Genomic DNA, 112,587 nt, shown 5'->3' with positions numbered 1-112,587 from the left:
AATAAGATAAATACTACATATGAACGTTGAAACAGCAGGGATGAGTTTATGTCTTCAGAACCATGCGAACACTCGTGGATGGCTAATGTAAAACCATGGCTGAATGGCGGTGTATTTATAATGTTTTCATGTTTTTAAAAAAACCTGTTTCACAAGACATTGATATGCAATGTCCAGCAGCACGCATGTTGGGTTAGATTACATATGAAAGAGATATTCATACACACAGGAATAATTATGAGATAAATTTGAACTTAAGTACAGAAGGCCTTACACTGTAAATCATCGCGTCAGACAAACGTATTGTGTTGTTGATGTACATTGGTAGCCTACACACATACTTTTTGTAAACGATCACTCACGTTTACTTGAGCATAAATCGATATTATTTTTTGGCCCATATATATTTAGCTAACTGTGATGCATATATAACTAACTGTAACATTATGGGTTGTATTTCTCGACTTCACGCCCTACCTGTTCGTTGAATGGGCGGTAATATCAAACAGCTTACTCTGTATCAAGACCATCACTGTCAGGGGAGAGGATGATAGTAGTGAATTGTCTCTTGATTTTCTGTGTCGTATTCTTTCACTAACAAAACATTAACCTTTGTGCATAACCTTAGCTGTAATAAATCCTACGTATATCACTATGATGACTAGGGTTGTTTCTGTGTCGATGCTGTCAGGCTGTAATATTACTGTATATCACTGTGATGACTAGGGTTGTTTCTGTGTCGATGCTGTCAAGAGGCTGTAATATCACTGTATATCACTGTGATGATTAGGGTGTTGTTTTCTGTGTCACTGTGATGATTACAAGTAGTGTCGATGCTGTCAGCTTGTCAAAAAAAACACAAAACCAAATATTACTGTATATCACTGTGATGATTAGGGTTTGTTTCTGTGTCGATGCTGTCAGGCTGTAATATTACTGTATATCACTGTGATGATTAGGGTTGTTTCTGTGTCGATGCAGTCAGGCTGTAATATTACTGTATATCACTGTGATGACTAGGGGTTTCTGTGTCGATGCTGTCATGCTGTAATATCAACTGTATAATCACTGTGATGATTAGTGTTGTTTCTGTGTCGTATGATAGCTGTCAGGCTGTAACTAGCTACTGTATATCACTGTGATGATTAGGGTTGTTTCTGTGTCGATGCTGTCAGGCTGTAATATCACTGTATATCACTGTGATGATTAGTGTTGTTTCTGTGTCGATGCTGTCAGGCTGTAATATCACTGTATATCACTGTGATGACTAGGGTTGTTTCTATGTCGATGCTGTCAGACTGTAATATTACTGTATATCACTGTGTATGATTATGGTTGTTTCTGTGTCGATGCTGTCAGGCTGTAATATTACTGTATATCACTGTGATGATTAGTGTTGTTTTCTGTGTCGATGCTGTCAGGCTGTAATATCACTGTATATCACTGTGATGATTAGTGTTGGGTTGTTTCTGTGTCGATGCTGTCAGGCTGTACTTGTATATTCACTGTGATGATTAGTGTATATGGTTGTTCTTCTGTGTCGATGCTGTCTGACTGTAATATTACTGTATATCACTGTGATGATTAGGGTTGTTTCTGTGTCGATGCTGTCAGAGCTGTAATCAACATTATTCACTGTATATCACTGTGATATTAGGGTTGTATTTCTGTGTCGATGCTGTCAGGCTGTAATAATCACTGTATATCACTGTGATGATTGGGTTGTATTTTCTGTGTCGATGCTGTCAGGCTGTAATATACTGTATATCACTGTGATGATTAGGGGTTGTTTCTGTGTCGATGCTGTCAGGGGCTGTAATATCACTGTATATCACTGTGATGATTAGGGTTGTTTCTGTGTCGATGACCTGTCAGGCTGTAATATTACTGTATATCACTGTGATGACTAGGGTTGTTTCTGTGTCGATGCTGTCAGGCTGTAATATCACTGTATATCACTGTGATGACTAGGGTTGTTTCTGTGTCGATGCTGTCAGGCTGTATACCTTACTGTATATCACTGTGATGATTACGTGTTGTCTTCTATTTCGATGCTGTCATGCTGTAATACGTTTTACTGTATATCACTGTGATGATTAGCTGGTTGTTTCTGTGTCGATGCTGTCATGCCAGGGCTGTAATATTACTGTATATCACTGTGATGAATTAGGGTTGTTTCTGTGTCGATGCCTGTCAGGCTGTAATATTACTGTATATCACTGTGATGACTATTAGTTTGTTTCTGTGTCGATGCTGTCAGGCTGTAATAATTTTACTGTATATCACTGTGTATGACTTAGGTTGTTTCTGTGTCGATGCTGTCAGGCTGTAATATTACTGTATATCACTGTGATGATTAGGGTTGTGTTCTGTGTCGATGCAGTTTTCAAGTCAGGCTGTAATATTACTGTATAATCACTGTGATATTTAGGGTTGTGGAAACTTCAATATTCCTTCCTTTCTGTGTCATGCTGTCAGCTATAATATTTACTGTATATCACTGTGATGACTAGGGTTGTTTCTGTGTCGATGCTGTCAGGCTGTAATAACTGTAAATATCACTGTGATGATTGGGTTTATGTTTTTCTTGTCGATGCTGTACAGGCTGTAAATATTACTGTATATCACTGTGAATATTATGTTGTTTCTTCTGTGTCGATGCTGTCAGGCTGTAATATTTACTGTATATCACTGTGATGACTAGGGTTGTTTCTGTGTCGATGCTGTCAGGCTGGTGTAATATCACTGTATATCACTGTGATGATTAGGTTTGGTTTGTTTCTGTGTCGATGCTGTCAGGCTGTAATATTACTGTATATCACTGTGATGATTAGTGTTGTTTCTGTGTCGATGCTGTCAGGCTGTAATATCACTGTATATCACTGTGATGATTAGGGTTGTTTCTGTGTCGATGCTGTCAGGCTGTAATATCACTGTATATCACTGTGATGACTAGTGGGTTGTTTCTGTGTCGATGCTGTCAGGCCTGTAATATTACTGTATATCACTGTGATGATAAGGGTTGTTTTCTGTGTCGATGCTGTCAGGCTGTAATATCACTGTATGACCGCGAATCACTGTGATGACTCGGTGGGTTTGTTTCTGTGTCGATGCTGTCAGGCTGTAATATTACTGTATGTGGCCCTGGATCAACTGTGATGATTAGTCGTTGGATATACGATGCTGTCACAACTGTTAATATTACTGTATATCACTGTGATGAACGGGAAGGTTGCTCGGCGCGCGCGGTTCATGCTGTTCAGAAACACCCTCCGTGTAATACTACTGTATAATCACTGTGATGATTAGGGTAGTTTCTGGTCGATGGCTGTCAGGCTGTAATATCACTGTATAGCCCACTGTGATACATTAGGGTTGTTTCTGTGTCGATGCTGTCATGGCTGTAATATCACTGTATATCACTGTGATGTTAGGGTTGTTTCTGTGTCGATGCTGTCAGGCTGTAATATTACCACTAGTATATCACTGTCAATACACGCTCTAGTGCTCCACTGTATGTTCCCAAACCACACAATAGGTCGATGCGGTTCAGAACACTGTCAATAACATGTATATCACACATCATGACTGGCTATAGTTGTACATCTATGAAGATGTCTGAACAACTGTAAATATTACTGTATATCAACTGTGATGATACAAGATTGTTTCCGTGTACACACACAATGCTGTCACGACCCAACTGTAACCATTTCACTGTATATCGCACTGTGAATGATTAGGTGTTGTTTTCTTTTCTTTGTCCGATGAAGTCAGGCTGTAATACTGCACTGTACACAAATATCACAATGACTAGGGTTGTTTCTGTGTCGACTGCTGTACACAAACTGTAATAAAACTGATGAATAATCACATGATGATTAGGGTTGTTCTGTGTCGAAAGTCCCAGCTGTATATTAATATCACTGTGAGATTAGGGTTGTATTTCTGAGTCGATGCTGTCATCTGTAACCACTATGTACTGTATATATCACTGTGATGATTAGTGTTGTTTGCTTTGTTCTGTGTCAGACATGTAATCATCTAATCACCCACTGTGATGATTAGTGTACTACCGTTTCTCGAATGCTGTCAGACTGTAATATTTACTGTAATATCACTGTGAATAAGGTTATTTCTGTGTCGATGCTGTAAGGCTGAAAATATTAACTGTATATCACTGTGATGATTAGGGTTTGTTTACTGTGTCGATGCTTGTCAGGCTGTAATATTACTGTAGAATCACTGTGATGACTGTAGGGTTGTTTCTATGTGTCGATGCTTGTCAGACTGTAATATAACTGTATATCACAGTGATGATTAGGGTTTTTTCTTGTGTCGATGCTGTCAGGCTGTAATATCACTGTATATCACTGTGATGATTAGGTTGTTTTCTGTGTCGATGCTGTCAGAAACTGTAATATTACTGTATTATCACTGTGATGACTAGGTTGTTTCTGTGTCGACTGCTGTCAGCTGAATATTAATGTATATCACTGTGATGATTAGTGTTTTTCTGTGTCGATGCTGTCCCAGCTGTAATAATTACTGTATATATCACTGTGATGAATAGGGTTGTTTCTGTGTCGATGCTGTCAGGCTGTAATATCACTGTATATCACTGTGATGACTAGGGTTGTTTTCTGTGTCGATTGCTGTCAGGGGCTGTAATATTACTGTATATCACTGTAATAAGTGTTTGTTTCTGTGTCATGCTGTAGAAGGCTTGTAATATTACTGTATATCACTGTGATATTTGAGTTGTTTATCTGTGGTCGAGTAGGGTGTGTACTGTCAGACAGTGATATCACTGTATATCACTGTGATGATATAGGGTTGTTTCTGTGTCGATGCTGTCAGACTGTAATATTACTGTATATCACTGTATGATTATTAACTGTTAATGCTGTCAGGCTGTACATATTAACTGTATATCACTGTAGATTAAGTGTTCGTTTCTGTGTCGATGTTTGTCAACTGTAATATTACTCGTATATCACTCGTGATGAATAGCAAGTTGTTTCTTTCTGTTCGATTGTCAGTAAATCAACTGTACATATTAACTGTGTAGCACTCAGCCTGTCAATCCATACTGAATATCACTGTGATGATTAGGTGTTGTTTCTGTGTCGATGCTGTCAGTCTTACTGTAATAATTACTGTATATCACTGTGAAGACCATATCTTTTCTGTGTCGATGCTGTCAGGGCTGTAATATTACTAACCATATCGTAATATCACTGTGATGATTATTGTTGTTTCTGTGTCGATGCTGTCAGGCTGTAATATGTACACTGTTCTATATCACTGTGATGATTAGGGTTGTTACATCAGTTCAGATGTGTACGATGCTGAGGCCTGATATTTACTGTACCATCAGGCTGTGACAATGATTATTTCATGTTTCTGTTCGATGCTGTCAGGCTGTAGTATCACAAATAACACCTGGATGATCACACGGGGTTGTATTCTGTGGTCGATGCTGTCAGGCTGTAATATACAGGGTTATCAGTGAAGATTAATGTTTCTTACGATGCTGTCCAGGCTGTAATATACTGTATTATCACTGTGATGACTAGGGTTTCATTCTGTGTCGATGCTGTCAGGCTATGTAATACAACTGTATATCACTGTGATGACTAGCTGTCAACTGTGTCGATGTCTGTCAGACTGTACATATTACTGTATATCACTGTGATGATTAGTGTTGTCTTCTGTGTCGATGCTGTCATACTGTAATACTTACTGTATATCACTGTAATGACTAGGGTTGTTTCTGTGTCGATGCTGTTAGGCTGTGATATAGGGTAATCACTGTGAATCTAGGGTTGTTTCTGTGTCTGCTGTCACGAAAAAATATCAGTATATCATTAGTCACTAAGAATGGTTGTTTACGATGCATGTCAACTGTAATATTACTGTATATCACTGTTGACTAGGTTGTTTTTCTGTGTCGATGCTGTCAGAGCTGTAATATTACTGTATATCACTGGATACTAGGGTTGTTTCTGTGTCAGATGCGTCACTGTGATATTACTGTATATCACTGTGAACTTTTGATTTCTGTGTCGATGCTGTCAGGTTCATAATATCACTGAATCACTGGTGATGTCTAGGTTGTTCTGTGTCGATGCAACGCTGTAATATTACTGTATACACTGTGACTGATTAGGGTTGTTTCTGTGCTCGATGCTGTCACGCTGTAATATTACTGTATATCCACTGTGATGATAGGGTTGTTTCTGTGTCGATGCTGTCAGGCTGTTAATATCACTGTATAATCACTGGTGATGACGTAGTTGTTGTTTCACGATGCTGTCATATCACGTATATCACTGCATGACAAGGTTGTTTCTGTGTCAATGCTGTCAGGCTGTCTAATAACACTGTATATCACTGTGAGATGATTAGGGTTGTTTTCTGTGTCGATGCTGTCAGGCTGTAATATTACTGTATATCACTGTGATGATTAATGGCGGGTTGTTTCTGTGTCGACTGCTGCTGTCAGGCTGTAACTATCAACGCATTATATCACTGTGATGAACGGTTGTTTTCTGTGTTCGACGTATTATTCATATGAATACTGTAAGATTTGGCAAAGATATTCATTACATTTTTCGCAGTGAAATATGAGGTTTTTACGGTGAGAATTAAAGCGATATACTTCACTCCAGTGAAAAATCCATTTTGATATTTTCACTCGCTTTTAAAAAATGTCATTCTGATTGTTATTGTTATACGACGAAATAATCGCCAGAATTAGTAGTGATGGTGTTCTGTAAATGGTATAATCCTCTTTTTTCTTGATGAATAAGCCTACCAATAATATTTCGTCTCGTAAGGTGGAAACTTCAATATTTTTCACTCGTGCTTCGAACTCGTGAAAGTATCAAAGCTTCCACCTCACTAAATGAAATATAACTTGGTATTCATCAAGAAACAAGGAACATTCTCTATACATATTAATATTACAATATTACAATAATATGTCTTTATTAATTGGCATTACAAATGCCTTGTTTTTGAACATAAGATGTGATATCACAATTCATTGATACATATATTCATGAATGACACGTTTCGTAATTATGATAATTGTAATACTTATTGCTATAGCGTCTACCATAGAAATGATCTTAGCAGTGTCCACGTGGCATTACCTTATTTAGATATTAACATCTACATGTGATGTTTTGTAGACTTTTTGGTGTATATATTACACAGGTGTGCGTCGATAATGATATAAGTTTATCCTTGACATGAAGCATGTAATAATGTGTTAGTTATCTACATACATATCAAGTCTGTACTAACGATTATGTAACGTGCCAACATTCCACCCAATAAAGAGTTTACCTCTGTGTATCTGAGGTACGATATCTATCCATATCGGTTTTCATATCTGCAATAGCTTGATTGACGATACTTTCTGATTTTTTCTTGTAGCATATTCAAGAAAAAATGTCAGTAAAATTCATAATAATTTACAGACCGTTTGGATGGTGATGTAATGTTAACAACCGTTTTAGATTTTATTACACATTACTTGTTGACAAAATGTTCTTTGCTTCATAAAGGTGGAATTGTTACATTTATTATCATTTTACAATGGACCAGGATATTTACACTACCACAAATGTGGGATTACTATTCATGGGAAAAAGGCAAAACAAATATGTTTGACTCAAGTCAAACGGAGTTAATGTGGAGGGCTTAGCAGGAGAAGAAGCTACCTCTTTTCATGCTATGATGTATAAATATGACGGGTCTCGGTCAGGAAATAGAACCCAGAGCCTTCATTGCAGGACTCAGTGCTTAACTGAAGACCAAACGTAAGGCGTTGTGAAGGGAAACATTAGGAGGAAGAAAGTCAGTAAAGAAGAATAGAAAAACAACTAATCAAAAATAATCAAATAAGTCACATTTTACGATCATGCAATGCGGCAACACATACAATTCTAACACCCTATCAGCAAAACAATGACGTTTATAAAAATGGTAGTAGCTCGACTATTACACAGAGTCAGAACACGAGCATACTGCAGCCTCCCAAACCACTACAACGCGTACACACAACACAAACATACTGCAGTCTCCAACACCACTACAACGCGTACACACACAACACGAACATACTGCAGTCTCCCAAACCACTACAACGCGTACACACACAACACGAACATACTGCAGTCTCCCAAACCACTACAACGCGTACACACACAACACGAACATACTGCAGTCTCCCAAACCACTACAACGCGTACACACACAACACGAACATACTGCAGTCTCCCAAACCACTACAACGCGTACACACACAACACGAACATACTGCAGTCTCCCAAACCACTACAACGCGTACACACACAACACGAACATACTGCAGCCTCCCAAACCACTACAACGCGTACACACACAACACGAACATACTGCAGTCTCCCAAACCACTACAACGCGTACACACACAACACGAACATACTGGCCAACTAATACCAGTACATGCATTTCAATCAGCCGCGATTTTTTGGCTGAATTGTTTTGTTCCTCACATGTGGCACACATTTCGAGGGAAAATAACATAGGATAATATAATGAAACACGTTTAGCCTAAAACAATTATCAAAATAAAAAAAAAGATAGGTAAGATGCACGTAATATCATATTTCAAAAACAGGTACTCTGGTTGGGTGATTTATTGAGTGAAAAATATCAAATGTAAAAAATACCACATGCATTTGTACCATGGAATCTTATAAATGAGATTTAAAATGTAATAAAATGGTTTAACCATCGTAACTCATTATCTAATATGACCTTGAAAACATTCATGCAATGCTTGATTAGTGGATACGTAGTATACACCCTCTGGGATCGTAGACCTGTCTCGTGAACCCCGACTTCTCATCGCACTCCATGACGAACTTCCGCCAAGGTGTACGTAATAGTCCGCCCAACCGAACGCATTTTCACATTAAAGTGTCAGTTTTATGTCACAAATATAGGACATGCCCAGATCTTTGTAACCCGTTTGGACAATTTTGAATAAATAATGAAACTCATGCAATCGAGTAAGCAGGTACAATTCTAACGACCAACCTAAATGCCGATATGACTTAAAAAGTAAATACAGCCGTTAATAACTTGCACTTAAAATGCACTGAGAAGTGAATAATTTATATACTGTTATGACCATATTGTAACAATAGTGATGGTGTTTGTATTGTGTAACGGATGATCTCTGAACTTATATCGCAAACACGGAATTTTCTCCTCGTAATGTTCAACAAATATCCTAAAACAAAAATCCACTACATTTACAGATACCACATGTTTTTTGTGCAAGTATCCACCAACAGTACTTTCAGTACTTTGATTTTCCAGATATTTGGTTTATGAAGGCCACGGCAAACGAGAAGATCAGAATTGAAATCAAGATAGATGAGAAATTACCGACCGAATAAAAGATCTTTGAAGAGAAAACATAGATAAACAGATAATCAGCCTAACGCCTCTGCTCCGTACTCCCTAACACAGCCCAGAACACACTGAATTATAGACACATAATTCCAAAGTTTGTAACAATGACAACAGTGAGTCATTAGTCCATTAGTCCTAATTAAAAAGCATGAATATCCACTTAATGCATGGTTAGATCATTAATCTTATAAGCGAGGAACTCAAATACACACAACTGCCTATACTATACGGAGAAAACAACGGGTATGGAGATTAATAGTAAGTTTGCTGATGCCATTAACAAACACACGTACTTTACGCCTACATCTACCCCAATAAAACACTGGACAGTAAATCTGTTACAGAGACATTTATTCTATCGGGTCAGCGGTCTATACTGTTATCGTATGTCCTATTATACTAAGCTAAGTACTCAATGTAATTTGATAAAAGTGTTTACACTATGACGCGCACCAGCTATCCCACCTGTTTGGTGAATGACAAGTAGACAATACATCTAATTCTAACTATCTATGTAGAAGTAAGGATACAGCACTGTCTGTACACTGGTTATGTTATTATTGAAATGCAATTAGTTGATGGTTTTTATAAAGACACCGGTACAATTGTAGAAGAACGCGAAAAAAATACCCATTAATCATGAAGTGTGCGCCTACCAGGAATCGAACCTGGGTCTCCGGTGCGTAAAACTACGACTCTTAAGACTAAGTTAAAGAGGCATGCTCCGTCAGCTGATGGACAAATATCGTATCTAAACTAACGCATTGACCCACTCCGTCAGCACAATTAATTCACGTTTAATTTTCTATTGTCTACTTGTTCTTCTGTAATTGCCAACTGAATAAGCTAATTATGATATTTAAAGAGATCAAGGCATTGACTATTATTGTCATTAATTAACCATTATTTATATGGCAATCGTCCCTGATCAGCAGCATGCCATTGTGACGCCACAATTATTATAATAGGAGCATCATAAGCGACTGCCAGCCATCGACTAGGCATTGCCAACTACGTTTGGTAGGATTAAGTAATTAAAGTGAAACTATAAATTAAGTTATGACTATCGTTGTAAAATATATTCATTTCGGCTACAATAGTTGCAGTGGCATTTCATTGTATAGATAAATGGTAGCATCATTGTCTGTTAATTAATGTTTGTATTTTAATAGATAATGTTTGGGGATTCACTTGACCCCTTTGTTGCTTTTCTTCATCTTCTTTACTCAAGTCTTTCACCTGAGACCTTATTATCGCGTAATGTCTTTATATCTTTAATATTCTATATTTATTCTTCCCTTTGATGTTGTTAGGTAATCAATTAACCTTTATTAGTGGCTATATGTTGTTTGGCTATTGTCTTATCGAAAACAGCGTTTTTACTTTTAGTATTAATGTCATATCAATCTAAAATATCAATCAAAATACAGATCCTTATAACCACTCCGTTAAATAGAGGATTTGACAATATCCCATGAGTGGTCATGTTCGGATGACCTATATACCACGTGGACTTCAGACCAAATGCAAATCTACATCTTGCTACATCATTTGAAAACGATATTCTGTCCCCGTATACATATACAATTAGCTTTGCTGTGCCCTTTGGGCAAGATGACTACGTGCACAAAAATAATTCGGACAGTTTTTTTTTCAAACAATTTCTTTCCATAAAATGCATTGTCAAAATTTTGCAAATAGCAATTTTGATTGGCCATTTCCAAAAGACACCTGGATATGACCCCTTATGGGACTTTCTCAGATCCTCCTATCAAACGTAGTGATAATATAAGGATCTGTATTTTAATCAGATTGAATGTCATATCGAATGCATTTCATTATAGCAATATCACTTTAATCTTACAGCATTTATGTTAAACAGCACAAAACATTATAATTTCTACCAAGCTTTTGCATTACACGGCAGGGAGTACATTGCCCACGTTTTGTGAGCTTCTCAGATATGATTTAATACGTGAGGGTACGACATGGGTGTCTTGTTGCTACGACACACGGTAGCAAATGACAACCCTGGCGTGCATATGTCGCGTAGAAGATTATAGTGATCGGAACGATTTGTCTTTCTTTTCCCTGATAACCTTGCATTCACATTAATATTGATTCTGTCGCTTTGGACCATACCAAAACTGTGTATCAGCATTTGATTTTTATATTGAAATTTAACCGCCTGTGATTTGCTGTGAACATCAGATGTGCTGTCATGTCTCGGTTAATTTTTACATTCATGGATAACATATTCTTGTCATAATAAAGCTTTCTATTCGTTTTCCTAATACCATGAAAACTTAATTGATAGAACGTCGTATACAATATAAGGCTACGCGTTACCTTTTACATATGTACAGTTGAGCTCGCTAAATTTATGTTAAACTCATGTAATCTCGGTGACTTATTTACCTCTACGAGTAGTGTTTTATAGGCGATTGCTGGCGTTAAATTGTTGCTCATGTTCGCTCAGGATTTGACATGGGTCAAGTCCTTTACAATGAAACATATTGATGTTTAATGTTTCTTTATGTCCGTTATTTACATATCACATAAGCAAATCATTGCCTTTTGTACTACGATATTGTGCAATATACCCGCATTCCATTCAGTAAAGATTTCCACCTTCGCTGTAACTAAGATATAAAATTTATGGAAATCATATCTCGTTGTTATCGGCTGTACGTTTGGTTGTAAGCACACCTACTGGGATGAGTACTTCCGGGACGGGCCTGTATCGGGATCGTATCACAGTAAGTAACGCCCATACTTAGACAGAGGTTATCAATATATATATATATATATATGTTATCGTTATCGCAGGATACGAACAAGAATGCACAATGTAGAACAAGGGGGCCCCAACAGGGCATATGACAATAATTTTGAATTTTCAAATTAATATTAAAAAACAAGCTATATTATTAGACATACATTGTATATTGCACATTTATGATAAAGTTGGTAAATAATAATGTGCTATTGTATATTGGGATTATAGAAAGTAGCATAGACTCGATTAAATTGACCGTTTGATTCTAGAAATATTCAGCCAAAATCAAATCTTTGAACAATTTGAATACTTTTGTATTGAAACATCATTTGTCTGCAATTTTTAAATATAAAGTTAATTTGTCATTTCAAAATAAAGTAAAGGAATATACTTTATTTTACTTGGTCTTTTTGCACTAATAAAATATTCTCTCTAGATAAGTCAGCTGCAAATAGGTCCTCGGCAGAGTCCCCAATGGTTGCCTCACAAAGTTGATAAAGACAAATGAAGTTCGTATAGATATGGTCTTAAACATGTTGATGATGCATTTTTAGGTGTACAGATTTAGACATGTGAAAGGAATTTAGTCTGTTGATCTACAATTCCAAAGGAAATACTACACAAATTGGTGACTTTTTTGATATTTTCAAAATGAAAGGTGAGTTTTCTATATGTCTATGATGACATGTCTTACTGTGACTAAATTAGTCCTGATAATGTACAAATACAATTATTGTGATAGATTCCTGGTATATCAATCCTCTAAGTCTGTGTGTCTTCTTTAAAATCGATGTTTTCTGTATTGTTGAGTAAAGTTGAGTTGACGTAGAGTCAAACGCAGCATCATAGTTTCATCATGTTTAATGAATAATGCGGTGGAGGCCCAGCACTCATGGTCGAGCACTGGGGGAAGTGACTCCTATAAAAATAGTTTCGATGGCGTTTATATAAAGCCAAAATGTTCGTGTTGAGTAATATCTATAAATCAATGTTAATCACAGAGTTACATCAAAATGCTGACCATTGTACATGCTTCCTATAGCTACAAGGCATATATATACAATCCTATATATGATCTGTTGAATAACCGTCTGGTCACTGCGACCTGATGCCAAAGGCTACATGTATAACGTCATGTACTAGTGTATTAATTAATATCCATTTTCTAAATTTGTACATAAAGTCAATTTCTAAATTTTTAGCATTTTCATATTATACTACAAATGTATCAACGTCTGTATTGGATCAAAGAAAGACGCAACTATTCCATTTTGTACTCTAAGTATGTCGAATTGTCCCTAATTGAATACTTCTGTATGTACTATATATCCTATTATGTAATCGTGTTCGTTTTGTTTGTCTTGATAAAGGAGCAGATCGCCTCGAAAATTTGACAATGTTCTTTTGTCCACATGGTTTGAAATATTTTCCTTGTCGCATATATATCTTAGGCTAATAGTGAGAGTTATGAAAACATCTGCCTGTGAATTCGAATGTTGTATATATGTTACCAGTCTATACTGTCATCTGTTGTGTATGTTTACCAGTCCTATACTGTCATCTGTTGTATATGTTACAGTCTATACTGTCCATCTGTTGTGTATGTTACCAGTCTATACTGTCATCTGTTGTATATTGTTACAGTCTATACTGTCATCTGTTGTGTATGTTACAGTCTATACTGTCATCTGTTGTATATGTTACCAGTCTATACTGTCATCTGTTGTATATGTTACCAGTCTAAACTGTCATCTGTTGTGTATGTTACCAGTCTATACTGTCATCTGTTGTGTATCTTACCAGTCTATACTGTCATATGTTGTGTATGTTACCAGTCTATACTGTCATCTGTTGTGTATGTTATCAGTCTATACTGTCATCTGTTGTATATGTTACCAGTCTATACTGTCATCTGTTGTATATGTTACCAGTCTATACTGTCATCTGTTGTGTATGTTACCAGTCTATACTGTCATATGTTTGTATATTTTTACCCAGTCTATACTGTCATCTGTTGTGTATGTTACCAGTCTATACTGTCATCTGTTGTATATGTTACCAAGTCTATACTGTCATCTGTTGTGTATGTTACCATCTGTACTGTCATCTGTTGTATATGTTACCAGTCTATACTGTCATCTGTTGTATATGTTACCAGTCTATACTGTCATCTGTTGTGTATGTTACCAGTCTATACTGTCATCTGTTGTATATGTTACAGTCTAAACTGTCATCTGTTGTATATGTTACCAGTCTAATACTGTCATATGTTGTGTATGTTACCAGTCTATACTGTCATCTGTTGTGTATGTTACCAGTCTATACTGTCATCTGTTGTATATGTTACCAGTCTATACTGTCATATGTTGTGTATGTTACCAGTCTATACTGTCATCTGTTGTGTATGTTATCAGTCTATACTGTCATCTGTTGTATATGTTACCAGTCTATACTGTCATCTGTTGTATATGTTACCAGTCTAAACTGTCATCTATTGTGTATCTTACCAGTCTATACTGTCATCTGTTGTATATGTTTACCAGTCTATATACTGTCATATGTTGTGTATGTTACCAGTCTATACTGTCATCTTTGTTGTGTATGTTACCAGTCTATACTGTCATATGTTGTATATGTTACCAGTCTATACTGTCATATGTTGTGTATGTTACCAGTCTATACTGTCATCTGTTGTGTATGTTATCAGTCTATACTGTCATCTGTTGTATATGTTTACCAGTCTATACTGTCATCTGTTGTGTATATGTTACCAGTCTATACTGTCATCTATTGTGTATCTTACCAGTCTATACTGTCATCTGTTGTATATGTTACCAGTCTATACTGTCATCTGTTGTGTATGTTACCAGTCTATACTGTCATCTGTTGTATATGTTACCAGTCTATACTGTCATCTGTTGTGTATGTTACCAGTCTATACTGTCATCTGTTGTATATGTTACCAGTCTATATCTGTCATCTGTTGTATATGTTACCAGTCTATACTGTCATCTGTTGTGTATGTTACCAGTCTATACTGTCATCTGTTGTATATGTTTACAGTCTATACTGTCATCTGTTGTGTATGTTACAAGTCTATACTGTCATCTGTTGTATATGTTACAGTCTATACTGTCATCTGTTGTGTATGTTACCAGTCTATACTGTCATCTGTTGTATATGTTACCAGTCTATACTGTCATCTGTTGTATATGTTACCAGTCTATACTGTCATCTGTTGTGTATGTTACCAGTCTATACTGTCATCTGTTGTGTATGTTACCAGTCTATACTGTCATCTGTTGTGTATGTTACCAGTCTATACTGTCATCTGTTGTGTATGTTACCAGTCTATACTGTCATCTGTTGTATATATTTACCAGTCTATACTGTCATCTGTTGTGTATGTTACCAGTCTGAACTGTTATCTGTTGTCTATGTTACCAGTCTGTACTGTCATCTGTTGTATATGTTACCAGTCTATACTGTCATCTGTTGTGTATGTTACCAGTCTATACTGTCATCTGTTGTATATGTTACCAGTCTATACTGTCATCTGTTGTATATGTTATCAGTCTATACTGTCATCTGTTGTCTATGTTACCAGTCTATACTGTAATCTGTTGTGTATGTTATCAGTCTCTACTGTCATCTGTTGTGTATGTTACCAGTCTGAACTGTTATCTGTTGTCTATGTTACCAGTCTATACTGTCATCTGTTGTGTATGTTACCAGTCTATACTGTCATCTGTTGTTTATGTTACCAGTCTACAATGTCATCTGTTGTATACGTTACCAGTCTATACTGTCATCTGTTGTCTATGCAATTTTGTAAGGAAATCGCTTCATAAGTTGTTATAACTTGCTGTTGCATAAGCCATGTAAGATTTCAATCAACGATGATGTTAAAAATCAAACGAATGAAAAGATAGATTTGATATTTTTATTTCATAATGAAATATACTAGTATATTATATATTAAGAACAAGATTCTGTGCAATTTATTATTGAATTGCATGCAAAATGTTAGTAACAGATATAATAAGGGAAATGAACAGATGAAAACATTATCACTTAAATTGTCTCGGTTTTTTTTTAAATTGAAAAGTATAACATTGAGGGATGCTTGTGTATAAACAGAGACACGCTGACACACTTTCTAACACTATTTTTCACCGCAGTCAAAGGCCTAAAAAGAAATCAAATTTCGCAAACGGGAACACAAATGAGTACCTTGTCCCACAAAGTCTAATATTTAATTAATATGTGCTAGCAACCGAAACATTAAAAGGGTTACATGTATTTGAGTCTAAAAGAAAAAATGATGCGTGCTTCTGATGACATCGCTACAACATTACCAAAGGAATAATCATATCAAAATCAATGAAAAATCAGTCCTCTAACAGACATTAAAACATGGAAGAGAGATCAAACCGCTACATCTGATGGAGGGGAGGTAATGTACTGAGTAACATCCGGGTTTCTATGGAAACAAGATTAGTGTCGTTTATTAACGGCAATTTTAACCCAATAAAAAGAAAACATTTACATTTTTATTTCCTTTTTAACTTTTCATTAATTTTGTACATGTATATTTATATAAAAATAAGAACACAAACAAATAGTTCCTTAACTTGTTTATATCTTCTTTCTTGACCATGATATGGAATTTATAGAAATGACAAGTGTTGTTGTTAAATTGAAGTTATAATTTGTCTATTAAATGAAATATGCAGACGTTTTAAATGACTGAATGTCATTATGTTTCATGTTTTTTTAACTGAAACACGAAAAGGATCTCATTAAAGGAACATACATGATGGTACATATAATGTGTACACTACAACACTCTGGTTACAGTATAAGATCGGTTAATACAATGGTCGAAGCCAAGCTTGATATAATTGCTGTTTCACCAAGGCCACACATAACGCTTAAACGACAGTTACTCCACAGTAACATAAAAACACTATGTACATGTCTCACACGAAATAAGTTTGTCTGCAACGAAAAATTAAGCCTAACGAAAATTTATGATTTTACATTATCTAGATTTGTACTGTTATCTTTAACTGCTACAATCTGATTAAAATACAGATCCTTATTATCACTGCGTTGGATAAGATGATCTGACAACGTCCCATTAGGGGTCATGTCCAGATGACCTTTGGAAATGGCCAATCAAGTTGCTGCTGCTTGAATGTGACTTTAAGGGGACGAAATTGTTTTCAAGAAAAAGCTGTCAGAATGATTTTCGTGTACGAAGTCATTTCGCCCAAACATCACAACAAAGCTAATTGTATATATGTATACTGGGGCGAAATGACGTTGTCAAGTGATGCAGCAATGTGTAGAAAATGCATTTTATCTGAAGTACATGTAGTACAAAGGTCATCCGAACATGACCCCTTATGGAATGTTGTCAGATCCTCTGAACGGAGTGGTTATAAGGAGTTGTATTTCAATCAGATTGTAACTGCTATGGAATAAAGTAAACCATGGTTATCAAATCAGTGAATACTTTGGACTTATGTGAATCCTGTATCGGTGAAGAATTTACAATCGTTTAATGGTTTTATTTACAACAGGACATAAAGACTTCTGAAACAATTTCATAAATATCATTTTAAATTAAAAAATCATAATTCATCATAAAGTTAAAAAGCAAAACATTGAAATTAAACAAGAGGTTCAACAGGAGTGTCAGGCTATAATTAATAATTGATGCTGAATTGTGGGTATTCTGTACATAATACAATAAAACGTCAAGGAACTGGAGGTCGATCTTGTCCTAAATATGAGTCGAGATTACAATAATCAGCTCGTCCCCATTGGAGACGAGATTACAATAATCAGCTCGTCCCCATTGGAGACGAGATTACAATAATCAGCTCGTCCCCATTGGAGACGAGATTACAATAATCAGCTCGTCCCCATTGGAGACGAGATTACAATAATCAGCTCGTCCCCATTGGAGACGAGATTACAATAATCAGCTCGTCCCCATTGGAACGAGATTACAATAATCAGCTCGTCCCCCATTGGAGACGAGATTGTAATCATCAGCTCGTCCCCATTGGAGACGAGATTGTAATCATCAGCTTGTCCCCATTGGAGACGAGATTACAATAATCAGCTCGTCCCCATTGGAGACGAGATTACAATAATCATCTCGTCCCCATTGGAGACGAGATTGTAATCATCAGCTCGTCCCCATTGGAGACGAGATTGTAATCATCAGCTCGTCCCCATTGGAGACGAGATTGTAATCATCAGCTCGTCCCCATTGGAGACGAGATTACAATAATCAGCTCGTCCCCATTGGAGACGAGATTACAATAATCAGCTCGTCCCCATTGGAGACGAGATTACAATAATCAGCTCGTCCCCATTGGAGACGAGATTACAATAATCAGCTCGTCCCCATTGGAGACGAGATTGTAATCATCAGCTCGTCCCCATTGGAGACGAGATTGTAATCATCAGCTCGTCCCCATTGGGGACGAGATTGTAATCATCAGCTCGTCCCCATTGGAGACGAGATTGTAATCATCAGACTCGTCCCCATTGGGGATAAGATTGTAATCATCAGTTCGACATCCATCATGACTGGACCAAGTAGGGTTAAAACGTCATCGAACTGGGGTCGAGGTTCCAATCAAACGCTTGACACGACCTCCAGTGTGATAGAAGGGCCTGGTCCGTTCCTATGTCGTTGATGACGTGACAGGTGTGTAGAGCCCTGTGTCGTCGGTGTCGACTTCAATGATGGTCAGGGAGGGAGTGATAATTGATGATCCTTCATAATCCTCATCATTGGTATATATGGTGGTGGTCGTACCAACTTTTTTAATGACTGTCCAGTACACACTCTCGGGAAGAGGGTCACTCGTATATGTACATGGTAATTCGATGCTGTCCCCCTTCTCTCGCTGTCAGCTCGTTACGACCATTATCACCATTACTGACGACGGGCGGACCTGGAAATATACAACAAACAATGAGTCCCTGGAAGCCTTAGTGACTTTTCACATATCTGCCTTAGTTTATTATATTTACGTCCTATTAGGATCTGAGAATCAGTCACAAATTATATAGTCATGGACCCACCAAAGTGCCCTAAGACCATTTTAGACGTTTTAGAGGTCTAGATAAAAAACGATAAAGATCATACTCAACATGGTACTATATACGAGAAGGGTGGCAAGCTAAAAGACTCGAAATTTCCAACCCGCCTACCTTTAGCGGCTATAAAACCACATTTCTAGCACATCTTCATAAAATTCAAAGTGTCTGTGTTGCCGATATATATATAACATACATGAGCGAGGCAACCGCTGCAATCTCATTGGTCGGCTATAAAAAGTCTCTCTTCGTGGGACGTTGTACATCTATATATAGATTTCGCCGTTACTATTCAAACATATAGAACTGTGGAGATTGCTGGGGAGGGCCTCGCTCATGCATTTTTATATCGCCATACAGACACTATGAATTTTAATTAGATGATTTTCAAGAATCTAGAGTAATGTTTGTCATAATGGGGCTTAAATTGTCTTAGTGACGGTACTTTGTTATAGATATGTAGGATGATTCTGAAAGGAAAAATATCGCTCTTTCTAACGGTAGTAACTGTTTTTATGAAGATGTGCTAGAAATGTTTTTTATAGCCGCTAAAGGAGGCGGGTTAGAAATTTTGAGTCTGTGAGTTTGCCACCCTTCTCGTATATAGTACCATGTAGAGTTTGATTTTTATCGATTTTTGATCTAGACCTCTAAAACGTCTAAAATGGTCTTAGGGCACTCTGATGGGTTTCATGATTATATAATCTGTTACTAATTCTCAGATCCCTGTGATTTTATAGACTATGGTGTGTTTAGGCCAGGGGACATAACTCAGGACCTACCTCACAGACCAAAGTGAGGCGGTGTCAAGGGAAAATTCCACGACGCACCACGTTTCGGGAAAACGGGGCTACCGTGGTCGCCGGGAACATAGTGTAAAGGAAGAAAAAAAATTCTTAGCTGGGAAAACTGGTTTTGGATGATTGAAATGTGGAATGAAAAAAATGTTAGGTTACTCTGGTGTTTTCTTACAACAATATTTAAATGGTGGTCTATGTTGTATCAATCGACGTTATCTTAAGCATCCTTTCGTGGTCATGTATTGTGAGGAATGCCTTAGCAAACACCGAAGTATAAAGACCACCTGCCTATCACCACTTTCACAGGGCCATAAAGCCAATTGGCTATCACGACCATGTTTCTTGGTCATTAGATGGTGTTCATATACAGGTTTGACTTTATATCAATCAGCTATTTAAAGACGTGTTGAGTGTAGGGATAGAGGGTAGCCTCAGTATCCGGTCAACATTGAGCTGCCATCAGTACCTTGTATCGAATCACGATCCACAAGTTGTAGATTAGACGTGATACTGTTTTAATCATCCAAGAAAGCTCTCCCCTGTATGCAGTGTGTAGCGAGTGTGTATAATTGTATGTTTTGGGAGTCAGTATTGTGTCTCCTTATGATATTGTAGCTCTTAAGATATTTTTAGTGCTATTATATACTCAAGCATGTTGTCACGAACAGTTGCACAGCCAACATGGTAAGAGATTGACAAACCAGTGACCCATTCCCATTATGCTGAACGTTAAGCATGCACATGAACTACCAGTTCTATATATTATAGTGTGTCTTGTTCAAGGGACAGAACCCAGAGCCTACCTCACAAGGGCGAGCGCCCGACTTAAGGCTCGGGTTGGCCTTGTCAGTACGATATGACGGGGTAGAATAAACTATTTGATGTTCGTCAGTGATTTAGCACTAAATTATAGACAGAAGTTCCAGTATTACAAGTACACACCGCACGAGTATACTGCAGCCTCCCAAAATATTACATAGGATATATGCCATCCTTAGATGATCATAGCTGTTAAAGGTCGTAAATCTTAAGGGACAAGCCTAACAAATAAGATATTGCGACGGGTGTCCCACACTCATTTCTATTCACATTGTTAGATTTAACTTACATACATTTATTCGTGTCATAGATATAGATACAAACATTAATTTATTGTAATAGTGTAAATACATACTAGCCAGTTGCAAGAACGTTTTGCACGGCTATCACTGCTAGTATCAGAATAGGATACATCATTTCGTCTGAATGATTTCCGCTGGAAGAAAACAAAATCAGACCAGATATATATGTACCATCACCAGGCGATTATAGCACAAATAAAAAGATTTACAATAAGACCGCTTTCATTTCACATGTTCTGAAACAGTCAATTACAACACAACCAACTTCAGCTGTAAATGAAGACGTCTTGTCTGTAAAGACAATTTATCCTGGTCCCTTTGCAGGTCGTTAAAGACAGGTTTGACTGAATTCGTCAATCTAAAAAATGATACAAAGCCTTCACCTGGAAGCTGAAAGCATCATTCCAGAAGGCAGAAAACCTTCAACTCTTGTAAATCTTAGGAAAAAAACTGATTGTAAGTACCTTCTTCTTACCAATCACAAAACTATGCATTTGTAAAGATGCTGACGAATGGTACTTTTTTTCTCTATCAGAACCAGGAGGAGATGAATCGGTACCATCTTTTCTTCATTTACAAATTCACTAACTTTACACAATTACCGCCATTGATAAAACTAGTTTCTTATTTTACTTCAAGATACGAATATTAAAAATAATCATTTGCGTCCCGAAAAAAGTGCATGTTAAGTTTGGATTGAATTTTGATTTACTATTATTTTGTGGCGTAACTATATTACTACATGGTTTAAATGGAGTTTTTAAAATCTTCGACTTCCTTAAACCGTAAGGATATATACAGGGCGTCGCATAGTTCATGTTACACGTTCAAAATGCTATATATTGTGACATACATAGTACATATGTATTAAACAAATTATGAAACTTTGAAAGTGTAACATGATTTTTGGGACACCCCTGTTTAAACATATGTGACGGCGACTGACAAAAATGGGCCCAGATGAGGAAAAATCACATTTTCACTTTTTCACATTTTATTTACTTTATGGTGTGTAGATCACGTTTACAAAATATTAAAGTCGTAGGACGAAGCATTTCAGAGATATGCATGCGACTTTAAATGAGGCAACATGTACATTGACAAAAATTAGCGACGTCAAATCATCACGTCATGAGCATTGAAGCCATGTCACATGGCTGCCAATGATGTTATATAAAAAAACATATGTGCATACAGGGGCGTAGGAAGCGGGGTGGGTGGGTGGGTGGGTGGGTGGGTGGGGGGGGGGGGCAGGGGGGGGCAACTGCCCCCCCCGTTCCTCAGGACGGGGGGGGGGGAAACATGTCTTTTTGCACCACCCCCCCCCCCCCCCATTTTCGCCCGACTGAAATTTTCTAAAAATGCCTATTTGAAAGAAAAAAGGGTCCTCCTACACATTTTTCGTACTTCTTCTAGAAAATTTTCTGCTGCGCGGCGCATTTCCTAAAACGTTCAAGCACATAATGTCAAACCTTAAATAGTGAAAATTCAATACACACAAACTAAACTAAAAATGTCCAATTTGTTTATATGTCTTAGCAAGACAATTAATTCATTTTTTTTATGAACAACAATGTGCCGATGGTGTGAAGCCGGTATATTCAGATCGAGTAGGGTTGCATATTGTTATGACGACACAATTATCATTTCTAAATGCAGGTAGCTTTAAATCGAAAAATTACCATGTTAAGAACGCTTTATAATCATTAAACTTTATCGTAAAACTCATCTCAGCCATTCTAAATCGTAATTTTTTTCCCTGGGGGAGACCCCCGGACCCCACTAACACCAAATTCTCGCGCCTTTGGGCGCTCGCAAATTCATCAAAATGCATCGTAAAAATCATCTAAGCCATTCTAAATCGTAATTTGTTTCCCGGGGGAGACCCTCGGACCCCCCTAACACCAAATTCTCACGCCTTTGGGCGCTCGCAAATTCATCAAAATGCATCGTAAAAATCATCTAAGCCATTCTAAATCGTAATTTTTTCCCGGGGGAGACCCCCGGACCCCCCAAACACCAAAATCTCGCGCTGTCGGGCGATCGCAAAATCATCAAAATACATAAAACTAATCCCGGGGGTCACCGTCAGACTCCTAATAAAACACCAAAATCTCGCGCCTTCGACGCTCACACGCTAATTCGGCCAATTTGCGTATTCGTTAATTTCCTTTTAGCGACCCCACTGTCTATAAGTGTGTACAAGGATTAAATTTAGTGATATATGAAAAATGTACATAAAGCATATATTATATATTATTCATCTTCCTACGCCACTGGCATATGACTATGCTTTGGACTGGTCTTTAATTCTTGTAATTTATTAACAAAGTTTAGCTTTAGTTCGATCAGTGTTACATGTAACTACATCAATTGTCCGTTCTATCAAAATACAAAATAATCTGTGACACGTACATGTAACAATCTAATTCTACGATTTGACTGCGTGACACACTGCGTGCTGTGCTTAAAATATATATATATATTCGTGTGTACTTTAGTTTCGTGGTTTGGAACTTTCAAATGTTTGTTTTCGTGTGTAGATATATTTAAAGTTCGGCAATGATACCATTAACACATCGAATATGATAAGTTATTTTTATATTCATGGTTCCACAGCAACCGCTAAAAAACAACTTCACAAGGAAAATTTCATGCAATGATATATTAATTTGTATGTTCGTTTTCAAAATTTCATGGAAACAGAAGATCTATGCATTGGATCAAAGTGTATATGCTTTCAGATTCTTTTAACTAGGATGGCGGTATGCGAATAGCATTAAAGGCCCGCTACCTTTCCGAAACGGCTTTTACTTTTTTTAAATGGAAAAGTAAAACGATCACAATTTCAATATTTTTTCTAATGAGCTGATTATTTATATTTTTGTTAGAAAGTCGTTGATTGAAAGTTTCCGCAAATACACGTGATGACGTCGGCAAAAACTGTGCGTAATTTTATAACGTCATTTATTCCGACGTCATAATCGCCTCATGTGGGCCCATTTTATCAGTCGCCGTCACATATATGGTTTTAAAATGTATTTAACCAATCTTCTGTCTTTATCCTACTTATTTCGCCCAGTTTACTATGTAATGGCCGCACGCAGTTCCTTGTACAATACGATGTTTAATGTGTAATGGCCGCACGCAGTTCCTTGTACAATACGATGTTTACTATGTAATGGCCGCACGCAGTTCCTTGTACAATACGATGTTTACTAAGTAATGGCCGCACGCAGTTCCTTGTACAATACGATGTTTACTATGTAATGACTGAACGGAGTTCCTTGTACAATATGATGGTTACTATATAATGGCCACACGCAGTTCCTTGTACAATATGATGTTTACTATGTAATGGCCGCACGGAGTTCCTTGTACAATACGATGTTTACTATGTAATGGCCGCACGCAGTTCCTTGTACAATACGATGTTTACTATGTAATGGCCGCACGCAGTTCCTTGTACAATACGATGTTTACTATGTAATGGCCGCACGCAGTTCCTTGTACAATACGATGTTTACTATGTAATGGCCGCACGCAGTTCCTTGTACAATACGATGTTTACTATGTAATGGCCGCACGCAGTTCCTTGTACAATACGATGTTTACTATGTAATGGCCGCACGCAGTTCCTTGTACAATACGATGTTTACTATGTAATGGCCGCACGCAGTTCCTTGTACAATACGATGTTTACTTAAGGAATGATTTTTATTTTTTGTTGTTTACTGGTGTGTAAACTGCATTTTTTTACAGATATTTTAAATGACGCGCTTGTCATGTTGAAATATCTGTACAAACATGCAGTTTACACACCAGTAAACAACAAAAAATTAAAAACATTTATTATATTTACATTTCGACCGACCATTTCATTTAAATTTTAGTGTCCCGGTGAAATAAAACTTGTTTTTTTTTCAACGTTATACGATTGATGGAGCAGCTGAGTAATTGATGGAATCGCGAAACAGCTGGCTCCAATTTGGCGGGAAAATGTGTCAAGTTCCGGGAGTAAATAAAATATAGTTCCACAATACGTTAAGCGTTTTTAATCCATTTATTCCATATGTTTTCATTTTTTATGTTTTTAATATTAACACAATGCTTTCCATTGCATTCAAACTGATGTTGAGATAGAACCTTTGTCATGGCATATATTTTGGCCTAAACCGGATGCTCATTCACATAAGGACGGAAGTCAGTGTTTCGGTTTGTGTTCTTGTGCAGCAGCCCCTCTGCGTTTACGCAAGTGTAAACGATTGCCCGGTTAGTAAGGTTATATAGGAAGGTGAAAACGGAAATGTTAATATTATGTAATGACCGCACGCAGTTCCTTGTACAATACGATGTTTATCAAATGCTGGTTCACATCTTTAAATACGTTTTGTTTAATGGGCAGCACGTTTTAATAAATTGCATTAACGCGTTTATCCGAGACATAGTTTATCAACATTTATTTGTCTAACTGGTTCTGCTTCGATTTTACACTGAACAAAAATAAGATAAATACTTACATATGAACTTGAACAGCAGGGATGAGTTGATGTCTTCAGAGACCTTGCGTACACTCGGTGGATGGCTAATGTAAACCATGGCTGAATGGCGGTGTATTTATATGTTTTCATGTTTTTAAAAATCTGTTTGACAAGACATTGATATGCAATGTCAGCAGCACGCATGTTGGTTAGATTAGCATATGAAAGAGTTATGCAATACAACAGGAATAATTACGAGATGAAATTTGAACTTAAGTACTGTAGGCCTTACACTGTTAATATCGTCACGACAACGTATCGTGGTTGTTGATGTAATTGGTAGCCTACACACATACTTTTGTAACGATCACGTGCACGTGTTACCTGGAGCATAAAGTCGATATTATTTTTTGGCCCATATATATTTTAGCTATTTTGGGATCGTTGCCATATCTATGCATATATAACTAACGTATCATTATCAGTTATAAATATTTTAGCGTAACTGGTAAAAGTGTTTACACAATGACGTACCGCCCTACCCCGTTCGTTGAATGACAACGCGGTGCATATATCAACAGCTGGATAGCTATGTAATGGTCAAACCATCCGACAAAATACTCCATTAAAGAGCCCAACTGTTATCACACAACCAACGTCATTTGTATCATTGTCTCTTATTTTCACTGAATATTACCGGTATGATACCAGAACAACGTTTAGAAGAAATATGACAACGGTGCAAAGCTGTGTGTGATGTAATGTCCTATAGCCCATACATGATACACTGTGATATTACTGTATATCACTGTGACGATTAGGGTTGGTTTGATTCTGTGTCGATGCTGTCAGGCTGTAATATTACTGTATATCACTGTGATGATTAGGGTTGTTTCTGTGTCGATGCTGTCAGACTGTAATATTACTGTATATCACTGTGATGATTAGGGTTGTTTCTGTGTCGATGCTGTCAGACTGTAATATTAACTGTATATCACTGTGATGACTAGGGTTGTTTCTGTGTCGATGCTGTCAGACTGTAATATTACTGTATATCACTGTGATGACTAGGGTTGTTTCTGTGTCGATGCTGTCAGACTGTAATATTACTGTATATCACTGTGATGATTAGGGTTGTTTCTGTGTCGATGCTGTCAGGCTGTGATATTACTGTATATCACTGTGATGACTAGGGTTGTTTCTGTGTCGATGCTGTCAGGATGTAATATTACTGTATATCACTGTGATGATTAGTGTTGTTTCTGTGTCGATGCTGTCAGACTGTAATATTACTGTTATATCACTGTGATGATTAGGGTTGTTTCTGTGTCGATGCTGTCAGACTGTAAATATTACTGTATATCACTGTGATGATTAGGGTTGTTTCTGTGTCGATGCTGTCAGGCTGTAATATTACTGTATATTACTGTGATGATTAGGGTTGTTTCTGTGTCGATGATGTCAGACTGTAATATTACTGTATATCACTGTGATGATTAGTTGTTGTTTCTGTGTCGATGCTGTCAGGCTGTAATATCACTGTATATCACTGTGATGATTAGGGTTGTTTCTGTGTCGATGCTGTCAGACTGTAATATTACTGTATATCACTGTGATGACTAGGGTTGTTTCTGTGTCGATGCTGTCAGGCTGTAATATTACTGTAAATCACTGTGATGATTAGGGTTGTTTCTGTGTCGATGCTGTCAGGCTGTAATATTACTGTATATCACTGTGATGACTTAGGGTTGTTTCTGTGTCGATGCTGTCAGGCTGTAATATCACTGTATACCACTGTGATGATTAGTGTTGTTTCTGTGTCGATGCTGTCAGACTGTAATATTACTGTATATCACTGTGATGATTAGGGTTGTTTCTGTGTCGATGCTGTCAGGCTGTAATATTACTGTATATCACTGTGATGATTAGGGTTGTTTTCTGTGTCGATGCTGTCAGACTGTAATATTACTGTATATCACTGTGATGATTAGGGTTGTTTCTGTGTCGATGCTGTCAGGCTGTAATATTACTGTATATCACTGTGATGATTAGGGTTGTTTCTGTGTCGATACTGTCAGGCTGTAATATCACTGTGATGACTAGGGATGTTTCTTGTGTCGATGCTGTCAGGCTGTAATATCACTGTATATCACTGTGATGATTAGGGTTGTTTCTGTGTCGATGCTGTCAGACTGTAATATCACTGTATATCACTGTGATGATTAGGGTTGTTTCTGTGTCGATGCTGTCAGGCTGTAATATTACTGTATATCACTGTGATGACTAGGGTTGTTTCTGTGTCGATGCTGTCAGGCTGTAATATTACTGTATATCACTGTGATGAATTAGGGTTGTTTCTGTGTCGATGCTGTCAGGCTGTAATATTACTGTATATCACTGTGATGACTAGGGTTGTTTCTGTGTCGATGCTGTCAGACTGTAATATTACTGTATATCACTGTGATGACTAGGGTTGATTCTGTGTCGATGCTGTCAGGCTGTAATATTACTGTATATCACTGTGATGACTAGGGTTGTTTCTGTGTCGATGCTGTCAGGCTGTAATATTACTGTATACCACTGTGATGATTAGGGTTGTTTCTGTGTCGATGCTGTCAGGCTGTAATATTACTGTATATCCACTGTGATGACTAGGGTTGTTTCTGTGTCGATGCTGTCAGGCTGTAATAATACTGTATACCACTGTGATGACTAGGGTTGTTTCTGTGTCGATGCTGTCAGACTGTAATATTACTGTATATCACTGTGATGATTAGAGTTGTGTTTCTGTGTCGATGCTGTCAGACTGTAATATTACTGTATATCACTGTGATGACTAGTGGTTGTTTCTGTGTCGATGCTGTCAGACTGTAATATTACTGTATATCACTGTGATGATTAGTGTTGTTTCTGTGTCGATGCTGTCAGACTGTAATATCACTGTATATCACTGTAATGATTAGTGTTGTTTCTGTGTCGATGCTGTCAGGCTGTAATATTACTGTATATCACTGTGATGATTAGGGTTGTTTCTGTGTCGATGCTGTCAGACTGTAATATTACTGTATATCACTGTGATGACTAGGGTTTGTTTCTGTGTCGATGCTGTCAGACTGTAATATTACTGTATATCACTGTGATGACTAGGGTTGTTTCTGTGTCGATGCTGTCAGACTGTAATATTACTGTATATCACTGTGATGACTAGGGTTGTTTCTGTGTCGATGCTGTCAGACTGTAATATTACTGTATATCACTGTGATGACTAGGGTTGTTTCTGTGTCGATGCTGTCAGACTGTAATATTACTGTATACCACTGTGATGACTAGGGTTGTTTCTGTGTCGATGCTGTCAGACTGTAATATTACTGTATATCACTGTGATGACTAGGGTTGTTTTTCTGTGTCGATGCTGTCAGACTGTAATATTACTGTATACCACTGTGATGACTAGGGTTGTTTCTGTGTCCGATGCTGTCAGACTGTTATATTACTGTATATCACTGTGATGACTAGGGTTGTTTCTGTGTCGATGATGTCAGACTGTAATATTACTGTATACCACTGTGATGACTAGGGTTGTTTCTGTGTCGATGCTGTCAGACTGTAATATTACTGTATATCACTGTGATGACTAGGGTTGTTTCTGTGTCGATGCTGTCAGGCTGTAATATTACTGTATATCACTGTGATGACTAGGGTTGTTTCTGTGTCGATGCTGTCAGGATGTAATATTACTGTATATCACTGTGATGATTAGTGTTGTTTCTGTGTCGATGCTGTCAGGCTGTAATATCACTGAATATCACTGTGATGATTAGGGTTGTTTCTGTGTCGATGCTGTCAGACTGTAATATTACTGTATATCACTGTGATGATTAGGGTTGTTTCTTTGTCGATGCTGTCAGGCTGTAATATTACTGTATATCACTGTGATGATTAGTGTTGTTTCTGTGTCGATGCTGTCAGACTGTAATATTACTGTATATCACTGTGATGATTAGGGTTGTTTCTGTGTCGATGCTGTCAGACTGTAATATTACTGTATATCACTGTGATGACTAGTGTTGTTTTCTGTGTCGATGCTGTCAGACTGTAATATCACTGTATATCACTGTGACGATTAGTGTTGTTTCTGTGTCGATGCTGTCAGGCTGTAATATTACTGTATATCACTGTGATGATTAGGGTTGTTTCTGTGTCGATGCTGTCAGACTGTAATATCACTGTATATCACTGTGATGATTAGGGTTGTTTTCTATGTCGATGCTGTCAGGCCTGTAATATTACTGTATATCACTGTGATGATTAGGGTTGTTTCTGTGTCGATGCTGTCAGACTGTAATATCACTGTATACCCACTGTGATGATTAGGGTTGTTTCTGTGTCGATGCTGTCAGACTGTAATATTACTGTATACCACTGTGATGATTAGGGTTGTTTTCTGTGTCGATGCTGTCAGACTGTAATATTACTGTATACCACTGTGATGATTAGGGTTGTTTCTGTGTCGATGCTGTCAGGCTGTAATATTACTGTATATCACTGTGATTATTAGGGTTGTTTCTGTGTCGATGCTGTCAGACTGTAATATTTACTGTATATCACTGTGATGACTAGGGTTGTTTCTGTGTCGATGCTGTCAGGCTGTAGTATCACTGTATACCACTGTGATGATTAGGGTTGTTTCTATGTCGATGCTGTCAGGCTGTAATATTTACTGTATATCACTGTGATGATTAGGGTTGTTTCTGTGTCGATGCTGTCAGACTGTAATATTACTGTATACCACTGTGATGATTAGGGTTGTTTCTGTGTCGATGCTGTCAGACTGTAATATTACTGTATACCACTGTGATGATTAGGGTTGTTTCTGTGTCGATGCTGTCAGGCTGTAATATTACTGTATATTCACTGTGATGATTAGTGTTGTTTCTGTGTCGATGCTGTCAGGCTGTAATATTACTGTATATCACTGTGATGACTAAGGGTTGTTTCTGTGTCGATGCTGTCAGACTGTAATATCACTGTATATCACTGTGATGACTAGGGTTGTTTCTGTGTCGATGCTGTCAGACTGTAATATCACTGTATATCACTGTGATGATTAGGGTTGTTTCTGTGTCGATGCTGTCAGGCTGTAATATTACTGTATATCACTGTGATGATTAGGGTTGTTTCTGTGTCGATGCTGTCAGGCTGTAATATCACTGTATATCACTGTGATGATTAGGGTTGTTTCTGTGTCGATGCTGTCAGACTGTAATATTACTGTATATCACTGTGATGATTAGGGTTGTTTCTGTGTCGATGCTGTCAGACTGTAATATTACTGTATATCACTGTGATGATTAGGGTTGTTTCTGTGTCGATGCTGTCAGGCTGTAATATTACTGTATATCACTGTGATGACTAGGTTGTTGTTTCTGTGTCGATGCTGTCAGACTGTAATATTACTGTATATCACTGTGATGATTAGGGTTGTTTCTGTGTCGATGCTGTCAGACTGTAATATTACTGTATATCACTGTGATGATTAGGATTGTTTCTGTGTCGATGCTGTCAGGCTGTAATATCACTGTATATCACTGTGATGATTAGGGTTGTTTCTGTGTCGATGCTGTCAGGCCGTAATATCACTGTATATCACTGTGATGATTAGGGTTGTTTCTGTGTCGATGCTGTCAGGCTGGCGACCTTGAGGTTTAGGATGAATGCCAGCGATACGGCAGTACAATGAAGCATACACAATAACTTTGCCATTGTAGTTATTATAACTGTATTTTGGACATTTTGTCAATCAGTATGTTTGTGTATGTGTATGTTTTAATCTATGATGGTATGATATGAGTGTTGTGTTGCTATGAAACATGGTAGCATGAGGAATCATCGGTCATACCGCTCTGGGGTACACAATTCGACATAGACATAACATTATCGGATTATTAAACCTCTTTTGTGAAAACGTATTATTCATATGAATAAAGATTTGGCAAAGATATTCATAACATTTTCGCAGTGAAATATGAGGTTTTACGGTGAGAATAAAAGCGATATACTTCACTCCAGTGAAAAATCCATTTTGATATTTTCACTCGCTTTTAAAAAATGTCATTCTGAATTGTTATTGTTATACGACGAAATAATCGCCAGAATTAGTAGTGATGGTCTTCTGTAAATGGTATAATCCTCTTTTTTCTTGATGAATAAGCCTACCAATAATATTTCGTCTCGTAAGGTGGAAACTTCAATATTTTTCACTCGTGCTTCGAACTCGTGAAAGTATCAAAGCTTCCACCTCACTCGATGAAATATAACTGGTATTCATCAAGAAACAAGGAACATTCTCTATACATATTAATATTACAATATTACAATAATATGTCTTTATTAATTGGCATTACAAATGCCTTGTTTTTGAACATAAGATGTGATATCACAATTCATTGATACATATATTCATGAATGACACGTTTCGTAATTATGATAATTGTAATACTTATTGCTATAGGCGTCTACCATAGAAATGATCTTAGCAGTGTCCACGTGGCATTACCTTATTTAGATATTAACATCTACATGTGATGTTTTGTAGACTTTTTGGTGTATATATTACACAGGTGTGCGTCGATAATGATATAAGTTTATCCTTGACATGAAGCATGTAATAATGTGTTAGTTATCTACATACATATCAAGTCTGTACTAACGATTATGTAACGTGCCAACATTCCACCCAATAAAGAGTTTACCTCTGTGTATCTGAGGTACGCATATCTATCCATATCGGTTTCATATCTGCAATAGCTTGATTGACGATACTTTCTGATTTTTTCTTGTAGCATATTCAAGAAAAAAATGTCAGTAAAAATTCATAATAATTTACAGACCGTTTGGATGGTGATGTAATGTTAACAACCGTTTTAGATTTTATTACACATTACTTGTTTGACAAAATGTTTCTTTGCTTCATAAGGGTGGAATTGTTACATTTATTATCATTTTACAATGGACCAGGATATTTACACTACCATAAATGTGGGGATTACTCTTCATGGAAAAAGGCAAAAACAAATATGTTTTACATGAGTCAAACGGAGTTAATGTATATAGGGCTTAGCCAGGAGAAGAAGCTACCTCTTTTCATGCTATAATGTATAAATATGACGGGTCTCGGTCAGGAAATAGAACCCAGAGCCTTCATTGCAGGACTCAGTGCTTAACTGAAGACCAAACGTAAGGCGTTGTGAAGGGAAACATTAGGAGGAAGAAAGTCCGTAAAGAAGAATAGAAAAACAACTAAAAAAAATAATCAAATAAGTCACATTTTACGATCATGCAATGGGGCAACACATACAATTCTAACACCCTATCAGCAAAACAATGACGTTTATAAAAATGGTAGTAGCTCGACTATTACACAAGATTAGACAATCATGAAGATGAAAGCAAGAAACTCCCGACTCGATCAACGATTCACTCTGCTGAATAGCGAACGTCGATTCCGAGTCAGAACACGAGCATACTGCAGCCTCCCAAACCACTACACAACGCGTACACACAACACAAACATACTGCAGTCTCCCAAACCACTACAACGCGTACACACACAACACGAACATACTGCAGTCCTCCCAAACCACTACAACGCGTACACACACAACACGAACATACTGCAGTCCTCCCAACACCACTACAACGCGTACACACACAACACGAACATACTGCAGTCTCCCAAACCACTACAACGCGTACACACACAACACGAACATACTGCAGTCTCCGAAACCACTACAACGCGTACACACACAACACACGAACATACTGCAGTCTCCAAACAGCACTACAACGCGTACACACACAACACGAACATACTGCAGTCTCCGAAACCACTGCAACGCGTACACACACAACACGAACATACTGCAGTCTCCCAAACCACTACAACGCGTACACACACACAACACGAACATACTGGAGCTTCCCAAACCACTACAACGCGTACACACACAACACGAACATACTGCAGTCTCCCAAACCACTACAACGCGTACACACACAACACGAACATACTGCAGTCTCCCAAACCACTACAACGCGTACACACACAACACGAACATACTGGAGCCTCCCAAACCACTACAACGCGTACACACACAACACGAACATACTGGAGCCTCCCAAACCACTACAACGCGTACACACACAACACGACCATTGACTGCAGTCTCCCAAACCACTACAACGCGTACACACACAACACGAACATACTGCAGTCTCCCAAACCACTACAACGCGTACACACACAACACGAACATACTGCAGTCTCCCAAACCACTACAACGCGTACACACACAACACGAACATACTGCAGTCTCCAACACCACTACAACGCGTACACACACAACACAGTGCTTAACTGAAACCAAAACTGTAATGGCGTTGTGAAGGGAAACATTAGGAGGAAGAAAGTCAGTAAAGAAGAATAGAAAAACAACTAAAAAAAAATAAATCAAATAAGTCACAATTTTACGATCATACCAATGGGGCAACACATACAAATTCTAACACCCTATCAGCAAACAATGACGTTTTATAAAATGGTAGTAGCTCGACTAATTACACAAGAATTAGACAATCATGAAGATGAAAGCAAGAAACTCCCGACTCGATCAACTATTCACTCTGCTGAATAGCGAACGTCGATTCCGAAGTCAGAACACGAGCATACTGCAGCCTCCCAAACCACTAACAACGCGTACACACAACACGAACATACTGCAGTCTCCCAAACAACTACAACGCGTACACACACAACACGAACATACTGCAGTCATCGTCCCAAACCACTACAACGCGTACACACACAACACGAACATACTGCAGTCTCCGGAAACCACTACAACGCGTACACACACAACACGAACATACTGCAGTCTCCGAAACCACTGCAACGCGTACACACACACAACAACGAACAGTACTGCAGTCTCCCAAACCACTACAACGCGTAACACACACAACACGAACATCACTGGAGCGTTCCCAAACCACTACAACGCGTACACACACAACACGCACATACTGCAGTCTCCAAACCACTAAAACGCGTACACACACAACACGAAACATACTGGCAGTCTCCCCAAACCACTATAACGCGTACACACACAACACGAACATACTGGAGCTTCCCAAACCACTACAAAACGCGTACACACACAACACGAACATACTGCAGTCTCCCAAACCACTACAAACGCCGTACACACACAACGACGAACATCTGCAGTCTACCCAAACCACTACAACGCGTACACACACAACACGAACATACTGGAGCCTCCCAAACCACTACAAACGCGTACACACACAACACGCGACAATACTGGAGCCCAACCCAAACCACTACAACGCGTTGAGAGCACACACAACACAGACCATACTGCAGTCTCCCAAACCACTACAACGCGTACACACACCAACACGAACATACTGCAGCCTCCCAAACCACTACAACGCGTACACACAATGTCACGGTTGCCATTAAATGAACCTAGCGTTTAATAGGACGTTAATACTAAAATCACCCAAAAAGGAACTATAAGTAGATACTCCGTTTATGTTCCACTCCCTATCTCATGCCGGCACATAAATGATTCCGTTTCAATAGATCTAATTGAAAATAAGATCACAATACTAACATTATTTTAAACAGCATTATAAGGTCCTCAGGATTGATTCAGCGCGTTTTCTATAACTGTGAAGTTTATAGAGGATATCCTCTTGTTCTTGAGGAAATATTTCTTTATGGAGTGGGGTGGAAAGTTTTGATATTTTTTACGAGTGAAAAAGGAACAGTGAATATCTTATTAAGTACATTTTTACCTCTCTTTTATAGGTCTAAAACTAGGCCAACTAATACCCAGTACATGTATTTCAATCACCCGCGATTTTTGTTGCTGAATATGTTTTGTTCCTCACATGGGGGCACACATTTCGAGAAAACAACATAGGATAATATAATGCAACAACGTTTACCCTAAAACAATTATCAAAAAAACACTAATAGTAAGATGCACGTAATATCATATTTCAAAAACAAGGTATTCTCGTCAAAACGATATTTTCAACTGTAAAATGGTGTACTCTGGTTGGGTGATTTATTGAGTGAAAATATCAAATGTTAAAAAATACCGCATGCATTTGTACCGATAGAACCTTATAAAATGAGATTAAAATGTAATAAAATGGTTTAAAACCATCGTAACTCATTATCTAATATGACCTTGAAAACATTCATGCAATGCTTGAATTAGTGATATACAAGTATAGCACCCTGCTGGGATCGTAGTACACTGTCTCGTGAACACCCCACTACAACCCATCGCCACTCCATGGCATTACCTCCGCCAAAGTAGTAACGCAGCAAAAAGTGCAACGCATATTTTACATACGGTTTGAAAAACATGCGTTAAAAACGTATGTTTAAAAACATGGCGTTTTACGTACGTTTTTGGCCACACATGTCGTAAAACCTATGTTTTGAACAAAACATATGCGTTAAACTTTATGTTTACACATATATTTTATGTACGTTTGTTTTCCGCCACATGTAAAACGGACACGTCTGTAAAATGTAACCCTAACTAATAACATGTAAAACATTAGTTTTATCATTGTTATATGAAGACCTTGCAGTGGGTTTTTTTTCAAAAATGATATTCCCATATGCAAATTACATGTTTGATAGCCTCTATGTTTTTGGTTTCATGTTATCTATATATGTCTTCTACCAACTTATATGTGAACATCATACTAGCCTCCATGAGAGAATATGCAGCTTCAATATCGTATGATGATACATGTAATTATATAATTATACTGTACATCTACTGATTGTGAAACAGAAGCAAAACCGTTAATGTGGATTCCTTCTTTAAATTTTAATATTTAACAGTTTTGAAGACTAATTCTCTGAATACATATGATCAATATCAGCTGACCAGCGCTTCATGATGTACAATGTAGTAGGTCTACTTCTGTTGTTTTGATCATCCTCGATACTCCAGGGAGTTCCGATCACTTACGATATATGTAGGAGATCGTAAGTGATCGCAACTCCTGGAGTATCGAGAATGCATTTTGATCTACGAGATCATTGAGCATATGTACTAGAATTGTCATTATAAATGTAGCTAAGGATTATACGTGTATCTTCATTATGCATATGCAAAGGAAAAAATGTATTTACATGTGTACAATGTGCAAACAACATAAATTGATTTCTGGACTCACTGAGCCAGAATTTGAAAACAATTGAACATTGGCACGACTTTAGTAAATGTTTAAATCCTTTATTAAAAATGGAAGTGATGAACGTAACGTTAAGGACAAATTGTGATGTAGAAAAAAAACATAAATCATCCCTTAGATTATGAATTTTATCATGTAGTCAACTCGTTTGTTAAATAGAACATACTATGTATGAAAAAAATATCAGTCATTAGGACAGGAACCGATAATACAAATAAAATGGAAATTAAACTTTTTAATTTTGAAAATGACAACCATATATGTGCAAACTTCAAAGACCATGTAAATGCACATAAAACAATTTTAAAAAAGGTGGATGTTTGTTCTATAGGAATCAAACGTATGTATAATAACACATGTTTTGATAAACGCCCGTTTTACATGCCGTTTAACGTTTTATGTCTTTTTTACCAGCGTATGTACTCATCGGTTTAACACACCATTACATACGTTTTCGTACGTACGTTTTACATGCGTGGTCCTCAACATGCTTTTTTACATGCGTTTTATATCGTTACGTAAAACGTGTATGCACTTTTTTCCTTGTGTTACGTAATAGTCCCACAACCGAACGCATTTTTCACTTTTAATGTGTGTTCAGTTTATGTCCACATATATAGGACACGCCCATATCTTTGTAACCCGTTTGGACAATTTTTGAATAAATAATGAAACTCATGCAAGACGAGTATAAGCAGGTACTAATTCTAACGACCTACCTAAAGGCCGATAATGACTTAAAAAGTAAATACCAACCGTTAATAACTTGCACTTAAAATGCACTGAGAAGTGAATAATTAATAAATTGTTATGACCATATTCTAACAATAGTGATGGTGTTTGTATTGTAAAATGGATGATCTCTGAACTGATATCGCAAAGATGGACTTTTCTCCTTGCAATGTTCAACAAATATCCTAAAACAAAAATTCACTACAGTTCATGCTTTTTGTGCAAGTATCCACCAACAGTACTTTCAGTACTTTGATTTTCCAGATATTTGGTTTTATGAAACGAGAAGATCAGAATTGAAATCAATATAGATGAGAAATTACCGACCGAATAAAAGATCTTTGAAGAGAAAACATAGATAAACAGATAATCAGCCTAACGCCTCCGTACTCCCTAACACGGCCCAGAACACACTGAATTATAGACACATACTTCCAAAGTTTGTAACAATGACAACAGTGAGTCATTAGTCCATTAGTTCTAATTTAAAAACATGAATATCCACTTAATGCATGGTTAGATCATTAATCTTATAAGCGAGGAACTAAAATACACAAAACTGTCTATACTATACGGAGAAAACAACGGGTATGGAGATTAATAGTAAGTTTGCTGATGTCATTAACCTTACAAACACATGTACTTTACGCCTGCATCTACCCCAATAAAACACTGGAAGGTAAATCTGTTACAGAGAAATTATCCGGTCAGTGGTCTATACTGTTATCGCATGTCCTATTATACTAAGTACTCAATGTAATTTGATAAAGGTGTTTACACTATGACGCGCACAAGCTATCCCACCTGTTTGGTAAATGACAAGTAGACAATACATTAAATCTAGCTATCTATGTATCAATAAGGATACAGCATTGTCTGTACTCTGGTTATGTTATTATTGAAATGCAATTAGTTGATGGTTATGAAAGATGGGTGTTATAAAGACACCGGTACAATTGTAGAAGAACGGAAAACACACCTGAATCTTGAAGTGTGCGCCTACCAGGACTAGAACCTGGGTCTCCAGTGTATAAGACTACAACTCTTAAGGCTCAGCTAAACAGGCATGCTCCGTCAGCTGGGGGACAAATATCGTATCTAGCACTAACACATTGAACCAACTCCGTCAGCACAATGAAGCATTCACGTTTAATTTTCTATTGTCTACTTGTTCTTCTGTACTTGCCAACTGAATAAGCTAATTATGATATTTAAAGAGATCAAGCCATTGACTATTATTGTCATTAATTAACCATTATTTATATGACAATCGTTTGTGATCAGCAGCATGCCATTGTGACGTCACAATTATTATAATAGGAGCATAATAAGCGGCTGCCAGCCATCGACTAGGCATTGTCAACTACGTTTGGTAGGATTAAGTAATTAAAGTGAAACTATAAATAAAATTATGACTATCGTTGTAAAACAGATTCATTTCGGTTACAATAGCTTCATAAATATATTTGTATTTTAATAGATAATGTTTGGAGATCCACTTGACCCCTTTGCTGCTTTCCTTCATCTTCTTAATTAAATCTTTCATCTAAAGAAACACACTCCCTACTTTTTAGCTGCATACAATACATTGTACCTTGTAATCGCGTAATGTCTTTATAATTTTTTTTTATTATTTTAGTATGCTTGATAAACGTCTTTCCTTTGATATTGTTAGGTAATCAATTAACCTTTTACTTTTAGTATTAATGTCATATGGAATGCATTATAGCATATTATCATATCATTACACTTTAATCTTAAAGCATTTCTGTTAAACAGCAGCACCAACCATTATAATTCCTACCCAGCTATTACATTCCAAGGCAGGAAGTACATCGCCCAAGGACCTTTGTCTATCAGATTTGTGAGCTTCTCAGGTATGTTTAAATACCTGAGGTTATGACCTATGTGTTTTGTTGCTAAGACACACGGTAGCAATGACGAACCCTAGTGTGCATATGTCGCGTAGAAGATAACGTGAAAATAAAGTGATCGAAAACGATTTTGTCTATTCTTTTCCCTGATAACCTTGTATTCACATTAATATTGATTCTGTCGCTTTGACATACCAAACTGTGTATCAGCATTTGATTTTTATATTGAAATTAACCGCCTGTGATTTGCTGTGAACATCAGATGTGCCTGTCATGTCTCGGTAATTTACATTCATGGATAACATATCTTGTCATAAAAAGCTTTCTATTCGTTTTCTAAATACCATTAAACTTAATTGAGAACGTCTCGTCTACATATACGGCATCGTTTTACCTTTAGATGTGTACAGTGAACGCTAATTTAGAACTCATGCAATCTCGGTGACTTATTTACCTCTACAGTAGTGCTTTATAGGCGATTGTTGGCGTAAATGTTGCTCATGTTGCTCAGATTGACATGTGTCCTTTACAATGAAACATATTTATTTTAATGTTCTTTATTGTCGTTATTTACATATCACATCAGCAAACATTGCCTTTTGTACTCGATATTGTGCAATATACCCGCATTCCACCCAGTTAAAGATTTTACCTTCGTGTATCCAAGATATAAAATTTTGAATCATATCTCGTTGTTATCGGCTGTCGTGTAGTGTATGCACCCTACAGGGATGAGTACTTCCGGGACGGGCCTGTATCGGGATCGTATCACAGTTAGTAACGCCCATACTTAGACAGAGGTATCAATACGTTATCGTTATCTCGGGATATGTACAATATAGAAAAAGGGGCCCCCAAGAGGGAAAATGACAATAATTTGAATTTTTCAAATTAATATTGTACAAACCAAGCTATATCATTAGATATATATATTGCACATCTATGAAAAAGTTGGTAAATAATAATGCCCTATTGTCTATTGGGATTATAGAAAGTAGCATAGACTCGATTAAATTGACCTTTTGATTCGAAAAAAATATTCAGCCAAAATCAAATCTTTGAACAATTTGAATACTTTTGTATTGAAACATCATTTGACTGCAATTTTTAAATATAAGTTAATTTGTCATTTCAAAATAAAATGTAAAGGAATATACTTTATTTTATTTGGTCTTTTTGTACTAATAAAATTTTCTCTCAAGATAAGTCGACTGCAAATAGGTCCTCGGTACAGTCCCCAATGGTTGCCTCACAAAGTTGATAAAGACAAATGAAATTCGTATAGATATGGTCTTAACATGTTGATGATGCATTTTCAGATTTAGACATGTGAAAGGAATTTAGTCTGTTGATCTACAACTCCAAAGGAAATATTACACAAATTGGTGACTTTTTTGACATTTTCAAAATGAAAGGTGAGTTCCTGTATGTCTATGAAGGCATGTGATACTGTGACTAAATTAGTCCTGATGATACTGTACAAAATATAATTACTGTGATAGATTCCTGGTATAGTCATCCTATGTTAATTATAATGTACCAACGTCTGTATTGGATCAACTTTTTAATTCTAATACAGTATGACAAGAAAGTGTTCCAATAAAAAGACAACACCTTTTCGATTTGTCGATTATTTCTGTAATACTTATTTATATAATAACATCCGCCCGCGACTTCGCCCATATAATATCTGACCATGTATCTTTAGATATATAGAAGATAACAGTTCTATTAGTCCGGACGCCAAGTGGCGATTTTTGCCTTAACCTATTTTTTGATATAATGTTTTTTTCTCTCTGCTGAATATTCAAATTTCAACAATATTTTATTGGCATTATTATATATCAAATGGATCGGACATCAGGCTACGCCAATTTAAGTCATCTCCAATTCATATTTGAAATACAAACATAAATTAATTCTGCATTCATTCATACATATATATTTTATATACACACATATAGATTGAATAAGTTATATACTATAAGACTCTTTCAAATGTAATATATGAAGGATACGGATATACTACCCGAGGGTCACAAAATGTAGTAAAACCCGAGGCTTGCCGAGGGTCACAAAATGTAGTAAAACCCGAGCTCGAGGGTTTTGCAACATTTTGTGATCCCGAGGGTAGAATATCCCCATCCTTCATATCCACTTATGTAAGAGTAATCTTTCTTTCATACCTCGACGTTTTTATTGCAAATTTACAATTATAATGTCCCACGATTTAGAAATAAATTCGAAGAAAACCACGACTGCGAGTCAATTTTCCATATATGAAAAAATACGTGATATTTTCAACACAAATTTCGTTGTTTGCATCTTTTATAGTAAAACCTGGCAATGTTTGTGAAAAAAATATGAAAATTTTACCGAGGAAATAGTAATTTTGTTGACGCCGTAAACGTCATGAGGCTTTATTGCATGGTAGCCATGCAATACAGCCTCAGGTGATATGAGTGTAAAGAAAGAAATGTATTTCTGATTAAAGGGGGATAACTCCTATTTTATTTTTAATAGAAAATGATTTGATATAAATTTGATTATTTTGAATTCATATTCCTTATAAATTTTAGTTTTCAAATAGGGATAAGATCATGCTCATTTATTGACAGACTAACAAACAATGGCCATAAAGTTCCTGTGCTTATGCACACTGGCCCATCCCCCTGGAGTCTGACAACAAACTAAGCATTTTATCTTTAGTTAAATAGGAACAATCTATGGGAGGAGATTGAATGCAATTTTTGAAACAATTGGAGTTAACTGACATTGATGGTTCTATTATGTATATAGTTTAATCATTCAATTAAACAATTATTATAGTATAATAAATTCTCAATGTTCAATAATCAGTATCCATCCCGCCCGGAGAGTTTGGAGTAAGTTAGGAATAAATACCAACAAGTACATCAATTTAATTGTACTGCTAAATAGTATTTTGACTATCAAGTAATTGTGCCGTTTTTGAATGGGTTGTCACTTACAGTGAATGATCTCGGTTAGTGACTAGCTATAGTCTACCGATGCAAATATATAGAGATATAACTACTATTTGGAAGCGTAAAACATTACATAGGTTCCGAGCGATTAATAATAAATGTAATTTCTAAGTATATATACGGTAGGTCTACCTGACCATCGACACCTGGTCTTAATGATTGGTCATATAACACAGCAAAATAATATATTGCAACTTAACAATTTATGTTCCTGACTATCTTACAGACGTAGACTACCCCGTGGTCACTGACCGTGTCACTGACTACCGTGTAGTCGTTAACCACCCTGTGACAATGACCGTGTCACTGACTACCGTGTAGTCGTTTAACCACCCTGTGGTCACTGACCGTGTCACTGACTACCGTGTAGTCGTTAACCACCCTGTGGTCACTGACCGTGTCACTGACTACCGTGTAGTCGTTAACCACCCTGAGGTCACTGACCGTGTCACTGACTACCGTGTAGTCGTTAACCCACCTTGTGGTCACTGACCGTGTCACTGACTACCGTGTAGTCACTAACCACCCTGTGGACAATGACCGTGTCCACTGACTACCGTTGTAGTCGTTTAAACCACCTGTGGTCATGACCGTGTCACTGACTACCGTGTAGTCACTAACCACCCTGTGGTTACTGGCCGTGTCACTGACTACCGTGTAGTCGTTTAAACCACCCTGTGGTCACTGACCGTGTCACTGACTACCGTGTAGTCGTTAACCACCTTGTGGTCACTGACCGTGTCACTGACTACCGTGTAGTCGTTAATCACCCTGTGGTCACTGACCGTGTCACTGACTACCGTGTAGTCGTTTAACCACCCTGTGGTCACTGACCGTGTCACTGACTACCGTGTAGTCGTGATAACCACCCTGTGGTCACTGACCGTGTCACTGACTACCGTGTAGTCGTTAACCACCCTGTGGTCACTGACCGTGTCACTGACTACCGTGTAGTCGTTAACCACCCTGTGGTCACTGACCGTGTCACTGACTACCGTGTAGTCGTTAACCACCCTGTGGTCACTGACCGTGTCACTGACTACCGTGTAGTCGTTAACCACCCTGTGGTCCCTGACCGTGTCACTGACTGTCGTGTAGTCGTTAACCACCCTGTGGTCACTGACCGTGTCCACTGACTACCGTGTAGTCGTTTAACCATCCTGTGGTTACTGGCCGTGTCACTGACTACCGTGTAGTCGTTAACCACCCTGTGGTCACTGACCGTGTCACTGACCGTGTCACTGACTACCGTGTAGTCGTTAACCACCCTGTGGTCACTGACCGTGTCACTGACTACCGTGTAGTCGTTAACCACCCTGTGGTCACTGACCGTGTCACTGACTACCGTGTAGTCGTTTAACCACCCTGTGGTCACTGACCGTGTCACTGACTACCGTGTAGTCGTTAACCACCCTGTGGTCACTGACCGTGTCACTGACTACCGTGTAGTCGTTTTAACCACCCTGTGGTCACTGACCGTGTCACTGACTACCGTGTAGTCGTTAACCACCCTGTGGTTACTGACCGTGTCACTGACTACCGTGTAGTCGTTAACACCACCCTGTGGTTACTGGCCGTGTCACTGACTACCGTGTAGTCGTTAACCACCCTGTGGTTACTGGCCTAGTCGTCGACTATCGCTAGCCGGTTAATCTCGACAACAGTGTAACATTGTCGCTGACTACCTATGTAGTCGCTAACCACCTTGTGGTTTATAGGCCTATAGTCACTGTCCTGTGACTCCCGACAACTACGTTGTCGCTGACTACCTTGTAGTCGCTGACTACTTATGTAGTCGCTAACCACGCCGTGGTTACTACTACCGACTATACTGTGTATACGTAGTCATTGACCTATCACAGGTCACGAGCCGCTGCCAAATCACTCTATCAATGGAAATACCGTTATATAGCCTATACCTGTTACTATGTGATCTTCACAGCTTGAGTGTTGATCAGACTGCAATTCGCAGTGAAGAGTTTTACGTGCCGTCATGCTATATATATCGTTTCGGGGTAGGAGAGCATGTCAGCGCGGGCTTTTATACCCCCGGATTTTGCTAATCCGGGTCTCACAAACGCTTTACTCGCAAGCGTAAACTTGACTAGCCTGTAATACACCGAGACTGTAAACAAAAAACCCTATACGCACACATGTTTGTAAACAAATATACAGCGATGTCTGATCGGTATGTGTTAATTATTATTCATTACATAATCAAGATATAGGTACTTGTTACTTGGTATTTTGCTTAGAGGGCTATGTATTGATATAATATGATATATGTTTATCAGAAATCAAATCTTTTAGTATGGCGGATATATTCAGTCATGCATTGTAAAATATCTTTGTTAATATCATTATTGCAAAATTGACATCCATATAATATATAATACATATAATAACGATTATCTAGTAAACCTGAGTTCTGTATTCCCTGTATTTGAACTGCTCTCTTTTCATTGAAATGCCTACAGTCAAAGAAAAAGCGATACGAATTTTCATTTACAAATATAACAGGAACAGGTTGGAGATTCTCTTAAAAGGTCGTTATAAGGATCAGAGCTTATGTTTCTTGCTTTGTTTCGCTGTGGGCACAGTGTAATGTAATATTTACTGTTATATTTAATGTTATATTGTATTTAAATTCTCTTTAGCATTTAGGGAATAAAGCTGTTGTTGGAGTATAATTCAGTTCTACAGAGGGGGATTAAACAGGCAGGCAGACAGACAGACAAATAGACAGACATTCTTTATCTCCTCCGTCAAGGAGATTTCTGTGTCATTTTACATAATTATAATGGTAACATAACATTTAGAGTGTGAAACTACAACATACAATTATTATAATATTACAATGTATTTTCCAACTGCATCTCATAATAAGCCTATTCATTATTTAACTAGAATAAGTTCACATAATTTAACAATATATGTTTAACATTGATAGAATACATACGGTTACGGTATGACTGAACGCCTTCTTATTATCAAGAAAAGCCGCATAGACCTTTGATTTCTTTTCAATATAAAAAGCAATGGATTCTTTAACAATGAAAGCTGCTGTAATGCTTCCACAATGTTCTCTAAAACCCTTGCTGTAATGGATGTGGAAAATCTAGATCAGTACATTTTTTGTTACTCTAGAGTATTAAAAATCTTTTTATTCTAAATCTTCTGCAATACCGGTGTTAAATGTTAATATCCCGATAATTATCCATTAATAATCTATCGCGTTTTCACCATTTAAATAATATTATTATTACCAATACCATATTTTAAATGGTCTGAGTACTTTTCATTTTCGAATATGTTTTGTTGATATAGTTAATAAAAATCCCACCCCCCCACCCTATCGATCATAGTATCACTAGCAAACTTTATATGTTCTAATACCCATCCGTCATGACCCCCTGCTTTTCCACAATTCATATTAGATATGGCACGTTTTACTTCGGTTTAGATATCGGGCTTATCACTTATGTCCTCACAATTGTTAAAGCTTTCTAAATACATGTCGAAGACAGCCTTTTCAATATTATCTTTAAATTCGTCGTCAAAGTTGGGTTGATTTACTGGACATGCAAGCTTGCTAAAATGTCCACGCCATACTTCTCTTAGCGTGTCCGGATCACGCGTTATTGTACCGTTTACTAGCAGCTCATTAGGATGCAGATTTTTCCCATGGACCTTTTCCGCCGAACGGTTTGATAGAAAGTACCGAGATCTATCTCTGTCAACGATTCCAATTCCGCAAACTGTTTGCGTTCATATTCTTCGCGCGCTTATGTAATTCCCGCCTGAATTGTCTTTTTGCACTCTTGTACTTTGAATAAGAATCAAACTGAGGAGAGCCTCTAGGTCGACCTTCACTCAGCCATATCAGCCTTAATGACCTCATGTTTGAGTGAAAGGCCCGAACTTCACGAGAGTTCCAGCACGGTTTCAGGAAGTACCTATTTTTTTAGAGGCAGAATTAATTTTGCTGCGGTATGAAATAACTTTGATATTTGTCCAATATCATTTGACTTTATCGACGAACTTCTTATTAATTTATCCAGTGACTGTTTATAATTGGTAATATGAATCTCGGTAACTTTTTTCCAATTCACAGTTGCGAGTTGACCCTTAAATGGTCGTACGTTTAAGGTTAGTTGTATAGGTCTATGATCAGACACGTTAAGAAAGTGGTCATCGTATATACGACACGTGTCAATAAGGTCGACTTTAGACGAATGTATCAAGACATGATCAATCATTGACATTCTTACACCATTACCAGATAAATAAGTGTAGTTTCCGCCCCGAACACCAATCTTGTGAATTAGCAGATGTAAGATACCGATCTTACATAAATTGTCGAAGAATTCTTCCTCTCCCATTGCCATCATATTTCTCTCTCCCCCCCCAATTCTTTAGATAGCTGTGCGTTAAAAATCCTCAATTACAATTATATTACCATTTTCTACATAATTGTCATACATATCACATAAAACATTGCATGGTATCTCTATAATTACAAAGAGGTTCCAAACCTTACCGGACAAAACTGGTTGGCAAAGCGTCGGTTGTTTTGGCCTGGCTTTGATGCCGAGGTAAATAGATGGGTCGAAAGCTGTGGTAGGTGTATTCGTAGAAAAACCCATACTGTCCCAACAGCAGAGTTGGTTAATATCCAAAGTTCTCGACCAATGGAACTACTCTGCATTGATTATTTGACTTTGGAAAGGTCAAAGGGGCTACGAAAATGTGCTGGTTATCACTGACCATTTCACCAGCTATGCCCAGGCAATTCCAACCAGGAACCAGTTAGCGAGTACCACCGCCAGGGTGTTGTACGAACAGTTCATTGTCCCACTACAGCTTTCCTGCCCGAATCCACAGTGACCAGGGTAGGAATTTTGAAAGCAAAGTTATCAAGGAACTTTGCAAGATAACTGGAGTGGATAAAACGAGAACTACCCCTTACCATCCTATGGGCAATGGCATGGTCGAACGGTTCAACCACACTTTGCTAAAAATGTTAGGTACAATGGAGGAAGAACAAAAATTCAATTGGAAATCTTACGTGGCTCCTCTTGTTCACGCATTATAATGATATAAAACATGAGACCACTGGATATTCCCCTCATTTCCTAATGTTTTGGATGGCAAACAAGACTTAGTGTAGATGCATTTTTAGGCATCGATACAGATTCTGAGACTGTAGGGAGTCGCCAGAATTATGCCCAAAAGCTTAAGCGTCGGTTATACTTTGCCTACAAAGCTGCCTCAGCTGAAAGCGATAGGAAGGGTAAGAGGTACAAAGATAGGGGAGTTAGAGAAGCTACTCTAGAAGTAGGTGACCGGGTTGTGATGAGGAACGTAGGTATATGTGGCAAACAGAAATTAGCTGATAAATGGGCTAAGGATCCCTACATTATCCTTAGTATACCAAATGCTGATATGCCTGTATACAAGATACAGGGACCTATTAAAACTGTGCATATGAACCTGCTCCCCCCCCTTTCATGTGGCTAACCTAGAAACACAGGGTGCCGATGAACCAAGGGAGACAACTCAGAATCAGAATCCCGGGATACAGTTTGATGATAGTTCCTCCTCCACTACTGACTCTGATAGCTCAGATGATGATAGAAGTCAATCATCCAGGTACGTCATTCCTGCGAGGAGACCCAGGCGCACTTTCGCTGGCGCGCAACGACCAGGGCAACCAAATACCTTTGGTACAGGGAATTCTCCGAAACAGGGTACCAGGAGTGTGTGTCGACATTCTTACGCTGCAGGCATGCACAGTGTTGGTCAGACACAAGACTCAGTTCAAGCTATAAGGTCCAGACGAGCCTGTAAACCTCCTAAGTTGTATGTAGAATGGCTTATGGAAACCTTGGTGCCATCAAGTTCTGGGTCTGAGGTCTACGTTTAGACATTTAGAGCAGTGGGAGAATGTCATAGTGGAGCAAAGACCTCTCCTGATTGTGAAAATTATATTTAATCTCTACAGCTACCGATGTGTATTACCTTTTGGTTTACCATTTATTTAGTAAAATTGTAGCATAAAATTGCAATTTACATTGCAATTATAATATATTAGATCGCATCAGGAATTTTTGTTTCATTGGCAGAGAGAAATATGTTAAGCTATATATGCTGGATATTACCTTGGGACTCTGGCCAAGGTGATTTAAATTTTTGAAATATTGATTTCTACTATTATGGTAAAAAAAAATTCTGTTCAGTGAGGAGTGATCCTTTAATCCTTGTTGGAGTACGGGAGTTTGCACCAAAATCACTATGGATAAAAGGATAAGCTGTCCCATGAAACAGAATTAGCTACTCTAGATAGGTGATGTGATAGGAGGTATCCAGAAATTAGCTGATAAATGGGCTAAGGATCCCTATTATCCTTAGTATACCAAATGCTGATATGCCTGTATACAAGATACAGGGACCTATTAAAACTGTGCATATGAACCTGCTCCCCCCTTTCATGTGGCTACCTAGAACACAGGGTGCCGATGAACCAAGGGAGACAACTCAGAATCAGAATCCCGGGATACAGTTTGATGATAGTTCCTCCTCCACTACTGACTCTGATAGCTCAGATGATGATAGAAGTCAATCATCCAGGTACGTCATTCCTGCGAGGAGACCCAGGCGCACTTTCGCTGGCGCGCAACGACCAGGGCAACCAAATACCTTTGGTACAGGGAATTCTCCGAAACAGGGTACCAGGAGTGTGTGTCGACATTCTTACGCTGCAGGCATGCACAGTGTTGGTCAGACACAAGACTCAGTTCAAGCTATAAGGTCCAGACGAGCCTGTAAACCTCCTAAGTTGTATGTAGAATGGCTTATGGAAACCTTGGTGCCATCAAGTTCTGGGTCTGAGGTCTACGTTTAGACATTTAGAGCAGTGGGAGAATGTCATAGTGAGCAAAGACCTCTCCTGATTGTGAAAATTATATTTAATCTCTACAGCTACCGATGTGTATTACCTTTTGGTTTACCATTTATTTAGTAAAATTGTAGCATAATTGCAATTTACATTCAATTATAATATATGTTAGATTATATTCGCATCAGGAATGTTTTGTTTCACTTGGCAGAGGAGAAATTCTAGTTAAGCTATATATGCTGGATATTACCTTGGGACTCTGGCCAAGGTGATAAATTTTGTGAATATTGATTTCTAATATTGGTAAAAAAAAATTCTGTTCAGTGAGGAGTGATCCTTTAATCCTTGTTGGTAGGGATTGCCCCAATCACTTGGATACTGGATACTGTACTGCTCATTGATTTTCCTATGAATATTTTAACTGTGATGTTTAACATTAGGTGATTTAAATGCCAGGAGTCATTTTCCTTTGCAGGGGAGAATGTCGCGGTGTTTAAATTCACCATATATGTAATATGTATTATATATGGTGTTTTAACTACATGCGCTGTGTATTGTCTGAATTTACATGTCCCTGTGTCTGTCTGAATTTACATGTCCCTGTGTCATGTAATGTCCTGTACATGTAAATCTGTGTGTGTAAGTTGTTATGATGACGTATGAGAGGCGAGTGAATGGATTGGTTGAGTGTGTCACATTGACCCTGCATGACCCTGTCCTTGCACGTGCACGCCCACCCTTGAGGAAGCGTGTCCGCACATTACGTGGAAAATAGGCACTGGACATACACGACCTATAGCTAGAAGCCTGTACATGTGTGCTTTACGCCCACAGTACTGAAATGTATGTTTATTCTTCACTATGCAATATAATTAATATACTTTATAGTTTTCAGGTATAACTCCTTTAAATAACTTGTCATTTCATTACACCGCGAATATCCCAGCTTTGTAGCCTCATTATAATAGCACGGCTTAAAACGAGTAGTGAGTATATACAGTTCTTATTCATCTATCAAGTCCTGTTGGTACCTCTCAAAATTACCCCTGTTGTCACCTGTATTCCAATAGTTGTCATTCTGTACGCCTCCCCAATCGTGAACGTGCTGCTGAGCTTCGATGTGAGACTTTCCCCCAGCAATTTCAAAGTTATTGAACCACTCGCGGACAAGAACTCCTGGTGGCCAGAATCCATTCCGGAGAGCAAAATCACAATCGCTTTCGACAACATTGAGTCGCGCTGTATATGTGGGCTCCTTGTAGTTGTCCCAGTATTTTAAGATCTTAAAATATTCTTACATAAGTAACCTTTACGCCAAAGTCAGCTGCATATCCCATGATATATTCGACAACCTCTTTGGAAGTACCGTTTGCCTTTATTCTTGACATTAAAATATATTTAGTGCGTTTTTTCTGTTGCACCCCTTGAAAAACGTAGATCCCTGGTTCTTTCCTGTTTTCGTTTCTAGTGCTTTCTCGTGTTGTCGCTTCATGCTTTGCATTGTTGGCTCGAGAAACTTGCTCTTCGCCTCCATTTTTTACCCGATCGGCATAAGTGTCTTTTGCTTTCGGAATAGTTGGCGCTGTTGTATTGCACGATGAAACATTTTTTGATGTATTTGGCGTTTTGTCTGTGTCATTTTCCACTTTGTCTATACTGTTGGTATTTTCTTTTAAGTTTGTATTGTCTACAGAATTATTGGAATTCTTTGCGTTTTTAAATACCGGTGGTGATTTGGTATAACATTCTGACGATAGCTCTTTATGTTGATTTAAAATAATGCAGTCTTTATGTTTAACTTCTGATTTTAATGAGCTAATTTCCGTCTTGAGTTCTTTAATCACTTCTGTGTATTTGTATGTCATGCAATCTAACATGTCCATCATATCGTTCCGAAGACCGACGATTAATCTAAACAGGTCTTCGATAGTGTCTCTGTCTATTGACGCGTGACATTGGTGAGTACAATTGTTTACACTTTCATGGGAATGTGATACCTGTTCACTTTGTAGTATATCAGTGTCAGGGGTACTCGACGGGGTCGAGTTCTCGCTCGAGGATTTTAAACGATTTATCTATCTCAATGATGTATTTCCTGTAATTTTCACCATTGCAAACTGTCATAAAACATTCAATGTGTGAATATGGATGCTTATATATGCTGGTTCAGATCCATGAATGCACCAATATACCATTGACAAAGCAATACATGTCGCATGAAATATAACACGTTTTGAAAGAACCGCCACAGTCAACACCATGTTTCAAACTTTCGAGTAATATCGGAAAAACGTGGTCGATATCGGCTATACCCGTTACAGATTGGAATATATCGGAACAGTTCTTCGAGCTATTTTAAACGTGTTCACACTAAAAATCAGTATTTTAATCTAATTGTTCAATAATTTTGCGAATACAAACTATACAAAAAGTCGATAAATATCGAAAGTTTAAAACTTAGAGAGGCGGAGAAAAATATGTAGAACAATGTAAATAATTTTTCTATACCAAAACTACAACAAGTCAAAGACAATACAACTTTAAAAAATCCTGGGATACAACTGGTAAAATCAGAAGTCAATTTAAATATACAGAAAATACAAAATACTAGTTTATGCAGGTTAATTGGCAAATAAAATGTTTAAGAATATAAGAGGAGAAATTTTCGATATGTATACAGTATTTTAAAATTAATCTTTAAAGATACTCCACCGCTGACAAATGGTATTTTTTCACTATCAAAAACAGGAGCAGACGATTTTGTATTTGTCTTCAGTTACAAAAGTTACTTATTTTACACCATTACCACAATTGAAAAGTTTGAGCTTCTAATTTTACTTCACGTTAAAAATATGTAAATGATTAATTGCATCCCGAAAAAATTCCGTTGCACTATATCTTATATAGAATGAAGTAATGATTGCGCATGCACCAAAGGCGAAATAGATTATTTTATGTTATTTTTTTTGTGTTAATTAGGCATATATATATACACGATTAAACACCAATTATTGTGCAAATGATGGATATCATTTATCCTCTGTCGGCGGTAGAGCATCTTTAATAATTACTTGATTCAAGATTGCGGACCAAAATGGCGTCAAAATCTATGATAAATCATTTAATATAGTTTCGACGCCAACTAGCGAGTTTTGATTCCAGATCGTTATTTCTGAAGAAACTATGACCATTTCGAATATATAGCAACCATTTTCAACGAATATGACAGCTACTGGCGGCCGTATTTGTGTCCGCCATCTTGAAATTTTGAATAATGAGAGCCTTAGTGAATATTCTACATTTAAGGATTGATTGTCAATTTTGTTGCTTGCATTGACTGATGAAGAAAGTTAATCTCGTGCAAATGAAGTGAACTGCGAAGCAGTTCATGTAACATTTGCACGAGATTAACTTTCTTCATCAGTCAATGCAAGCAACAAAATTGATAATCAATCCTTATATTTACGTTAACCAATTTAAATATCCCGCTTTTGAAAAAAGTCAAATTATATGTATTCGGTATAAGATTATTATACAATTTGCAACATTGTATCAGTTATCGTACATGTATGTACAGCTACGGAACAGCCGCCAGTCAGTTCTTTTCGTCACCAAGGCAACATAAAATGTAGTTCCGAAAATAACTTCATTCTTTGCGCGTTGTTACAATTAAAAACGGCGATTTTGAAATATTGTTTTTATGTACAGGAATTAATGGCTTAAATTGTATCATAAAAACATGATCATGTAGCTTCAAATAAAAAAATACTGCGCAGTACTAGCAGTGCAGTCAACGTGTAATCCGGTTGCTCGATTTAGCAGGGGTCCGGTTTTGAAGAAAATGACGATTGTGGTGAAAATGCTGAATAGTTGGTATCTAAACATAATTAAATCTTTTAAAAAATCAATTGCGATTGTTATGGAATGTACCTGAATGTTGTATTTCCGTCTGGTAATTGTTTGTAGCTGGCAGTTAAATGTTTATTAACTAAACCTGTTGTGAAATCCAACCCCTGTGTCTATGGTATGCGATGCGGTCCAAGAACCATGCTTCAGGGGCTCAATAAAACGTGTTCAAAATGTGGGATTTAGTCGCAGATCACTGGAAGACTTGTGTGTTTATTCTTGAAATGTGATAACTTCTCTGTCAACTTTATGTTTTAGGATAAAAAATTCTTTATAAATTAAATGTAGATTAAACATATTATTTTAAATGTTGGGAGGGATCCAACGACCCTCGAAATCCGTTGGTTTTTGACACTGCGCCATGAATTCGTTTCGGTTTAGGATTATTGTCACTGAAATCAGATCCATGTTTTGGGTAATTTAGCGTTTTATTTATGGAATCAATCGTTTTCTTAGAGCTTACATGTATGGCACCGGTTTCACGATTTATGATCTTTATTTATGTACAAATTATCTACATAACAAATTTGCTGTTCTAGACATGCCAACTACAGATGACGTAGGAAGGGAACTCGTCTACGTGGCTGCCCCTCAGGTAGCCTAATTGTTCGAGCTATATTTTCGGCGGGGCTTTGGATGTAATTAAAAGTGGTCCAATCGTTCTCTTTCAAATTAACGTGTAGAAATAGCATGTTGAAAGATCAATATTACCAAAATATTACCAAATATCACTTAAGTCATAAAAATTCAGTGGTTCTGTTGTCTCTAAAGATGCTACAGCGAAAAGGGCCACACTTCCAGATAATAGTTCATTCAAATCGTTAAAGCGGCGAAAAAACATAGGTTAAAAATGTAAACAATTGCAAAATGTATCTCACGAGCCACGACATGTACCGGTCCAGAGGTACAGTCGCTGTGACCAATGCAACATTCAGTTGTGAAATGAAAATGGTGATCTGGAAGATTTACCTAGTTTCATTGAGGACGGGGACGAAGTTGAAAATGTTAATTATAGAGTTATAACATAGAACAAAAGTAAAAAGTTAAGTATTTTGCGTATATGTAATAGATTGTAAAGATAAATCTATAACAGATGGTTATGATTCCGGTAACCACTTTTAGACACAAGACTCCCACTTGGAAGTGCTTGAAAAATCTGGATATTTATATATGATAATTTATATTCATACCAATATATAAATATACAGTAGGGAAAAATCTCGCTTGTTGGTATCGAGACTATGATAAATGATTTATCTTAGATTTTTGGGGCATTTTGCTCCGCAATCTTGAATTCAGCAAGTATCAAAGATTACTTTTTAATATACATATTGGTTACATTCGTCATTGCAATACTTGGTATTTGACATTCATTACTACACGGATTTGTCATTTGTATCTTTTTAATCGTTTTTTTTTCATATTTGACGCTATCTTGCAATTGTTAGCCATCTTGGTTTTTGTGTTGAATGAATATACTATGTTTTACTTCCGTTATTTTATCCAGTTGTATTCTACAACGCTTTAAAATAAGATAAATACAAGTTTCAATGTTATTATTTATGTGATTTCTGAATGAACTATTGAAGATTTGTTTAATATTTGGCGGCCATATAGTGGACGCGATCTTGAATTATTTAAAAATGCTCAAGGCAAATGAGAACACACACACACAACCTGGATTCTTAGTATATAATATAAATTTTGTAATAATCAGCAAAGAAAATAACTATATCAGAGGTTTTTTGGTGATTGACCCTTTTGCGACCGTACTTGATTTATCTGTGCCAGGATAACGTCATTTATTACGAGGCCATTATATAATAATAACATGATAGCCAGAGCTAAAGGACTTTGTAACAAAAAGGCTGCCACGCGTTTAAGTTTGAACAACTCATTCTGACGATGAAATACTCAAGACATTATCGTTGTTGTAGTTATACTTGCCTTAAAATCTGAATAAGACAATTACAGTTGTCCTATGTAGACCGTTTTTGCTAAAGAAACTTTCTTGGTCTTTTATAGACAGATTTGAAAACCTTAAACTGGCACAAAATCATGACGTTATATTTCAGAAGATTAAGTAGATTTGTTTTCTTTTCAGAACAACAGTTAGTTATGCTGTTCAGTTTATGTGAGTATTTATTTTGATACTTTCTAAGTCAATTCGGTAGAAATATAAATCTTCAATAAATGCATAGAATCAAAAAGTAGGAAACCAATACTTTTGATTCTTTATTTTGATAAATAAATCCTATTTATTTTTTTTCCAAAACTTCTAACGATAGAACAAAATACAAACTGTTGTATTTTTACAAGGGCTAACTCATTTTCCTTATTTTCCAAGACATAAACGTAATAATAATGTTTTGGCATATTTTCGTCCCTGGCCATTGGCCAAACTGAATTATGAATAAGACATCAATGCGCCACAACTCAATTTGTTTTATTGTATAAGTAAGTAAATTACGGAAACTTATGCCGAATTAGTACATGGTTGAGTTATCTTAATTAAATTATCAGCATTATTCTCAATATCTTCTGAGGTTATAAAGTCATAGACAAAAAATGGACGGACATTCTTGTTCATAGACACTATTAACTTCATAATCCAAAAGGGTATATTGAAAATAATGGTTTTTAAACAAATTACTAAATTATAAGAAATATAATAACTCGATGTAAATATATGTATAGTCGAGGCATAACCTTTTTGTTTACTTAAATTGTATCATAAACAAGTTTTGGTTTGTTGTCAATTTTTGATGTCTCAGTTTAAATATGTTTTTATCCATAATTTTCATTTGACATGTGTTTTAAGTGCGGCTCATTTTTATCCTGATATCATATTTCATACCCATTTCAAATCACAACCAAAATTGCACTAATTAGTTATTAATGCTATTGTATTTATATGCAATACTCTTTCGCAAGTAAAAATTATGCTAAATATCCTGATAGGGCAAGAGATATAAGGTATTTCACACTGTCAAACGGCAGTTAGCATTGTGACAACGGGTAACAGTTGACACGTTTGTCGTATTTTGACATCGCAAAATGTCACATAATTTTTCATCGAAATCTTGTTTGATATCACGTATTAATAGTTTTGCTTTCCAAATTAAGTCAAAAGTTTGCCTTAAATCCCTTTTCGTTTAACGTCAAGACGCTGTTGGTTATCTTTGAACTGTTCGGTGATAATGTGTACGAAAAAATTGTCGATCTCGACCTATTAAAATACAGGATATTCACTAGCGCTATACATGTGATACCGAATATATATACTACCGACTTGAGAGGGTGACAGCGCCTCTAAAGCAGCTAGTATTTATATAATGTCATATGTATATATCTGTTTATTACAAATTAAGATTAGTCCCTACATCATATTGGTTGAATATATCGTTTTGATTCCTAGTTTAGATTACTGTAATACTTTTTGATCACTTGTGTTTTTCAACTTTTAAATTAATTGTTTTTGGGAACCGACTACAGTATTTTGATACATTCGCAATTAAATACCATACGGTATCAACCATCAGTCATTATTGGATATACAATGGTTCCATTTATCAGGCGCATATGCTATTTTGTTTAATGTTGTAGGCATTTTGCCAATTATCACTGCAGCTGTGACAGAAATGACAACGACAGGTACGAAACAACAACTATAATAAATGTCAAAAGTTTATGTCAAAAGTTATCTTATTTTGCCACGTGATTCAATTCCATTGCCAGTCTGACGTTTTACTATCGGTCTTATAATATCAATTATACTAAGAAATCGATTTCTTTTAAACGTATATTCATATTAAGTAAATTTGGTTCTAACACACAAATATTACCATCATGACTTTGTATCGGTGATCTTTGTTCAGCGATTTCAACGAATTAAGTAACTATTGCTTTTATGATTTTAGAGCGGCAACGAAAATCATACTGAACAACCATCAACTAAGATCCGTCATTTCGCAAATGAACATAAATGTGATGTACTTTTCTAATTTGGAACCAGCCTTTAACAACTTAATCACCTAATAGAAACTTTCATTCAATATATAATTGAACATAAATAAAAATATTATAAATAAGGACATGATATGTATGCTTGCAGAGAAAGATTGCAAATGTGATGAATGGATGAGTTCATCAAAACGATCAACAACAAGCAGTATGTTGTTGACTACATTAACCCAGATAATAGCAACTAACAACGCAAGTACAGCGACGACTAAAGGCGTAGGTACAGCGACGACTAAAGGCGTAGGTACAGCGACGACTAAAGGCGTAGGTACAGCGACGACTAAAGGCGTAGGTACAGCGACGACTAAAGGCGTAGGTTACAGCGACGACTAAAGGCGTAGGTACAGCGACGACTAAAGGCGTAGTTACAGCGACGACTAAAGGCACAGGTATAGCGACGACTAAAGTCGTAGGAACAACGACAAATATCATCACTAAAATATCGACAGAACCTACTACAAAATCGACAAAAACTACTACAACATCGCCAGAATCTAATACAACATCGCCAGAATTTAATACAACATCACCGGAATTTAATAAAACATCGCCAGAATTTAATACAACATCGCCAGAATCTACTACAACATCGACAGAATTTAATACAACATCGCCAGAATCTACTACAACATCGCCAGAATTTAATACAACATCACCGGAATTTAATAAAAAACATCGCCAGAATTTAATACAACATCGCCGGAATTTAATACAACATCGCCAGAAATTAATACAACATCGCCGGAATTTAATACAACATCGCCGGAATTTAATACAACATCGCCGGAATTTAATACAACATCGCCAGAATTTAATACAGCATCGCCAGAATCTACTACAACATCGCCTGAATTTAATACAACATCGCCAGAATTTAATACAACATCACCAGAATCTACTACAACATCGCCAGAATTCAATACAACATCGCCAGAATTAAATACAACATCGCCAGAATCTACTGCAACATCGCCAAAATCTAGTATCCATAACAGAAAAACATACCCCGTATCTCATCACAGAGGGTGGAGGAACTCGAATCAAACTGGTCATATAACACAGAATACCACATCATATTGTTGACAACGTCTGCCGAAAATACGTAGCTAAAACAGAACAGAAGTACTCGTTACCAACGCCTCAATGGTGTGAGTGTTTTATGTTTTGTTTTCTAATTGGTGTGTAACATTTGTATTTGTTCTTCATTTTGCACTTGGACGTAATATTGCACCATACCTTCAAAATGTTTAAAATAAGAACTCTTAGAAGAATTTGAATCGATGGGAGATACGGTAGCAATCCTCGTGTCCATATGTCTGTCCGTTTAGTTGGTTCCACAAGGGCATCGGCGATGACTTGTAGATGTTTAATATAGCTATGATTTGTACCTGGAAATAAAATACAATACAAAAAGAAGACATAGCCTATAATTTAAAAGAGAAATGTTATATACAGGTGAATACCATAGTAATAAAGGAGCCATTTTGAAATCATTGTCGTCATAACATTAATTAAAACCTTCATAGGATTGTATTTTTTGTTCACCTTGCCCGAAGAGCCGGTAGCTTATGCGCAGCGTCAGTCGTCCGTCGTCCGTCCGTCAACATTTCATTTAAATCGCTACATGGATTGTTACCAAATTTGGCCAAAAACTTTCTGAAGGCAAGGGGAACAGAGTTTGTATAAATTTTGGCTCTGATCCCATGGGGGCAGGAGGGACGGGGGTCCATAGGGGAGATAGAGGTAAATCCTTTAAATCGTTACTAGTCATAGAGTTCTGCATGGATTGTAACTAAAGGTGGTGTTCAAGTTAACGTTAAAAATCCCATAGAAACTGCCCTCGGCCCAATTTTCTTGAAACCTTGAATATCGAAAGTACCTCTAGTTTTCCCTTTAAAATAAGACTACTTTTTCATTTTGTGATTTTTAAAAGGCCCAAAAGGCCTGAAATCTTCGTGTATATTTTTCATAAAACTACCTTCACAAATATGTCAAAATAGGTCATCATTTGTTAAATATTCTACATTTTTCATTCATAAAATCAGTTGAGTAGATCGTATGCTTTATATCTGAGTCATTTTTTTCAGATTTGAACGGAAAATGTTTGTTCTAGATAATTGTATTAACAAAAATTAAAACTTTTGGAAAAAATGTAAACGAAATTTTGCTCTTTGTCATCTCATTTAACCCTATTAAAGGAGGTGTCCACAATTTTACCCTACATTAAAGATATTCTGAGGACAATTTCTATCTATGTGGTAATTAGTTTCAAAATTGAAATCCGGGAAAACAGTTTATGGGTGATTTATTTATAGCGAGTGCAGGTAGCAACATAACTCTGTTTTATTAATATAACTAGCTAAACATTTCAAGTTTGAGATTTCATAGTGAAAAGTAAAGTATACTTTTGGATACTCAATATAATGGTAACAGTTTCGAAAATAATGGTTGCCATGTTAACAAAATGATTGGTTGAAATTTAGATATTTTAGACATAAGTGAAAATTGGTACATATGGGTTATGAGGTATGCCGAATTCGATAGTAACAGTTTTGAAATACTTTGTTGTCATGCTAACAAAATTAAGGACCTTGAGTGGTCAAAATTAAGATTGTAGTCTTTGTGGTGTTGGCATTCATTTTAGTTTAAACACCTTTTAATTGAAAATCAAATGTAATTCTGTTAAGCTCAATTTCAAATGATTTTATCTATCTTAGAGGGAAGAATAACCTGAATTAACAGTCACCAAGGCAAATTAGATATAAAGAAAAACATATCTGGCGATATTTCACCCTTTGAAATGCTGTTTTCCCCGGATTTCATTTTTTAAGTATCTATTATATGATTATACCTATAATATGCTTTTAAAATTATTTAAAAGATCTAGAGTGGACAAAATCAATAACATGCCAAATATTTGGTGCAAACCTTTAAATTTTAATCTGTCAAATATTTGATATTTTGTGCTTAAAAAATCAATTTATATTAAAAATAATTAGTAAATATCATTATAAATGGGTATACAATAAAGAAAGTATCTTTCATTACCAAAGTAATTCAAAAGCAAAATATATGTTCAAAAGGGTTCCCTTGACACACCCTAGAGTATTGTTAGAAAACATTATTTTAGGCCGTTAATAAAAATCGGACCGTGGGCAGATTTTGCAACACCACCTTTGGGTAGAAAAACATCCCCACGAAAGGGAAATAGAGTTAATAGCATTAAATTTGGCTCTGACCCCCCGTGGGCAGGAGGATATAGGCCCAATAGACGAAATAGAGGTAAAATCCGTTAAATCGTTACTAGTCATAGAGTCATGCATGGATTATAACCAAAGTAGGTCAGAAATATCCTCTGGGGGAGGGGAACTGAGTTGGTATAAATTTTGTCTCCGTCTCCCTAGAGCAGAACTTTCATTCAAAACAGAACTACTTTCAGTGTGTTGTTTAAGAATATTGCGATACTTTGAAATTTATCTTAGGTAGGAGTATTGGTACAATATATGTTGCATTTAGCTTTAATTTCAGCGTCTTCAAGACTATCAGTGCCAATGTCAATCTTTGTGGAAGGAACATTTACTGAAGATCTGAAAAAGAGTAACTCTGACATCTACAAACACTATACTAACGTATTTCAATCAAATGTAAGTGTTTCGGACAACTTTCTTTGACGCAGTCAGTACACAATATTTATTATAATTGTTTCAAATAAAAAAATAAAGTAATTTGAATTAGATATTTGCCTGTAAAGAAACATTTTAATAACTGACAGTTGTACATATGTTTATGCTGGTCATAGTATTTGGGCCGTGCATTGTCTTTTCTCTATTCTGTAGCTTAGGGCGAGATACAATGACACACCGGGTTTGGTCTCTTGACAGTTACAGGGTTCAGGTAAGTGTCAAAATTATCCTTATCTAGAAATTTAATGTAGATAACAGTTATTTATTTATGTTTTCATTGACAACGAAATAATAGCCTTGAAGACTTCCAGTATTCCGGCTCACTCATCGATAAAGCCTGTGAATCGACACATGTGCGTTCTGTAGACAAATGTACACTTACACCTATATATATATAGCATGTTGTCCACTGTGTATCACCTTCTAACACGTAACAAAGCAATTACTTGCAAAGCTGTTGGGGTTTGTTTTAGGGAGAAAATATGTAGGTTATCGAAGCATTTACATGTTTCTCACAAATGAATAGAAATCCAAATAATAATCCGTCGACATATCTCCACGTATATTACTCGACTGGCCACATGCACGTGACCACCTGTCCCAAACGAGTCCCATATATAAACTACTAAGGACGCACACGTGTACATGAACGTGAAAAGGCTAGTGTATATTGACGTGTTTTATAAGCTCGTACTGGACATATTTTGAGATATAGCTGACAATCTTACTACTTCAATGATATATCTTGTCACGTGAGTGCTTGATCATTATATTACCTGCGATATCGGGGTATGTATGTCAGAGGCTACATTCCTTGGATACGATACTTTAATAACTAGTGTGTGTGTGTGTGTGTGTTTGTCAAAAACGATCTTTTTAAATTTTCATTCATGTTAACTTGCATTCTCATCGGTAAGCGACTTCGGGAGCGGTCTGCGTTTGGATTGGTGACCATTTTAAATTAGTTTGGACCCAGACCTCGTCATGTCATCGTGATATTCCAGTGGCGTAGGAAGGTGAAACGTAATTGGGGTGCAGTGGTCCTCAGTATTTCGTACCCCCCACCCCCTCGCGCGCACTGCAACCACAGGAGATATATATATATATATATATATGCATTTGATATAGTTTTTTCATATATCATACATATAATCCTTGTACACATCTATAGACAGTGATGTAGCTAACATGAAATTATTGAAAACGCAAATGCGAGTTTAGGAGTCCGGGGTATCCCTGGAAAAATATTACGATTTAGAATGACTGAGTTTAACGATGTATTTTGTTGATTTTGCGAGCGCCGAACGCGAGATTTCGGTGTTTGTGGGTTCGGGGGTCTCCCCGCGGAAAACATTGTACAATTTAGAATGCCACAGATGATATTCACGATGCGTTTTGTTGAATTTGCGATAGCCGAAGGCACGAGATTTTAGTGTTTTTGGGTCCGGGGTCTCCCTCGGGAAAAAAAAATCACGATTTAGAGTTACTGAGATGAGTTTCACGTTTTACGATGCATTTTGTATTTGATGATTTTGCGAGCGCCGAAGGCGCGATGTTTTGATGTTTGAGGGGTCCGGGAGTCACCCCCGGGAAATGCCAGAATTGAGTTTTACGATGCATGTTGTTGAATTTGCGAGCGCCGAAGGCGCGATATTTTGGTGTTTGGGGGTCCTGGTTCTCCCTCAGGAAAAAAATTACGATTTAGAATGGTTGAGATGAGTTTTACGATGCTTTTTGTTGATTTTGCGAGCACCGAAGGCGTGAAATTTTGTTGTTTGGGGGGTCCTGGATTCTCCCCCGGGAATATTTTTACCATCTATAATGGCTGAGATGAGTTTTACCATGTATTTTGATGAATATTCGAGCACCGAAGGCGTGATAATTTGTTGTTTTTGGGGTCCTGGTTTTTCCCCGGGAAAATTTTACGATTTAGAATGGCTGAGATGAGTTTCACGATGTATTTTTTTAATTGCGAGCGCCGAAGGCGCGAGTTTCCGTTGTTTGGGGGGTCCGCGGGTCTCTCCCGAGAAAAAAACCTTTTGGAATGACTTAGATGAGTTTTAAAATGTATTTTGATGATTTAAGCGTTCTTAGCACAGTAATTTTTCGATTTAAAGTTACCTGCATTTAGAAATGATAATTGTGAGTGTCGTCATGCCATTATGCAACCCAGCTCGATCGGAACATACTGGATTTCACACCATGGGCACATTGTTGTGAAACTCAAAATAATAATGAAATGATTGTCATGCTAAGACATATAAACAAATTTATTTCTTTAAAAGGCATTTTTTTTAAATAGTATAATCCCTTGATGGACATTTTAGTCTAGTTCATGTGTATTGCTTTTTCATTATTAAAGGTTTGAACATTACGTGCGTGAACGTTTTAGGAAACGCGTCATTCTATAATGAAGTACAAAAATGTGCATTCTGTATTCTATAGGGAGCTTTAGATAGATAATACGTCTTTCTTACATTAATCTATACGAAGTACAGCTTTTCGTATAATCGGTCAAATTGTAATATTCAAACATTTACAAAATTATTATACGTTTGTAAAAGAGATTTCGGATCGAATGTGGATATGCTTCTCAGATAGATTATATAAACACGATGGATTTTTACATAGACATTATTCTAAGCTTCAAACGTATATAATTATCATTATTTGTTTTCATAATAAGTCAGACTTTCTGATTGGCAGATGCTTTTTCTTCATACACTATAAAGAATAAAATCTGAGAATGGCGTGAAAACCCGACGTTATCATGACGTCACAATCGAGACGTCGATGTTGCGTATTGATTACGAAAAAAGAATACATTGGAAAATATTTACATTTTCACTGCAGTCCCACTATGGCAGTCATATAGACAATGAACTTCAAGCGCTTATTATGACGTCATTATCATTGTGAAGTCACAAATGTCGTGTCAGTAATCTCGGAAGACGGCTGTTCAAATGGCTGTTCCATCTATGACGATAACGAATGCTTATTTCCTTATTTATAAATGCAAAATTCTTGGGATTTTTTATCATAAAATTTTAACCAATGTAAATATAAGCATTGAACGTCTTTCAGTTGGCATTCATATTGGCGCGCTTCATGGAATTTGCCTCTGTCCAGTTTTGCATTAATATTGGCTATGAATGCCAACTGAGAGGACGTTCAATGCTTAAGTCAATGGAACCATACGTTGAAAAGTATTTTATGTTATCAAGTAGTCTGAAAAATTAATTACAAGCTTTCATGTAACTTATTTCTTAAAGATGCTCCACCGCCGACAGAGCATAAATGATCTTCATCGTTTGAACAATAATTGGTGTTTAATACGTGTATATATATGTCTAATTAACACAAAAAATAACAAAATAATTTATTTCGCTATTGGTGCATGCGCAATTTAGTACTTCATTCCATATAGGATATAGTGACACGGAATTTTTTCGGGATGCAATTAATTATTTTTCATATTTTTAACTTAAAGTAAAATTAGAAGCTCAAACTTTTCAATGGTGGTAATGGTGTAAAGTAAGTAACTTTTGCAACTGAAGAAAAATACAAAATCGTCTGCTCCTGTTTTTGATAGCGAAAAAATACCATTTGTCAGCGGTGGAGCATCTTTAACTTCATCGGGATGTGATTCACGCAGTTTGCATACAAATTTTCTTAAAAATAGTGACATCAATGCTTATATAATAGAGGTGATTATATGTCTACCCTTATTTAATCATTATGTGTGATGGTATGACAATGTGTAAATGTTAAAAAATAAAACATATTTAGATGGAACATGCAGTATGTGTATATCTTGTGATAATTACAGAATCTGAACCTCACACGTCCTTTAAAGTTATATGTGCCGTATTCTTCATACTTACTAAATAAGACTAGGTTTTAATATGTTAATCATCACCAAAAGTGACATTTAGGAAATTACAGTACTTCATCATCATCATCATCATTCTTTATTCCTCAAAAGTTGAGAGTACAGGGAAATGAAAAAAAAGAGATACACATATACAAAAATCATTATATATGTAAATCAATAGTGAAACGAAATGAGTAATTACGGTCAGACTATGAAGCCATATTTTTAAAAGTATTATTAATAATTGTTAATTTATATTGTTAAATGCTTTCTGCATGCAGGTTTCCATCTAAACATACATAAGGCATAAAGAACAACAATTTTACAGTACATAATTTCGGTGTTGTAACTAGCGTTTACAAGGCATCTGAAGCTATTTGAATGATTTTTACGGCTTAATTCATCACACCTTATGGTTTTTGATAAATTAATGATGGAAAAATAGCATGTCGAAATTATCGCCCAGTTACAGTACGTATAACTTTGATGATCCTAGCTGTTAAAAGGACGATATATAACTAACAAAAACATACCAAAGTGTACCAGAATAGCCAAACAGATGCACCAAATACATGTTTATGTGCTCAGTGTCATGCAGTTGATGAAATTATGATTATTAGTTACCGTCTTTGTTTTTTTTTCTATTTTAAGGGCCGGTTCTATAATATGACGACTACAATGTAACAATGAACCTAACGACAAACAGCATCAGTGATCAATACAAAAGTCTACTTGGAGTAAACTTAACAGAGTTTGCCGTAAAAAAGTTGGAACTAAATCTTTGGATATCCAGTTAAGCAAAACAAACAAGGCAATGCAACAGTGTAAGTAGATCGTTTGTTTGTTTGTTTTTTATTCTTGGGATTCAGATGTTTTGCTTTATATCATGTTTATTTTTTCACAGTGATTAAACCTAAATGTTAATTAAACTAACTGGTTTATTATTACTCGTTTAGTACAATATCGCCATTGTGCTTTCTCTGTTAAATCTTTATATTAGAAATTAATTTAGATAAACAAATCATTACTAATATAACCGCAAATCATAAATAACTCCTTACCGCGACATATTAATATAATATCTTATAAATGCAAGTGTCATACGCATCACATCATTTGTTTTAGAAAGCATACAAATTTTGTTATAATTAGTGTTTGTTTTTACGCTAACATTTTACACACTTTTTCTGAATTTCAGACGTAAGATCATTCTTTTTGAAAGAATGCACTTGCTCGTCAGAGCATACAGCATGCATGGAGGAAAATGAGAAATTTACTTGCAGCCATAAATGCAAAGTTCCTCGATATAATAAATGTTCAAAACATGGCGACTGCAGTGTGAACGAACGTGGGAAAACTGAATGCAGGTAATAAGGATTTCAAAGAGGATCTGACAATATTCTACTAGAAGTAACGTTCCAATGACATTGCATATTAGCAAATCCAAAGAGGTATGGCGCATATCGGCCCGTTTCCATGTAGGTGACCATTTTCAAACTCAAAAATAAATTTCAAAATATGAAGTTTTTGAATACACATCATTCACGTTTGATGTATAAATGATCTTAGTTTTTTATTGCAGCAGATAATTATAATAATAGTATATATAATTTACTAAATGGCCATAAAGGTGCGTCATTGCGCAATTTACTACATTTGGTGGTGATTTTCCCCGCAATAAAATCCACTTTTACATAGAGCGTATCGGAGGATCAACTTTTACTATGGCTCAATTTCAATTTCAATTTCCAAATATTTTATTGACAACATATGTTAGGGTCAATTGTAAACTGTATTAGACATCAGGCATAGCCTATCTTAGTCTTATCCTGATATTGGTGATACAAACAAACAATTATGTAGAACATATGTACATGGTGAGGTTTATGAAAATAAGGGGAGGTAACTCCTAGATGAGGAACGACATAATTTTTTATCATGTGTATTGTAAATCTATAAATTAACAGTTAATTTTTATTTTTTTTTATAATAACCAATAGTATCATATGATTCTAACTTTACATGATAGTATGTATATTTTGTGATATTGGTCCTATTCGCCTCAACAGATACAGGCTATAAAGTCCAAATGTGTATAACACAATTAGCCATCCACTAATGGGAATTATGAACCAATTTCACAAAAATAGACATAAATTTGATTTGTGGAGTTACAACTATATTTGTAATTACAAGTGTTTAGACATTATTAATTTCTATTGAGTTACCTTTCTTAGATATTTGATGATTTTGAAATAACAAAAGAAAAGAAGAAGAGATGATAATCATATTAACAGAGAGACACTAAGTTTACTATAGCTCATTTCATTCAGTGTAGTAAAAATATAACTTTAATTACATTTCCAAAAAAGGTCCTCCGATGCGCTCGCGCCGACAAATAAAAAAACGTTACTGATAAAATATTTTTAGTCAATATCATCCAGACTGCCGTATAAATCAAAGAGTGAAAAAATAAAAGAAACAAAAGTGATGAGTTGATTTAAAATACATACCTACATATAGAAAAAGATGGAACAGCGAATATTCGGGGAAAAAATGTTTGTTTTGCCTTCATTCTCTAATGTTGAAGTTTTGAAAGTAATAGACTCTAGTAGGGACATGTATTTTTAATCAATGTTTGTTCGGTTGTTACATGTATATACAATTATATATTAATGTAAATCATGTAATTACTTTGTTGTAGATGCCATGAAGACTCATATTACGTTTATAAAGGCGACACGTGTCAGGATAAAGTGTTAGTTTTCTTCAGTGGAAGGAATACTGCTATAATAGGCTCGTGCGCAGGTGTTCTCATTGCAGTTATTCTACTACTTACAATATATCTCGTCGCTCGATGGAGAAAATAAACGGATTAAAAAAACGATCGGAGTAAGTATGCTTTTTCTACCACAGAACGTCGTGTTATCCCAACCTCACACCGTTGTATAAATGTGCTTGATTTTTGTTAAATATAATGATATTCCACTAGTGGAATAACACCTTCCGGTCTTTTGATTGGCCAAGGGTTTACACTTTGACCCGGACTTCTCATTGGCATGTCACAAATTCTTTACGTTATCAATTATTGAATGATGTCATATTAATGTATTTCTATCGCTACCTGCAGAGCAAACTGCTGCAAAAAACCGGATGTATAATGACGTTGGAATCCTTCATGTTTCCATATTCGTGGCATACACTCTTAACTACAAATTAAAAAAATGTCTTTTGTTTAGTGGTATTTTTGCCGTGTGAGGCCCCCCTGGGGTGATTTCAGTAAAATTTAAAACGCCTAGGCTAGGCTTTAACATACCTACAGTTTTTTTAGTGATTAGTTGGCGGGAAGTAGATGTCACTTTGACATGAACATATCCAAATATAGTTCGACAACGATTAGTTTATTTTTAATTTAAAAGTACCTATAGAAACCTAGACCAAAAATATGTTCGATAAGTAGGAATGATTGGAATACATGTTCATAATTAAACAGATATTTTATTAATACATTCTTTATGTGCAATTAGGAATGATGAGTGCCTATTTGATTATAATAATATCATTACATCTGATTTGCATATGTCGGCAAATAACGTTATCTTGTCTTAGCCTTCTTGTTAATGATTTAAATGTGCTCGCTCGTGTGAAATAAATTCCATATCCACCAAACAATATGAGGACGAAGGGAGATAAACATGTTAATCATCTATGCTTCATCATCACTATTGTGTAACCTTTGGCGATAATATTCGATAGTCATCGATATATCTAATATGTAACAAAAAGTTTTTGTTTAATACCTACTATATTATTTAACATCCTTCCATCTTACATTAAATAAACATTTAACTTCACCCCACTTAAAGTTAAATAAACCGATCATTAGATTATACTTTATATCTAACATTTATTATTTTATTTAAGAAGTGTGTTTTCTTGATTTATACGTTATCTTTTTGATTTGATAGCGAGAACCAATCGGATCCTAAGGAATTACAGAGAGATAACTCCAGGATCGAGAACGTTCCTATGGGTGGTGTAGGAAGGGCCAACCCGGCGTACCAGTCCGAGAGTAGTGACCGTTTCAAACCACTATGAACCGTATCCGGGAGACCGTTCAAACCACTATGAACCGTATCCAGGAGATCGACCCGTCAAGGAGAATGTGTACGAGGAGGAGCTCGCTTACAATGAGGGGAGGTACTACAGAGTACTTAACGACCCTGAAAGTGGGACAAAGGTCAGTAATACCTAACCCAACGACTACAAAAATAGGTTTAATTTAAGGTGAGTATTTTTACTCACAAAGGAAAACGTATAAACAGGACACTCAACACAAGAGAAAAGGAGGTAAAGGTTAGTGTAGCTAGTTAAAGTCTGTCCAAGACTAGATGATGAACCTTACATACTGGAGTTAACCAATGGTTCCAGAAAGTGGGATCTTTCAGTTTTGTCTACTCATAACTGATGACACCATTATGTACTACATGACCCTCAGCTGACCATGAAATATAGGTTAAAAGTCAATATCATTTTTTAATTAAGTGATCTCCAAAAGGAAGTTAAATCAACACATTAGCAGATAGAAACGGGAGGAAGGTTTTGTACAAAATCCCTAACCACCATTGAGCGCAGATCTAAAGGCAATTGGAATATTTAGAAATGTCATGAGTAACTTTAACAAAATCGTTTTTGTATGATTAAGGCTAAACACATCCACTGCAAAACTTTGAAGAAAAAAAATATACATGTGGTAGTTTGAATATAGTCATTTATACAGTTCTTAACATATACTCATCATATCGTCGCCTAGCTCTCTGCGAGCAGTGGTAAACATGCTTAGAAATTGGGGATGGAGTCGTTGGATTGTGTATCATACTTATGTCGGAGGCGGTTTTGAAGGAGTGTAAATACACTTTGGAGTCTGATCCAAATAAAAAATGTCCAGCACTGCATTTTCCATCTTTAACATAATGTTCAATTTTGAGTTACCATTGTTTTATAAAGTGTTACAAGTCTATACCAATCACTAACAGGCGTATGTGTACTCAGCCCGACAAACATAAATCGATGCCATACAAGAGGAACTATCACACGGCGTCCTAAGTTGATTGATGATCTGACACACACACAACCTCCATCCTATTATCTAGAAGACCAGAGAAGGAACAACTGTTCATGCACCACGACAATCCCTGATAAGAACCCAACGACCCTTCCACGACGCGAGATGTGCGCGTCGAGCGTGGCGATAGAGACCAACGATTCTTTCAGAACAAGGCTGATAGGCAACAACACCCCTACAAGGACATGGCCGATAGAGACCAACGACCGTTCCACGGCATGGCCGATAGGGACCAACGCCCCATTCACAACAATGTTGATAGGCAACAACGCCCCTTCCAGGACATGGCCGATAGGGACCACCAACCCTTCCACGACATGACCGATAGGGAAAACCCGGTAAATTATTATTAAGATCAGCCCCAGGGCCGTACATACCTTACAGCCCATTCATCTCTAATGTAATTTACCCTAGATTTAAATGATTGTTATCATCAATGGAAAACAAATTACTGTTGCAAATTGTCTTTCTATTGATACAATATGGGACAAAGAAGTGCACTTAATTCCAACCGTGTGGACAAAAGTAACTTGTCAAATTTTTGAGGAGATCTGCCCCTTTATCAAGACACACAAAACGAACACGATTACATAATATGATACAAGCAGTAATATGGGATAAAGGGAAGTTGACAAATGTTTAATAGCCCAATGGAGCGCATTTAACTCTTCGTGTGTTAAAGGGGCAAATCGCCTCGGAAAAAAAAAAAAAAAAATTGTCCACATGGTTGGAATTACTTCTTTGTTCCCATATTTACCATTTGAAAAAAACCGTATTCGACAGACTTAAGTTTGATGGATTCCCGTGTCATCTGGAAAATCCTGTTGATATTACTTCTTTGACCTTTATTATTGTATTGATAAAAGGTCAAAGAAGTAATATCAACAGGATTTTCCAGATGACACGGGATCCCATCAAACGTAAGTCTATGGGATACGAATTACTTCAAATGGTAAATATGGGAACAAAGAAGTGATTCCAACCGTGCGGACAAAATAAAGTGTCAAATTTCCGAGGCGATCTGCCCCTTTATCAAGACACACGACCCGAACAACGAATTAATACGATACGAACAGTAATATGGGACGATGAATGTAGACAAATATTTAGCAGCATAATGAAGCATCGATAATATACCAATTATATATTCACTGTGTCTTATTGCATATGTCTTTGTATTTGATACTTCGTATTTGATGCTAGTTTTAAGGCTAATGGGTATTTCTGTAACAGTTGGTGTAATCGTTCGTATTACTGTTGTATTTATGAGTAAAAAGACATGGCTTTATTTCAGTATGACATATATTTTGCGATAACCTTTTCTCTCTGATGCTCCATTGAAGGCTTATAGATATCTATTTAACAGTTGATGTAGTCGTATTTGTGGTTCATTACAGTACGCGATCAAGCGTCCCCAGATTATGAGAAGTATGGTGACCTCGGACGGGTAGGGTTTTATATTTTATAAACTTCTTTCTGTATCTTAAAATACCTTTGTCAGATTTAGCTTTTTGGTTCTTAAAATGATTATTTAGATGATTAATATATTAAGTAAACCATTAAATTGTCAATTTAATTTAATTTGCTCTTCATATTAATTTACATTACATTTATAATAATAGTATATGTTCTTCTTACACACAATTGAACATTTAATTACAACTTGTACATAAAAGTAGTAAAAAACGTAAGAATGGCTTTTTCTCAACCGTTCAAGCGTATGACTCTAATGACAGATCTAGATATAGTTCATATTTATTTTTTATTACCGATTGATGTAATACGGTTTACATTACATTTGGAAGACTTTAGAAGGGCGCCGTTTCATCATCTACTTATTATGTATGATATTTTTTGTGTGTTTTATTTCCATGGTACATCACATAAACGTTGTTTATGTTCTTATGAGAAACAATGAAGAAATAGAAACCATTTTGAATACCATCTGTTTAATGCTTTTGCGCAAGTATAGGTAATGTCAAACAAGATATCAAAAGACAACAGATTGGTTTTCAGCATTACATTAGTATGATTTATGTTAATACCTACATGTATCTGAAAACTGTTTGGGTATGGTGGAACTACCACCTTGATTGATTATTTTATGTTTGCAGATATCGATAAGCCAATGGACACCTCGACATACTATAGAATGCTATTGACTGAAGAGGATACCAGTACAACAATGAATTAGTAAACATTACATCATGGTGTAATTTTGAAAAAATAGGATTTGGGCAGATTTGCTTAATTCAAAGTTTTGCTTGCGTCTAAAATGTATTTAAAAATATAAAAACGTTGGGGCACAAAATACTTTTAGAAACATTATTTTTATTTTTCTTGTGCAAAATTATGCATGTTTAAATGCCATCTTTGATTAACTGCTTTAATTAGCATATTGATGTAGAAACCGTACTAATTACATGTACATTATAACACTGTATGTATTATGTTAACTAACATTTGTTTGCCGTGGTCAACATAGTGTATTTTTGTGTTAGTGGATGTAGATAGTATAATTTAACTAAATAGAAATAACGGTAATTGATTTATTTTGAAATGTAAGCCTTTTTAATTTATCTCATTGTTGATGGCTTAACTATGATAATATTGTGTCTGTGTGTTCGTAAGATGAAAAAATTATGTAATTCATGTAAATACAGATATTGGTAATTGACACAGTTTATATTATTGTTGATGCATAATTAGTTTAAGCAATTTTCAAAATATGAGATTAAGTAACGTATCTGTTTTTATTGAACAATACTTTGATTGTACACATATTTAGTCCTATAACTACGAATTCCATATATAAGTTACAAACCACCATATAGCATGGTTAGTGTGGGGAAGTAATCCTCGATACTACATGGGTTACTACCATCCCTGGTCTAAGTATAGAACAACTGAAATTTATTGTGTGCAACATCAGATGAGCAGGTAGTTTGGCCTTTTAATGTACAGCCGTGTGCAAAAAGTCTTAGTAATTTATATTTTTTCCCTATATATTCTATGTATTTTTACACTTTTTCTTAGATTTTTCCTGATCTCATCTAGGCGCGGATTTTAATCATATTTGGCATATAATCTTCTTTTATGCACTTTTTGAGAAAACCGTATTTCATAACCACGCAAAACTTTATCGTTGCCATTTTGGTAAGAAATAAAGAAGAAAATGACGTCAAAAGTTTAAGTGGTGCACAAAAAAAAATTATATTTTTGAAAATAAAATATCGAAAAATCATACAACTATTATGAGCTGAAAGTGTAGATAATTTTCTACAAGTATGCCAAAATTGGTTAAAATCTGCCAATAGATGAGATCAGGAAAAATCAAAGAAAAATGTAAAATTACATAGACTATATAGGGAAAAATAAAAATTACGAAAACAGTCGCTCTTTGTACTCATCAAAGCGAGTCTCTGCAGACCTGTGATGTATCAGTCTTATTTTCCCCGAACTGCTTTCAGTTTCTCTATGGGTGGATATAACGACAATGATAGTAACCCCAGAAATATCGACGGTGGTCCAGGGGGGTGGATAATCTGACAGTGATAGTAACCCATGGATTATCGAGGATGGCGCAGATGTGAATATTATGACAGTGATAGCAACCCGTTGAATATCAAGAGTGGTCCGGGATGGACATACATGTAATCACAGTGATATATGGATAATTTCGAAACCTTGTCAGTTTGACTTGTACGTTACTCTACGTGAGTTAAAGCTAACAAGCCACAGAAGTTACCCGATTACATGACCTCCCCCCACTCGTAAGTTAGTCGAGCGATGTTTATAGTATGAATTAAAGTCATTGTTACGCACACTTAACATAGATAAATTATCTTTTTAAAATGGTAAGGTTGTCATAAATAACTGGAAGGTACATATTTGTTCTTTCTTGATATATTCTTATAAAAATACGCATTTGGGCAATGCTATAATTTTGATATATCTAATTTAAAGTTGCGTTATAGTTTCATTTTGCAGATGTTTTTTTCATTGTAATATATGCACATTATATGATAATTCTATGATTGAGAATAATGTTTTTAAGTTCTAACTGAATGTTAATAAGCAGATACGTAATAAATAGTGTGATTTTAGTGCAAAACAATATAAAAAAATAAACATCTATCCGATGTTTTCATTTGGAAAACACTTTGGTTGCATGCATTAACATTCACTTAAAAATTATATAATGTTTTTTTCTAAAAAATAATCAAATTAGTAGATGATGCGCATGTTCTGTTTCAGTTGTAATGATTTATTCGTTGGATTAGGTTTTTTATTTTCTTGTTTAATGTTTAAAATAGCACGTACATATTTATTTTTATTTGACATTGGTAATTAATTTCCAGTTCTTTGTTATTATCTAATATCAATTTTCGTTAATGAAGCTTTTTGTACATATACACCAATGTATATAAATTGCAAGATTATATATTTGAGTCATTGGTTTATAAAATATATGGTTTTGCTAACAATTAAGAAACAGCTCTAATACGGTCGTAATTTAATTTGAATTTACAATAGAGAAACTCACTTGCACCGTCGTTCTATCAACTTCTGATTTCTAAAGAAATGGGAAAGTATATTAGCCTCATTTCTGTTGTGTCTTGAGTATTGTGTATTTTTCCAACATTTGCTCCATTGTAACTTTTTTAAAGGGACAATTTCAGGTCTAAGTTTATGATTTGCACATATATCGGAAACAAAACCAGTTCTAATGAAGTTATATTTAGGGACTTGGGATATGTCAGAAAAGTCCATTATTGATGAAATTGTGTAGTGAAATTTTCTGAACTCGGGCTCGCATCGTCCCGCCATTACACCATGGCAGTCCTATGTATGTTCGAACCCTGTCCCATTGTTCGTGAGTTAATTCAACTTTTGTCTATAACAATCCACATAGCTTCTTACAAAGTAATTATTTTAACATAATGTAGGTAAATTGTCTTTGCCTACAAAAATATTTTCACAAACGTCTCAGTGTTTTGTATTTCATTAGGTAGAACGTACGTGACATTTGCTCGGGTATTGGTACCGCGTATATATTAACTTTCTTTATCATGTTGCTATACCATGTAAAATTTTCAACGATATCAAATACAATACTTAAAAATGACTTGGAAATTGTCAATATCTATGTTATATATTTCATAAGGAATGTAGAACAATACATTTATGCCATTTTGTTTTGCTTCTTGGTTATGTAACAGAAATTAGGCTGACTGAATTGTCCCTTTAACAAAAGTAAATTCAAGACCATTCTTCCTAAATTGATTTTTTATTATATTGCATATGTTATTCAGAAAAAAAAATAGTCAATAAAAAATTATAATATGCTTATAATGCTGATATTTTTTTAATTAATTAAATACAGATGTTAATAACATGTAACATAGTAACACCAAAGCGATTTCACTATTTCCATCTACTATTTATTTTGTCAAATTAGGTGGAAACGTATATCAACGTTTTGTTAGTTCCCTACTGGTGAAACAATATGGGACTTTATTGATTGATTTTGTTGACATTTTCTACAACGGCAACGTCGATAGCCTAAAGAATTCGGCACGATACTCGCCCTGAATCCCTTTTTCGCTAAAGGTTTTCTTTGAAAGTATCGTAATAGACACATTACAACGATGGCATATGCGTAAACATGAAAACCAGTTATGGATTTGATTTGCGAAGGTCAAACATAAATGTGCCTGAAATCAGCAGGACATGTTTTATGGATTGAGAAATTTAAGACTTTTTGTTTTGATTGATTTGAATCTTTGTCGTAACGATGTCTTGGGTTAATCTAGGTTTTATCCAGAAAAGAACATATGTAGAGATTGGCAATGTTTAAAAAGAAAAATAAATACAATCTATCTCACTATGCCGAAAAAAAGCAAAAATGTCGTTGATGCTTCTAAATGTATTTTGAAGCTTCATTGTATTGAAGCATATAAAATCATACATCCTGCTCCCACCGAGTGCTTCTGACCAAATTAAATTGAATTCCATCCTGAATTTTACGGCTAGAAACTATACAAATTCGTGCTCTTATTAAGTCCTGAGAAGACTTGAGGAGAAAAAATTGATCCTGAAGGTCAAACGTTAATATCTAATCAGTTATTTATTTGACTTGATCTCGGTAATATGTGCCGTACTGGTTAAAGCCCCTATTAAAGTATTGATATCAAATAAAAGACACTTAAGTTTAAATGGATAATGTCTTTCTATCGGACGCAAACGGAGATAACAAAATCGTGGTCAGGAGGTTTGCATATTCTACTCTTTCAGTCTATGTTGTTTGATTGGTTTAGCGTGCATAACAGCAAGGGTCATGTAAGGACGTGTCAAGTTTAGATGGTCGAGTTACCACGGAGTACCCGGATAAAACCACCGTCATACGGCCAGTACTTGGCACCTCCTCCACATTCTAAATTGCGACCAGCGGTGAAGGGCTTCTGGTGTTGTAACATCTTAATAACTCGCGTCCATTGGTCCCATGTTTGAGTTGAGGGAGGGTGTACCATCACTGTGATATCAGGCAGTCATTGTATTACGATTTATGATTATTTTTATATAGAAAGGAGGTATAATATTAAACCGAAATAAAGATCAAACCACATATTAGGTAAATGGAGAAATGAAAATTACTATTGAATAAACTGAAGAGGCTAGGGAAGTAAAACAAATCGAAAAGGATTATAGTAAATGGCAGAAAGAGGAAAGTGTGTCTTGTGATTGTTTATCAATAAACGCAGCTGTTAAAGACACACCAATAAAGATGTTGGATTAAGACTTAATATTTGATTGTTGGGTAAATAAATATCAATGTGTTTTATGTCTTCGTCAATAGCAATGTCACAATGTCCTGGGTGAACTCTGGATTTGACCCATACGTCTAACGTATGGAGAGTAAAGGATAGGCGACACAATAGGTGTGGTTGCCATTAGTTATATATCGTATGAAGAGAAAAGAGCGAACACGAGAGACACTGGATAAGGCGCCATGATGTTTTTCCTATTCAATTCCTACTTTTAATGAAGGCCAAATCAACAATTAATGATATATGCAATGAAACGTGAGTAATATATCGAATAAGTTCATTCAAAAACCATTTTAATCGTTGATTGTTCTTATGATGAGATTTAACTAATTTTCATAATTATTCTTTCTCATTGGTAAATTTTGACCATTTTAATAATTGATTCTTCTTATTAAGTCAAATGAAACATTGATTGATCTTTCCCGTGGATACATTAAGATCATCTTAAATATCGATTATTCTTATGAACATATTTAGATCATTTTAACATTGATCTGTCTTATGAATACATTTATCTAAGATACTGAAGACATTGAATTTGATAAATTAATTTCGTTTGTTATCAGTATTACATATAATCAGTTAATCGCAATACAATGTATGACATTATAAAATTATATCATCCGAACATTTACATTTGTGTTGGTTATTTGCTGTTGCAGATTTTTGTAGTTGTTTTCTGTCTATGTGTTCCATGATAATAATGTTTGAACAGATAGTTGGAAGTAGCAGTAACGGTAAGTCGCTATATATATCTATTTTGTTGATACGTGTGAATATTTGGGTAAAAAATGATTTATTGAAAAAACGAGACAAGTAATTCTAAAGTCGTAATGTGTGTCCTATTTCATCAACTAAGTAACTATTACTTCGATATTTTCATGATTATTTCATCATTCATGTTAGATACGCAAATTGAGGTGATACTTTAAATGCATGACTAATGTGCAGAACTTTCATAGCGTACATTCCCACCATCGTGATACATACATACCTTTACCAATTGCGGTAAACAGCAAGGCCTGTAAATGGACAATGGATTTTGATACAAATGATATATTTGAAGATATATTTTAGGACAACCAACAGGCGACTGATTTACATTCTCATATCAACTTTTCTGTATTTAGATAAAGACCTGTCGTCATGTGACTGTGGTATATACAGGAGAAAGTTTACTGAGGAGGATATACAACTGACCCGAGCATACTCCACATCTACAGTACCGACACAGAGAGTAACTACATCTCACACCACCTACATCACACGGCCGACCACCGTCACTACATCTCGCACCACCTACATCACACGGCCGACCACCGTCACTCCTCAATACTTAGCCAAGGTTTCATCTAAGTTTCCGTCATCGTCAACAACAACGCCGAATCGTCGCACTTCTGTTGGTACAACTTCATCATTAATGCCATCAACGTCGTTACGATCGACGACCTCATCAACGACACCATCAACGAAATTTTGGACGCCATCCACATCGCCTTCGTCGTACACATTAGCAACATTTTCGTCGTCGCCATCATCGACATGGCGTTCTACAGTTGTGTATTCGATTATTTTCAAATATAGCACTGTGTCGTCGACTACAGACATGCGGACTAGAATTGTTTCGTCATCGACCAGTCGGCCGACTAGAGAATACACGTCTACGACAGACAAAATCAAATTGAGGACGACAACGATGATGAAATTTCATAGAAAAAGACAGAAGCGTATACAAACATCGAATGACAATAAGGAGATGTTAGCTAAATGTATGGATCATTGTCGGTCACGTGATAACCTCTTAGACCCAGCCATTGGTGGATACCGTGGAATACCAATTGGTAAGTACAATTAGTATAATCAGTACTTAGTTATGCTAGGTTTACACTATGTTCCCGGCGGCCACGGCAGTCCCGTTTCAAACCACCATGGACAAAACGTGGTGACCGCGGGACAACGTGAGACAACGCAGAAGGACGTGATAGACAAACGTGAGCGGTCGTGATTACCGTGGATGCCGCGCCAGATTTTTAAACTGTAAAAACATTTGCTAATGCTAGGTTTACACTATGTTCCCGGCGACCACGGTAGCCCCGTTTGCCCGAAACGTGGGGCGCCGTGGAATTTTGGCTATTTTTGTCTCTGTATTCAAGTTGAGCTAGGTCTTGTAAAGTTTTGCCACGGTCTTTTACGGATTACGTGGTAGACCGTGGATATAGGGGAAAGTGCTGTTTCCGGAGGTTAAAGGTACATTACGGTTTTAGCACGGTCTATCAAGGATACCACTACGTTCTCTCTAGGCCTGTTACGATCTGATGAGGTCTGCTACGTTTTACAAGTTTTGATCAAACTCAGATACGTTTTTCACGGTCCGCCAAGGCTTACTAGGGATTAAAGTCTGATGCTGGACTTTTTTAGGAGCAAATAAAACAATATTCATTGCCGAAAATGTCATTTCAAACACGTTTTAATTACAGAATGTGTTCAAAGAGAAGAAAATCTGAACTATATTTGGTATGAATATATAGTTATTATAGCCAAGTGTTTTCTACGCAAATATTTTTTTCTGTAATGGTTCTCACATAATCTGCCTTTTGTAACAATGAGCTTTTGTATAATTTGATGGTTTAAATGTGTTTGATAATGACAATTCCTATCTATTAGTACAAATAATTCCATGAAGTAGCAAATATGTACCAGGCCAGTCAATGCTACTCCATCATATATTGCTTGCAACGTAAGACCGTAATAAGACGTAACACGCCGTATCACGTCGGACGCTCAACCGCTACATGCCGTGATGTGCCTTGACAGAACGCATCAAAACGGTTATCATCCACCTTGGCTTGCCGTCAAAACCTTAACAAACATGGACAAAACGGCACAAAACGTGCATCCAATCTACATCAACCGTGATAAAACATGGAAGAAACGCAACAGAACGTCACAAAACTTGAAATCACCGTGAGATTTCGGGGAACTTGCTTGCTGCCCGTTCCACCACGGACCGTCTGAAAGTTTTGTTACGGCCTCGTACGCACTGTTACGTTTTGTTACGTCAATCCCGTTTTATTACGTCCTGTGGCGTTCACCATCTGTACCGTGACTGCCGTGGCAAATTTTTTGACAGTTTAAAAATCTGGCACGGCATCCACGGTAATCACGACCGCTCACGTTTGTTTATCACGTCCTTCTGCGTTGTCTCACGTTGTCTCGCGGTCACCACGTTTTGTCCACGGTGGCCTGAAACGGGGCTGCCGTGGCCGCCGGGAACATAGTGTAAACCTAGCATAAGGCAGTCATGGTACAGATGGTGAACGCCACAGGACGTAATAAAACGGCATTGACGTAACAAAACGTAACATTGCGTACGAGGCCGTAACAAAACTTCCAAACGGTCCGTGGTGGAACGGGCAGCAAGCACGTTCCCAGGAATCTCACGGCGATTTCAAGTTTTGTGACGTTCTGTTGCGTTTTATCCACGTTTCGCCAAGGTTGATGCAGATTGACTGCACGTTTTGTGCCTGTTTGTCAAGGTTTGTCAAGGCACATCACGGCTTGTAGCGGTTGAAAGCCCGACGTAATACGGCGTCCTATTACGGTCTTACGTTGCAAGTAATATATGATAGAGTATCATTGCCTTGGCTGGTGCATTTTGCTACCCTTTGAAATTATTTGTTTTAAGGATGTACACCTCTGAGAAGTCAAAATTTTCTTGTATTAAACTTTTCTTCTCGTATAGATTTCTGGAAAAAGGAGTTCATACCATAAAAGAAAATGAAAGAAAAAACATATGTCCGTGTGCTCGTTTTTTGAGCTTTTGTCACTCAAAGACATCTAGTTGACAAAATATTGATGAATTTTATGGGAATTTTGCCGTTTTGACCATATAAGATAGAGATTAAAGCCATAATTTCCTAATGAGGTGTTTGACATGTATGAATGTTTGTACAATTCATTTACTAGTAGTCTTCTTTAAAAATATACCAGTTTTTATAAATTAGACTAATATTTTTTCTTAGAATAACAACGTATGCTACCCCTACCCCTTAATTTTGTGCTACCAAATGCACCATTTTCAGACATTTTGCCAAATTTAACCCTATATACAAAAAGTTCTGGTATTAAACTTTTGTTGTTATTTTGCATATCAAACGGTTGTTCTTTCTAAATCAGGAAGAAAAATTGAGGGTCCGTGTGCTTACTTTTTTGCCCCATTTGAATTTTTTGTTATTTTCATTATTTTAGAGTAAAAAATAAAAGTGCCCAAATTACCATTAAATGTAAAAATAAAGTCACAAAAGTGTATCGTTTCACATATCAATGCTCAATATTTTAATTACTACGAACCTAGTAACGATTTGCAGTAAAAATTAGCTAAATACAGCTAAAAATGCCGGCGCAGTAATGATTTCAGTAAAAACAATTTCAGTAAAAAATGGTAAAACTGTGGCTCTACTTGAAGCAAAAAAAGACACAATTTCAAAATGGCCGCCAAATGGGCCATTTCTTAAAATCCCCGTATAAAAAAATCTACTAAAAATAGAAATGTAATTTTTTGACAAAATTTGCATCTGGCAACTTGCTACAGATACTGATAAATTGTATTTGAAAATCTCATAACTTCTTTGGTCTATGTTGAAACGAGACTTCAACGGGACTGAAACCTCAGAAGAATACATCCTTAATAGATAGAAATAGTCAAAATCAAACACATTTAAACCATCAAATTATACGAAACCTATTATTGTAAAAGGCAGGTTAAATGATATTCATTACAGAAAAAAAAATGCGTAGAAACACTAGGCTATAATATATATTTCTTTTAACACATTTTGTAACGAAACGTGTTTGAAATGACATTTTCGGCAATAAATATTGTTTCATTTGCTCCAAAAAGCCCGTAATCAAGCTTTCATCCTTAGTAAGCCTTGGCGGACCGTGAAAAACGTATCGGAGCTTGATCAAAACGTTTTTTAACGTAGCAGACCTCATCAGATCGTAACAGGACTAGAGAGAACGTAGTGTTATCCTTGATAGACCGTGCTAAAGCCGTAGTGTACCTTTAACCTCCGGGAACACCACTTTCCCCTGTATCCACGGTCCACCACGTAATCCGTAAAAGACCGTGGCAAAACTTCACAAGACCTAGCTCAACTTGAATACAGGGACAAAAATAGCCAAAATTCCACGGCGCACCACTTTTCGGGAAAACGGGGCTACCGTGGTCGCCGGGAACATAGTGTAAACCTAGCAGTACTGGTTTCACTTTCTGAAATCATTAGAACGAACATACACACACATACACATAAAAAAACATAAAGTATTGTACACAGGGAAAATATCTGCCGGTAAATTCAGATAAATATAAGATATATTTAAGCATTGATGTCACTATTTTTTAACTTCACCGGGTTATAATAGAAATTTTGTTTGCAAGCGATGAAGTTAAAAAAATAGTTATATCGATTATTACAATTAATTTTTCAGAATATTTGATAATATGAAATACGTTTAATCGTACGATTCCATTGATTTTCCAATGCATTATTTTTATAAATCAATACGCAACGTCGACTCCGTATTATGACGTCATGATAACGTCGGGTTTGCACGCCATTCTCGGTTTTTTTCTTCATAGTATATTAAGAAAAAGGATATGCCAATCAGATTATTAGGAATATAGTATGAAAACAATTAAAAATTGATTATAGGATCTCACATGAGTGCTCATTTCATATGAAATTTTATGAAACCTTGGCGAGCAAAAATTAAAACTTCGGGATGAGTTTCATAAAATCTCATATAAAATGAACACAAATTTAAGATACTTTTTATCACATATCTACAAATATCTACATAACAAAGAATTTCACGTCAAAGTGTATTCCGAAAATCCAGCCAATTAAAATCGCTCCAGGTCATATTGCCCTAGTGACATATGCAAAAATATTACACGGGCGACTTCACTGGATATCAGGCGGATTATGTGATAAAATAGTTTTCACGTTAAATTTACCTACAAAGATAAAATTCAGTTTAGGCCAGGAACCGAAATTTACCTGACGTTCGTAAAAAAATCTTGACCTGAAATCACATGAAGATTTTTTTTTCCATGTCAATTTGACCTAGAATTGACCTGAAGTTTTATTAATTTGAAATTGATGTCAGTTTCAGGTCCTTTCAGTTAATAGTCATTTCTGTCAAATTAACCTACATACATCTTATCTGTGTAAGGACATATAAAAATAGATGAAATAGTCGTTTTTCACCATACTGCCTTACCTTTGTATCCCACAGAGGAGGTACCCATGACAATAGATCTGACGGTGACAGTGACAGCAGACTATACAACAGAGCTGGATGACCCCGCCTCATCTGTGTACCAATCAGTAGTCACACATCTCAACACTCTGGTGAGTTTGTGTTTATTGTACATAGTGCTAAATACGGTCTCTGTCAGTCAACTGAAGGAACACGTTTTATTGGCTCAGCTGAAGGAACATGCTTTATTGGCTCAGTCGTAGAGTCGTATTTTTGTATTATACCGGAGACCCGCGTTCGATTCCAGGTCGGGCACTCGACGGAAATGATATGTTTTTCAAATGTTTTTTTTCTACATATCGATCAAACATAAACAATAATTTAAAATTTATTTGACATGAGAAAAAATCAGCAATACAAATATAGTTACAAATAAATTATGTAACGGTCAACCAGATTATTTATCTTAAATAAATGTAATATTTCCCTTCACAAAATGAGATCAAAATTTCCTATGCATTTCAATAAACAAGTCTGACATATTTGCAATAATATTTGATATGGAATTCTGTACTTTATCATAGAATTAACTTTCAAGAACATCTGTAACCGTTTTCATTGACAACTTCCTCGAACATAAATCAATATCTTTTGTAAATATTTTTTTAAAATTATTTTCGACTTGAAATTTTGCTACACTATTATTAATGGTGATCGGTTGTTTGAATCCACCTTAGGTAAATTGAGTATCTTGAGAAATCAAACAAGCTAGAAATTTCTTAATTTTGTATTCTAACACTAATGAATGTTTTTTTAAATTATACAAACTAAAACAATTACTGTTATTTTACTAAATTATACAAACTAAAACAACTACTGTTATTTTCTACTAAATTAACAAACTAAAACAACTACTGTTATTTTTTACTAAATTATACAAACTAAAACAACTACTGTTATTTTTCAATTTGTAGCTTGTGACCCTGTACAACTCCACGACAGGATTTCAGTCAGTGAGGATACGGGGATTGAGGTTGTATTGTTGTAACAAAAGTAATTTTATTAATTAAGCTGTATTGACAAAAGGGTAATATTACTTTTGTGACGTCACAGGGTATGGTGTCGATATAATTAAAATAAGACGTCGGATGGTTGTCACGTCACCTCTGCTCGGGATTCCAGAGTTTTTATATCGAAGCAAAATAGGAGTTTTGTCTGTTGCCATTAATACTAGTTATTTGTTAATGCTAAATGTAATTTCATAATATACTTAATGTTAATATTGAACTTGTTTTTTCCAAACACGTTTAATTTTACAAAACAATTGATATCATTCCCTCTTTGTATTGATATGGTTTAGTTTGTTTTCAACCATGCAGTGAATGAATTGAAAATGTTGATTTACAGAAAGGGGAGTATTTTATGTGACTATTCCATCAGTCTAATACTAAGAGGGAATAGTTCCGCCGTCCATGATGTACTACAGGCCATTGGTTCTGTTACGTGGGAGTACGCCTATCTACCGAGGGAGTTTGGTGTGATAAATGTCGAATCTACAAGGGACATTCAGAGGAGACAACTCAAAATAGGTAAGGGCAGTATAATATTATTACAATTCTTGAAAGTCAGGCTTAATGTTACACATCATCGTATCGCATTATATAGCACTAGTTAATTAACGAAGGAATACCTTTTGAAGCCACACTATATTACATTTACATGGGACAATTATAATGATCCCCTCACAACCTCATCACAATCAAAAGCTATTCCTTATATTACATATAACAGAAAAAATCCGATATAAATATGTTTGTTCCGCATACCGTCATTGTCAACTTAGATATCACAGATGGTTCAATCGGAACTCCTCGACTGTCATCCATACGTTTATTAGCTTTATTTTAGGTTATATATCTCCTATTGTTGTTCGAAGCATAGTATGTCTTCAGTTTGTAAAGTTAATACATTTGTTAACATGCTTTACATCATTCATCAACTGAAAATGTCCGAAAGATAAATGTTCACCTACCTTTTACATTTACAGTCGCACAAACAGTTCAAAGATATGTGCTCACTTGTTGAAAGCGAATGCATTAAGTTAGGACGAATTTGTATTAATGATCAACATCGTGGTCTAGCCATGTGTGTCCCACCATGTACCTCCGTCCAGATCAGACGTTTACACACATCATGTGTAGGTGGACAGTGCTACCTGGGTATATCTGGCCGTCCTAAGTGTTTGTACGTATAACTAATTACATTTTATATGTTCTATCTGTTATCTACACAAAACATCTTTTTAATTATTGAAAAATATATATAAATTTTCTCTTATACATTTCGCTATAAATAATGCGCTGTAACTTACTAAAACAACTAGTTTGAATATTTATCCTCGTTGAGACAGAAGGCACTTTTTTATTTCGTTTTTATTATAATGGTTATACTAGTGAAATGTTCTAAGTACCATTAATTTAACTTTTTATTGGCATTTGTAAAACGCGTTTCATGTAAATCTGATATGTCCATAGTTATCTGTGCTTAAGGGTTTATAGTAATATGTTTCTATGTCATTTCGTAATTCAGAGTGGTTCTCGTCGACAGAGAATGTCTTCTTTAATGCACAATCAGCCTTAACAAAACCCTCAAACTCTTTTTGATTTTTACTGATTTAAAATAAGCATTTGATTTCATACGTATTATTTATATTTTACTGAAGTTGTGGAGATGGAGCCCTACACTCACGTCTGTGTGACCACTCACGGTTTACCGGACTGGTTATCTACCTACACTCAAAACACAAATCTGATTCCAGGTAATTCATTATTGTCCTTACTGAAATATTATCTAGGTAATTATAGTGCTGATAGCGCTGATTGCTTGAGTCTTAGACCTTTACATGGTTGTGAAATATAAAGCTTCTATAGAACCATTCAGCTCTTTTATTGGCTCTTACATATAGTGACAGAAAAACTCATCATCTTCATGTTGTGGTTAATATTAAATAATATGTATTGCATAAGTTAAGACATTAAAGTTATTAAGGAAACTGTGGACCCACGATAATAACAAAACAAAACTCACTGGCCGGACATATGCGGGGCGGCTTTGGTTATTGCCTGACTAAAATAATCCATTGGTCCGGAGGACAAATGTGCGGATTTTCGAAGGTCCATTGTATCTGTTCCGCATTATCATCAATTAATATTAAAGAGAAACATATCACCGTTTTCTAAACCAAACACTTTTAATAATAAAATGTTTTGGGGATTGCTAATATAGGCTTTGCCTGTTGCCAAATCCATTTGCATATTATTTGCAATAAAATTTGCTGAAATGAAATAAAATATTTTAAACTGTGCGAATGCGTTGTCATGGTCATTTCTGTTAAATATACAATTGTAATACTAAATAAGTGTTGTCAGTTTTGGTTTGCCTTGAAATTGGTCATCAGCGCTATCAATCAAACATTTTGTCTCCATCACTTTGAATGCCGTCATCGCGATGCGTCATTTGACCGTCATCTTGTTGCTAATGACGTTATAGGCAAAGAACGATTACTCTATCGTCTAAACCTGATACGATATCTACTTACCTGATACGACTATATCTTGGATTTCACGTGATATCATTTTAACCAATAGGAATACAAGATTCTTGTTTGAGGCGGGAATGTATGGATCCGGGGACATGTATCAGCCATTACCTTGTTTACACCACCAATATGAATATATGTCAATGAGAAATTAAAATACGCACAAAACCAAAACACAAGACGTAAAATGCACATGCTGACCCTATAATGGGAGGTACTGAAGCAAATGGTTGTAAGATATTTTTATTAGAGCTTTTCCCTTGATTTCCGAAATTTTATAATTATTCTTTAATTAATTAATGACTAATTTATGGGCAGGTCTGGAATATTGTATATAGTTTCTAATTTTACAATTATATGTAGGAAAGATATATTGGCAATGATAATTTGATAACTGTTGAAACAAATAAGAAGTTAATTATCGAAATTCTTTATACCAAGAATAATTTACTAAAGTTAACTTAATAATATAAGTAGTTTAGCTAGATTGTAAATGTGGAGTACGATGTAAGAGGCGAATCTTTGCTTCGGCAAGATTCTGTCATGACCAAGCTGAATAAGTTTGGGCTCAGCTGAGAAAGTTGGGGTTCCACTGTTGCTACCACTATGGGGTATACGTTACAGGGTACTGCAGTACATGGTGACGTACTGACGAGTACAGGGTAACGGGGTGTCAGTTCGATACCAGGTGTTCAGTAACACAGGGCGACGTGTTACTTGAACAATGAGACAAGGTTTGCCAAAGCACTCGGTGCCGTGGTAAAAGGGTGACTCGGTATTGTAGTCACAGGTGTCTCGGTATAGGTGTCGTAATAAATGTTCACTTTGTACACGAGGAACTGACTGTCATAGTGAAGCAGCCTCTTTACTTAGACCTGTGGTATTGAATATACAGGGTGCTCAAGGTGATTCAGTTGTTGTATTTACCAAGTGTAAATGAATCAGAATATAGTTGTTAACATGTGATCATGAGTCAAGTAGAAAAAGCTATTTATTTGTAAATATTGTCGGCAACATTTAGTTCGTGTGTCTGGGTCCAAGATAGAACTTTGTAACGGACCGTACCACAGTTGTAGTTGCAGCACAGAGCAGCGACAGGCATACTCGGTCACGCGACCGTTACAATACCCTTGTTTATCCACGATGTGGCTTATTGATTGTCAGTGTAAAATATTACTCGTTTGTCTCTGAAACACTCGCACCACCAACTAATCGCAAGAAGTATTGCTATAAATCCATCGAAGTTTATGTGCTTGTGTGATGTAGGGTGTATATCAAACTCCCAGTCCACATAGTAATAGTCACCTAGATGATATGCCCCGGGCCCTCGTTGCATGCATCCATCTGGAATGATATGGTTAGTTTATCGTCCAAGATATGACAGCTCCCATTGAATGACCTTAGAAATGTTTTCCACCACCACAAATCTTGAACAAACTCTTCTGACAGTAACACTTTGATAGCCTCCTTCGGGTAGAGAATACGCCTCAAAATGACCCGAGGTGCCAAATTAAGCTTTCCACACAATATTTCTAATTGGGCCCGACTTGCGCGTTTTTTGTTTTGTTTTTTACGGAAGCCTGTTAGGGTCACATTGAAAAAACATATTATGTCGTTATAACGACTTAGTATCTCGTAATAACGACTTACCTATGTCGTAATAACGACTTAGTATATCGTAATAACGACTTAGTATCTCGTAATAACGACTTACATATGTCGTTATAACGACTTAGTATCTCGTAATAAAGACTTACCTATGTCGTAATAACGACTTAGTTTCTCATAATAACGACTTAGTATCTCGTAATAACGACTTAGTATCTCGTAATAACGACTTACCTATGTCGTAATAACGACTTAGTATCTCGTAATAACGACTTAGTATCTCGTAATAACGACTTAGTATGTCGTAATAACGACTTAGTATCTCGTAATAACGACTTAGTATCTCGTAATAACGACTTACCTATGTCGTAATAACGACTTAGTATCTCGTAATAACGACTTACCTATGTCGTAATAACGACTTAGTATCTCGTAATAACGACTTACCTATGTCGTAATAACGACTTAGTATCTCGTAATAACGACTTAGTATCTCGTAATAACGACTTAGTATCTCGTAATAACGACTTACCTATGTCGTTATAACGACTTAGTATCTCGTAATAACGACTTAGTATCTCGTAATAACGACTTACCTATGTCGTAATAACGACTTAGTATGTCGTAATAACGACTAAGTATCTCGTAATAACGACTTAGTATCTCGTAATAACGACTTATGTGTGTCGTTATTACGACTCAGTATCTCGTTATAACGACTTACACCTATGTCGTTATAACGACTTAGTATCTCGTAATAAAGACTTACCTATGTCGTAATAACGACTTAGTATCTCATAATAACGACTTAGTATCTCGTAATAACGACTTTGTTATGTCGTAATAACGACTTAGTATCTCGTAATAACGACTTAGTTATGTCGTAATAACGACTTAGTATCTCGTAATAACGACTTAGTTATGTCGTAATAACGACTTAGTATCTCGTAATAACGACTTAGTATGTCGTAATAACGACTTAGTATGTCGTAATAACGACTTAGTATGTCGTAATAACGACTTAGTATCTCGTAATAAAGACTTACCTATGTCGTAATAACGACTTAGTTTCTCGTAATAACGACTTAGTATCTCGTAATAACGACTTACCTATGTCGTTAATACGAGATACTAAGTCGTTGTTACGAGATACTAAGTCGTTAATACGATATACTATGTCGTTATTACGACATAGGTAAGTCGTTATAACGAGATACTAGGTCGTTATAACGACATATTTTTTTTTCAATGTGACCCTAAAAGGCTTCCGTAGTTTTTGTCTTAATATGAAGAAAAAAAAAACATTTACGAAAAAGTCTTTAATTTGTCATCGGGAAGTTGGAGCGTCATTGAGAAACAGATTCACCCCTGCATAACAAAATTTGTATTTGGGCCTTCCACGTTTGAATAATCAATGAAGGCAAGGCCTTAAAGGGCGAAGCCAAATGTTTCAGTAACCATTAATTATACAATGTTAAAAAGTGCAATTTATGGGAATAACGGAGCCGACTAATTTTATTTTTTATACATATATTCACACTCTATCCTTGTCACAAAACCCCCATTTGAGAAGGAAACTCCCATTAGAGACATTTTATTTCCGTAACAGATATCCCGTTTTTGGCCAGCTGATGAAGGTGGTCTAAATCACTTCAACGCTTACAAATCAAGAGCGATAGCACTGAGCTTCTGCCTGATGAAGAATACGTTTGGCAGATTATAAGAGCATTTGAACGGCTTGATTATATAATGAGTTTTACTACAAAGCATCATATCCATTGTGATTACCCATGATGCCCTTCCCCATATGTATAAAAAAATGGCGGCCGCAAACTGAAGTTGTCAGTTGGGTTTTTACTTATATTTACATGTATGTGGCACCTTACAAGTGCTTCGCACTTCGTGCCCTTCGTGCGCCCTTCTTAACTCATTTACAAGAGAGCTCCACATAAGGGGAGATAACACATTTGAAACCAAACACTGAAACAGCAGACAATGAAAGGAAGACAACACATCATGAAACAATGATTACATTTACACAAAGGGTTGGTTATACAAATAAATATATATGTGTCATATATATAACAGTAGATTCTCCTTCGAACAGTTTAAATCCAAAACGAACCCCGTTGAAGATAAAGTCATAGTCAAAATCATCACCTTCTAACAATTTTTTTTCAATTCTTCGTGCCGCAATAGCCCTTTCATTGGGTTTCCTTTACAGATGAACCCGGGCACTGTTGATAGCGTCAGGTTCTAGTTAATGTCAGGACGAAACAAACAGAAAAACTCAAAAGCATGGACTTCTGTGATTATGCTGTATATTCAGAACGAGATTACATCCGGTTACATATATAATGCTTAAGTTGGTATATATAAATTATGGCGCCCTAACAGGCGAAACGAAATACAAAGCGTATTTATCAACAGGCACGATCCCTGGGCCGTAATTGCGTTTTGCGGATACGGGTGTTTTGTGTCCGGTTGATCGGGGACAAAAGAAAGCCTGCAGTTCTGAACCATTTTACAGTTGTGCTTCTCTCTATCACAACTCTCAAAAGCGGCGACATATTTCCTTTCCCCCGTTAGGAATGGTCGGCGGCGACGTTGCTTTTACGATCCGTTGTGCAATCCTTCTGGTTTAGCGATTTCTTTGCCTTAATACAATACGCTCGCACGCGTGTAGCGATAGAAAACCTGAAAGTAGTTTGCATGTACTTAAGGTAGTCTTTAATTCCATTCAAATCCAGCTAGGAGGACTCAATATATTTTACAAATGGCGATAGCTCCATATGCATTTCTGATTTGTTCGATCGTTTTTTGTTTGTTTTTTTTTTTTGTTTTTTTGTTGTTGTTTTTTTCATTTTTACTACACCTGAACTGTCTACGGTAATCGTATTCTCATTTGTAATCTGAGTGGTCTCCTCACATAAAAAGTCAACAATCTTGAAAGCTCTACCAGTAACCCTCTATCTTAAGTCTCCCCCTCTGCTTTTTCTTTGAAGAAGGTTTTATCTATCTTGATCATGCTATACTCACTGTCACTTTCCGCTGTCATTCGGGTTAAATTTTTCTGGATCCTCACTGACAGCTCCAAAACAATATCGAGAAATACGCTCTCTATTTTGCTGAATTACTACTCGTTATTTATTCCCTTCATTCTGAAGTTCCTCCAACTCTGCCGCTAATATGTCTATTTAATGTTGAATATTGAGTTCTTGAAAGTAAGACACTCTGTCCCCCTGGCCTCCGATCTTTCACTAAAAGACAAACTCATGCCGATAGGCAATCTAGGGATAATGCCTAGGTGCCATCATGATTGCATAATGGCGTCATATAAAGGGGGGATCACTCTAGCGGAACTAGTTCGATACAAATTCATTTAAAACGGTTTTTTTTTTTAAATGACTTAAGAATTAAAAGAAATATAGTTGTGCATGTTTTTTATCATACATGTATATCTATTATCTATATGATTTTTTTTAATATGTGTTCATTGATTTCAATTGGTGTTGAAAATCGCTTTTTAATTATGATTGATAAGTGAAAATAAAACAAATTGTTATGGTCTTCGATGAGCATACCTATAATTACAATATGATATGTATATATATAATATGTTGTTGCCCAATTTGATACTTATTACATTTGGCAACAACCATCACTCAATATTTACGTTTTCACCTCGTTCTGCTTCAATGAAACTAGTACACACGATCATTTCCTTTCCCATTGAAAATACTTGTTCACTTCATTTGCACTAGACTGACTTTTTCATTAGTCAATGTAAGCCAAAAAATTGAAAATCAATCCTTCAATATATGAAATATATGCACAGCAATTTCATAATAAATTATTGCGGTTGGGCTATGAGAATACACCACAGTACTGATTAGAATAACCAGCTATGTGTCCAGTTATGTGTATTGATATAATGATAATTTATGGTGATTATATATTAACGTATCCGTCTTCGGTTTTGCTTTAAGGCCAGGTTCTATAATATGCGACTACACTGTGAAGATGGACCCGAATACAAGTGTCAGTGAGCGATACAGAAGTCTCGTTGAAGTAAACCTTAAAAACTTTTCAGTAACAGTTGAAAGCAGGACTTTGGACATTCAATTTAACAGAACAAACATGGCAATGCAACAGGGTAAGTTTATCTTTGTTTGTTTAGTTTGATGTTATACTTGGAAATTCAGTTGGTCTGCTTTGTACTAGGTTTAATCATAAAGATAAAACTAGTTAATATTGAAAGAATACATTTTTTTTCTGTTGCCTCATATGACTTTTCAGTCAGTTTGGAAAACGATGTCATCAGATATAGTGCGATAAATATAGTATTTGCTTGTTATATTGTTGATATTTGAAATAAAAAAAAATGTACAGCAAAAACTGGTTTCACTGAGACCTAGATAGAATTGCATACTACAATTGTATTTAGGTGACATAAGCCCATTGTTTCTTTCAGAAGTTTTTGCTTTATTGCTAGCATATTGCACTCTATTTTTAATTTCAGACATAAGAGCTTTCTTCTTGGAAGCTTGTACTTGCTCAAAATATACAGCATGCAGGGAAGAGAAAAATATGAAATTTACTTGCAGCCATAAATGCAAAATATCTACATATAATAAATGCTCAAAAAATGGCGACTGCAGTGTGAACGAACGGGGGGAAACTGAATGCAGGTAATGAGGATTTCAAAGAGGAATATTACAACATCCATTAGTCTGGTGATAATTCAGAGTGGCCATTTCAAATTTCTTCACGGGGACGAAATATTTTAAAAAGTTATCAAAATTAGTGTAATGTAGTCATTTCGCACTAAGTGCACAACACAACCAAATGCATTATCGCGCTTTGGCAAAATGTCTGGTGTATCAAAGATTGCAAACACGGAATTGAACCAAAAACAGTGTCAGATACTCTATGAAACAGAATTGTCTTTGTATATGTTGTTACGTTATGTTATTATCTATTATTGCAGATACATATGATACTACGTATAATGAAAGTTTGAAGACAACATTTCTCAAAACACTTTACCGCTCTTTTGTAGATGCCACGAAGATTCATATTACGTTTACAAAGGCGACACTTGTCAGGAAAAGGTGTTAGTTTTCTTCAGTGGAAGGAACACTGCTATAATAGGCTCATGCGCAGGTGCTCTCATCGCGGTTATTCTACTGCTTACAATATATCTCGTCGCTCGATGGAGAAATAAACGGATTAAAAAAGGATCGGAGTAAGTATGAACAAATCAAAACGACATGAATTGGTTATTTTATTTATAAGGATTCATTAGAACTGAACACCTTATTATATATCATCAAATTTAAATAATATTTATATGTTTTATATGAAATTAAGAATGATGAGTGTCCATATACTTAAAATGATATCATTACATCTTATTTGTGTATGTCAACATCCTTACAGCTTACATTAAATACACATTTATCTTCACCCCACTTAAAGTTAAATAAACCGATCATTAATTTATAGTTTATATCTAACATTTATTATTTGATTTAAGAAGTATGTTTTCTTGATTTATACGTTATCTTTTTGATTTGATAGCGAGAAGCAATCGGATCCTAAGGAATTACAGAGAGATAACTCCAGGATTGAGAATGTCCCTATGGGTGGTGTAGGAAGGGCAAACCCGGCATACCAGTCCAGGAGTAGTGACCGTTCAAACCACTATGAACCGTATCCGGGGGACCGTTCAAACCACTATGAATCGTATCCAGGAGATCGACCCGTCAAGGAGAATGTGTACGAGGAGGAGCTTGCTTACAACGAGGGGAGGTACTACAGAGTACTTAACGACCCTGAAAGTGGGACAAAGGTCAGTAATACCTAACCCAACGACAACAAAAATAGATTTAACTTAAGGTTAGTATTTTCTACTCATAAAGGAAACGTATAACAGGACATTCAACGACAAAGAAAATAGGTTAAAGGTTAGTGTTAGCTATTTATAGTGTGTCAAGAAGGGATGAACTACATACTGAGTATCCAATGGTCCTGAAAGTGGGTCTTTCAATTTTGTCTACTCATAACTGATGACGCCAAGATATACTACATGACACTTAGCGTCCACGAAAATAGGTTAAATGTCAATCTGATCTCATTATCAATTATCCCAAAATAATGTAAAGTCTACACATTACAATTTAAGAAGGTTTGAAATATTCCCTTACGACCATGAGCGCAGATCTAAAGGCAAATGGGTTGTTAGAAATGTCATGAGTTATTTTAAACATAATTATAAGTGTATAGTAACTGAACTCAATCTTTTTTGTATGTTGAAGGCTAAAACAAACACTGCAGCAAATAAAAGAATAATTTAAATATAGTGTCATCATTTTAAATAGTTCTTACAGCACTTAACATGGAAAATTTGAATATCGTTGCTTTATATGATAACAGTAAAGGAAATACACTTGTGAGTCTGATCGAAATGGAAAATGTCCAGCACAGCATTTCCATCTTTACATAATGTTCAATTTTGAGTTTACGTTGTTTTAAAAAGTCACATGTCTAACCATCACTACAGGCGTATGTGTACCAGCCCTCCAACATATCGATGCCAGACAAGAGAACTAGCACGGCGTCTAAGTTTGATGATCTGGAGTCCAAACCTCCATCCTATTATCTGAGACCTGAGAAGGAACAACGACCCTTCCACGACATGGCCGATAGAGACCAACGATTCTTCCAGAACAAGGCTGATAGGCAACAACACCCCTACAAGGACATGGCCGATAGAGACCAACGTCCGTTCCACGGCATGGCCGATAGGGACCAACGCCCCATTCAAAACAATGTCGATAGGCAACAACGCCCCTTCCAGGACATGGCCGATAGGGACCACCAACCCTTCCATGACATGACCGATAGGGAAAACCCGGTAAATTATTATTAAGATCATCCCCAGGGCCATACATACCTTACAGTCCATTCATCTTTAATGTAATTTACCCTAGATTTAAATTATTGTTATCATCAATGGAAAACAAATTACTGTTGCATATTGTCTTTCTATTGATACAATATGGGACAAAGAAGTCCACTTAATTCCAATCGTGTGGACAAAAATAATTTGTCAAATTTTTGAGGAGATCTGCCCCTTTATCAAGACACACAAAACGAACACGATTACATAATATGATACGAGCAGTAATATGGGACAATGAAAGTTAACATGTTTAACCACAGGTGTTCGTTTCTAGTATAAGTATAATACTGGGTCAAGGTCTATAACTCGGCCGGCCATATAACACTACCCAATTTCAGAAAAAGTATGATTATTAACCAACTGTATAGGATATGACAATAGGTATACTCTCAATCGACAGCCAGATAATTTATCTTTAATTTGGTACTATATGATACAATATACATTATAAATGTCACTACACAGCCAAGAAACATCGGAAAAACAGCCAGATTTCAACTGGTCGGACACTGGTGTCCTCCGTTAAACACGCCAGGGCTCTAATGGGTAGCTCAAAAACCACCTCATGTCAATATTTCAGCTTCATAGGAATTAAAGTTTGGAAAAAACAAACTTACCGGTATGTTAGTGTTTATCTATATACCATCATATTTGCTTATATTAGAAACGAACACCTGTGGTTTAACAGCATAATGGAGCGCACTCTTCTTGTGTTAAAGGGGCAAATCGCCTCGAAAATAAAAAAAGAATGTCCACACGGTTAGAATTACTTCTTTGTTCCCATAACTTACCATTTGAAAAAAAATCGTAATTCGACAGACTTAACGTTTTGATGGATTCCCGCGTCATCTGAAAAATCCTGTTGATATTACTTCTTTGACCGTTATTATTATTGTATTAATAAAGGTCAAAGATGTAATTATCAACAGGAATTTCCAGATGACACGGGATCCCATTAAACGTAAGTCTGTGGGATACGGATTACTTCAAATGGTAAATGTGGGAACAAAGAAGTGATTCACAACCGTGCGGACAAAATAAAATTGTCAAATTTTCGAGGCGGTCTGTCCCTTTATCAAGACACACAACCCGAACACGAATAAACACGATACGAACAGTAATAATGGGACGATGAAAGTAGACAAATACAAGTATTTAGCAGCATATTGAAGCATTGATAAGATACAACTATATATTCACTGTGTCTTATTGCATATGTCTTTGTATTTGATACTTCGTCTTTGATGCTAGATTTGAGGATAATGGGTATTTCTGTAACAGTTGATGTAATCGTTCGTATTATTGTGGTATTTATGAGTAAAAAGACATGGCTTTATTACAGTATGACATATATTTTGTGATAACCTTTTCTCTCTGATGCTGCATTGAAGGCTTATATATATTTATCTAACAGTTGATGTAGTCGTATTTGTGGTTCGTTACAGTATGCGATCAAGCGTCCCCAGATTATGAGAAGTATGGTGACCTCGGACGGGTAGGTTTTATATTTTATACACTGCTTTCTGTATGTTAAAATACCTTTGTCAGATTAGCTTTTTGGTTTTAAAATAATTATTTAGATGATTAACATACTAAGTAATCCATTAACTTGTCAATTTAATTTAATTTGCTCTTCATATTAATTTACATTACATTTATAATAACAGTATATATGATTCTTCTTACATATAATTGTACATTTAATTACAAGTTGTACAATAAAAGTAGTAAAAACGTATAATGGTTTTTGTCAACCGTTCAAGCGTATGAATCTAGACTATCTAGATATAGTTCATATTTATTTTCTTATTACCGATTGATGTAATACTTGTTACATTACATTTGGAAGACTTTAGAAGGTGCCGTTTCATACTTAATTATGTAGATATTTTTTGTGTGTTTTATTTCATGGTACATCACATAAACGTTGTTTATTTCTTATGAGAAACAATGAAGAAATAGAAACCATTTGAATACCATCTGTTTAATGCGTTTGCGCAAGTATAGTAATGTCAAACAAGATATCAAAAGACAACAGATTGGTTTCAGCATACAAAAGTATGATTTATGTTAATACCTACATGTACTGGAAACTGTTTGGGTATGTGGAACTACCACCTTGATTGATTATTTTATGTTTGCAGATATCGATAAGCCAATGGACACCTTCGACATACTATAGAATGCTATGGACTGAAGAGGATACCAGTACAACAATGATTATAAACATTACATCATGGTGTAATTTTGAAAAAAAAATAGGATTTGAGCAGATTTGCTTAATTCAAAGTTTTGCTTGCGTCTAAAATGTATTTAAACATATATAAACGTTGGGCACAAAATACTTTTAGAAACTTATTTTTATTTTCTCGTGCAAAATTATGCATGTTTAATGCCATTTTTGATTAACTGCTTTGATTAGCATATTGATGTAGAAACTGTATTAATACATGTACATTAAACATTGTATGCATTATATTAATAGCATTTGTTTGCCGTGGTCAACATTGTGTATTTTTTGTGTTAGTATGATGTAGATAGTATAATTTAACTAAATAGAGATAATGGTAATTGGTTTATTTTGAAATGTAAGCCTTTTCAACTTATTTCATTGTTGATGCTTAACTATGATAATATTGTGTCTGTGTGTTCGTAAGAGGAAAAAATTATGTAATTCATGTTAATACAGATAATGGTAATTGACACAGTTTATGTTATTGCTGATGCATAATTAGTTTAAGCAATTTTCAAAATATGAGATTAAGTAATGTATCTGTTTTTATTGAACAATACGTTGATTGTACACATATTTAGTCCTATAACTACGAATTCCATATATAAGTTACAAACCACCATAGCATGGTAAGTGTGGGGTAGTAATCCTCGATACTACATGGGTTACTACCATCCCTGGTCTAAGTATAGAACAACTGAAATTTATGTGTGCAACATCAGATGAGCAGGTAGTTTGGCCTTTTAATGTACAGCCGTGTCCCAAAAATCTTAGTAATTTATGTTTTTCCCTATATATTCTATGTATTTTTACACTTTTTCTTAGATTTTTCCTGGCATATAATCTTCTTTTATGCATTTTTTGAGAAAACCGTATTTCATAACCACGCAAAACTTTATCGTTGCCATTTTGGTAAGAATAAAGAAGAAAATGACGTCAAAAGTTTAAGTGGTGCACAAAAAAAAATATATTATATAAAAAAATATATTTTGAAAACAAAATATCGAAAAATTATACAACTATTATGAGCTGAAAGTGTAGATAATTTTCTACAAGTATGCCAAAATTGGTTAAAATCTGCCAATAGATGAGATCAGGAAAAAATCAAAGAAAAAATGTAAAATTACATAGACTATATAGGGAAAAATAAAAATTACGAAAACAGTCGCTCTCTGTACTCATCAAAGCGAGTCTCTGCAGACCTGTGATGTATCAGTCTTATTTTCTCCCGAACTGCTTTCAGTTTCTCTATGGGTGGATATTACGACAATGATAGTAACCCCTGAAATATCGACGATGGTCCAGGGGGGGTGGATAATCTGACAGTGATAGTAACCCATGGATAATCGAGGATGATGCAGGTGTGAATATTATGACAGTGATAGCAACCCGTTGAGTATCAAGAGTGGTCCGGGGTGGACATACATGTAATCACAGTGATATATGGATAATTTTCGAAACCTTGTCAGTTTGACTTGTACGTTACTCTACGTGAGTTAAAGCTAACAAGCCCGATTTACATGACCTTCCCCCACGGGGCGATGTTCATAGTATGAATTAAAGCCATTGTTACGCACATTTAACATAGATAAATTATCTTTTTAAATGGTAAGGTTGTCATAAATAACTGAAGGTACATATTTGTTCTTTCTTGATATATTCTTATAAAATACGCATTTGGGCAATGCTATAATTTGATATATCTAATTTAAGTACGTTATAGTTTCATTTTGCAGATGTTTTTCATTGTAATATATGCACATTATCTGATAATTCTATGATTGAGAATAATGTTTTAAGTTCTATCTGAATGTTAATAGGCAGATACGTAATAGATAGTTTGATTTTAGTGCAAAAAAAATACAAAAAAAATAAACATCTATCCGATGTTTTCATTTGGAAAACACTTTGATTGCATGCATTAACATTCACTTAAAAAATGTATAATGTTTTTTTTCTAAAATAATCAAATTAGTAGATGATGCGCATGTTCTGTTTCAGTTGTAATGATTTATTGTTGGATTAGGTTTTTTATTTTCTGTTTTAATTGTTTAAAATAGCACGTACATATTTATTTTTATTTGACATTGGTAATTAATTTCCAGTTCTTTGTTATTATCTAATATCAATTTTCGTTAATGAAGCTTTTTGTACATATACAATGTATATAAATTGCAAGATTATATATTGAGTCATTGGTTATAAAATATGGTATGCTAACAATTAAGAAACAGCTCTAATCGGTCGTAATTAATTTGAATTTACAATCGGAGAACTAACTTTCACCATTGTTCTATCATTTTCTGATTTCTATAAATGGATAGTATTTTATCCTCATTTCATGTGTGTTGAGTGTTGTCTTATATCACATTTGGCTCCAATTGTATCCTTTTAAAGGGACAATTCAGTCTAAGAGAAAATTAAGATTTGCACATATATCGGAAACAAACCAGTTCTAATGAAGTTAGATTAGTTGGTTTTACCAGAAAAGCCCATTATGGTGTAATTGTGTGTGAAATGTTCGAACTCGCTCGCTCTCCGCCATTACACATTGCAGTCTTGTATGTCGAACCCTGGCCCATGCTCGTGGAGTAATGCAATTTTTGTCCAGAACAATCCAAATAGCTCTTACAGTAAATATTTTAACATAATTAGGTAAATTGTCTTGCCAAAAAATCACTTTACAAACTTCTCAGTGGTTCTGTATTTTATTTATAGAACGTACGTGACATTTGCTCGGGTATTGGTACCGCGTATATATTAACTTTCTTTATCATGTTGCTATACCATGTAAAACTTCAACGATAACAAATACAATACTTAAAAATGACTTGGAACTTGTCAATATCTATGTTATATATTTCATAAGGAATGTAGAACAATACATTTATGCCATTTTGTTTTGCTTCTTGGTTATGTAACAGAATTAGGCTGACTGAATTGTCCCTTTAACAAAAGTAAATTCAAGACCATTCTTCCTAAATGATTTTTTTTATTATATGCATATATTATTCAGAAAAAAATATTCAATAAAATTATTATATGCTTATATTGCTGGTATTGTTTTAATTCAATAAATACATGGTATAACATAGTAACACCAAAGCGATTTCACTATTTTTATCTACTATTTATTTGTCAAATTAGGTGGAAACGTATATCAACGTTTGTTAGTTCCCTACTAGTGAAACAATATGGGTCTTTATTGATTGATTTTGTTGACATTTTCTACAACGGCAACGTAGATAGCCTAGAGAATTCGGCACGATCCTGGCTAAAGGTTTTCTTTGAGAGTATCGTAATAGATACTCTACAACGATGGCATATGCGTAAACATGAAAACCAGTTACGGATTTGATTTGCGAAGATCAAATATAAATGTGCCTGAAATCAGCAGGACTTTATGTTATGAATTGATTTGACTTTTTGTGTAACGATTTAATCCTTAACTCGGATGTCTTGGTTAATCTAGGTTTTATCCAGAAAAGAACATATGTAGAAATTGGCAATGCTAAAAAAAGAAAATAAAACATAATCTATCTCACTATCAAAAAATAAGCAAAAATGTCGCTGATGGCTCTAAATGTAATTTGAAGTTCATTATATTGAAATTATAAAATCATACATCCTGCTTCCACCAGAGTGCTTCTGACCAAATTGAAATCCATCCTGGATTTTACGGCTAGAAACTATACAAATTCGTGTTCTAATTAGGTCCTGAGGGAAGATTTGAGGAGAAAAATTGTTCCTGAAGGTAAAAGATTAATATCTAATCAGTTATTTATTTGACTTGATCTCGGTAATATGTGCCGTACTGGTTTAGCCCCTATTAAAGTATTGATATCAAATAAAGGACACTTAAGTTTAAATGGAAGCAAACGAAGATAACAAAATCGTGGTCAGGAGGTTTGCATATTCTACTTTTTCAGTCTATGTTGTATGATTGGTTTAGCGTGCATAACAGCAAGGGTCATGTAAGGATGTTACAAGTTTAGATGGTAGAGTTACCACGGAGTACCCGGATAAAAACCAACGCCATACGGTCAGTACTCGGCAACTCCTCCACATTCTAACTCGCGATCCAGCGGTGAAGGGCTTCTGGTGTTGGAACATCTAAATAACTCGCGTACATAGGTCCCATGTTTGAGTTGAGGGAGGCTGTACCATCACTGTGATATCAGGCAGTCATTGAATTACGATTTATGATTATTTTTATATAGAAAGGAGGTATAATATTAAACCGAAATAAAGATCAAACCACATATTAGGTAAATGGAGAAATGAAAATATTACTATTGAATAAACTGAAGAGGCTAGGGAAGTAAAACAAATCGAAAAGGATTATAGTAAATGGCAGAAAGAGGAAAGTGTGTCTTGTGATTGTTTATCAATAAACGCAGCTGTTGAAGACACACCAATAAAGATGTTGGATTAAGACTTAATATTTGATTGGTGGGTAAATAAATATCAATGTGTTTTATTGCTTAGTCAATAGCAATGTCACAATGTCCTGGGTGAACTCTGGATTTGACCCATACGTCTAACGTATGGAGAGTAAAGGATAGGCGACACAATAGGTGTGGTTGCCATTAGTTATATATCGCATGAAGAGAAACAAGCGAACACGAGAGACACTGGATAAGGCGCCATGATGTTTTTCCTATTCAATTCCTACTTTTAATGAAGGCCAAATCAACAATTAATGATATATGCAATGAAACGTGAGTAATATATCGAATAAGTTCATTCAAAAAACATTTTAATCGTTGATTGTTCTTATGATGAGATTTAACTAATTTTCATAATTATTCTTTCTCATGGGTAAATTTTTACCATTTTAATCATTGATCTTTCTTATAAAGTCAAATGAAACATTGATCGATCTTTCCCGTGGATACATTAAGATCATCTTAAATATCGATTATTCTTATGAACATATTTAGATCATTTTAAACATTGATCTGTCTTATGAATACATTTATCTTATAAACTGAAGACATTGAATTTGATAAATTAATTTCGTTTGTTATCAGTATTACATATAATCAGTTAATCGCAATACAATGTATGACTTTATAAAATTATATCATCCGAACATTTACATTTGTGTTGGTTATTTGCTGTTGCAGATTTTTGTAGTTGTTTTCTGTCTATGTGTTCCATGGTAATAATGTTTGAACAGATAGTTGGAATTAGCAGTAACGGTAAGTCGCTATATATATCTATTGTGTTGATACGAGTGAATATTTAGGTAAAAATTGATTTATTGAAAAACGAGACAAGTAATTCTAAGATCGTAATGAGTGTCCTATTTCATCAACTAAATAACTATTACTTCGAGATCTACATGGCTATTTCATCATTCATGTTAGATACGCAAATTGGAGTGGTACAAATGCATGACGAATGTGCAGAACTTTCTCAGCGTACATCCCCACTATCGTGACACATACATACCTTTACCAATTGCGGTAAACAGCAAGGCCTGTCAATGGACAATGGATTTGATACAAATGATATATTTGAAGATATATTTTAGCACAACAAACAGGCGACTGATTTACATTATCAAATTAACTTTTCTGTGTTTAGATAAAGACCTGTCGTCATGTGACTGTAGTATATACAGGAGAAAGTTTACTGAGGATGATATAAAACTGACCCGAGCATACTCCACATCTACAGTACCGACACAGAGAGTAACTACATCTCACACTACATACATCACACGGCCGACCACCGTCACTCCTCAATACTTCGCCAAGGTTTCATCTATGTTTCCGTCATCGCCAACAACAACGCCGAATAGTCGCACCTCTGTCAGTACAACTTCATCATCGATACCATCAACGTCGTTACGATCGACGACATCATCAACGACACCATCAACGAAATTCTGGACGCCATCCACATCGCCTTCGTCATACACATTAGCAACATTTTCGTCGTCGCCATCATCGACATGGCGTTCTACAGTTGTGTATTCGATTATTTTCAAATATAGCACTGTGTCGTCGACTACAGACATGCGGACTAGAATTGTTTCGTCGTCGACCAGTCGGCCGACTAGAGAATACACGTCTACGACAGACAAAATCAAATTGAGGACGACAACGATGATGAGATTACATCGAAAAATACAGAAGAATATACAAACATCGAAGGACAATAAGGAAATATTAGCTAAATGTATGGATTATTGTCGGTCACGTAATAACCTCTTAGACCCAGCCATTGGTGGATACCGTGGAATACCAATTGGTAAGTACAATTAGTATTATCAGTACGTATCCCCTTCGGCTAGTTACTGGTTTCACTTTCAGGAATCATTAGAACGAACATACACAAATATACACATATCAAAACATAAAGTATGGTACACAGACAAAATATCTGCCGGTAAAAGCATTGATGTCACTATTTTTTTGACTTCATCAGGTTATGCAAACAAAATTTATTTCATAACCCGATGAAGTTAAAAATTAGTTATATCGATTCTTATAATTAATTTTTCAGACTATTTGATAATATGAAATACGTTTAAACGAACGATTCCATTGATTTTCCAATGCATTATTTTTTTATGAATCAATACGCAACGTCGACTTCTGTATTGTGACGTCATGATAACGTCTGGTTTTCACGCCATTCCCTGTTTTTTTTTCTTCATAGTATATTATATGAAATGAACACAAATTTAAGATACTTTTTATCACATATCTACAAATACCTACATAATAAAGAATTTCACGTCAAAATGTATTCCGAAAATCCAGCAGAGACCGCCATTTTGTCCCGCTGTCCTGGTAATCATGATGTCACGTCATTTTGTTGTTTCTGAATGACATCACAATGTCCAATTTCCCAGCCAATTAAAATCGCTCCATGTCATATTTCCCTAGTGACATATCCAAAAATATTACACGTTCGTAAGAAAATCTTGACCTGAATTCAAATGAAGATTTTTTTCACGTCAATTTGACCTAGAATTGACCTGAAGTTTTCTTTATTTTAAATTGATGTCAGTTTCAAGTCCTTTCAGTTGAATGTCAGATAATACTCATTTCTGTCAAATTAACCTATATATATCTTATCTGTGTAAGGACACATAAAATAGATGAAATATTCGTTTTTCACCCTACTGCCTTACCTTTATTGTATACGACAGAGGAGGTACCCGTCACAATAGATCTGACGGTGACAGTGACTGCGGACTATACACCAGGGCTGGACGACCCCGCCTCATCTGTGTACCAATCTGTTGTCACACACCTCAACAATCTGGTGAGTTTGTTTTTAATGTATTGCACATAGTGCTAAATGCGGTCTCTATCAGTCAGCTGAATGAACATGCTTCTTTGTCTAAGTCGGTAGAGCACTAGTTTTGTTTATACCGGAGACCCGCGTTCGATTCGAGGTCGGACACTCGACTGGAATGACGTGTCTTTCAATGGGTTTTTTTCTACATATCAATCAAACATAAACACTAAATGTATTTGACATAAGAAAAAATCGGCAATAGTTACAGATAGATTATTAAATATATCAGCAAGAACATTTACTTTAAATGAATGTAATATTTCCCTTCACAAAATGAGATCAAACATCTCCGATGCATTTCAATAAAAGAGTCTGACAAATTTGCAATGATATTTGCTATTGATTTCCGTATTTAACACAGGATGTATTCTCAGGAACACCTGTAACCGTTTTCATTGACTTGACTGAAATTTGCTCGAGTATAAATCAACAAATCTTTTGTGAATATTTTTTAAGATTAGTTTCGACTTGAAATTTTGCTACACTATTATTAATGGTGATCGGTTGTTTGAATCCACCTTAGGTACAGTGAGTATCTTGAGAAATCAAACAATTTTATTCTAGAAATTTCTTAATACTGTATTACTAACACTAATGAATGTTTTTTTACTAAATTATACAAACTAAAATAACTACTGTTTTTTTTTACTAAATTATACAAACTAAAACAACTACTGTTATTTTATACTAAATTATACAAACTAAAACAAACTACTGTTATTTTTACTAAAAAATACAAACTAAAACAACTACTACTGGTTTTTTTTACTAAATTATACAAACTAAAACAACTACTGTTATTTTTACTAAATTATACAAACTAAAACAACTACTGTTATTTTTACTAAATTATACAAACTAAAACAACTACTGTTATTTTTACTAAATTATACAAACTAAAACAACTACTGTTATTTTTACTAAATTATACAAACTAAAACAACTACTGTTATTTTTACTAAATTATACAAACTAAAACAACTACTGTTATTTTTACTAAATTATACAAACTAAAACAACTACTGGTTTTTTTTCAATTTGTAGCTTGTGACCCTGTACAACTCCACGACAGGATTTCAGTCAGTGAGGATACGGGGATTGAGGTTGTATTGTTTGAAATAATGTTGTAACAAAAGTATTTTTATTCATTAATTAACCTGTATCGACATGAGAAAAGTCACAGGGTATGGTGTCGTTACGGTTAAAATAGGACGTCGGATGGTTGTCACGTCACCTCCGTACGGGATTCCGGTGTTTTATATAGAAACAGAATATGGAGTTTTGTCTGTTTCCATTAATGCTATTAGCTAATGCTAAATGTAATTTCATAATATACTTAATGTTAATATTGAACTTGTTTTTTCCAAACATGTTTAATTTTACAAAACAATTGATATAATTCCCTCTTTGTATTGATATGTTTTAGTTTGTTTTCAACCATGCAGTAATTGAATTAAAAATGTTGATTTACAGAAAGGGGAGTATTTTATGTGACTATTCCATCAGTCTATTACTAAGAGGGAATAGTTCCGCCGTCCATGATGTACTACTGGCCATTGGTTCTGTTACGTGGGAGCACACCTATCTACCGAAGGAGTTTGGTGTGATAGATGTCGAATCTACTAGGGACATCCAGGGGAGACAACTCAAAATAGGTAAGGGCAATACAATATTCTTAAAATTCTTGAAAGTCATTCTTAATGTTACACATCATCGTATCACATAATATAGCACTAGTTAATTTACCAAGGAATAACTTTTGAAGCCATACTACATAACATTTACATGGGACAATTATCATGATCCCCTCATAACCTCATCACAAATAAAAACTATTCCTTATATTACACACTACAGAAAACAATCCGATATAATTATGTTTTTTTCTGCATACCGTCATTGTCAACTTAGATATCATAGATGTTCCAATCGGAACTCGTTGTCTGTTATCCATAAGTCTATTAACCTTATTTTAGGTTATATATCTCCTATTCTTGTTCGAAGCATAGTATGTCTTCAGTTGTAAAGTTATTACATTTGTTAACATGCTTTACATCATACATCAACTGAAAATGTCCGAAAGATATATGTTCACCTTCCTTTTACATTTACAGTCGTACAACAATTCAAAGATATGTGCTCACTTGTCGAAAGCGAATGCATGAAGTTAGGACGAATTTGTGTCAATGATCAACATCATGGTCTAGCCATGTGTGTCCCGCCATGTACCTCCGTCCAGATCAGGCGTCTAGACACATCATGTGTAGGTGGACAGTGCTACCTGGATATATCTGGCCGTCCTAAGTGTTTGTACGTATAACTAAATACATTTATACATTTCTATCTATTATCTACACAAACATCTTTTTTATTATTGAAATATGTATATCTTAAATTTTCTCTTATAAATTTCGCTATAAATAATGCGCTGTTACCTACAAAAACAACTAATATGATTATTTATCCTCGTTAAAACAGTAGGCACTTTTTATTTCGTTTTCATTTTAATGGTTATACTAGTGAAATGTTATAAGTACCCTTATTTTCACTTTTATTGGCATTTGTAAAACGCGTTTCATGTAAATCTGATATGCCCATAGTTATCTGTGCTCCAAGGGTCTATTAATATGTTTCTGTATCATTCCGTGATTCAGAGCGTTTCTCGTCGACAGATAATGTCTTCTTTCATGCACAATCAGCCTTAACAAAACCCTCAAACTCCTTTTCATTGATTTAAAATACGTATTTGATTTCATCCATATTATTTATATTTTACTGAAGTTGTGGAGATGGAGCCACATGTCAGACCACACACGGTATTTCCGCTCTGTATGTACTACCAGCCGTAGGTGTAGGACTGACAGTGTTACTGTGTCTGGTGATCGGACTGGTTATCTACCTACACTCAAAACACAAATCTGACTCCAGGTAATTCACTCCCCTACATTATTACTGACAGTGTTACTGTGTCTGGTGATCGGACTGGTTATCTACCTACACACAAAACACAAATCAGATTCCAGGTAACTCATTATTGTCCCTACTGAAATATTATCTAAGTACTTATAGTGCTGATAGCGCTGATTGCTTGAGTCTTAGACCTTTACATGGTTGTGAAATATAAAGCTTATATAGGACCGTTCAGTCCTCTCATTGACTCTTACACATAGTGACAGCAAAACGCACCATCGCCATGTTGTTTTTAATATCACATAATATGTATTGCATAAGTTAACACATTAAAGTTATTAAGGAAACTGTGGACCCACGATAATAACAAAACAAAACTCATTGGTCAGACATATGCGGGGCGGCTTTGACTATTGCCTAACTGAAATAATACATCGGTCCTGAGCACCAGTGGGCAGATTATCGAGGGTACATTGTTTTCTTCATTGTACTATCATTCAATATTAAAGAGAAACATATATCACCGTTTTCTAATTTCTAAACCAAACACTTTTAATAATAAAATGTTTTGGGGATTGCTAATATAGGCTTTGCCTGTTGCCAAATCCATTTGCATATTATTTGCAATAAAATTTGCTGAAATGAAATAAAATATTTTAAACTGTGCTTTGTTTTCAGATCATTAAAGCATACCGGAAAGGACATTAAAGTGTTTGTAATTGACGAGATAGTGGGATTGAAATTTAACAATGGAAAGATTGGAAACGAGATGATATAGACCACAAAACAACCACACAAACAAATATTGTATATCAAACGACGTTGACCTGGACGTCGTGTGGAGTTATATCAAAATTTATGAAGACATCGAGTGAAAACGACTGATTATTGTGAAGTTTTGAGAACGTTTTAAACGGAATCAAGCCAAAATATACAGACCATTATAAGGGAATTTTACTAATTAATAAATGATGCTAAATGATACATATTGTTATATTTATGATTAAATCGATTTTGGAAAATTGAACATAATTTTCATACAAAACGCATATACAGAGAATCTATAACACTAGATAGAAAAAAAAGTTTGGGTCCTTCAGCTCAAACTCAAGCCAGGGTGGCTATTTTGAAATAAAGTGCATTTTGCACTAAGCAATTCTGCGATTCTAATTTTGCACATATTCATTATCAAAATTGATATTTTGATCCTTAATTTCATCCTTGGTTTTCATATCATTGTTATCTATGAATATTTCCTTGTCGGAAAACAATTTTACTTTTGAAGCCAGCCAATCAGTGGCCGGGTCAAAATTTTATCCTGGGCTCATTCTTGTATACACAGGGACCATTTCCAAGGTCTTTTTTCTTTGGTTGTTCCCTTAAACGCCGACCCCGTTGTAAGTGTGTTCATTATTACTAAGTATTAATGAATAGCTTTCCAAGTAAAACAATCATTCATAAGTCTTACAGCCTATAGACTATGACCTCTGTGTGTTTGTTACACTAAATTACAGTTTTCCTATAGACTAAGACCTCTGTGTGTTGTTTTTGTTTTTTAAAAAATGCTAGTTTCTGGGCTAATTGTGCAAGTTCTACAACGACTGAGACGTAAGGGATAAATAGTGCGATCATTAGAATACAACTAATTAAAATAAAATAGAGCGCAAATTTTAACATTTTGTTCATACATCTAATTTCGAAACAACTTTTAAAATATTCCAATGTAATCCAGGGGATGAAACACTAAAACATTTACCCAATAGAAGTGATTGCAAAAAATCGTCTCCGCGGCGAAGATGAGGAAGGAAAATAATTGTCTAGGTCAGTGTGTGATACGGTTGTCTCCCCGCTTCGATTCAAAATGGAGAGTCACCGTAGGCATACTTAACGTGTGATGGGAACGGAATCGGTTTCTAAGTGGTTTATGTAGCCTTTAGGCCTTGATACAAGGTTAACACAACTAAACTAATAGGTAAATCAATAACTCATTTGACATGTTTTTTTTATTCAGTATTTCTGTATCCGCCGATTGCGGCTTCATGATTTGTTTAGTAACTGAGGACGTTTCTAAAGTAGTTCAGGACAGGCGTCCACACAGGGACTTGGTCACAGTCTTTATATTGCTTCGGTAGGACAACTTTTGCTTGATTCGTACGAGACACAAGAAGTCCGGTAGTCAGTAAAACGAGAGTTCATAAAAATGATTGTGTTTTTAAAATTGTACGATAATATGTCCGTTAAATATTTGCAATTTTCAAGCCATACGATGTTTTTGAGTATCTATGCCCTAGTGACCTAGTATGAAGCATCTTAGGCAAAAGCAGTTTCTAGATAAAATAATATTGGATCTGTGCGAAACAAAGAAGTGTTCAGAGATACCCAAGTTTCTTGAGTCAAATGTAAACTGGGATTTTTTTAAGTAATGTTTTCATTATGAGGTCCAACAAAATGTGATAAATTGAAATATTACGTATTAATTGCTAATAGGATATAACAAATCGATAAAAGCATAAAGACTAAGACCGCCTAACGTCAAGGACGATTATTATACGTGTTAGATACAGTGGAACTTATCTGGACCGGATGTCCGCGGGGAACAGCATACTCTAAACTCTCAATAATATAGCACAGCGGTATATATACTATGGTATGGGTATCCCAGGGCCGTATTCTCAATTCCGGCCTATTTTAACCCTGAATATACAGGGATCCGGATTAGACAAAATACCACTGTATTTATAATGCTAAAACTATAAACAATTAGACACATACCCAAAGAGATAGATGTTTCTTACACACCGCATTGTTTAAGGTTCATTGGGTCTCTTTTCAAGAAAGAGCAGACTAGTATTAGTTAGAGGTATCTACTTTACTGTATACATATTAAACTGAACCCCTATGTCGTACAAAACACAGTCAGGGGAAGGTATCCATTACATATCCATAGCTATGTACGGTATGGGCGGCAAAGTGAACTCAGAGGTTTTGTATTCATTTATAATGTTGATAGATAATAAAATGAATGACGCAAACATTACAACGTCCATGATTTTTAATGAAAATTACAAGTCACACAATTTTATGTATAGTATGAAAACCACTTACAACATACCAGCATCGTATTTATCTTAGTCGGTAAATCTGCCTATATTTTTAGGATTTTTGTTATTTTTTTTAATTATTTATTGCCTATATATTAGGCAAAAAATCAAACAAAAGTAATAAATAGTATAGGCAGGTTTAGCGGACAAGTATTCATCTATGCACGGTAATATTTCTGAGATGTGTTTAGGAGATTTGTAGATAAAAAATAAAATATAAAAAGCATATTATTTCAAAATGATATACTAATCGTATCTACTAAACTGTGTTGACACCTGTGTCGGTAATACGTAGATACTGTGGGCTGATTGTACCCTGGATATCACCGGTAACGATAATAACGATATATCCATAGCTGATAATGTATGTAAAAAAAGGTGAATATCGGTAAAAACAGGTCGTCGTATGTACTGTAGATTGGACATTTAATAAATGATAAAAATTATTATCAATTAAATCAGAGCCATCACCCCTGTCTCCAATCAGTCAGGGTCTGTATTGACGAGCTGTCTGATAGTATCTATCTGTATGGTTAATTTGTATATCAACACACAACTTGCGGAGATGAAGACGTTAGCCCGCCATCATCGTTGTTCTGATGGTTCTCATCGGTGAGTATTCAAATGAAAAAAGACCTTCTGATATTGTCTATCCTTTGATTTCATCACCATTCGATAATAACTTACGTTTAACATCGGGACTTCCACTCCAATCTTTATTCTGGAAAGGACCAGACCATGTTTTATTTCATAACGTATTTGCTTTGCTCTACATTTATTTAGCTTTACAATTACGTGTATCATACACATTTCCAGAATACTGATTCCATTGTGGCTGTAGTTTATTAAGAATAAAACACATTTTGATAATTGACTGTTCCTAGATACAAATAATTGCTGTATATATTATATGTTTGTTATATTTCTACTATGGCTGTTTTTAGGATCATGGACATTTAAAGAAAAGGCAATATAATGACATAAAAAACATATGAAATAGCTTACATAATATAATGAATGTTTACTTGTTTGTAGGTATAAGATTGATGTTGTTGTTACAGCTGCTCGGTTTATCTTAAGCCTCTAACACTACCTTATTATGTAAAAACACTAAGTTAAGTACGTTTACAGTATTTGGAAACTCCGGATGAAGTCAGCACGGAAGAGAGGCACAATCCTCGTGTGTGTTCTTACTTTAGCCAGTATGCATGGTATCATTATGTCATTCCATTTCTACTTTCAGTTTCCCGTTTAATCTATTTTAAACCAGCGCAAGCGGGAGATTCAAAAGATATGCGCAGTATCGTTTTTTTTTATGATCGTAATGAAATTATAAGTAATAAATTGTTACCAGATTGGACATACTGTTGATATGGAAGCCTATCCGGAAGGGAAGTTGAATAGATTGCGGTCCGTTAGGGAGCCTTGAATATTTTATATTTCTGAACGGATGGGATTCATGTCAACTGCATGTCCAAATCTGGTAATAGTTTATTGCTTAAATTTCGCAATTTCAAAAGTGTTGGTTAATTAATGC

At 35.8% G+C, this 112,587-nt stretch overlaps 2 protein-coding genes and 2 long non-coding RNA genes across 5 annotated transcripts; 3 read left to right on the top strand and 1 right to left on the bottom strand.

Annotated features, from left to right (window-relative positions):
* Positions 1–12,786: 12,786 nt before the first annotated feature.
* LOC138311432 (period circadian protein-like) lies at positions 12,787–67,971 on the top strand. Of its 2 annotated transcripts, XM_069252790.1 has the most exons (10): positions 39,617–39,708; positions 41,025–41,120; positions 55,619–55,648; positions 57,121–57,168; positions 57,629–58,685; positions 61,066–61,181; positions 61,374–61,431; positions 65,746–65,918; positions 66,293–66,461; positions 67,799–67,971. In XM_069252790.1, the coding sequence occupies exons 2-5, from the start codon at positions 41,114–41,116 to the stop codon at positions 57,868–57,870; spliced, it is 327 nt and encodes a 108-aa protein (XP_069108891.1). In that variant the 5' UTR covers positions 39,617–39,708; positions 41,025–41,113; the 3' UTR covers positions 57,871–58,685; positions 61,066–61,181; positions 61,374–61,431; positions 65,746–65,918; positions 66,293–66,461; positions 67,799–67,971. The 2 variants fall into 2 exon arrangements, with proteins under 2 accessions (XP_069108892.1, XP_069108891.1); XM_069252791.1 differs by lacking the exons at positions 39,617–39,708; positions 41,025–41,120 and adding an exon at positions 12,787–12,914.
* Positions 18,888–26,061, bottom strand: LOC138311429 (uncharacterized). Its single transcript, XR_011206658.1, has 3 exons — positions 25,823–26,061; positions 21,356–21,436; positions 18,888–19,236 (listed from the first exon to the last, which is right to left on the bottom strand). It is a non-coding gene; the product is annotated as an uncharacterized lncRNA (long non-coding RNA).
* Positions 67,972–70,349: 2,378 nt separating the features above from the next.
* On the top strand, positions 70,350–72,516 carry LOC138311436 (uncharacterized). The gene is made up of 3 exons (XR_011206660.1): positions 70,350–70,557; positions 71,617–71,666; positions 72,334–72,516. It is a non-coding gene; the product is annotated as an uncharacterized lncRNA (long non-coding RNA).
* A 19,957-nt stretch (positions 72,517–92,473) lies between these two features.
* Positions 92,474–97,932, top strand: LOC138311434 (uncharacterized). Its single transcript, XM_069252792.1, has 7 exons — positions 92,474–92,675; positions 93,042–93,210; positions 93,582–93,767; positions 94,103–94,373; positions 95,085–95,438; positions 96,932–96,981; positions 97,631–97,932. The coding sequence occupies exons 1-7, from the start codon at positions 92,543–92,545 to the stop codon at positions 97,638–97,640; spliced, it is 1,173 nt and encodes a 390-aa protein (XP_069108893.1). The 5' UTR covers positions 92,474–92,542; the 3' UTR covers positions 97,641–97,932.
* Positions 97,933–112,587: the final 14,655 nt, after the last annotated feature.

Source organism: Argopecten irradians, unplaced genomic scaffold, assembly GCF_041381155.1.
Source record: "Argopecten irradians isolate NY unplaced genomic scaffold, Ai_NY scaffold_0022, whole genome shotgun sequence".
Classification (NCBI taxonomy): Eukaryota; Metazoa; Mollusca; class Bivalvia; order Pectinida; family Pectinidae; genus Argopecten; species Argopecten irradians.
This window is presented reverse-complemented; position numbering and strand designations above follow the sequence as displayed.

Coding starts and splice junctions, on each gene's coding strand:
- LOC138311432 (XM_069252791.1), top strand. Junction 55,649..57,120: donor AGTTATGCTGTTCAGTTTAT/GTGAGTATTTAT, acceptor TTAATGTTGTAG/GCATTTTGCCAATTATCACT. Junction 57,169..57,628: donor GACAGAAATGACAACGACAG/GTACGAAACAAC, acceptor GTATGCTTGCAG/AGAAAGATTGCAAATGTGAT.
- LOC138311434 (XM_069252792.1), top strand. CDS start 92,543: ATGGACCCGAATACAAGTGTCAGTGAGCGATACAGAAGTCTCGTTGAA. Junction 93,211..93,581: donor CGGGGGGAAACTGAATGCAG/GTAATGAGGATT, acceptor GCTCTTTTGTAG/ATGCCACGAAGATTCATATT. Junction 93,768..94,102: donor CGGATTAAAAAAGGATCGGA/GTAAGTATGAAC, acceptor TTGATTTGATAG/CGAGAAGCAATCGGATCCTA.